Here is a 144,179-nt window from a genome sequence, read left to right as displayed (position 1 = left end):
TGTATGAAATCTGAGAGCTTTCTGTCCCTCCATTGAAAGTATATTAGACCAAAACTATGTCACTTCAAAAAGTTCACAAAGAAATCAGAAATCATAGCCAGCAGCCATATCACCCTGTAGCCCAAGACTGGTTGCCCACTGAAGCTAAGCAGGGCTGAGCCTGGTTAGTACCTGGATGGGAGACCTAATGGGAAAACTAGATTGCTGCTGGAAGAGGTGTTAGTGAGGCCAGCAGGGGGTGTTCACCCTGTGGTCTGTGTGGGTCCTAACACCCCAGTATAGTGATGGGGACACTATACTGACAAAAAGCACCGTCCTTCGGATGAGACGTTAAACCGAGGTCCTGACTCTCTGTGGTCATTAAAAATCCCAGGATGTCCTTCGAAAAGAGTAGGGGTGTAACCCCGACATCCTGGCCAAACTTGCCCATTGGCCTCTGTCCATCATGGCCTCCTAATCATCCCTATACACTGATTGGCTTCCTCACTCTGTCTCCTCTCTACCAATAAGCTGGTGTGTGGTGGGCGTACTGGCGCAGTATGGCTGCCGTTGCATCATCCAGGTGGATGCTGCACATTGGTGGTGGTTGAGGAGATTCCCCCTTCAATATGTAAAGCGCTTTGAGTGCCCAGAAAAGCGCTATATAAATGTAAGGATTATTATTATTATTATTATAAAAAAATCCATATGAATCAAGTGGTTTAATCCAAGTTTTCAGAAGAGACGTTATCAAAAACTTTGGTGTTTCGGGACCCTTCAGAAATCAACACATTTCTGCAATTTTCAGCTATTTATTTGGCAAGTACATTGATATTATGTCAAATAAGAGATAAATATATTGTTTTTTTGTTTATGAACAAATAGTACTTCATCATTTTATATAATTTTTCTTTAAATGGAAAGATGAGTTTTAATGGCTTGCGCACAAAGCTAATCGCATGTTCAAACCAGTAGCCCTACTGAAAGATAGACTGCCGAAGAATAGGTTGTTTGCAATCACGTGGTTCTGGTGACGCGCGAAATAGCGGTGGAGGGCAAGCAGTGAAAATTAAAATGGAAGAGATGGAGAAAAGTCCTTTCTGTGCTGGTTTAGAAAGGTATAAACAGAAAATCACAACATATGTTGGATGTGATCTTTATGTTACGAAAAGGAGCGACTTTTCCACTGAATTAAAAGACTTTCCTGTCATCGAGGAGGTAGATATAGAGAATGTGAAGCTGCCGTCATGCCGCGTTCAGGTCTAGTCTGCTAATCTGCTATCTGCTAATGAAGTTAGGGGAGTATTTTGATTTTCTGTTGTGATTGTGAAAAATGTCCCCATTGTAGGTCATTTATGCTGAATCGAGAATTGCAACAGGAGCTCACATCATCGTTCAGGGAAAAAACTGGGCGGTGTAAATTGTTGCCTTTTATACGTGTAAAAACACACTATTGGAAGCTGTTTGAGGAGGTGACGGGAAGACGCCTGATTTAACCCACTCCCTATCACTCAATACAATAATCACATTTTGAAAGTGTTGTCTTTGTCTTTGTTGTTGAATCGACTTCTGTCAGCTTGTTAAACATTTATTTATTTGGCATTTTCTACCGTATGATGGCTGAAGCAGCAGCTCGTGACACTGTTCTCATGGTAACCAGATCAACATTGTGAACGGAATACTACAAAACTTAAGTGAAAACACCAAATTATCATTCAATGGGATAAAATGGCTTCTCTTCCCTGAAAAACAAATAAGGTAAGCAGGTATCCATATTCATTTCAGTATCAGCAGACGCAAAACGCTATTAAAGGCGACAACTTTTAAAGTTAAAATACTATATAAGTTATAAAAAACGGTATAAGTTATGTAAACGATATAAACACCTTCTGGGTTCTCGATTTTATCGATTTGAGCAACCATAATTGACGCAAAACATACGAATTTTGAGTTTTTGATAGGATTCCTATATAGAAAAATCAGTCCCTGCCCTCCAGACTCAATCGTGCTGCTGTTGTAACGTCACGTGCAAACAACCTATTACGCATGTGAACTACAAACAATAAATGTTTTGTGATTCATTTTACATTAATTTACAAATAAATACATCATAAATTGTTTTGTAGAGCAAATTATTTTCATGAATGAACTTTTTTTAAAGATGGGCTTAAATGGTACAGAGCCACAAAACACATGCAAACTTTAGCTAACAGAAGCTAACTGTGAATGAAAAAATCTTAACATTTCTCAATGTGAGCAGAAAGAAAATTACAGTAATGCTTAGTCCACATTATATTTAAGCTCCATGCATGTCTTTGTAAACCAATCTTATATTTTTAAAGGAAAACATTGTTTTTTTTTTTCATCATTACTCACTGTGGTACCATTTAAGCCCACCTTATGTGTTTCAATGAGGATTGCCTCTAATTACAAACTTTGATCAATTTTCTGGGTGAAAGTGTTTAATGTCTTTTCTTTGTGCACTTTTACCTTAACTTTAACTTACCTTACTTACTACCTTCATTTACAACTATATTTAGATAGGCCTACAAATTACACACATTAATTCAATTGAGATGGAGCCTGTTGTGTCCTAAAGTTCCTTATGTATAACCGGGCATAAGTCTGGAGCCAAGCTGAGTTAAGGCTCCAGACTCTGGGCATGAGGGGCCCAATAGGAGACCCCCGTAAGCACAGAGTATGGAGCCCCAACTCGCTGGCTCCCGAGATACAGCCGGTCAAACTTCCAGCTTGACTCCATCTACAACTCCAGAGGCCCAGCCACTAACACCTACTCATCCCACCCAGGGCTGTAATAAATCATTAATAAATTATTATTATTTTACTTTATTATTATTATTACTTCTCTGTCACTGAATAAATAAATTAAAGTTTTACTTCTTTAAAATTAGTAAATTTTTATATTTTGTGAATCAGTCATGATGTGGGCTTATTTGGAACACATTTATTTATTTATTTTTGTACTGTGAAGTGAACTTGATAATAATAGTCAAGGAATCAAACATACTGCAGTTCCACATAACCATTTTACCCTTTTGGTACTGTAGCTTTAAACAATTCTGTCATTTACTCACCCTCATGTAGTTCCAACCCATATTTTTTATGAAATCTGAGAGCTTTCTGTCCCTCCATTGAAAGTATATTAGACCAAAACTATGACACTTCAAAAAGTTCACAAAGAAATCATAAAAGAAATTCATATGAATCAAGCGGTTTAATCCATGTTTTCAGAAGAGACGTGATCAAAACTTTGGTGTTTCGGGACCATTCAGAAATCAACACATTTCTGCAATTTTCAGCTATTTATTTGGCAAGTACATTGATATTATGTCAAATAATAACTCCAGAGGCCCAGCCACTAACACCTTATTCAATTACTAGATAGACTGCCAAAGAATTAAGCATGTGAACTACAAACAATAAATGTTTTGTGATTCATTTTACATTAATTTACACAAAAATACATCATAACTTGTGTTGAAGAGCAAATTATTTTGATAAATTAACTTTTTTAAAAGATGGGCTTAAATGGTACAGCGCCACAAAACACATGCAAACTTTAGCTAACAGAAGCTAACCGTGATATATTATCTGTTGTGATTGGTCTACCGCTTACACCACAAGTTAGAAACAAATGCCCATTGCCATAACAACTGATTCAGCTTCGATTTTATCATATCAATCTAAGCATGAGTCCCATGATGAAATATTGAAAGAACTAGTTATTCAAACCGAGCCTCCATCTCAAGGACAACTTGTGCAGGACGTTTCTCAGTGATGCCCTACTCAGTTTGACTTTCATCATGAGATGTTGCAACAGTAATTCCTCACCATCAGCATTAACAAGTGTATGTCCATCAACAAACCGATGTGTATATTTCTCATTTATTGCAGTGCACATGTGGAAACTGTATTATTAACAGTATCAATAACAGTGCATACATTAAATAAAAAATGTATTTAAATTAGAGCACTTTAAGTACATTATGGAAGTGTACTTTTTTCACCTGGGCTAACATGAATGACTGAAGTTTCTCTTCATCCTTTATCATTACTGCATGAAAGAAAATTTTCAAAAATCCATAATAGGGGCACTTTAAGATAAATGTAAATCCCTTTTATTTGGAATGGCTAATAAAAATTTTGCATGTGAAATTGATCATGTGAATGGTCATATGTTAACTTGCTTATAATTCTGACATAATGATTCCACATGATAATTGAATTATGTGAAAGGAGCTTTGAATGATTAAAAATATGTCTGCACAGTACGTTGCATTGTTTTATTTGAAAAAAGGAAAATCATACTTCTGTGATATGTTCCTTTTTTAAACATTGAGCAAACATGTTTACCACCCACGGTTTGGTAAGTAGCTCATCTCATCTTCGTCTAACTATACTTTTCCAAAGTAATTACAGCTAATGTATTGAAAACGAAGACAAATAACATATGAGTAGCAGCAGTCAAGACTGTGTGTGCATCAATACAAACAGTTTGTGGAACACAAAATAAGTTTTTCATTCACGCAACGAAAGTCAGTGGGGTCCAGAACAAAAAAATCATCTTAGTGTTCCAGTGAAGAAAGGTAAACAGCATAATTAAATGATGACAGAATTTCCAAGTAAAAGTGTGATAAATTGAATTAAATATTTTGTTAATACTACTACTACTACTACTACTAATAATAATGTTGGCATGAAATGAAAATGTATCCTATTTTGTAAATGGATGTTATTGTTCTTATTGTGAGTGATTCATCTATCATAGATCATAAATCAAAATACTTAAATTGGTCTTCACTGACTTTCTCTGGTGTTGTATGCTAGACTTTATCCAATCATTTGATCCACATAAACCTGCCATTTTCTTACAATTGAGTGCAAATTCACGTTCAGATCTCCCTCCATCCAACAAACAACCAATAGATATTACCAAATCCCACCCTACATTTTATTTTTCACCAATCCATTACACTCAGATGTACTATAGAAGAAGAGCTCTGCTGCTTCTTTTGTTTCATTCTGACTAAAAATAAATATTGGTTATCTGTACAAATTTTCTAACCAGCACACCCCTAATAGCGATATACCGAGCATTTACCAAACTGTGCCACAACCGTGACTGCTGAACCATGAAAAATCTGAAGCATTACTCTTGAAGTAAACAGGTAAACTGAAAGGAACATTCAAGAAACGTCACTGTGGGAAAAAAATTTCTGAGGGAGCCCATGTCTAGACTGGAGATGGATTCTCACCATCAAACATTTTCATTGTTGCGGGATGAATTGTAAGATTAAACTCTTTGACCACAGAGTATCGTGTTCAGTCTGGCAGAAGAAACGTGGGTCCCAGAGTTAATGCCGGACACCAGGCATCGATCAGTCTGTCTGAGCCTGAGACTGCAGCCCAAGCACTGGCTATCACTTTAGGTATTGGTTGCATCAGGGGGAGATAGTGAGTAGCTTCCTGTTTTCTTCCAGGTTGTCTTGCATTGATTTCTTTTTCTCTCCTCCTCTTGATTTTGTCGCGGGATTGAAGGCTGACGCCACCTCTCTGTGTTTGAATGTGATATCTCGTGCCCGCTGAGCACAAAGGGCACGAGAGGGGGTTGTTTTCCAGCAGGATCAGGGTCATCTTCAAACAATCACCTTCACCACAGCATTTGGCTGTATTGTTTATATCCGCACATACACGACCACAGGCATTGATCTGCTGTCAATACCGAGGCACTCGCTTCTGAACACACTGCCATCTGATTCCTTGTGTCTTTCCCTCTCTATCTCTCCCATTACTGCACCATCAGTCTCCTGTGACCTCTGCTTATGTTGCTGGATTTTTTTAATCATCTTCTGAGCCTCAAATCCTAGATTCTGTATTGAAAACCACAAGAAGAGCTGCATGTGTGCTTAATGAAATGACATTTGAAGTGGATATTCCACAAAATCATATTCAGTTGCAAAACAGTAACCTCTCAATGGATATTTGTACAATCAGTCTGCCTCCCTACATGGTTGTGCACAGAGCTTGATTATACTTTAGAGGTTTTATTTTTTGAAAGTTTAAATATTGGTTCGTTTTCAAATTCCCATTGATTATTTTTCAAATGATCATTTTTTTAAACAGTAAATTTCATGTAAAATAAATATAAATTCTACATCATGTGTTATTCACTATCTTTAAATTGTCACGTGCGGTTACAGGAAGGAGAATGTGATGCAGGATCTACATACAGCAGTAATATTAACAATAGTAATTAACAATAAAACAAACAAACACACAGGAGCTTGCGGAATACAAACACACAGAAGAATAACAACAACTAAACAAAGAAGAGAACGGACAAATGAGAACATGAAATGAGGGCTATAAATAGACCGAAGCCAAATGGCATAACAAGGAGCAGGTGATACAAATCAATCAAAGAATGAGTCACCATAGAAACAAAGGGGAACATGCTTTGAAACCATAGAAACAAAAGGGAAATACAGAGCTAAACTAAGGCCGTGTGTCCACCAAAGCCAGCTGAAAACGCTAGGCGCTCTGCTTAAAACGCCTATCTGTGAGCGCTTGAGAGCGCTTCTGCAGCGCAGCATTTTTTTCCGTTGAGACGCTTTGTTGCGGCACTGTTACTTATAACTGATTTTGCAGGTAATTTGTTTCAGACTAAAAATGTTGACACAGTATGGAATTACTTGCTATGTATGTTCGGAGACCAGCAATATTCATTTCTCATTCATTTTGTTCCGTTTTCTGTTTGTTGACGTCGCTGTACAGCAAGAATGTGACAGTTGGTCGAAGTTGTATTTGTCCCGCCCCTCCTTCACTCTGATTGGATGGCTGGCTATAAAGTGACAGTGATGAGTGCAGCGTTTTACTCAAAGTTGAACATTCTTCAACTCGAGGCGACCAGTAAAAAACGCTGAGCTCTCAGCGCTTGAGCGTGAAAAAGATGCTCAGCGCCTCGTTACACTCCTGGCGTTTAAAAAACGCGGCGTTACCATTGAAAACAATTGAAAAAGTACGCTAGCAGCTGGAAAAACACTTTGGTGGACACATGGCCTAATAGTTCGGGAAAACGAAACTGCAACTGAACCTAACCATTACAGTTAGGCTATCTACTAGTGTAATTTAAAATTTTACAGACATCAGCCACCCTGCTATTTAAGATATCGGGGGGGAAAAAAAAAATCCATATCAGTTGACCAATGTAGTTTAATGTATTGGCCACCTATTTCCTATTCATGACAATGAATGTGATTAGATAGTTTTTAGATTAAAGGGTTGGTTCTCCCAAAAATGAAATTTCTGTCATTAATTACCCTCATGACGTTCCACACCTGTAAGACCTTCATCCATCTTCAGAACACAAATTAAGATATTTGATGAAATCTGAGGGTATTGGATTCACAGATAGGCAGCAAAGTCATTGCACCTTTTGATGTCCAGAAAGGTAGTTGAAAACATGGATACTGTGAGTACCGTCCCACTTCGTGCACCAGCTGTACATCAGTAAACACATATTGCTGCATAAGCAGGCATAGTATATTTTTCTTTTCCCCAAGCATGTTTTTGTTGGAGGATTTATTGCCATCAGGCAAATGCCATAAGTCCCCCATCAGTGTAGCAGTTGTGCCCATTGAGATCATTTAGCGATGATGATTTCATTAACATGGTGGTAATTGTCATATGAACAGATACAATGACAATTATGAAATGGATTTATTGTGCCACGTTCGCAAGTGGGTATTTTTCCAGATCTCTTGGGGTTGTCAGGTAATTGCTGCTTTACTTAGCTGCCTGGTGTAATCGGTGCCACAGCTCACAGTACAGTATGTTCATAAAGGGCTGATTTTCTCTGAGCTTAGTGAGTGCTGCTATTTTTGTACCAACACAGGTCTCCACAATTACCATTTGCTATGTTAACCATAAACCAATTTCATAATCAGTATTTTTGTCTTGTTTTCTAGTATAAATATCTAAACGTCCTTAAAACCAGTTTCAGTTACTAGAAAAGCAAAATTGTGTATGATAATAAAGCGTGTTTTAAGAAAATATAATATGTATAAGAATATTTAATAATAATTAATAATTACATTTTATTACCCCACTGGCAAATTTTTGAAACAAGAAAAACATATAAATGGGTTGAAAACATTGTTTTAATTCAAGATAAGTTCTCTGAAAACAAGTTATATTATCCATACATTTTTTATAATCTTACACCATTTTGCTTCCAGTATAATTGTAAGGGATAATGTACAGTTAGAGAAGCGGTGGGTTTTTTATCTGCCTTAAAGGGTTTTTTTTACTAATGGACTAGAGATAAGAAAAAAGATTTTGCAGTACATGGATTCCATAGCTTCACTGTATTAATTTCCTTATGATGAAGAGAAGTGAAAAATCATAATATAAGTGCTATTTGAATTGGGTTGTGAAATTATATGTGCTACTGTAATGCACACAGTTGATCATCTTGCATATTGAATTCTTCTAAGTGCTTTTACTCTCCAGTCAATTCATTTTATTGACTTCACACATATGTGCTGTATTCATAGCTTGTAGTGTTTCATTTAAGAGCAGGCACACAGAGCTTGAAGAGACATGCAGTTGGAGCTCTTTCATCTTTAATATAGTTATTTTCTCACTTCCTGTCACTTGATATATTCCTCTGTCATATCCTCTTCTGGGACCTTAGTACAATGACTAAGTGTGCTGCTTGGGTTACAACATGACAACTACAGCCCATTCACAAATCTATTTAATTTGCATATTTACAAAATTTCTGCACTATTGATACTGGGCTCTTGGTTGGCTATTGGCAATATAGAAAGGTTATTATTAGATTATGTGCAGATGCTTTTTATCCAGTGGAATATATACAGTATATATGATAGGGAGCAGAGCCCCTGGAGTAACCTAGGGTTAAGTGCATTGCACACGAACACAATAGTATACAGAAAACCAACCATTCCCTAGTTCATGTTCACTTCCTCTTGAGTTTGAATCTGAGTTTCCAATATTTACCCCCATATCATTATCATTCATTTAAGAGAAGAGATCATATATCACTAACCCAGGATAATGTACAGTATATATAGCATATTTATGTCTTTTATTAATTTATTTAATTAAATTATACCTTATGAATCTTATTAATCTTTTCTATGAAACGTATTATTCTTTTATGCAGAACCTGATTTCACCAAGTGCAACATTTTCCTGGATCAACATCTTTGTTCATCTTGGAACAAAATTCCAATCAACCAATCAGATGTGAGGGACAAGTTTACAGTTTATGTCTAGTTTACGCTTACAACCGGGGTTAGGTGCTTCTACATCAGTGTTTATATATCTGCGATGTTCTCTTAAAGGTCTTAAAGGGTTTAAAACCACAATTGCTTATTAAAGGAGTGGTTCATTGCGATTTCACTTTTTTAACTTTAGTTTGTGTGTAATGTTGCTGCTTGAGCATAAACAGTATCTGCAAAGTTACAACGCTGAAAGTTCAATGCAAACGGAGATATTGTCTTTTAAAGTTATGTCAGTTTAATGCCTACAAAAATGACCGGTTTGGACTACAACAAGCTTCTTCCTGGGTTGGTGACATCATAAACCCTGCAAAACACTTCCCCAGGAACACGCAACAAAGGCGAGGCCATGTCGCACAGCATATCGAAGTGGAAGAGTTGTCTACGCTGTACGCGAGCAGCGCGACACGTCAAAAGATAATAGAACCCATTATAATAATAATCAGTGATATTGTATACACTAGAATCTACACGAGTTCAATGCTGGATTTGCACAAAGGCTATTACTGAAAGTAGCAGTTCCCACTTTAAAAGCAGAATGCTGCTGTTTATTGGCCCCAAACTGTAAGTGTGTTTTATTGTTTGTACATGTCTTTTAAATGTATAGTTCTGTTGCTATTTTTTGGTTGCATCAAGGACGTAAACAAAGACCAACATGTTTTTGCTTCGCTAGCCAGCTAAGGTTAGCTAAATTCTATTGCATACTTCTCTAACAAAGGCCAACAAACTTCTATGTTCATAGACAAACAGTTGTCCATGCTATAAATTAAACACTACCTTTACAAAAATGCGACTACTCAGTCATGTATTCGGCTACAGTAAAGCTTTAATCAGGATAAAACCGTATATTGAAAGCTAACAAACAGCAGTGACAGCATATCTAAACACTTTGACACACATACTAAATGAAATACCATTCATAAATGTCCTTTAAAAAACGTGATTGCAGAGGTTCTGCTTGATCCTCTTCATCAGGGTCTGATTTGGTTTCAATTTGATACAGCAATATAGATGCTATTATTTACATTTCCACTGAAGCACATGTAACAACTAATGGTAAGGTGTGTGGCATTTCCAGATGCTTCAGCGAATCACAATACATTTTGGAGCTGTTCAAATGACAATGGAAACAGAGGTGTAGAATAAAGGTAAAATATATAAAAACGTTTTTTAAAAACAAAGCATTAAGACATGTTAAACTGCGCCCCCAAAACACAATCAAGCTTAAAAAAAAAAAAAAAAAAAGAAAAGAAACACTGAACCACCCCTTTAAGTTATTCTGTGTGCTTTATAATGACCCTGGTGACCTAATCAAACCTGCTATGGTACATTTTGTCTTGAGTGCATCATTACATGATTGCAAAAGAAGTACAATAGGTACTTTCCCTTCTCTTTACTAAGCTCTTCACAAACTTCATGTGTTAGATACAATACTTTGGATATTAATTCTTAGATTTATTTATTTACATTTTATTTTTTAAAATTAGTTTTTCCTTATTCAAATTTGATCTCTGACATAATCCTTGATCGTATGCCTGGATCTTACTGAATCACAACATATAGCAAGCCAGTAGGCTGGGTTGAAAATATCACTTGCTCGGTCTTAATCAATTCTCATTTTTGACGAACTGATATAGATTCTTAAATCCCATTGCATCCAATAAATCGCTATAAACTTTGTGCTTTGTTAGTTTTACTATGAAACAAAGTCTCTGCTTTCAGTTTCAGCAAAGTTTCAGTGCTCTTTAATGTGGCTTTACAGATCTTTGTAGCCGCCTCAGTTCAAAAGAAGCAGCAGCACATGTGAACTGATCATCTGTTATTATTTACTACTAGTTATAGCACAAAATAAACATGAATGAACACAAGAAGGTATGTTGAAAAATACAGAACAACCTACTGAAATGTAATATCGTGCAATCAGTGTTTAAACGTAACTTACATTTACCTCAGAAAAGCCATTTAATGACCATTACTGGCATTCTGACACAGCGAGCTTCATGCTTTCTAACTTCATCTCCACTTTTCTTTTTTTCCCCTTTTTTTTTTGTTGCAATTATTTGCGTGCCTCCTTCTACAAGAGCCCGTGACAGATGACCAGACCAAAAAATGAATTACGTGAGTTTCACGCTGAGGCACAGTTGACTTCACTCATTGTTTTTGTCGTCTTGCCATCACCTGTCCTTACAATTAGGAAGCCCTGAAGAATCTGTTCTGGATTGGGGGTGAATTGCCATCACTCCATGGACCTCCCTCTGGAGAGCGTCGCACCCCGAACCAGAACGCAGCCAGACCCAGAGCCTGAATCATCGCCATCACTGAGCCCCTGTGATGTCGAGTTGCAGGTCATGCAGCCACCTGCAGCACCTGTGCTAGAGGATCTTGTGACTCTGCCTCCTGCCTTTGACCTCTTCGCTCTATCTCGGCCTGTCGACCTGTCAGCTCCGCTCTGGCTCCTCCCACCTTCGGCTCCACTGGAGACACTCGTCCTAGTGGCTTCACCGGGCTCCCTCGTCCCACCAGCTCCCCCTTGGTCTATCATCACTCTACTCCTGCCAAGGACCAACAGGCTGTCCTCTGGACTCTGTCCCTCCACCCCTGTGGCTGCAGCGGGCTCCTCCCCCCCCTCTGAGTTGCCTCTGTCCTCAGTCATACCAGCTTTGCCTCAGCCTTGGGTACTTTGGCTCAACCAGCCAGCGATGTCTCTTGAGTCCATTGGATCTCTGTCTTTGCCTATGGATCCATCCGCTTAGTCCCCGTCTGTCATCCCCCAGATTACACTTGTAATTTAGAAGCAGTGTTAGCACTGCTTTTTACCCAGGGTTATGAAACCCTGCTCTGGAGCAGGGTTAGCACTGTTTTGCAGTGTTAACCCTGTATTGCGGTGCCAAACTTGTACGGTGTGAAGCAATGCAGTGTTAGAATGTTACAGCTAGACGCTTAGAAACAGACAACCAATCGCATACTCATATTTGCCTGCTTTGGACAGTCAAAAAAAGACTGCGCATTGGATATAAACTGTAAATTCAGAGTTTGAGAGAAAATATGTCAAATGCTGACAGAAAACGCGACAATTTGAGTGAAGTAGAGACCATTTAATTCTTTCCTTTTATAGTCTGAAATGTTCATTCTGTACAAACTCGTTAGTACAGAGGATGCACAATGCTAGAGCTGTGTAAACAGGTCATGTGCTGTGTTTACATGTGTCAATGACAATGGCTACGTTTACATGCACCAATTTTCATCAATCCGAATGAATTGAATCCGACTGCAGATCTGTTTACATGTACTCTAAACATTGTAATCTGATTTAAATATCCGTTTATATGTGTTTTATATACATTCCGATTAAAACTTTTGCGCACGCGCTCTGCGTGTGTGACGTCATATCAATCACACTTGCGGTTGCTTGGGTTACATCAACAGACAATCATGTATCGACGAGATATTGTCAAAAGCATCAAATCTAGGCAATATTAAGAAGATTTGGCATTTCCAATTCATGTAGGCCTGTTGCATTACTATTGTTAGGCTTCTTTCTTTCATTATTAAATTAATATTATAATAAATTTGTCCCGCAATAATTTCATAGCGCATCATTGCATAACTGACGTACCCTGAGGATAATATAAGATTAGGCTATTTGCTATCTTTGAAAATGATTTAAAAAAATTTTTTTTAGGTCTTAAACAATGATTTATGCCTATAAAATTATTAAGAGTGTAGGCTATATATTGTCATCAATGAAAATTAAGTGTAGCTTTACTTCAAGCACTGACAAACACTCAAAACAACCTGTTTAACACAAAATACTGTTATTCTCATTTGTAGCCATGTACGGCCACAAGAGAAATAATGGAATAAATTTAGTTATATACCGTTATCAGCATGTTATATTGAAATCCGTCTCTGAGAGAATATGCTCGGTTAATGCAGCATCAGACAGCTCCGTCACTTTTTACTTTCACTTTTTGTAGTGAATACTGACCGAGGTTAAGACTTTTTCACCGGCATAACACTTGAGCAAAGTTTGCACGTTGCTTCTTGTGTGATATCCATTGGCTCGCCTTCTTGTTTTAAAACAGAAAAAAAATCCAATATTATAACGAAGGGATACATATGCCACTGGCATACATCTTTACAACTAAAGACGTGAACTTGCGCACTGCGTAATGCATGTCAACATTGCACTGCGCATGTGCCCCAGAGACTTTTGAATACGATTGAGAAAGTAGTCGGATTCAAGCGTTTACATGGTAATTTTTTGCTGTTGGATCGGATTAGAAAAGGAATAAACCACCCCTTCCAATCCGATCGAAATTTCATTCAGATCGCGCTCATTCGGATCGAGCTCAATCGGATCGATTAAGGTGTTTACATTAACATTTTTCAATCCGATTGAGCCGTCAATCCGATTACAAATGGATTATTTGGGTGCATGTAAACGTAGCCAATGTGAAATGTCAGCTTATGAATACCCAGAATTAATTGTTAACCCGGGTAAATCATGAGCAGTGTGAAATGTGAATCAAGATAACCCAGGATTTACCTGGGGTTTGAAATGACCCAGGGTTAACTATTTCAAGTGTGAAAAGCCCTATGTTTTTCCAAACCTGCACTACTTACTTTCTTAAGTGGAACATAAAATATCATTTTGAAGACAGCACAGGGCCTCTGCTCCTACAGGAACACACAGGAACCTAGCAATTACAGAAAAGAGTAGTTTCACAACATCAAATGTTTAGATATCACTAAACATAAATCTCCTATCAACTGATATTGATCCATCACAATCTGTAGAAAGACATTACATCTTGAGAGAGAGACCTTATCAATAAATGGAAGTTAATCTGTCAGCAGTATATCTGTCACTGATGGATGCTACCAAATCCTCTCAGTGTTTGTTAAAAGCTCCTCAGTGGTCCGTTTTTCGCTGTTTTGCCCAGGGGGTGTTATAGCAATATACATGTCTGTGGTCAGTATGTTTGTTTTTGGGTGGTGCAGATATTCCATTACCCACAGCTGTGCATGAACACCTCCAAACTCTCCAGCCGGGAGGATCAGCACTCCTTTCAGTGGTAGATGAATGAGATGAACTAAGATAGGGCAGAGCTCCGGGGGAGATGCTATCATATAGTCCCTGTTGATGCAGAAACGATAAAAATCCCTCCTGCCTCAGAGGAAGAGGACTCGTTTAACCCTGGACTCATGGATAGAATCCTGAATAACATCCAGTAAACCATTTAGGTTAAATGCCAAAGGACATGAGGTTTTCTTATGAGCACATTATGAGCATGTGTTATTAATTAGCAATATGTGATAGGAGTTAAAACTTTGGGTAAGTTAGGTTAACAGGCACAAGCACCAATGATTTGGTGCTTGTGTAATTGCACATTTTTAATGGTTTGTTAAAAAAAGAACATTTGGTAACACTTTACAATAAGGTTCATTAGTTAAACATTAGTTAGTCTATAACATGAACTAACCATGAGCAATACATTACAGTAGTTACTGTATTTACTAATATTCGTTAACCTTAGTTAATGAAAATACAGTTGTTCATTGTTTGTTCATGTTAGTTCACAGTGCATTAACTAATGTTAACAAGATTGTAATAATGCATTAGTAAATGTTGAAATTAACATTAATTAAGATTAATAAATGCTGTATAAGTGCAGTTCATTATTAGTTCATGTAAACTAATGTAGTTAACAAATGTTAACTAATGAACCTTTATTGTAAAGTGTTACCAAACATATTTTTCTAAATTTACTCTGCCATGCATAATTTAGATAGCTGAGGCAAACGTCTTCAGTGCTACAAATTCCACCAAATAATGTGACAATGTTCAGTAAACAGAACACATACAAATCCTTTAGCTTTATATTGGGTTACTGTGTCTTACATCACATTTTTTTTTTTCATTCGCCTCTAAAAATGTTTTCTGTGTGTATTCACTGAATCATGCACATGTAATGAATGATTTGGTGCAATTTGAATTTTAAACCACTTGAAAGGATTTAGGATTTTCCACAGGAACATGGCAGTTGGCATGTTTCCTGTGCTGGCTTTGCTCATGTTATATGGATATTAAACAATGAGAAAACTACTATGCGCAGAACAAAACCCATTTCTGGAGGATGAGGAGGTGTTGGGGTTTCTCCACACTAGTTTCACCTCTGTAATTAGTTTCTGAACCCCTGAGGACTTGGAAATGGGAATACTTGGGAAATGTTAAAAATTTAAAATATACATGTTGAGGGAGGAATGGGGGTCCTATTGTAATATTTATATATTTAATTGTATTTATAATTATTAATGTATTTAAACTAAATGATGAAGGCAAAAACATTTCGATGTGAAAGACTTGGCAGTGTGATGACTTGAATATGAAATGGCTTTTAGACAATCAATATTGTTGATTAATTTTTGGTGTCTCCCCTGCTCACTTTATTATGCTTCAGCATCACAATTGATTTGTTTTCTTGTTCAAGTAGCAAAACATTAGTCCATTTCCCTGACAAACCCACTTTGAATATTGATAGAGATTATACAATTGCTTTTTTCTCCTCAGATGAACATTCCTCCAGTGATGAATGTGAGATTTTAAAGCAAATTATAAATCACTTTTATCCACCTTAGCAAAATCGCATCACCGTTCACTGTAATTTATGTAAAAAACTGGCCTGTGTTCATTTTTTTCCTCAAAGTGTTTGAGAGCTCATGAGTGTCACTGCTTGTATGTTAAGAGGATGACTCTGCTTCTTCTAGATTTAGGAGTCCTGACATGAGGCCATAGACTGATTCAGAATGAGGTGATGTCGTTTTAACATACATGTTTGGTCTCCCCAGAGACTCTAAATGGAGGCACAATATGTATTCTAATGTGGCATGTCTGCTATGATAAGGATGATATTAATCATATGTAAGAAATACAGTTCTTTCAACCACTGTGTTGTTTTACATTCTTCGTGTAATTTATTCCCAAATAACAGAAATTTGTTATAAAGAGTGTTTGATACCAGTGTTGGGGAGTAACTACTTATAACTGCATTTTTCATTTTTCAGCAACTTGCCAGTAGCTCAGCTGTTTTGAAATGATTTATAACATCATATTATTAGTAACAAGCTACAATCCCTTTCTGTCGGTCACTTTCGACATTGTGTCGAAATACCGACACTAGGGGTCATCCTTGAGAGCCCTGAACAACTCTGACATATTCAGAAAAGGCCAGTGAAATTGGCGTGTGGAATTTGCTTGCCAGGCCATGCCCCCTGGGTATATAAGGCAGGCCAGCTGCACACACATTTAAGGTTTGTTCTGAGGAGCACAGCGTCCCTTCACCATTGAAAGAGAAGTGAATTTTCCATTCACCTTTAAAAGAGATTTGCTGCTGGATTTGCTGCACACATCAGTGGTGTCTCTTTCAACATGCACAGATAGGATGCATCAGCGGCATTTTGAAAGAGGCAAATTTCCTTATTAAGAGTAAACTCTTCTAAAAGAGCTGCACAGTGGATAGCGTCTTTTTAAAGTGACCTGTCTGGATGCAGGCAATTTATCTCTCCCTCGGATAGGCATGATGGCTGTCTACTCTGTTTGGGCCATGCCTATACTGAAATGGCTTTCTTGGATGCATCATGCTCTCACTGCGAGAGCATGCCCGTTGGGGCGTTGTGGCTCTCGTACTTCTTCAAGAGGTTGAGAGTATCCTCAGCTGACTCCCGTCCTGGTCCCGTCCCATCCATCCTGGCTTTCCCGGGCAGCTGTGAGCATTGGGCTTGAGTGGTCTACTCCACCCTGTCCCGAGTGCTTATGGCTGGACGATTGGTTCCTGTTCCAGTTCTCAGCAGTGAAGAAGTAGACACAGGTGATCAAGCACATCTTGCCTTGGCACGGGTCTTCCTCTAGACCCCAAGACTTCAAGCTCTGCCTGCTCGTTACTGAGGGTGGCCTGCGAAAGTGGCACCGGCCCCACAAAAGCCTGGATTGGAAGCCAAACACTAGAGGTCCATTAACAGGAAGGTGGCACCACCAACCCACCCATTGACAGGATACTAAGAACCCCCACAAGGCGTCAAAGTGTTCCTGAGACGGCCAACCCAGGAAAGGAAAGGCTGTGGACCTGTTCACAGTGAATATTACATGGTCCTTAAAAGAGCAATTTCCTCTTTTCATGGGTCATGCACATGATGCTCATGGCCCTCGTCTTGAGGGGGTAGTGAATTTTACATGGTCATTAAAAGAGCAATTTCCTAATTCCCTGGGTTACACACATACGTAGATGATGCTCATGGCTCTTGTCTTCTCGGCAATCAGACATCGAACACTCAAATCAGAACCTTGGTGGATGCGAGCATGCCACCTCTCTGCATTCTTCTGCAATCGGTCTGCACACAGCAGGTATGTGTAATTAGTATTGACAAGGCCCGGCTTCTTCGAGTGTCAGCAGTCACCACCACAGCTGACCTGGAAAGCAAGCTATGTATTTCAACACATCATTCGCCACAAGTAACAAGGGATGGAGAGCCTTCCACCATTGCTTCCCTTGCTTCGCTGCAAATCCCCCACCTCGGATATACCGGATATCGTTCTGTTGGTGCCACTCGTATGGAGTCTGGATGCATGGCTAGAGCTGCCCAGCCCGTCATGCTAGTTTATCAGAATGATCCATTTTGGCAACACAATTCTATTTTTGTTACAGTGCCTGCCCAGTTACAGTGGAGTGCTTTCCACCTCACTAAAAGGCAAGAACGCTCCTGTCCTTTGGGTGGAGATTTCTGTCCGAGATGAAGAAGGGGTTTTACAGTCCTTACTTCATTGTAACAAAGTGAGGAGGCAGGTTGAGACCAATCTTAGATCTGCAAGTTTTGAACCTGGTCCTCAAGCACCTAGCCCAATTGTAGTGGTTCCCTAATGGTGACTCCATACAATGTATTTTCCCTAGCAGTGAACCCAGTGTCTTCTCCTGGATGGAGATAGCTCTGTCACCAGTCGATGTGAAGCCAGTAGTCTCCTCTTTGTCAGTTGGGGCCCAACAAAGGGACTCTTCCCTATGTAGTACTCCCCTCTGGTGAGTCTATAGGATGTACTCTCCACATATAAACCTTCCCCTTTGGGTAGAATGTGGTCTCTGTAGTGTACCTTTCTCAGTGAAAACGGGAACACTTCCTAAAGTTAACAACCAGGTTTACTTTGACATAAAAAATTAAACTTTTCTTTGAAAATCAGAAGATGCCTGTGGCTTGAGTGACCTCTCCCTAGAGGTGAGTAGGTCCCCTTGACTGGGAGACCTGAGGTCATTACCCTAGACGTTGGTAGGTCGCGAGTTAACGTAGTTGCACTGTTGGCAAACGGAGGCTTGCCCGCATTTGCACTGCCATGCCTCGTGAAGCAGTTCAAGTTGCGTTGTTTAGTATACGGACAAGGGACAAGTTGTTTAGTATTGACACAACATTGAAAGTGACTGACAGAAAGGGAATGTCTCGGTTACTAGTGTAACCCTCATTCCCTGATGAAAGGAACAGAGACGTTGTGTCCCTCCTGCCACAACTTGAACTGCCTCTGAGGGGTTGAGAGGCTGTCTCGGATCCTCAGAACAAACCTGAAGTGTGTGTGCAGTGGGCTTGCTTTATATACCTGTATGTTGGGGGCATGGTCTTGCATGCAAATTCCACAGGCCAAATCAAATGACACTCCATAAGGAATGGGGGTTACACTAGTAACCAAGACATTTTCCAACAAGAAATGTGACAAAATGCTACATCGCTATTTTTGTCACATTGTTTTGTCACATTCAAATTGCTTTAATTTATAGCGATATAGAAAATAATAACAGGCCTAAATGTAATGTTGCTGTTCATCTTAGATTTAAAATCTGTTTGCGAGATATGGATGGTCATGTGATCACAATATGGCAGCACCCATGAGAGAGAAACCCACTGTAGAGGAGAGAGGTCAGAAAAAAATAATGGCCAGTTGATAGAGTTTGAGTTGATAGAAAGGCATCAGTAACACAAATAATCACTTACAACCGAGGTATGCAGAAGAGCATCTCTGAATGCACAACACATCAGACCTTGAAGCAAATGGGCTATAGCAGCAGAAGACCACATCAGATGGCACTCCTGTCAGCTTCAAATGGGAAAATGAGGCAACAATTGACAAAGGAGCTCACCAAAATTGGACAATAAAAAAAAATTGAAAAAAATGTTGCCTGGTCTGATGACGATTTCTGCTGCAACATTCAGATTGTAGGGTTAGATTTTGGCGTAAACAACATGAAAGCATGGATCCATCCTGCGTTGTATTAATGGTTCAGGCTGCTGGTGGTTATGGTTTGTTGCTAACTATATTAATCTCTTTATATGCACCCTCTTTAGTGCACCCATCTTCTGATGACTACTTCCAACAGGATAACGTGCCATGTCTCAAAGCTCAAATCATCTCAAACTGGTTTCTTGAACACAACAATGAGTTCATTATACTCAAATGGCCTCCACAGTCACCAGATCTCAATCCAGTAGAGCACCTTTGGGATGTGGTGGAACAGGAGATTTGCGTCATGGATGTACAGCTGTGTGATGATATCATCTCAATATGGAATCTGAGGTATGTTCCCAGCACCTTGTTGAATCTATGCCACAAAGAATTAAGGCAATTCTGAAGGCAAAAGTGGGTACCCAGTACTAGCAAGGGTGTACCTAATAAAGTAGACAGTGAGAGCATAAAGACTCCAATTATATCAGTGGCCTAGGCCACTGATATAATTGGAGTCTTTATCTTATGCAAGTGCATGTTATTTCAGTTGTAAAATGTCAAAAGTACTATCAATTTCTTCATGTATGAAACTTTTCTAATTAGGAAAACAACCTATACTGCATGCGTTTCAATCAATTCTGCTGTCAGCTCTGATGTGTTTGGATGTACTGACTCAATCATTAGTCATCTTAACAATCATGCTGAGAATGTAAAGAGGTGCTTGCTCAGATCTGTAGTGCTTAAACAATAAATTAATTCAGAAATAAAGTGAGGACATCATGTGTCTTAAATTGGGGCCACTGGTGTGACCACAGTAAAACTTAGAAAACACACGGACAATATTGTATTTGAAAGGACATACATTCTACTTTTTTCGAAGGTAGATACACAGTATGTAGACTTTTTTGTGTGCAACAGTTGGATGACCATTTGGTAAAATGTAAAGTACTGTATTCCATGCAATGCATTTGATTGCACTTGAGTCCATTTCCATTAAGAGGAATTACCAAGAAGCAATATCAATCTATTTTTAATGATGCTTTCTTGTCTCATTATTTTGTTCAATTGCCAGACGTTAAGAAAGACATTTCCACAAAAGTGGAATAAAAATGTGGTTCATTGCTCAACACCATTCACTGAACTGAACATTGAACAAAGTGAATTTATACAACAACAACAACAACACAGCATAATTTACTACTGTTCAAAATATTTAGCTTTGCATAATGCATACGGTTTCACATACTCTAAAACATCAAGCAGTATGCTAGTAATTCTGAACATGGCATCACACAGGGCAGTAGAGAGCACCATACAGCTTGCACGCATCTCAACTTGTGTTGAGGAAGATGGAAGGTAAAAACCACCGCAATATCAGCAATTGTGTGACAAAGACACTTGAAGCCACTAGCTGTCATTTTTTATGCCATCCTGCCTGAATCACTCCATCGTCAGAGAAGATCCTCAGTGCTGTGAAGTGTCATTTACAGATTTCTTGCATGCAGGGAGGGTGTGCGCTTTGTACAGCCACTGCTGAGTATTTTTAGTATCCACCTTTGTAGTTGCCGTGGAAGCTGTGCTAATAAACTGCTCGTCTCTGAGGCCCGTCAACTTTTCTGCTCAGAAGTGAGGCGAGAGCGGCTTCGGTGATGCTAGATTAGCACCCATAGGAATATCAGACTCTGATATCAAGTCAGCCAGAGATGACTGTGTCCAGATCAATAATTTTCTAAAGGGTAAAGTGATTACTGTGCGGTTATTGAATTTTAGCTGCAACTGCAACACAGAAGTCCATTTACGCACCGACTGTAAAACTGGGTTAGAAATGACAATTTTCCGATATGACTTCACCTCAGATGTGGACCCATCCATTTAACTAATTCGTTTGTCTCTGTACTTTTCGCTTTAGCTACCGTCACAGTTATTTTCATAAATCGTAATAAGGCTACAGACATACGTGGCATCAAAGCTGTTTCTCTTTGAACTCTGTTTCTCAGGGTTTCATCAAAGGTTCAGCTGACCTTCCGTAAGCGGCTCTATTAAGACTCTATCAGAGTTGTTTCACAGGCTGTCACGACCCATTATGTCAGACTTGCATGATAGCATTAGGACGACATCATGACAGACATGTTCAAATAAACTTGAATACGACAGACTGTGACATGAGTTAAACAATTTTCAAATGTTCCCTTGTGCTACAAATTAACGACTTAATTAATTTGGGAGCAGGCTACGGTTCAGAACACCACAGCCTGATGTCCATATGGCACACCGAGAGGAAAGCTTCCGTTCTTATCTGCCACACAGTATAAAACAAATTCTGCAATCCAAATGTGCTAGAAAATGAGTTATAGTTTCGCTCTTTGAAGCTATTATTGGATAATGCTGTTCGACTAATGGAACACCTCAGTATAAAGTGGCTACAGGGTTTCTTTAGTTGCTCTTACACTAAGATCTTTATACCCCAGCACCTCGAGAGACTTACTGCAAATATGTCTGAGATTAAGTGGGGTAGAATCTTCCAGCTGGTCAGACTCTCTGACATTGTCTGTTCTCCTGTCAGCTGGGTGAAGTTTGAGTAGTTTTCCCCAAGCAGCGGTTGGCTCATTGCTCCATATGTACTCTTGAGCTCAGAGCTTTAAATCTGTCGGAGCTGTGTGGTTGTTGCCAAAAAGTTCCCTTGTTTAACAAAGCTCTCTGTGTGTTATCCTTTTAGATTCACTTCTCTCCCTTTGCCAACAAGAGCCACTGTAGCGAAACAACATGGCATAGCTTCTGTTCAATTCAAAGGGAGAAAATACCCCATGGTTATGCATTTTTACCTCTGAATCTATATATTTAGATGTTAGCATGGTTGCACACACTCTACATTAACTCTGCACACTGTAAATATTACAGCAGTATATGCATGTTATTATGGTTGTGCTTGAAGCCTGCACGCAGTAGTGGTGTTTCATTCATGAATGAATCAGTGTTTTAGAAAAAAAATTGAAGTTATCATATTGAATAAAAGTCTAAAGAAAAAAAAGATACATCTTTGTTAGATCTTCTTTGTTGTCATTTGCAGGATGCTTAAACACTTTTTTTCTGGAGACTCTTTTAAAATTTGTACATATAAGGATATTAAAGTCAGCATGAAATGGAAATCTATTCTCTAAATGAATGGTATAGATCTTATTGTGAATGAATTGTCCATGGCATGTTTTTTTTTTTTTTACTTTACAGGGGTGTGAATCGTCACTGGTCTCACGATTCAGTTCAATTACAATTGAATTGTTGAGCTCGATAGTGTTCCTTACAACTTGTCAAAGAAACCTAATTCATGGATATTGTCATGCAGCCACATACCTCATGTGCCTGATTTTGACGCTGGGGAAATGCATAAAGCAAATTTGCCTGTGAACGCTTTATATAGATACAATATAGGTACGTCTAAATCCATGTGATCACTTATATCAATGTTATATACATCATCATATCGTCCAGCCCTAAAACTTGTATAGTTTTTGTCAGTGTTTATTTGAAAAAACCCAATTATGCAGAATATAAGATGGTAAATAGTGGTTAATTGATGAGTTGTCAATACAATATATAACAATACAATATATAGGGTATGATTTTACCCTAAAATCCAACATTATGACACAAAATGATAACTGCAAATCCACGTTTTGCTGCCTGGAGTCCAGTTGTTTCTGTGAATTGCAACGATCCATTCATTCACCCATTCTTATAAGCTTTCGGCAGTTTGTAAAAATAAACCTCAGAAACCTCGTGTTAAATCTATTTGTACAGTCAATCGCAAAGCTTTTTCCTGTTTTGTATGTGTTTTGTGTGTTTTTCGCGGCATTCACGCTGAAAATCATTGCTGCCACTCAGTCTTTTTGCCACTCAGTGGGCGTAACCGCAGTTACAACGGCTGACAGTGACGTCACGTGAATACCCTCTATAACGCTCACGCACGCATGCACACACACACTCACACACACACACTATTACACGTTCACATGCTGTAAATGTTAAAATAGTGGGTGCATTTTTATTACTCGCTTTTTTATTTCACCTCCCTCCGCCATTTTTCTCTAGAAGCGCGTATGTGATGAATGACATCAAAAAAAAATTTGCCCTCATAATCATTAATCGAAGTATCTTCCCTCCCCCTCTTGCAGTGACATCTCTTCTCTTCTCTGATGATGTTTACTGGCATGAGGGTGGGACAACCTGTCACTCACATGACATCACAGCAATAGCAAACCACAACCATCCAATGATTCAGCTGGACAAAATCAAGTCCCACCCTAAATTTTTTTTCAAGAAGCCTTTTCACTCGGATATACATCACATTAGGGAAGAAAAGATTTTCTTATCTTTCCCTTCATGCCAACTTTAAGCCCCGTCCACAATTGGTTATATTGGAATACAGAATATGAACTTCTCAGCAGAAATCCTGTTCTTCTAACAGCATCACTTCTGTTGAAAGTTTTCTGTCATGCTGGCAAAAACTTTTCTACTACCTCTGAAACACACAGGGGAAGATGACAGCAGATCTGTTTAATTGCCATGTTCACAATTCTTGGAACTGCTGTGCTAACACATAAGAGAAATCAAAGTTGTTGCATGCATGGCTGCATATTATAGAAGAATAATGGGTTTTTGTAATTTTCTGGTTTATGAAATGTCATGCATGTTGGGTGGGAGGTAGCGCCGAGGCGATCGCACAGGTAGCAATCAGTCAAAGCTAATTTTGTGTTTGTGCACTCGGCTCATTGTTCAGATCTGAATGCCATTATTATAAAGAACAAAGCCTGTCCTTTCCAACAACTGCGCTTTATCATCAGACCATGAAACAGCACTGTAGTTACAAGATTTGGCTGTGTAGCTATGTCTTTGTTGGGGAGTAACTGAGAGAAATTACTTTGGATTGTGTCTGTATGTATAGTGGATATTAAAAAATAAAAAGACAGCACCTTTTACTGCGGGTTGTTGATAATGAACAGACACATCCTGCTTTCCAAGATATAGTCATCATAAGTCTGCTGATTGCAGAATATATTAACATTGTTTTCTGAGAAGAATCGAACCACCCACACGCAAGTTATTTCTAAAGCCTTTACTGGTTGCACATTATCTTGAACTGCAGAGGTTGGTGTGCAGCTCAACGAGTATTGACAGAAAGACAGATGGAAACAGGGGCCCAATCTGCCTTATGTACATGCCCTTAACTGAATACCTCTGTATGCTGCATGACCACACCAATAGCACTAGCGAAGTGCAGCTTTTCACTTGGAACAAATCTCCCTGACAGCTGACAGGTCAAACTATAGGAGTTCTGAGGAAAACTTTCTTCCTCCACTTCCTAACGGTTGCAGTTATTATTCGATGGTTTTTCTCTCCACACGAATTGGCTGTTACTGCAAGGAAAGTGGTTCATTCGACGTTGTTTCCATTAGTTTACTAATAATGGTCTCCTTGTGGTTGCAGTTATCGGCTGGTTAAGGGGAATAGATGCTGCTTTATCGGAAATGCATTCGATGTTTTCTCTCAGCGAAATGGTCCACACCACACTCATTACAAACCTAATGATTTAGTGGTCAATAAATGCATTTAGATAAATGAATGATGATTTGTTTAAGCAATTTATATGCCATCTCAAAATCATCCATCTTTTGAAAATACGATAAGTTTTCATTTTTGTGTAGGTATTACTGATTTTAATCGAAGCTGAATGCTGCTATTTATTATGGTAAGTCTATTTTTGTACATAAGAACATCAGCATCATGCTGGGCTATACGATATGTGTTAGTAGAAATGTGCTAACCAGTAAAAATTCTGCCATACTGTTTATACAGCAGTATATACATAGTGGGATTTTAAAAATCAGCTACTAAGCATAAAGCGGCAACTCATATATTATGATATGTGACCCTGGACCACAAAACCATTATTATAGTCATAAGTCACACGGGTATATTTGTAGCAATAGCCAAATATGTATGGGTCAAAATGATCGATCTTTTCTTTTATGCTAAAAATCATTAGGATATTAAGTAAAGATGATGGTCCATGAAGATATTTTGTAAATTTCCTACCATAAATATATCAAAAATGTATTTTTGTGAGTATATATATATATATATATATATATATATATATATATATATATATATATATATATATATATATATATATATATATATATACTTAAAATTATTAAATCACTCTTTCAAAGTTCTCTAGGCTGTTCTAGGACAAATTTTCTTTGAATTGTCGCCTAGAATTCCTCTGCATTAAAGAATGATTTTCAAGAGCAGGTTCAAACACTTATGAAACGAATAACAGCATTTGTTCTCCCATTTGAAATCAGCCCCTGATGGTTCATTCTAATTGGCAGTTGGTCACAGTGCTTTCCAAGATATCTGTCTTCCACTCCAATCAATTATGCTGCAGTCTCAAACATGCCAAGACGTCTTCCTGTCGCTGTAGTTTTCATTAATATAATCCACAAATGACATATTTCCCATCGTTTTATTTTTTTTATTGCAAAGTTACCAGTTACAATGTCTCTTACCATATTGAAAGACACATTTGTACACATTTGTACATGTGTGCACCCACTCGTCTTGCCCCTTACATCTGCCTCTCCTACTGTATGCAATTTAGAATTGATTCAGAAACTGCGTTGCTTAGTTACGAGGCTTTATTGCTCTTCTAAAATTGGGGGGTGGGAAGGGAACTCTCTTTCTCTCCCTGGCATGTTTCATGCATCCACATGCTCTGTAGAAGCTAGTACTGTTCTCTTTCTAACTCTTTCTGTTTAGTGCTGCAGTCAGTCCTTAAATAGGCATGCAATGCATCTAGAGAACTCTGACACAGGATTCCCAATACTCAAACGGCGCTCTGTTTTGAAGCTTGTTTTTTCTAGTCTTCATTAAAATAAAATGAGTTAAAAATTGCTGTTTGATCTTTCTTCAGTTAGCATCTATAATGTAATTTTCTTCATAAAGAAGTCATGAGTCTTCAGTTCCATCATATCAGCATGTGATTAAAGCAGTGCTTTTATAGATTTCTACAGTTCCTCATTAGGAAATATCCTTTGTGTGTAAACTTCACCACCTGGCACTTTTGATTTCCAGGTATCTGTGTCTGTTGAACATATAAATCTTTTTATAGCAGCTCTTGCACACATTAACCTGATAAAAGATGGATGATAGTGGATGTAACACATACCGAAGCGTCTCTCTCAGCGCCTCAGCCTTCCTTTACCTGCTCCTGAGTGCTGCCTCAGCTCCTTCCTGAGAAAGAACGCGCTCACGAGAGATAGATAGATAGAGAGAGAGAGAGAGAGGACTAATGAGGGAGAGAGAGGGGGTGTGTGAGAGGAAAAAGATGCTGAATCCTGGTTGGCTGGAGAGTAGAGGCTGACTCAGTGTATCTGGAAAAGCAGCATGTGACAGATGCAATTCTCATCCCAGTCCTCGCCATCAGACCAGGGGCTTGTTCGCCATTGGCCCCGTTCATTGGACCGGCAACGCGCGGTGCGCTATAACACCATGCTTTCCTTTGCCAGACCTAGCGGAGCTCTCTCACTAGTGCGTATCACTTGCGCATCGAGCAGGAGACTCAACCCAGACACACTTCAGCCCAGCGCAGAGAGCCGAGACTGAGGAAGAGGAAAGAACGAGTGAGCAGCTCTGCCTTACTCTCATTGCCGCTGTACGGGAGAGGAGAGAGCGGGATAACGCATTTGCTGGAGGCTACTATAAGAAGCAGAGGCACACCAGATAAAGCCCCCAAAGTGACTGGAACAGACCGAGCTGAAATGACTGATGTTTGAGGATCCGAGAGGATGAGGGAACACACTCGCTCCGTTCCTGACTGAGGGAAAGTGAGCTTGTGCCTTTCATCTGAAACAGAAACAAAAGAAAAGGCTTGTTGGCTGGACTTGTTTCTCTCTCTCTTTGGCTGGACTCTGTGCATGGAAGCTTCGGGTCCCCCATGGCGTGTTACTACATTGTCATCAGCTCCACTCACCTCAGCAATGGACACTTTCGAAACATCAAGGGAGTTTTTCGAGGTCCCCTCAGCAAGAATGGCAACAAAAACTTGGTAACTACCACGTCTCCCGTACGAATGTGTGTTTGATCATGTGCTTAGGAAGCGTTTGCATCTGTTTTGAAGCCAGGAATCTTGCCTCTGGAAACTTTTCTGTACTGTGGTAACACATGTTATACATTTGACTATAAATAATAAGTATAGCAAGAATACTGTGATTACTGTAGTAAAACAAGCTGTATAAGCACTCTATAAAAAATGGTAACCTGCAAGTGTTACCTTAATGAGCTATTGTTGGTATGAATGAATGAATTTAGGTTGATTCAATGATGTTTTTGACTTTAATAAAACCAGTTAATTTAGATGTTACCATTTTTTCCGTGTAGATGGATCAAAATGTAATTATAATGATAGATTATAAGCGTTCCACAAGCAATCATACTGTAACAGGAGCACTAAAATGAAACTGCTCAAGGAATGATCCTTCCAGAAAAGTGTTGCGAAATGAGTACATTTTCGGTACTTCCTGTTTACGAGGAAAGTTGCGGATGGAGAAAGCGAATGCTGCTCTAGCCTGTGATCATAACTAAATTCCTAACAGATGGATAGGGATCAAATTAATCTGTACTCACAGTTATGGCCTGGGATTTAATCTAACCGTACATTTCTGGCCTTGCCCTCAAAATAATCCTCCTGTTTGTGCTCCCACAAAACTTCCTCTATTTCCTCACAAACTCTCTGATATAAACCCGCCATATCTAGGGCAGCACAAAAGGGAATTTTAAAACAAAATCAGTGTTAGTAAAATATTATTTTTCATAATTACTTTAAGAGCAGTCTGAAGATTGTTTTTCAATTCGTTGGCGAGTTAAGCAGGATTATAAATACAAAGTAATACGATGCATGATGCAGCCGTACAGTGTAATTTAATTAAAGCGCTCTGCTGCTGAAAGGAAGCATCTTTCAAAGCTTTTAAATGTGGAAGTGAAATTTCATACTCTCTTTCACTGCTTTCTTCTCAAGCCTTCCCGTGTCATCTCTGTCAGTCGGGGGGAACAGAGATTTCTTGACAGCAGCCTCCTCCTTTCAAAAGAATCAAAAATGATTGGAGATGAAATATTGAAGCTCTTGGCTCGGGATCAAGCGCCAATCCTGCTCATCTGCCTCCCGCCTCCAGCTGAAAGGCTAATGCTGAGGGAACATTTGGGTGGCGTAACTGTGAATGCAGCAACAGATTGTTTCTTAAGCACGAACGAAAATTAGAATGAGGTTTCGGTGGCCATTGTCAGCTCGATCTCAATGCAATTATCAGATTTGACACATCTCCCACTCTGTTGCGGGGAGAACCTGGTGTCAGTGAATGTAAAATTACGGCGGAGCATTGTGTGCATCACTGCCGCTGCTCTGTAACACTGTAAATTTCGTTCATTACTCCCTCTGCTGCATAGAGCAGCTGTAAATCTCATATACTTGTGCACACACACTCTCAGATGTATGGGTATGAAAGGCAGACTAAGAAAGCTGTGCTTATCCCAGCGCTGGTGCAGTGCCATCTGGCTCTCTTTCCTGGTGCAGTGATATTTTAGTCCAGAAGAAAAGCTTTGTGCTGTAGAACATTTGTTCAACGTGGCTCAGACGCAGAGGAAAGGAGAGGAGGAAGGATAATAACGATATAACTGCGAGAGTGTGAGTGCTCCCATAGTCACTCTTATGGTTCTGTGGACTTTTGCGCTATGAAATACAGAGCCACTCAGTGAAATCCATCTCCGTAATTAGAAGTATTGCTCTCCCGGCTTTCTCAGCGCATCACTTGGTTCAAGCAAAAGAGTTAACCTGTTAATAATGTTGAGAGAAAAAAGAAAACAAAACAAGTAGTGCGTATCTCTGTTGAATGACCCAACAAGGAACTTGACCCTAACCATGTTCTACTATAGACAGCTGTGAAAAAGACATTAGAAAATTGCATGAAACACTGATTAACACCATTTTGGAACTTAAAACAATTATAAAATTCAAATTATTTTTATTAGAATCATATGTTATGTTTATTTTGTCCTAATTAAGTAAATTAATATAACAAATTGGAAGAGAAGCAAATAATTAACCAAATATTGTATATTGTATACTATCTTTGCTTTGCTTTGCTTTTTTTTTTTTTAAGTCCAGATGCAATAAGGCAGTAAAAACTTCATCCTGCTGTATTAAACTGAATGAGTACCTGTTTGGAGCTGTGCCATGTCAGCGGACTCTTATAAAGTCAGACACTGAATGAGCGCAAGCGCCTGAGTGGGATTTTGCCCCTTGCTTTAGCTCCCATGAATATGCATATCAATGGGGTTATTTCAAAGCTCGTATTGATTTCCTCACAGTCGCTGCTAAGTCAGCCCATCTCCCCGCTGAGCTGTGATGTGAGCATCCATTTCCACTCAGTGATGCCCCTTTTAGACACCACTGTGCTCTGGGAAAGGATCCTTATGTTGAATATCTATACAGTATGTATGGTCACAGTGCCTCTATTGGCAGATGCATGGCAGAGTGAACAATTGTTATAATCAGCTCTTGTGTTGATTGTGCAGGGGATTGTGAAGATTGGATGTTGCTAACGTATGCATAGAATTAAATTGCCATTGTTGCTCTCATATTCCTTTTCGTCTCATGTATTGTGCTCTTTGTAGTGTACCATGATCCTGTAGCTTGCTATCTTCATGCCACCATCCAAAGCACAAAAGTCTGTGAAGCCCTAATCACCACTGCCTGTGTCCATGAGCTGAGGCAGCAGCAGACTGGCTTAATCGCAGAGAGAGCGGGAGAAAGAGACTAAAATAAAGGGAGGAGAGGGAATGAAAAAGGGCAAAATGTTATTCTGTTCCTCTTACCCTTTGTCTTTCCCTGCTGGGAAAGCTGGCCCGACAATTTGCATTGTGGGAGCACAATGTGTATGTGTGTGCGGATGCACTCGGAGTTCCTTCCTAATTGAGAATTACAGCAGAAATCCAGCTCTAGCCGTGACCAGGCCCCGTGCACGGGCTCTGCTGTGGGGTAATTAATGTAGTGGTGCGGGCGATTAGCCTCTGCAACCTTTTGCCGCGTTTTACCGCTTGGCCCCATCCAGGTGTGAGGGAGAAACGAGCGTTTAGATATCACACCATGCAGCATGCATTATTTACAGACGGGGAGAACCCAAGGCTTGTCATCACTGCCGAATGCAGACAGATGTAGTTAACTTTACACACACCCAAGACAAATGTGTGGCACGCTCGCACTTGGCTGATTAAAATTCACTCCATTCATGGCCTTCTGTTACTCATAAACGCCAGGTTCATTTAAATACCCTGAACGTGGCGTTTTGCCTTCTAGTGCTGCATCAATTTCATTTCACAGTGCTGTTAACTTTATAACAATGGAATCATTCTCTCTGAACCCCGCAGACACGGTGTTTGTTTCTTTGTGTGTGTGTGTGTGTTTTGGAGGTATTCACTGTGACAAATCAAATCTCTTGCCCTGGTTGTGTTGTTCTCCTCCTCTCTGCACAAAAGAAGCATGGTGCAGATTCCAGGGGCCCTTATAAAAGTGCTAATCCCATGTTTTCTACTGACGGTGAACCCATTTTCACACTGATTCACAGAAAATACCCCATTGAATAAACTGTGTACTCAGAAGGCACAAAGGCACAGCGGGGTTTCACTGTAGGCTTGCTGCTGAGGTATAATAGCACAATTACACAGTAGCATGGCAGCTTTACCCTTTCTCCTTCCTGGGTTTGGCTCACCTGATGTTCGGAGATGAAACGTTTATGGCGATTCAATACCGTCAACCCATTGTTGTCATCTTACCCTCATAAATATTTAAGTCGCTGGCCACAAGGAACTATAATTTACCTGCTGTTTCAATCCAGAATAAGCATCTAACTCGGTAAGTCCGATTTCCTGCTCCAAAGCGCTTGCCTCTATATAATCGCTTGAACTTTGCCAGGTATTTTTTTACGCGTCGGAAGGGTTTTGCACTCGTAAGCAGTGGAGTAAAAATACCCTGCCAGCCCTGAGCTCTGGCCTTGTACAACTGAAGGGCAGCATATAGTGAGGCTTCCTTGCAGCGTTCCTGCCTCCTGAGGGACGCTTTCTGCCATATCATTGCCTGTGACACATCCACTCTGACCCTGAAAGCATACCACTATGAAAGGAATTGTTCACCCAGAAATGAAAGTTTTGTCATTATTTACCCATATGCTGATCCAAACCTGCATGCTGTTTTTTTTTTTTTTTTTTTCTCCAGTGGATTGCAAACAAATAATTTTTGAGGAATATTTATGTGGCTGTTTTCCATTCAAAGACATCTAATAGTGACCACGAGCTTCAGAAAGTAAAAGAAAAAATGTGACTTTAATTTGTAACTTTTTTTGTATGCATTTGGCAGATGATTTCATACATTTGAACGATAGTATAAGTATAATGTAAGCAAAAGTTTGAGTTACAAAAGTGTAATAATGATTTCTGTTTCAAAAAATGCTGTTTTTTTTTTTTTTTTTTCTATTCATTAAAGAATCCTGATAAACTATAATGGATTCCATAACAATATATTAAGCACCACAACTGATCACAACAGTGATAATAATAAGAGATGTTTCTTGAGCACCAAATAAGCATATTAGAATGACTTCTGAAGGATCGTTTGACAATGATATAACAGCTTCTGAAAATTCAGGCTTCTCATCACAGGAATAAATAAAATTTTAAAATTTGTTCAAATAGAAAACAGTTATTTTAAATAGTAATAATATTTCACAATATTACAGTTTTTTTTATTGTATTTTCAATTAACTAAATGCAGCATTGGTGAGAATAAGAGATGTATATATAACAAAAAACAATCAATCAATCAATCAATCAATCATCAATAAATCAATAAATCATACCAACCCCAAACTTAACATTTTATCCTTTTTTTTGTTTTGAGTTGCAAAAATCATCATAAAAGTACATCAAAACTTTTAATTTATTTTTATTCACCTTTTTATTCATCATTGTAGCATCTCTGGTTCCATTACATGATATTTGGTAATGAGATCCAATGCATTTACTCTTAATTATGGTGAAAAAAAAAAAAAAAAAATCAAAATTCTCCTTTTTGTTTAACAGAAAAATAACATGTAAGTTTTGAGTGACATGAGGGTGAGTAAAAAAAATATATATATATATATATATATATATATATATATATATATATATATATATATATATATATATATATATATATATATATATATATATATATATATATATATTTTTTTTTTTTTTTTTTTTTTTTTTTTGTGTGTGTGTGCGTGAACTATCCCTTTATCACTCCTTATGCTTTTGTGTTAAAGCTAAATAATACAGATGCAGAGTGAAATTTGCAGTGCAATAAATGTGGTAGGTATGGGAAGGTACAGGTGCAGCACTTGGAAAGAGAGCCCTGTGGTTGTGCCAGTAATTGAACGAGTCCCCATCGTTGCTCCTAGCCACTCACCGCAATATGAGTGCTGAGAGCCTTTTAATGTTCCCCAGTCCTTTGAGTGATATTATAATGCAGAGCATCCCAGCTGCCTCGTCTCACTTGATTTGATGCTTGATAGAAGTGAAGCGCTTCTTTTCCTCCTTTTCAAAAAAAATATGCTACAGCAGACCGCGTGAACACGGAGTAACACAGCGGCAGACCCTCAGCTCATTGAGCTTCACCACTGCCCACCTCCCACTTTACCGGAGACGATCGCCATTGGTCCGTGTTTGAGAATGAATACAGATATGGATTCAGGGAAAGAGGCGGACTGTGAGGAGTCCTCCAGGTGACCACAGTATTTCTGATGAGCTCTGAGTTAAGTGTGTAGGTGTTTACTGAAACTCCTACCTCTCTCTGTCTCTCGTTTTATCTGTCTAGTATTCAGATACTTCAGCAAGCAATGATATTATTAAAATGCTGAATACTAGTAGGCCCTTTTTCTTTGACTCAAGTCAATTAACGTCTGCTCTGCTCTCATCCTGCTCTTTCATTCTCTCGCCTCCTCTCACTCTGCCTTGTTACACTCTCTTTTTTCACTTTCTTTCTAAATCCAACCTGATCTCATTACTATTCATTAATATTCGTGCGGTTCCGGCACACATACATTTTCATAAATTTGGAGAGACACCAAAACGTATGTTATTCATGTAATGACAGCATCTATTTTTAGCTTGATTTTACTGTATTTATAATACATGAGATATTTACATGTAAATGGATGAGTAAAATACTAAAATCACATTTAAAACACTTAATTTTACACTTATTTTCACACATTATACTTATTTCAATGTGATTTCTGATTTGTGTGAAGTCTGAAGCACTGTTCCAGTGGATGATAGAATGCTAGACTGTAACATGAATGCTGTTTCACATGTATTTCATACTTGTTGAGCTTTGATAATAATTAAATTTTCATCAGAATTCACTTTATAAATACATTTGGGATCATACAGAGTTTCTTTGGTGCTCAAGAAACATTTCTTATTATCATCAGTGTTGAAAACATTTGTGTTGTGCTGCTTACTATTTTGTGGAAACCATAATACATTTTTTCAGGATTTTTTGATAAATAGAAAGTTCAAAAGACAGCATTTATTTGAAACAGAAATCTTTACACTCATGTTTGATCAGTTTAATGCATCCTTGCTGAATAAAATTATTTTCCTCAAAACAAACTTGGTTACACTTGGTTAGGGTTGACATATAGTTGCATAGTCAGTCAGTATCTGTTGGAGGACCATCAAAATAAAGTGTTAGCAGATATTAAGCAGGCAGTCTACTAATTGTCACAGTTATGGTTTGTTAGTTTTGTTATTCACAGACTTTTACCCCTGGTTTCACAGACAAGTCTTAAGCTAGTCCCAGACTAAAACACATGTTTGAGCTGTTTTAAATGAAAGCAACTTGCACTGACATATCTTAAAATATGTCAGTGACATTGTTTTGTTTCAAGATGCACATCAGTCATGTTTTTTTTTTTCTTTTTTTTTTTTTTCTAGTGTATATTTATAAAAGCTACTTTAATATCCTAATTGAACTAAAGCCTAATACTGTTTTAAGCTAGTCCCTGTCTGTGAAACCGGACCTTAGTATGTTTTCATTAGTTTCCTGTTTCCTTTGTTCAGTTTTCCCACTTCTCATTTGTTTACATTGGTTTCAACTGTTTAATTAATCTCGTCTCGTTTCTCTTCCTACTTAAAGTGTTAGTTCACCAAAAGATGAAAATTATCCCATGATTTACTCACCCTCAAGCCAGGTGTATATGACTATCTTCTTTCAGATGAACACAATAGGAGATATATTTAAAAATATCCTTGCTCCTCTGAGCTTTATAAAGGTTGTGAATGGGGGGCCACATTTTGAAGCAAAAGAAAAAATGCATCCATTCATAATAAAAGTAATCCATATGGCTCCAGTGGGTTAATAAAGGCCTTCTGAAGTGAAGCGATGGGTTTTTGTAAGAAAAATATCCATATTTAAAACTTTATTAACTATAAAACTAGCTTTCGGCAAACGGCCGTACATGACGATTTGTGGTGGAAGAGCAACCTCTGATTGCATGACGCAATGACGAACGCAGAAGCGCAGAGGATAGAGCAAAACAAAACACCGGTCTAAAACAAGAAACTTTAAAGAGAAATGTCAGAGGAGTTTGATATAAGAGAAAAGGAGCTTGAGTTTGTTGCCCAGCCATATTTGTTTGAATCACGGGAGGCAGTTCAAGGTAAGCTTACGCTACTCCTACATCCTGCGTCATACATCGCGCCAGGTGTTACTTATCAGTCTCAGTTGTCTGCCGGAAGCTAGATATTTGAATTTATAAAGTTTTTAATATGGATATTTTTCTTACAAAAATGCATCACTTCGCTTCAGAAGGCCTTTATTAACCCCTGGAGCCGTATGGATTAGTTTGATTATGGATGGATGCATTTTTTTATTTTATTTTTTGCTCCAAAATGTGGCCCCCAATTCACAACCATTATAAATGAAATTTTTAAACATATCTCCGATTATGTTCATCTGAAAGAAGATAGTCATATACACCTAGGATGGCTTGAGGGTGAGTAAATCATGGGATAATTTTCTTTTGTAGGTGAACTATCCCTTTAAGTTGTGCCCTCTCTTTCATTCTCTGTTCGGTCACGTTTATGTTTGGTGTGTTTCTCTTCCCTGTATTGGATTATTGCCTGTTTGGATTAAAACTTCATACTGGAATTTTATCCTTTCGGAATCTTCGTCTGTCTGCTACACAAAACCACTGACTATAGTTGTTATCCAGTGCAGGCCATCTGAAATGAACATTAAATCTGAGCAGGTCCGGTGCATGCTGCTGAATCATAAATGTCCCAGAGATGCCAGACTGATGGTAGTTATACTTTACTGTAAAATGTAGCAGTGGCACATTTATAGCACATTTTATTGTCAGCAAGTAGCATGGTGTGCTTTTGTAGTATATTTGAGTGAATAAAACTTGGGTTACCTTAAATTTGGGTTACATTTTTTTTTAGTATGGTACAGTTTCTGATAAAGTGTAGTATGCATCATGTAAGCAAAGGGGTGCTATATTAGGAGTCTAACTAAATTAGCATCCTAATAAATAAAAAATAATGAAGCTGAATACAGAATAAAACTGAAAGTATAATAACACTGATCTTCGTGCCTGGAAAGTATGCTGGTATTTCTAAGAGTGGCTTTCCTGTCTCACAATGTTCTATTTTCTTCTTCTACTCCAGAGAGAGAGAGAGAGCGGCTTAAAGTCTCTATTTGTGGTTGTTAATTATTCAAGTGTCGTCACCTTCGTCTCTGGGCAAAATGGAGTCAGACTGGGGAGGCAGCGCCTCTGCTGTCTCCTGCCAGCCACCTCTTAATCTGCAATCATTTAGATCGGGGAGGCGGAGTCAGGGTCAGACACTAGCACTTGAGCTTGATAGCAGACTGATTTATGTTTAAGTGTACAAAATAACTGTAGGAAATAGATCCATCAGAACTACCTAATCGCCATAAACATGCACTACAAAATGCTGATTATATTTTTCTGGCTACAATTTCAAAACACTGTTTGATACATTTATTTAGCTGTTGAATATTGAACTGCAGCTTAGTGTGTGTGTGTGTGTGTGTGAACCTGGTTGTGTCTGTGCCTTGTTTTCTTATTTCTCCTGTGTGTATTTGTGCACGTCAATGTGTTTGTGTTCCACGCGCATTTAAAACCTTTCACCAGGGTTTGCTGGGAGACTGAGCTCTGCTCATGAGCAGTTTCTAATGACCAGAACAAGAACTAATTGATGGAGGTCTACTGTGTGTTTAAAGATCATGAGATGTCAGAAAGAAAAAAACTCACGCTACTTGACATTTCAGCCTTGGCCTGTCCGATTTGGGTATTGTTATTTGTAACTAGAACACAGATAGTGTTAGTGTTCAAAGAGGTATTGAAATCACTGATGAAATGACTAGATTATATAATTTTTTTTCAGAAGCCATTTCTCCAGTATTCAGTGTCACATGATCCTTCATTCTAATATGCTGATTTGCTGCTCAAGGAACATTTATTTATTTTATTTTATTAACAGTTGTGCTACTTAAAGGGTTAGTTCACCCAAAAATGAAAATAATGTAATTTATTATTTACCCTCATGACGTTCTACACCCGTAAGACCTTCGTTCATCTTCGGAACTCAAATTTAGATATTTTTTGATGAAATCCGATGGCTCAGTGAGGCCTCCATTGTCAGCAATGTCACTAAACCTCTCAAGATCCAGAAAGGTGCTAAAGACATATTTAAAACAGTTTTTGTAACTACAGTGGTTTAATATTTTAATATTATAAAGCGACGAGAATACTTTTTGTGCGCAAAAAAACAAAATAATGACTTTTCAATTATATTTAGTGATGGGCTATTTCAAAACACTGCTTCGAAGCTTTATGAATCTTTTGTTTCGAATCCGTGGTTGGGAGCACCAAAGTCATGTGATCCAAACCACTGATTCAAAACAAAAGATTCATAAAGCTTTGAAGCTTCATGAAGCAGTGTTTTGAAATCGGCCATCACTAGATATTGTTGAAAAGTCCTTATTTTTTTTTGTTTTTTGGTGCACAAAAAGTATTCTTGTCACTTTATAATATTAAGGTAGAACCACTGTAGTCACATGAGCTGTTTTAAATATGTCTTTAGTAGCTTTCTGGATCTTGAGAGGTTCAGTGACATTGCTGGCAATGGAGGCCTCACTGAGCCATCGGATTTCATCAAAAATATCTTAATTTGTGTTCCGAAGATGAACAAAGGTCTTATGGATGTAGAATGACATGAGGGTGACTAACCCTTTAATATTTTTATGGAAACTGTGATTTCAGAAAGTTCAAAAGAACAGCATCTATTTTAAACAGAAATCTAATGTAAAAATGTAAATTTCTTTACTGTAAATTTTAATCAGTTTAATGCATCCTTTCTGAATAAATGCATTAGTAAAACAAATAAAAATATTTAACTGACCCCAAGCTTTTGAACGAATGTGTTCCTAATTAATTTATAATATTCAACAATATTTGAAATCTGCTGGTTAGATCATTTCCGATCGCTTCCCCATAATTACGTCTTCTCATTCTGTGAAGACTTTAATCTGGACTTCAGAAAGGAGAAAACCACCAAACCACCAGCCTTTCTTGTGGTAGCCATGGCGATTATTGACATTTAAAGCCCTGTTTCAAAGCTTTAATAAACACCTAAGCAGATAACAAAGCGATCCATGTTGAGGTTCGGTTCAAAAAAACGGTTGACTTACGACTCTGGGATTCCAACGTCGTCGGTGCCTGTCATGCGTTTAAAGCATGTGGTGTTTCACTTCATATATTGCACGTGCACACGATCACAGCAATTTCACGCCTTCTGCCCCTGAGCTCTGGTGTGAGACTGCTTGTCTTGCGGTGTGCTTGGTGAGATGAAAGTTTTACAAACAAATATACAAACACAGCCAAATAAGAGAGTGCTGTGACAAGCTTTCAGCCATAAACTCCATAGCATTTGAAATCTGGTTGAAAAGTACAGCTGTTATAGGCCCTTTTTTATTACACCGGTTGAGAGACAGTGTGAAATGTAAGTTTTAATATGTGCATATTTCACACCGCAGAGGCACACGTTGCATCAGACAGGTCTTTCTGATTTTGGACACAGAAATACTGCAGGATCTCTCTCTGCCTCTGAGGCTGACCAAAGGATAGTGTATGTGTGTGTGTCTGTCTATACATACACTATCCCATAATCCCCCACTCCCTCCTGATGGCATTCTAGAACAGTCCCCAAAGCAACCTTTGAATGACCCCTGTAATCTCTCCTTTTTAATGACATCCCCAAACTTTCTTCTCAAGCATTTTTATTGTAGACAATGCTGTCAGCACCGGTCCAATAATCAATATCACACATACAAGCGGGCCTTTAAATCTGAAGATAGATCTGAGAGCCAAAAAAGTAAGATTGAGTAGCTGTATTTGTGAGTGAGATGCTCACCGTGCCAGAAGAGACTGATGACAACAACAAACCCTCGTATGTTTCAGCTCTGACCATTAATTCAGCATCTTGTCGACATGCGTTATTCACCTCATGCAAATAGTGCATCTGACTAACAAACATTTGACACATTAGAGCGAGAGGCTTCTTTATTGTGCGTAACACCCTCAATTAGTTCTTTCTTTAGCTTTACACAAAAGGTTCTGAAGATCACATAGAGCTTCAAATGCTCTAAACCTGCCGGTGATTTGTAAGGCTAGTTCCTCTGTACCTTCATTAGAATTCTCCCATAGAAAAAGCATTGATTTTTTTGGTCTGGCAGCCTAGCAGATCCTCAGAATTTATCTTCCTCTGGCCTCTCATTTAATCTCTGCTTGAAACAACAGCAGCGGTAATGGCAGTGGAAGGATCCCGGGGAATGTGCATGGTCAGCGTGAAGAGAGATAGAGTTGGTGCTGGCTGTGTAAATTAAAGCAGCGGAGCTCAAAGAGACAGTTTTATGGAGCAGGTCCCTGTGTGTGAGAAAGTATCTGTGTTTGTGTGTTTCGATTTCTGCGTGCGGGGTTTCTGTGTGTGTGGTGCTGCGGTTGAGAGCGTAAATGTCATTTCAAACACTTATCCTCTTTATTAGAATGTTTCCACCTGTGTGAAAACATTATCTCCTTTATAACTTCCCTTTTCCTCTTCTATTCTCGGTGAATGGCGAATTTGACCCTGTTTCTATACCTACAGCCTCTTTCACCTTAATACATATTCAGTACTGATTTAAAATGCATTTTTAGGTCCTGCAACTCTCAATATCCAACTCATGAATTGACTGCTTCACTGCAGCGCTGGGTTCGCACCTTGAGATTGCTTTAATGGGATAGCTCATCATTTACTCACCCTTGTTTTGTTGCAAACTCAAATGACTTTATTCTGTGGAACACATTTATATGTGTGTGTGTGTGTGTGCGCAATATTTTGAAGATTCTTTCAGCTGTTTTTTTTTTTTTCTTTTTTCCTCCTTCATATTATGAAAGTCAAAGGGGTCCAAAACTTTCAAGCTCAAAAAAGGACAGGAAGGTAATGTAAAATTAAGTCTTCTGAGGCAGCACAATCGTATACTGCTAGAACAAAATGTGCAAAAATTATACCTTTGGGGGTACCTTGTCACTGGAGAAGAACCATTTAAGGGACAAATTGTACCTTATCTGTCCTTAAACTGTATATTAGTGTCTTAGATTAGTAATGTGAATCCTTAAGGTACACTGTAAACCTGAATAAGTTGAGCTAACTCAAAAAATTTGAGGTAATCTATTACCTCAGTTTTTTTTAGTAATGATGTTCTCAATTTTAAGTAAGCAGAACTACCAAGTTTTGAGTTTGTAGTACTTGTGTGTTAATTGCTCCTAACTTGAAGTACTGAGTTAGCTAACTCATACATTTTAATAGCAATTAACATAAAAGATTTAGTTAATTAACTTTTTTATTTTGAGTTCTTGCAAATTAAATGAGATATTTATTTCACTGTAAACCCTAATAAGAAAATTCAGAAAATGCCAACTTGCTAATTGTCTAATATGTTAATAATAGCATAGTATAGACCTTTCTTAATGAGTACAGCAACTTAAAACATGAAACTTACCTGCTCTCAAACAACGCAGCTTGCACCTCTTGTCACCATGATGGTAGCTCTCCAAAACCCACATTAACAGAAACTCTTCTAAATTAGCATAACAAAACACTGATCACTGCTTAATCTCCCTTACCATTACTTTTGCACAAAAAACAAAAACAAAAAAACATTATATGTTCAAGGCATTACACAAGGGCAGGAGGTCTGGATGTGCACAGCTGAATCATCGGACTAGGTAAGCAAGCAAGGACAATAGCGAAAAATGGCAGATGGAGCGATAATAACTGACATGATCCATGATAACATGATATTTTTAGTGATATTTGTAAATTGCCTTTCTAAATGTTTCGTTAGCATGTTGCTAACGTACTGTTAAATGTGGTTAAAGTTACCATAGTTTCTTACTCTGTTCACGGAGACAAGACTGTCGTTATTTTCATTTTTTAAACACTTGCAGTCTGTATAATTCATAAACACAACTTCATTCTTTATAAATCTCTCCAACAGTGTGTAATGTTAGCTTTAGCCACGGAGCACTTTCAAACTAATTCAGAATCAAATGTAAACATCCAAATAAATACAATATTTATGCGATTAGACATGCTGCATGATGAACACTTTGTAAAGATCCATTTTAAGGGGTTATATTAGCTGTGTGAACTTTGTTAATGCTGTTTAAGGCAAGCCGAGCTCCGGGGGCAGGGAGCATGAGAATTTAAAGGGGCCACAGCCTGAATCGGCACATATTTAATGATGCCCCAAAATAGGCAGTTAAAAAAATGAATTAAAAAAAAATCTATGGGGTATTTTGAGCTGAAACTTCACAGACACATTCAGGGGACACCTTAGACTTATGTTACATCTTTTAAAAAGACGTTCTACAGCACCTTTAAATAAAAACATTGATCAAAGCATAAATGCAAAGACTATAATCATTGCTTTGATTTGAGAGGCTTACATTTGAAACTTTTGTGTTCGTGACACAAAAGATATACCAGTCAAATATACCAGTCAAGTCATATGGATAAAGTTCACTATGTCCTTTTTGGGGCTTGAAATGTTCAGAACCCACTAACTTTCATTGTATGTACAAAAACAGTTTTTCAAAATATCTCCTTTTGTTAATTCGCAGAAGACATGTTTGGAACATGAGGGTAAAAAGCAAAATTTTAATTGTTAGGTGAACTATCCTTTTAATACATATTCAAAACTGATTTAAAATGCATTCTTGGTTTTTGCAACACTCCGTATCAAGCTCATAAATTGAGTGCTTTACCGCAGTGCTGGATTTGAAAGTGCAGACCACCTTGAGATGTTTTGGGATACATTTAATACATTGTTTTAGTTTCCTTGCTGCAGTGTTTATCTGTGTAGTGGCTCTGCTCAAAAGCTCCGGTGCGAGAGTGGTGGACTAAAATTACATGAAGGGGAGGGGGTAGGCTAGGACTCAGGGGAGGGGTCGGGTTCGGCTCAGGGCCTGGGCAGGTGCCAGGAGTTGGCTTATGTTCTCGCAGTATCAGCAGAGAGCTCAGACTCGCAGAAGGTAAAAGCATTTCTGCGACCCCAAAGACTTTCTTCCCAGTTATCCCACACCCGCTTCATTAAAAGAAGACTGCTGGGATGCAGGAGAATGTACGTTCCCAGCAGTATGATGGCTGTCATTGTCTACATAATGAGTAGCTTTGCAGGGCATCTTTGTGTGTTTTATAAAGTCTTTGCTGGAGGCTGTATCTTTGTTGGACTACCCACGCAGCTAGCCTCCCTCTCCACCCACTCCCCTCCTCTCATCTGTCAGAGTAGTGCCCACATATCAGGCCACTTTCTTGTTTAATGAAATTCATTAGCCAGAGCATCTTAAAAGCTGGAAGACTAATTAAGCTTCTTTTTGAAATGCATGACAGAGGGAACATGTATTGGGATTCTACAACGCTGCCAGAGGCATGATTCCCTGCACTATATTAGTCAACAACAGACCCTAGTGAGACGAAAGGGTCGTTTTTGCAAACAAAAAGAAAAAAAACATTGTTTTATCTATATTATTAAGCAAACAATTATTGACTTGGAAGCTTTGAAGGGATTTTCACCTCTTCATTGCGGTCCAAAGGCATTGTGTCGGCCATTGTGCTTGCACAATGCTTTTGTAAATATTGGCACGTTCGCCTGAATACTGTGCTCCCGTGGTCTTGCTTTAAATGGCACAATGACTACAGCTGTCACCGCAAAGCGGGGTGATGTTCGCCCTCACATTGCTTGCTCACTATCCAGCCTCGATTGTTTGCCTCAAAATAACCTGAGCACAAGTTGCTGCAGTTTAATGGAGACGTGCAATCTTTCAGTATCTTGCTGTGCGGTGTGTACAAGCTCTTCGATTGCCCAAATTTATCTCAGGTTCAGGGGCACTTAAGGGCCCTATTTGTGAGGTTCAGATAGCATCTCCTCGCCGCCGTAGAGGTGTATCTGCAGTGTGCATTTATAAGCCTGATATCTCTATGTTTAATAATTAATGTGTGGTCAGTGTTTCTCTAGCACTTACAGCCGTCCCCTGTAAAAGCAGATTTGATTTGCCATTCTGGACTGCCCCAATCAGAGGCTCGGGGAGCCGATCACGCACCGACTCTGACATATGCGATGCGGAGCTAATGTTAGAACTGTTCTGGCGCCTGTCCAGGTAGCGCTTGGTTATTGTATTGGGCTGAGTGCGCTCGTCGCTAATGCAATTCATCTTTGAAGAGCAGTAGTAATAAACAGAGGCATTGAGGCTATGAACTGACTTAAAACCCACGCACATAAAAATAGAGCTGGGGTAATAAAGGGGCCAGTTGAACAGGTTGTGGTATTATGACACTGCATGCTTCTGAATTGAAATGTGAAGTGAAATTTTGGTTTGAAATGAGGAAAACTCCTTACAATGATGCACTTACTCTGCTACTGTTACATGTTGCGCACTGTTTAATAGTATAGCCACAAATAATGTAAACAATATACCTGTTAACACATTTCCCAGTCCTTTACTAACCTTTTCTGTGTGAAGTTATATTTAAATTTTCAACTTGTTACCATGACAACATAACATCTAAAACCCTATAACGACCGTTTTTAATGATTTAACAGAAGAATTAATTTAAGAGCTTCATTAAATTATAAGCTTCTTCTTTTAAATCCATTCACTTCCATTTTAAGTGCCTGGTGCCTTTTTAAATGAAAAAAACAAAACTAAACAACAGTTGTTTTATTTTAAATTAATTTTCTGCTCATCAACCTTATGCGACAAATGTTGTTGAGCTGAGCTCAACTTGTTTTGAACCTCCTGAAATATTCCTTTAAGGCCACTTGTTTACATATTTGTCCCCGCTTTTTTTATAATTTTCCATCTGTGTCTATATCTGTGATTACATATAGGCAATGTGTCATTTCAAGATTTATATTTAGTGAGAAATTAAATGCAAGCTGTCATTCAACAGATGCTGATATAATGTACTTTATAACAGCGACACTCCTCCTGGAGCAACCTGAGGTTAGGTACATGCACATGCACACACGCACGCGCACACACAAACACACACACGCACGCACGCGCACACACAAACACACACACGCACGCACGCACGCACGCACGCACGCACACACACACACACACACATTATTTTCATAATGTTGGGGACTTAATAGAAACCTGTCTACATTTTTAAATTTTCATTAAGACAATATTTAGTATGTTTATTGAGCCGTTATACTCATGGGGACCATTGCCTGCCCCATAATGTTAGTGATTTCAGGTGTTACTATTCTTGTGGGGAAAATTGGTCCCCACAGTGTAGACAAAACCTGATCTAGAAGAATCTAAATTAACATTAAAATTCATGTTCATTGACAAAACGAGTATAGTTACAATTAATATGCATCTAATCATCAATCCGTGTATCCCTTGGATTGTACATTTATAGGGAGAGGAAGGTAGCCACATTTATAGGGTTAAGGTGTTGAATACAGGATCACGTATCATATAATTGAGTTTTCTGCCCTTTACCTGTGGTAAATCATCTGTTTGCAAATGGCTTCTCTGTCAATCTTTCTTCTGTTTTTTCATGATATGATCATACCCTGTGTACATCAGCAGTTCGGAGGCAATTCTCTCACGCTGCTGATCCCAGACAGATATTCACTGGAGCTGTGGCCTCCAACTTAATGTCTTTCTCCTCTCAGATGCCATAGGCTAATCAAAGTCCTCATTTCCATAGGATCGAGCCTATCGGATCTGTTTCCAAGGCCAGGGGTGCAGCACGTGAACCTGAGTCAGCCTCCGCTGTGCACTGCTAATTAATGCAGAACGTGTTTGTACCTGACAGTGTGATCTATTATTGATCAAAGAGCTTATTACTGTTGATTTTGGGTCTTGTGACATTTGCAACTGCAGTTATTTTTCTCTGCAGAAATTGGTGGCATTTGTGCTCTCATTTAAGAGGGAAAGACACTTGGCTGATGACTGATTAAGAGAGCTACTCGATAACAACCGCCTGATTCTCTGAAGGTAGAGTCATGAATTCTAAGTGGAGAACAGTGCAAAACCATTATAACAAAGGATTTTACTGTGGCAAGCAGGACATAATTGAGCACCACCTGCGCGCTGCACCGGTCTCGATTTTCGAAAAGGAGGAGCAATGACAGTGAAGGACGAGAGAGGACAAGGCCAGGACTTCACATTATGTTTTGTTTTACTTTCGTTTTGGTGTTAGTTTATTTTATGATTAATAAAGTGTGTTTGAAAGTTTGCCGGTTGGTTCAACTGGTTGAAAAAGTAATCTGATTGAGTAACTCAAGTTACTTGTAGTGAGTTATCCCCAACACTGGTAATTAATGACAGAAATTTCATTTTTTGGTGAACTAACCCTTTAAAGATGCAATGTATCAGAAGTAGTGACAGATTTTTTCTCCCATATAGTGACGTACATCGATAATGAAAATAATGTGGAGAAGGGCTTGGTTCCTCTGTGTATATTGGTTGTTGATTGAATGGAGACAGATCAAACAATCTCACAGGAAAATGTAACTATTTTACAATGTGGTAATATTGTATGAATTCCTATGATGTAAATGTTATGACATACAACAACAACAACAAAAAAAATTAAAACATGAGGGTCCATCCTTAAACAGCTTTTTTTTTTTTTTTTTTTTTTTTTTTTTTTTCAGAATTAGCCACCAGTTCACCAAAATGTAAAATACATATTGATTACCATGAGATCTGAATGCAAGCTTGAAGTCAATTGTAAGAAAGGGGCAGGTTTAAGTGAATTAAGTGATTGGAGAAGTCCAGCAGTCATTATTCACTGAAAGTCTTGACATCTACATGAGCTCACCTTGTAGTTCATTAGAGAAGAAAAGGTAGTTCATGTAGTTCATGAAAAAAAAAATGTTCTGTTGAGTCTTTTCAATGCATTGACTAATTCAATTCACAGAACTGGTCTGAATGGTTTGTTAACTCAATGATTAACTCACTGACTCGATGATGCTATGATCCGGTCATAGCAGTGAACAACCATTGAAGTGGAAGATTGTCTCAAAATGATTACTTTAATTTCTGCTTCCACACATCATGTGAGTAATATGTACATCATTTATGCTACATTTATGGTGATTTTCTCTCTGTGTGTGTATGTGTGTGTTTTAACAATTCTCATTCATTGCTACTGTACAGTCCCCATTCATTGTTACTGCATGGAAAAGAACAACCAATATGTTATACAGGAAAAAAAATAAATATGGGTTTGGAATAACATTAGGCTGAGTAAATAATGACAATTATTTTTTTTTTTCCTGAACTAATTCTTTAACTATTCAAATTACCAATTTAATATTTGTATACAAGCATGTCCTATCACACTCTTTTTGAGGTTATTTTCAGGCAGACACCCACAGGGAGACAGAAATGCCCTGTCTTGGCGGGCGTCTTGTTTGCTGCCAACCCCTCGATCAGACATGTAGTGAAATAAAATTGCAGAGTGCAATATCTGCAGCTGTTGTTCAGCTAGTGTCAGCTGAAGGTCTGATATGGAAGAGAAATGGGTTTTCCAAGATCCAGCGTGGAGTCTGCAACCTATCAATTCACTCCTTTCATTTCACATCCACTGTCCTGTATCTAAATAATGTGTATTATATACTTCCTCATACGTGAGAGGGAAAAGCAATCCTCCTCCAGTTGATAGATTCTCCTGGGCACAATACTAGCACCTCTTCTTCTGTCTGGCGAAAAAAAGACACAATTTACTGATTAAACTGGACTCGTAGGAGCTAGATGCCTGTGCAGGCACCTTGGGAATTTAAGATCCACCGAATAAGTGTGAATAATTTGCAGACGGACAGAAAAAGTGACAGGGTTCTGTTCAAAAGACAAATGGCTGTGTAAGAGGAAGAAGGCTACAATGAGTATTGATTTCTTTTGTGATGGGAATTCATTTTGTCACAACTAGCACCAGATTGGCATATTGTCTCTGTGCAGGCTCGCTTTCCATTAAAAATCACCTTGTTTGACCTTTTACTCCATTGTTCATCCTCACTGGTGGTTGCCTTTCTGTCAGGTCTTAGAAATCCGATGGAGGTCAAGACTGACTTTCTTGCTACATCAAGGTGCATTCATTCATTTACTTATTCAATTTCTCATTACTTTATAAATGAGGAACGTTGTACATGCTGAAATTTGACCCTCTGTCGGCTCAACAGAGGAATGACAGATTTCTATAGGCTCAACCTCACTGGGTGGTACGGTGCAGCTCCAGAAGGCAGGAGACACCCTCAGCGTGTGGCCCAGTCGTGGTGCTTTATCATCTCATTTCAGCTGCGTCCCAGCATGCCCCACTGTGTGCATGAAGCAGGCAGTAGGCATATGAGCAGTTTGCAGAGCTCAATGTTGAAAAATTAATTGGACTAAAATAATCTACATACAGTATATATGATATGCCTAATGTGATCTAACTAATTTTGCAGACTGAATGAATTATGTGACATGAAACTCAAAGGTTTTTTATGCATTAGGAAGATGGAATGTTTGCATACATCAACAAAATTCTCATCCTGTGGATGGCATCAAAGGCTATAGATATAGAAAGATGGTTCGCTTCTATTAGTGATGAATGGGAGAAACTGCAATGTGCAATATGATGATAGTTCCCGCTTTCTAAGTAAAAGAGCCAATCGCTGATTTGTAAAGTCATCGCATCACTGCGGTTCCCATAGAAACCTGAGACTCACACTTAGGACTGCACATGCGGATTGGCTCATCTAGTCTGAAAAATAAGCTTTTTTTGAGCTTAAAACACAACGTTTATGGGGCAGTTCATGTCAGATTTTGTTGCAGATTTGAAATATGTTATTTAATGGTGAGTTTGTCAAGCAGTTTTTGAGATTTCAGGATTCCCCCATTCAAATAGATAGGACTTGGTCTTGGATTCCCGAAAGAGCTGCCTGAAGGCTTTGCAAATAGCCTCCTTGAAAGGGACTTTAAATACATTTTTTTTTTTTCATGTTTGCATTGTCACAAAATTCTTTTTGTCCATGAAATGTTTTTTGACCATGTATTTTATGACAAACCGCTTTTGTAAACAAAGTGCATATGCCCTCCACAGAAGGAGCATTTTGTGAATGAAATGCATTTTGTGGCATACTGATTCAAAAAATGTAATGTTTTTTTTTTTTTTTATAAACATTTTGTGGACAAATTACATATCTCATTCAAAGCATTTGATGGACGAAAAGCATTTTGTGACACGCTTGGTACATTTTGTGCGGGTTTGAGTTTAGTGCTGACTTTACAATTCCAGTGACAAAATGCAACTGGCTCTTGTCTTTCTGTGTACAAAATGCATTAAAGTAACATGAAGTACTATGTTTCTTATCACATAATTCATTCAGCCAACAAAAGTTGTCAAGCAAAATCGTGATATTGCTTAGTGCAATGGTTCCCAAACTTAGTTATAAAGAGGGGGCATATAAGTACTGTACAGTCAGGGTGATACAAGACCCCAATCCTGCTTATTATGTGGCTACTAGTCACATAAGTAAGGAACTGAACTCAAAACATTAATTTGACATATTTTATTACCTCAAGATGACTCGTAGAACTCAATTCCAAGTCAGTTGTAGTGGTTGTTGTCTTACAATAACAGACCGCTAGATGGCACGATTTAAAGATCAGAATTGAGCATTGCAGGGAGCCATGTAAAAACATATTAATAATGCATGGTTCTGCACTAAGCATGGACAAGTTTGTGAAAGGACTGCCAGTGCCAGGTAAATGTAAAGCAGATGATGAATCTACTTCAAACATCACTACTAAAACAATAGCCCTTTCTCAATATGCGTTCCTTTCTGTACTTGTGTCCTTGTGGACTTGTGAAACGTCATCAGTCGCTGCACAAGTACTGTTACAATTCAAATTTTTACATCCAGCCAAGTACAGTTCAGAATAACTGGATGTGTTCTTGCTCCACCCCTTTTATCATGGATGCATTAGGAGGTGACTTGAGACAACGAGGTATCCCAGAATGCATCTCGCACCAACCAGAAAGGTTCAATGGCAGAGGAGAAAACCCGCAAAATTTTAAAAATACTACTACTATTGTCACAACATGTAGTTTTAAGAGTTTTTCAGGTGAAAATGTAGTTGTTTAGTTGTAGTTTTTTTTTTTTTTTTTTTTTACTCTTACTGTTTTATCAGAAAAATCACAATTAGATTAACATACAGCCTTACTTACAGGCTGTTTTTATCCTAATGTCAGAACTGAAGCAGAATCTGCAGGTTCAACATTTTAGGCAAATGTATTTTTCTTGCATTGTTTCTCAGAGAGAGGTGTTTTTCTTTGTAAACCCCTTTTTTGGTGCAATCTAAAAAGTGCCATTGCCGTACAGAGTAAAACTACCAATTAGTAGAGTGCTGGTCCCTTCACTCATTTTTTTCCCCTCTTCTTCAAATTCTCACTCTCTCTTCAAATGTCGCACATTCTTGTCGAGCAAGCTGTGGCGAGTTCACAGTACAGTGAATTAGAGTGCCTCTATCTCTCAGAAAGGGCTTTAGGGAACATCCCACGCCACCGTCACACACTGGCAGTCCTGGACAGATTAGATACGGTAACCCTAGCAAAACTCGCTTTTATCCAATTATCTCTGTTGTTTTGCTGCTATCTGGGCCAACAACAGCCACTCTCTCCTCTCCCTTTCAATCAGCTATCTCTTTATCTGCGGCTCAGATTCTGTTACACCCATACATTGCGAATCTTTGTAGTGTGTCTCTGTAGAGGCAGGGCAGAGTGACTATGACCATATTAAATATGCTAGAGCTGAAGTATTCACTCTGATCCTCTCTGCCACATCACAAGACAGAAATACACTCTGTCTCTCTGCTATGGCAACCTCGCATTCAGAGTTCTTTTGATTGCTATCCTTTATAGAATGACGGCGCTTGTAATGCGGTCCCTGCTGACTTGCAATGGAGCAGAGTAGGTTAGTTACAAAGGCATTAGTATATTTTTAGTGCTCAGTCCTCCAGCATTTAATCTTTCCTCACTCTTGTGAATGTGCTTCATGCTGTTTGAGGCTCATAATGGAGTCTTTTCCTTTTTTTACTGCATAGGAATATCTGTTGCATGACCGTGTGTGGGTTGCTTCACGGGCCGTTTGCATATGTGTGTGTGTTTCTCTGTGTTCGGGTGTGGCTAGTGATTGTGTATGCCTCCACGTCTCATACTCCAGAGGGTCTGTTACAGAGACCCTTAATTGGGGGGGTGTTGGGATGGGAGAGAATGTGGTTACAGATGAGCAGAGTCTGAGTGTAGAGGGATTGAGAGAGAGGAATGTAGACGCTCTGGGATGGAGGCAAGAAGTCATTATCAGTCAGTGTGGAAACAAGCTAAGAGGAACAACTAAATCACACTAACCCACCCACACAAACTAAGGATAATCTTATAAGAATATTACACAAGTAAACAGAAAAATGTGTAAACAATTATTTTTGAAATGCATTAAAAAGAATTCACAGAAGTAAAGGTGTGCGCAGTAATTCTTTTTGTTGTGTTGTCTTGGTTTTTTCTAGTTAGCTTGTTTGCCTCCAAGTAAATTATCATATTCTTTATCTGTAAACCTTTTTAATAAGAAAAAAATTCTTTGTGCACCTTGAAATACCCAATTTAAATATAAATGCTCTGGTTTAAAATTTTGATTGGATAGGCCACGCTCCTTGTAATGTAGCAATGAACACCTGTGATCACACATCAGTTTCTACTAATTATCAAGCTAATCTTTCTTTTACTAAGTTGCTTGGAAACCATAAATGGCCTACAGTAGACTAATGCAATATATTATTGGTATTGGCAGAAGAATTTTGATTGTTGTTGTTATAAATAAACATTTATTTGCTGAACAAGTTATTTATCATATTGTTGTTGCGATCCTTCACGTTGTGCCTAAGCAAATCTTAACCTTTGTACTATAAAATCACTGTAATGCAAAGCCTCTTGAGACTTAAGCCTCATTTCCACCTAAGTTACCAGGAACAATTTGTCCCAGCAACTTTTTTTCCCCCCACACCTGTTGCTGTCTGTGTTTCCATAGCGTTCTAAAATACTGTGGAGATAAGTCCGGTGACGTAGGACTGCGCACGACTTTCCAGTTCCCACTGGATTTCGTCCTCCACATATAAGCTTAAAGGAACACTCCACTTTTTTTGAAAATAGGCTCATTTTCCAACTCCCCTAGAGTTAAACAGTTGAGTTTTACCGTTTTCGAATCCATTCAGCCGATCTCCGGTTCTGGCGGTACCACTTTTAGCATAGCTTAGCATAGTTCATTGAATCTGATTAGACCGTTAGCATCGCGCTTAAAAATGACCAAAGAGTTTTGATATTTTTCCTATTTAAAACTTGACTCTTCTGTAGTTAAATCGTGTACTAAGACCGACGGAAAATAAAAAGTTGTGATTTTCTAGGCTGATATGGCTAGGAACTATACTCTCATTCAGGCGTAATAATCAAGGAACTTTGCTGCCGTTCCATGGCTGCAGCAGTGCAATGATATTACGCAGCGCCCGTGAGTCCCTGCTTGCACAGGGAACGTGCCTTGCAACCATGGAGACGTTTGTGAGAGACGCTGCGTAATATCATTGTGCCTGCTGCAGCCATGATACGGCAGCAAAGTTCCTTGATTATTACGCCTGAATGAGAGTATAGTTCCTAGCCATATCAGCCTAGAAAATCACAACTTTTCATTTTCTGTCGGTCTTAGTACACGATTTAACTACAGAAGAGTCAAGTTTTAAATAGGAAAAATATCAAAACTCTTTGGTCATTTTTAAGCGCGATGCTAACGGTCTAATCAGATTCAATGAACTATGCTAAGCTATGCTAAAAGTGGTACCGCCAGAACCGGAGATCGGCTGAATGGATTCGAAAATGGTAAAGCTCAACTGTTTAACTCTAGGGGAGTTGGAAAATTAGCCTATTTTCAAAAAAAGTGGAGTGTTCCTTTAATAAAGCCTGAAGCTCGTTGTTGGTCCATCGGTCGTATTTTTAATAAATTGTTGATTTGAATAGCAAAAAACTCTTACTGCACGCACCTCAATAGACTTTTAAAAATGGTGGTCGAAATAAAATGCTGCGTGGAGTCAACCAATCAGCATGTTCAGCGTCCAAGTCCCACCCCCGAAAGTTCCTGAACTTTGAAAAAGTACTACCTCGCCAGCAGGGATTTTTTGAGGGGAGGATTTCTACCCGGAACTTTATTTAGACCCTGCTTCCTGTGGTCGAAACACACAGAGTACCACCCCAAAGTCCCTAGTTCCTGGGGAACGTTCCTGCGGTGGAAATGGGGCTTTATTGTTTTAATTTACATTACTAAGAGATCGTTATTATAGCAGTGATATAGGAGCACATTCAAAGCTCCACTAAGTCATCCGACACCATTATACCTTGACGAGAGGTTTGCTCACCTTCAATCTTTAATGTACGGAGGTTCAAGATTACATCCAAAGGACTTTAAAATGTAATGATCTCCTGGATGGGGTGGGGTTACAGACATTCTGGTTGTGACATCACAAAATAGCAGCAGCTTATTGATATTAATTAGGCTTATGAATATTAATTACATTATGCACATAACTATTTGGATAAATAGATTTTGTGTTTGTAGTAGAGTATTTGCTCATTAAGTGGAACTGAAATGTAAACAACCATATTATAAAAACACTCAGGCTCATTGGAAAAAACAAGCCTGTGGCAAATTTTTTGCAAAATGATATTAGATTGCTTCTTGCAAGTTTCATGAAACTTTCAAAGTGAGTGGTGCTAATAGCACAACTAGTTTTAATATAAGACATATAAATGTGAATGTGTCAATGATTGTTTCACAGCAGTTAAATATCTGGTGAGTGGCGCTAAAAGGGTTAATGCTTTGTTGTGTTTGAAAATAAAATACCTCACACAATGAACCTTACCATAACCTAACCCCACCAAGCAAATGCCAAATAAATACACATTTGGTGAAGCAACTGTGCCATTTTAGAAGTCTTTGAGCTCTTTTCTCATGACTTTCTCATGAATGCTGTTTATTATGTCAGAAAAGTCAAACATGTGGGGTTGGTTATCTTATGCAAATGACAAAATGTATTAGTGTACAAATCATGCAATCTGGTAAAAGTGTTTTGAGGTCATAACATTGCATTGTGCATTGTGAATGGCGCAAAAATAAGTCTTGATTAATTGAAAATCTGCCCCTGTAATCATAATTTGTGTGAAAAGCTATAAAAATTGTTCATTTCAGCTAAAAACCGCAGGAGTTTTCAAAATATGTAGGTACAGGCACGGTTTTCCAATGAGCCATGATTGGATAAAAACAGTTGTATGTCTGCATGTCAATGGATGTGAATCAGTTGTGGGAATGTATTTGTTTGCAAATTGTTTTTTGTTATTTTATACATGTAGAGAGCCATTGACGAAGTAATAAACAGAACTGTGTGAGAACATATTGTCGCTATTCCCTTCTGCTTGCTTTTCTGATAACGACTGCAACCACTCAGCAAAACATTAAAACATTTCCAGTGCCACTCATTGTAAAACATGCGAATGAACTGAAATGAAAACTCTTGCTCGACAAATGGAGATGCTTCCTCTGTATTAGATTTATCAGTCATTGAAAGAAGTGGTGAGGGCATGTCTCCTCCTTCCTGTAGCAGACACATGTTTTCAACATAAAAAAAATAATACACTGACCTATGAATTGTGACATGGTGGAGATTAATTATTGTGTTGTGATTATGTTGCTCGATGGCTTTTTTTGGCATCCTGCTGATTGACACTTTGAGTTTTGAATGTCTTGCTGTCACAACTGCTTTATTACGCAATGTGGCCTTAGAAAAATGTTAAGTTGGGGGGATAATAATGATATAATATTTTTCCAGGCCCAGACCTGACACATAATTAGATAAGCTATAAAACACACACAAAATTTGTCAGATAGAATGAGAGGATGGTCATAAAAAAAACATATTACTAGCCAGATTCAAATGGCTTGGAGCTTCTTGTAAAAACCCAATCATGATATGGCCTCAGCTCACACAAGAGCAGCGCTCACTGATGTAAGCATCAGAGAGGATAAGAAAAAAAATCCATAAAGCAATGTTGCTGTTCTAGCCCCTATAGCGCTGGACTCAGGGGAGTAGATGGGGAATTCCTGTGCGCTTAGATCTCGAAACCACTTCTATAACTTGTGGTATAACAACAACTCCCCCACAAAACAAAATCTTTGTTCGTGTTGTTGGTGTCAACATGTGTCCACATTTTTGATAGCAATTCTGAACAAAGCCATCCATTGCTGTTTGTAACTCAATGAATAGACTCTAACTGCAATCATTGACCTTTAGGATCTGGCTTGCGGTTCTGTTTTCTGTGTAAGGGTTTGCAGTACTGCCATTGGTTCAGTTTTAAACTTGAGATTGCAGACTCTATTTCAAAGTGGCTGCAAAAAAACAACAAAAAAAAACCTTTGATCACTTTAGCTGCGTGCACAGAAAATGGAACTATAAACTAGATTCATTCTCTGGCTCTAGCATCTTTCTCATGCAGTACCATATTAATATTTAAGCATTAACCAAGAAAGAATTTGTATTTAGAGGGTGGTTTGAAAGCAAACGCTTTCTGACTGAGACGGGAAGCCCAGTTTACATCCAACTCTCTGATTTTTTTTTCTCATGTTTTTGAGATGGCCAGTGAAAATTTCACATCGAATGTCATTTCATTCTAAATCTGAACATGCTGTTTCACAGTTGCTGTCAGATCAGTCAAGGCCCTGGATTCTAGTAACGTTTTAGCAACAGATGAATAATTAGTTGCTTACATACTGTACCTTTTCACTCTGTCAGACTGTGTACATCATGTGAATAAATTCATTGTCATGGTGCCCAGCGTGAAGTGGAACGAATGTCTCTCCAGTATCCAATGCCAATTTTTCCACATGCACTGATAGGAAAACACATTTTCATTGATTGCTTTCTCATCATTGCAAGTGAACTTGCAAAAATAACTGGTCGGAGAAATAGACAGTCCCGCCCCCAATTAAATGCCATTGGTTGAGCTAAATGTTGCTGGTTGTGATGCTCAAACATACAGGGGTGCGTTTCCCAAAAGCATTGTTAGCCAACTAACATTGTCGTTACTTACATAGTTCAACGATTTGGTGTTTCCCGAAATCATGGTTCAAACGAACATTCGCAAACTGCATCGCAAACTTGTGTGGTTGGAACGACAGCTCTCGGGCTGTGGTTAGAAGCATAGTTTCCTGTTTTTATGACACGTGAACTTCGTTATCTTGAGCAAAATAAGCAAGCTGACATCAAGTACAATGTATCTTTTATTTCGAATATACAGCTATGGAAAAAATTAAGAGACCACTCCAAGTTCAGAAATCAATGTTAAGTGGTCTCTTAATTTTTTCCATAGCTGTATATACAAATGTAATTTATATATTTTAGTTTGTCAAGAGATTTGAAGCACCGTTTTTGGAGAGTGCACATGTGCGTACGTGCTCTAGTACGTCAGAACAAGCATTTGATTTAATCTGGAAAAAAAACAAAATAACTGAGGAAAATGAGAATTAGTCTTCTAATGCCATGCACGTAATTTATAGCAGAAATTCTAGCATTTATTCGATCTCAAATGGATTCGTTTAAAGACTTTATTACTCCACCACTTGCGTGACTTCATTCACCAACGTGGTTGAACGACAAGTTTTCTGATAATAATACGGTTTGGGGAAACAGTCGTGACTAGCTAGTTGATTTCTTCAACGATGCATCATACTATGGTTGTTACTTCGTTGTTCGGGAAACGCACCCCAGACCAGTGCAAATTTTGTCATTATCTACTCACCTTCGTGTTCCAAAACCTGTCTGACTTTCTTTTTTTCTGTCTGTTTTTTTGGTGGGGTCTATATACAATTCAGTGTTGTTTTGAACCCCACTGACTTTCATTGTATGGACAAAAAAAGAAGGAAGTGAATCATATGGGTTTGAAACTTAATGATGACAGAATTTTCATTTTTGGTCGAAAATACACATTTCAGCTTTGAGAATGAATAAAAAAATACATGATTTTTTTTTTCATATGTTCAGTTTAAAACTAATAATTGGTCTAGACATATCTTTCTTAAAAGTAAAATGATAGATCATCAGGTACAAACACTGCACAGTCTTTGGTGATATGCTTGAAAATTCACATGCCATGTCTCTTATTATCAACATCAGATACAGTTTTTTTCCTCACTGCTGGTGGAAGTTTAACATTAACAGCAGGATACATCTGCTACAACGATAAATCACAAGAATCGATGGCTTTTTATCTTTCCTCTACTTCAGAAGTACAAACACATTCCTGTACAGTTATGACAAGAAGCAGTGTCGATTGCTGTAAAATGAACTTGGCATAAGACTGAATAATAGAGAGTCTATAAAAGTGTGTCAGATTTGATAGAACCATAAGAACTATTAGAACAGCTATACTTGTGTCAGTATACTTGCCATTGTGCTTTTATTTTTGTCACTACTGTATATTTCTATGCATACTCTGAATTCTCTTTAACTGTGGTAGCGTTTCCTATAAATCCACTTACAATTCTTACAGCTTCTCACTGCTGTATGAAATTGAGTTTCGTTCCTTTAAACCCTCTAAAACAGTTCATCGCCAGCACTCCCACCTTAACCCGTTTCTGAGGTCAGTAAAGGTCATATTAAAGGGAGATTTTGAGAGCTTTCACCTTTTATTTCCCCTTGGAATGGCAGAGATGCCTGTATCAGTTCCTGTGATTGTGGCAGTCAAAACAGAGCTGACATTTCAAAATGAACCGAGGACTGAAACCGATGCAGTCAAAAGGGACCAACACTTTTATGTGCAAAGCCATAGCCTTTTAGACATTTCACAGTCAGTTGTGTGCTTTAACTCTGTTTGGGCTTAAAGGGTGCTATTGCACTGTCACCTAACCTCAACACATATACACTTGCTCTTCTTTTTATGCCTTGAAGAGATGGTTCACCCAAAATTCTGTCATTATTTAATTTATTTATTTATTATGTTTTTCCAAGCCTGTAGGACTTACTCTCTTTGGCAAAATACAAGATATTTTGAAGAACCTTTTAACAATGTTCCACCATGAATCGAATCAAAACCAAAACTGCAATATGGATTAGTGCAATTATTAAATTGCAAAGGCTTTAATAAGATAAATATGCACTGCATGTTTCAGAGTAAAGCGCAGCACTGTGTGTATTTTTAGTGTCTGAATGTTTGAAAAAAAAAATTAAAACAGCTATAAATATGTTGTAATTTTTTAAGTTTTTTTTTTTAAGTGAAATTACTATATCGTTTATTAAATATTACTTTTATTATTACTTTTTAACTTTATAGTGAAATGTTTACATTAGTAATATTTACAATGGTAAATTTCTTATTTTGTTTAATATTTGTATTTATTATTATTATTATTATTATTTTATAGTTATATATAATCACAATGATTTTGGCCAAATTATGTGGTTCTACCAAAAAGCACAGCATATCTGGACCTTTTTTTCTTCTTTTTTTTAATCACATGTTAAATAGCAATCACACCTTTTTTTTTTTTTTTTTTTTTCAGATACTTTTTTTTTTTTTTGTAGAATGAAGGTCAATGAAACATCATTGGACTCCACGGATTTTGGACTTTTTTCAAAATAAGTTACATTCCATAGATTGGAATGAGGGTGAGTAAACGATGACAGAATTTTCATTTCTATCACTAAGATAAAAACAAGGTTAAATATAGTTAACTTTTTACATGTAAGCGAGGGTCAGTGTACAGTGCTTGTGATGTGAATTTCGTCATCAGAAGAGTATGTGCATACTGTATGTGCACCGCCGGATTTTTGTAACTGTGCGTACTTGTACAAGTATTGCACATGCGTATTATTATTATTATTATTATTATTATTATTATTTTTTGTAGTAAATAGTTTATCCACAAGGTAGCAACCATGCCCTGGGGGCATTGATTCACAAGGTAGTCAAAGAAAAACTGCAAAAACAGAACAGACCAGAACACATGCAAGCTACAGCATCAACAGAGGCCTACATAGACGAGAGATTGTGCGAAGAGGTTAGAAAATACCGTCATTTGTACATGAAAGAATACAATATGTTTACATGGGTCGTAATTCATAGCAAGAGATTGCTCAAAACTGTGCATGCATCGAACGCCTGTGTATGCATACGAGTCAAATGGAGTATACTTTCCAAGGCACTGCGTTCGACTGTGTGTGTACACTAACGTACGCATAAAAAAAAAAAACTAAGTATACCCAGGGCTTTGTTACATATTGATTTTAATAATTGGCTTTTGTTGGAGCAGACTGTGAGGTATCAGACACAATTGCATTGATACCAATGGGGCACAGATCAAAGCACTCATTACGCTAAAGGCAAAAGATCTGATTTTATTGCTAATATGTCAGAGTAATGTCTTTTTCCATGGGTTGCAGTTGTGTTTGCTCAGATAGACCGATTGAGTCAGTGTTGTCAGTAGAGCAGCATGTGATATCACTGATGTACAGATGTACCCCATGTCCTCAGAGACCTCCGGCCCAGATGCTTCATCTTCCTCCCCTGACCGCCTGCACGCAGCTGCCTGATCGTGGACTCTCCCGGCAAACATAGCCCCCACTGCTGCTAATAACCCACGACAGGATCCCAAACAACAGACTGCGCACAGCTAGCGCCCGAGCCGCAATGTTTATAGCTCCTGACACCTGATTCCCGTTGTCCTTGGGACTTATCAGTCGACGCTTATTTGCTCTGTTGTTGCTCGTGTACCGCTGAGACCTCTGTATATACTCCCCCCCCCAAAAAAAATCTCAGATTCCTCCATGATTAAAAGTCTGCATCCTTAATCAAATTCCCTCTAGCAGTGCTATTTCATTAACTTGATAAGAGCATGCTGAACGAGGGGAGCCCGGGTGCTTTGTGTTCAAACTAGGCTGTGAGCGCTCATAATCATCATTCTGTCCTGGAGTGAACATCTGGAGAGATTCTTTTGTTGCTGAGGACCAGGGTGTCATGGAAAAAAGTTGTTCATGCACATTAGTTCTGCTTGTGATGTGGTTTACACATTAGAAATTTAACTCATTTCCAGTGATGGCTTCTCAAAGGTAGATAATTTGTCAGTGGGGCGTAAGATGAAAAAAATTATCGAGTGTACTTTTAGATTGTTCATTAGAGCATACTGAGCAGATTCCTTATTTCATAGATTTGATTCTCTGTTCACTTGTAAATATGTGCAACAAATAAGATTTATTAATTTATTCTGCACAGCAAAACGCTTTCTTGTTTTCTGGTAAAAAGTGACTTTAAAATGAGACACATTTAATTGTGAATCAAAATTATATTGCGAAGCAAAATTATAAGACTACAGTAAGTTATATTGTAAATTATAATAATTAATTAGAACTTTTGGTAACACTTTACTTTAAAGCCTTTATGTATAGTGCATTGTAAAGATATTCATAATGTATGTTATAATGCATTATATCTTTTCATAAATAATTGTAACCAAAATTAAAATGCATTTTAATATTCACAGATTCCTTGTTACATCTGAAATTGGTTGTTTTTCATGTTTTAATGCATTATGCTTTCTAAAGGTGTATTATAATATATTAAAACTGTGGTTAAAATTATTGTTGAGGTCATGCAATGCATTATAAGGTGCATTACAAGGATTAATTAAAATAATTTTATAATGCATTATACATAAAGGTTTTAAGTGTTACCCATGCATTTTTACTTCACAGTAACATTTATCTACTTTTAAGGATGATTAGATATTTTGATCCCACTTTATATTAGGTGGCCTTAACTACTATATACTTACATCAAAAAATAAGTACAATGTACTTATTGTGTTCATATTGTATTGCAAAACACATTTGCTGCTATTGAGGTGGATACGGGTAAGTTAGGTATAGTTAGGTGAGTTAAGGTGTAAGGGATGGGTCAACAACATTATACATAATTACAGAACTTAATTACAGATGTAATTACATGTAGGAATTTTTAAAAAATATAAGTACAATGTAAAAACATGTATGTACACAATATGTGCATTGTATCAAACGATTAATTTAAAGGATTAGTTAACCCAAAAATGAAAATTATCCCATGATTTATTCACCCTCAAGCCATCCTAAGTGTATATGTTTATCTTCTTTCAGACAAACACAATCAGAGATATATCTAAAAATATCCAAGCTTTATAATGGTTGTGAATGGGGGCCACATTTTGAAGCAACTTGCGCAGTATGCATACAAGTCGTCTGCCGGAAGCTAGTTATTTGAATTTATGAAGCTTTAAATATGGATATTTTTCTTACAGAAACGCATCGTTTCCCTTCAGAAAGCCTTTATTAACTAATTGCAGGATTTCATGTTTGTTGGAGTTCTACAATAACATAGATTGTATTTGACAAAGGCAGCTGGACAAACTGTAGTGTTTTGTTTTCTTTCCAAAATGTCAAAAACTTTTTTTCTGAAAGAAATATTTTTAGCAATTATCTAAGCTCATCTGTTTTCCAATGGTAAATCTTGAGAACCTTGGCGGTGCATTGTGTTGGCATAGCTGAGGGTTGGGATGCGGAGCTCAAGCAGACTTCAGATGAGACAAGGCACAGAAGACACATTATCACATCTCTGATCACATCTACACACAGTTCAAAAATACCACTCCAAACGCTCTCTTTGGTGCTTTACGTGAACGCGGGTCTTGTGTGGAAAGATGTTTTTTTTTTCAGTTTTCATGGTTGCTTGTCTTAAGCCTGGTTTTGATAAAGCAAACACTTCCCCAAGAGATGGAGACGGTGAGGATTAAAAGAATGAATAGAGGAGCACGAAATTTCTCTCTGAATCCAAACTGCGGTGACAGTGGGTCCTGTAACCATTGTTCCAGTCTATGACACTTATTTTATTAACTACAGAGAATTATTCCATCTTCTACAATTTCCATCACGCTGTGAGAAGAGAAAGGCACCCACTTGTTTAATTGCCTCTCACTCGCAAACAAAGGCAGATAGCTTGCAATCAGTTATAGAGAAAGAAGAATACACAGCCTTTTGACAATTTGAGGGGGGTTCTCTTTAAAGCGTTGACACACGTGTTCATTCTCAAGTTGCCCGTGAAAGTTGCCGAGAGGAAAATGAGGCTTCCAGCACGGCTAATTGATTCATTTGACAATCAGAATAATTCACGTCTGGTTGATTTCTTTCAAAGGTTAGCGTGGCCCTTTGTTGAGATTTGATTGTAGTTCATCTACATTACCCTGCATGGGAAATGGAACAGAGGAGCACATGCTGTTACTAACGTGGATTTTGGCTAGCTGTAATGTAATGCTTATGCACTTTATTAATTATCTTTGCTCATTATCCTAGCTTCTATGGCCTACATACAGTATTCTCATTATTTGGTTGAGATAATAGTTTTCATTGCCATTGGAATTACTGTTTCAGTAATTTTGCACCCTAATGATACTCTTGACGTGCAATTTACTTTTTATAGAACCTTGGTGGGGACTGTCTTTGAGAGAACCTGCCTCGCAGCTGAAAGGGAAGCCAGCCATAATTACAGCTCCAAGCTTGCTTACTGATGGGGACAAAGTTTGTATGTAACGAACAGCGAAACCATAAAAAGAAAAAAGGAGTTCATATTTGAAAGTGTTTAAAACAGAAACTATAAACAACCCCCCCCAAAAATCAAAATGTTACACTTTATTTTAGAGATGTTGTTACAGCGTCATTATACAAAAAAGTACTGAGTAATATTAATTAACTACAAGTACTTACTAAATAATTAGGGTTAGAGCTAGGGTTGATTGCTTGTAATTACCCCCTAAAAAACACAACCTAATTTTTCTAATTTTCAAAGGGCTGGGTAAATATAGGACAGAACACATGTTAAGTTATTTAACCCAGCATAATGGGTTGATTTAACCAGTCAATGGGTTGATTCATTTTTACTATAATACTAGCTTTTTTTTCTTGTACTTCATACATGAATTAATGTTTACGGATTTACTTAAATCTTCTTAACTTTTTTAAATACTCCACACAACAACTGATTTGCATGATAATTCCTTTAATTTCAATCATATTTTATATCGTTTTTACTACATATTGCCTACGTTTAAGCTTGTTTAACAAATACAGTATTAAACAATTAATATTAACAATTATTAAGTAAAAATTAAACATTTAGAAGTAATTCAAGTGTAATCGACCAGTCTCTGTTGCCCTGTTTCCACTGTAACGGCGCTGGATCTCCATGATGCTGGAGATGACTTGTGTTCGGTGGGGGAACTGCTAACTTCAGACGGCCGCCCTGCGTTTCACTCGTTGCCGAAAAATGTTGTGACTGGCTCCATAACCTGTCCATAAATAATCAGTTTACAATTCTGAGAACATATTTTAACATCCTAAGTATTTATATTCTGTATGTTTGAAAAAAAATCATAACCTTATATGCAAGGCATCAGGCATTTCCATCACGCGAAAAGACTGGCGCGACACTCGTTTAGATGACTCACATAGCGCCCCTGTATATTGTTTAATTTAGCATAAAATTAAACGATATACAGAACAATAACACATTTTTAGATAAAATAAAACGTACACAAACTTGTATTTTACCGAAGATATGCACCAATTTGACAGAGCTGCACTGCTCTCTCCTGAAGAGGTTGCAAAAAGCCCGTGATAAATAAGTCAGCCCCTCGGTTGACCCAGGATCTGAGTAACACAAAAACTAACCAAACACTGGAAAAATAACCCAAAAAAAAGGACCCAAAAGGCTCAACCCAGGACTTGGGTAGTGTATGCATAATTAACTGTTATTAGTTATAGAAACTACATGTAAGATGTGTAATGACACTGAAAGTGTTAGCAAAAGAAATATTTCCATATTATATTATATTATATTATATTATATTATATTATATTATATTATATTATATTATATTATATTATATTATATTAATTATATTAATTATATTATATTATATTATATTATATTATATTATATTATATTATATTATATTATATTATTATAATAATTTATATCATTTTGAATTATGACCTTTATTTAATTTAATGTTATTATTCAATAATATGTTCATGCTATTAGGTAATATAACCCATGCTGTAAAATAATAATCATTATAATAATTTATTAAAACATTATAATATTCTTATTTTTTTCTATTTTTATCCATTTAAAAAATATTTTTATTAAATTAATTATATTTTATTAATCAATAATATGGTCTACTAATATTGGGTGTTTTTATTTATTTATGTGTTTGTTTGTGGTATCTCTGTGTCTCCTGAACACAAATGTAGAATATATTAACCTTTTACATTTTAGCCTCTCTTATTCTGTGTTCTTGCATCAGCTACAGTCTTCATGGGGCCTACAAAGGTTATGAGTTACCATATAATGCCATCACAGCTAAATCACAGCTGTCAAGTCTATGTCACAGTAATTGTTTGCAGAGGCTTTCTGAGACACATTCATTACTGGGCCACTGATCATTCATCACTGAATGAATCAAACTGTTTTATAGGTAATCCATGTCCTCTGACAGCTTGTAATGCAACGCCGATGGCATAATCTATTCCATATCCATTCGCAAACCAAATCTTTTTGATTGTCCACTTTTACAGGAAATATTTATGAATTAATCAAACAGATTTCCTTTTGCAGATTGCAAAGAGGAGTTAGAATATCAGGACATTAGTTTATGGAAATGTAGTTCGTGAATCATTTTGTCAGAACCCTTGAGTGAATTCCTCAAAGCATTGCTTAATCTATGGCGGTACAAGCTGGATCTGGATCCACCATTCATTTATTTAATCCCCCACTTTTGAATGACCTATTATGACCTATAATAATAATGTCTTTAAAACATGTTAAAAAATCTAAAACAAAAGCTAGCGATGCAGATAGTGTGTATTGTTTTAATAGCACATATGCTTGCACAGATGAAACTAAATGAACTTCAGTTCATCTTAATACATGAAAGAGAAAATCTTCTTTGCTAGTAGAATTAGTTATTTACACTGCTTTATCCTTATACAAGTGGTTAAGAAACTCACCACCTCTTTTTTTTTTTTTTTTTTGCATATAATTTACATTACAAGCAAGTGTCATAATGCAACACGATCGTTATCAACAAAGATGTCGAATTCATCACCAGTTCTTGTTTCGGGTCCTCATAATTTAGAAATTAAACGCTGTCTGTGTGTATGCATGCAAACACTCTTCAGATATTAAATGATGTCGAGATAATGATGACAACAGAAATATCAGCTCCCATTGATCTCGGCCCACTGATCTTGAAGTTGTTTTGCGTATTCCTCCCCAGTCCTGCACTCTTCTCTACCTAGAGCCCTGTTATTATAATCCTGCAAACAGATCCCTGTAAGAGAGCTCTGGGGAAAGAGAGTAGAAGTAGGTCATTAGAATTATTTTACATTTTTCCCCCCTCATTTTTGTTCTTTTCGGTCTCTGCTCCAGTTCTTGGGGGGTGGGAGGGGCAGAAATTGGGCCTCAGGATATTCAAATGGTAATCACATATCATGTCATCAAAGCCAAGACACTCTTTTTGTGCTTTGAAGTTTGTTTGTGCCTGTTGTTTTTGTGTGTTGTCGGTACATTCGATTTGACCAGCACTTCAAAATCAAATGGTGTTCTGCATACTACAGGGAAGATATATCTGGAGAAAACTGTCTGTTAGCATTCCTCTTCATCTCAGTGGCACTTGCCTGGCCTGCACAGGACCCCAACCCAAAAAAACAAAACAAAGAAACAACAACAACAAAATAAACGGAGTGTCTATTTACACTAAGTGCCAGTAGCGTCCCTTGTTGGCAAACGCTATTTACACTTGCTCCGCTCACCATTGTAAAAAAGTCTTGCAGAATTCAACATCTTCAGTGGCGTAGCAGTAGCGATTAAGGTTTGCAGACTTGGCTTTTAATGTGATCGATGCGGGTTCGAATCCGCTCTTTGCTGAGCTCGCATTTCATTTCAATAAAAATCTAAAATATTGTTCTAAAAGTGGAAATAAACTAAGAAAGAGTGTTTAATAATATTAAAAGTGTTTATTGGGTAGGATTAAGGGAAGGTGTAGGGAGGGTTTTTATTCTTCCAATAAGGCAGGAACCATTTAAAACTTTTAATAAATATAATCACTTACACCCTATGATATTATTGCATCCTGTTAATGTACAAAAATACCGAGGTGCAAATTGTATCTGCCAATATAAAGTATAGATAGCATCTAATTGACCCTTCGCAAAGACCCGCCCCCCCTTAGTTACTGTTGCTTTGTCCGACAAGCCGTAGCGCTGTCACGCCACAGAGCAAAGAGGACACTGACAACACGTCGACAGACAAGACAAAGTCCCAGCTTTCAAACTTTGTAGTTTTTTAAGTAGTTCAAACAATAAAAACTGTTTTGTTGCTCTTTAATGTGTCATGACCATGGTCATGACATATTGCTGTAGCGCCTCACCTCAAGCGAACATGAGAATGAATGTTGTTTCAAACGCAGAAAGATGTCAATATATACAATTTTTAACTCCACCGAGGTTAGTCTTCTAACTCCTGACTGCTTTGTCGGACAAAATGGTGGATTCGGCGTTCTGATTGGTTAGATCACTTGTCAATCAAACTCCCGGCGAAGGGTCAATTACTATTTACTCTTATTGCAAAGAACTGACAGGCTACTTTTACATGGTGTAAATCTATCGCTATTTTCGCCTAGTATAAATAGCATCTGTCATTAAGAAAATATACTATTTTGCAAATAGCCGCTGTCAGATTTTTCAGCATCTTATGCTCAAGGAGGTCAGTAACAGTGATATTGTGAAATATTATTACAATTTTAAAAAGCTCTTTTCCATTTCAATATATTTTAAAAAGTAATTTATTTCTTTGATGGCAAAGCTGAATTTTCAGTCTTCAGTGTCACATGATCCTTCAGAAATCATTCTAATATGCTCATTTGCTGGTCAAGAAATGTTTCTTGTTATTATCAAAGTGCTTAATATTTTTGCGAAAACCATGATACATTTTTGTTAAAGGTCCCCTGTAATCAATTATTTTATCATCTTTGATCACCAAAATCACATATTTTAAAAAAAAGTTCAAGTAAAAAGAAAATTATTCATGCCTTAAAATAGCTTGAATGTAACTCTACACCCTTGCCTCATTTAATATACACTGATCAATAAATATGCAAATTAGCCCCGCCTCCACTCACGCCAGCTCGGAGACTCTCTGCAGTGACAATTTGTTGTTTGTGTTGTGGCTACATGAAATAAATGCACATCCTTGAATGAGTGCAGATGTTCAGCGTATTTACTTGAACTTATCAGGTAGGCTAATATCTACGGTTTGATCCATTTCAGAGACGGCCAAAATCAGAATTTATAATGGCCCGAAATTCACTGAATAGCTCTCTCAGAACTTGATGTGCGATTCCACACTGACTGACATATGCACACGAATCACGGAAACACACTCAGAGCAATATTGTTTTAACTATGTTTTATAGTATTAAAGTATTTTGAATGACAAAAACAAACTTTATTGGCTTTACTTCAAGTCAGCTATCACTTTACTTTGGCACGAGTCGCTATGCTCTCGCACACTTGGCACAGCCCTTGCGACGATTCTGTCATTAATTAATATGAATATATATAGATAGCCTTTTGCTTGACTACATTATCAAATAGCTAATAAAGTGTTGGTAATGTTACACAAACCATGTTCCCGTTTGCGATTCAGACAGCTGCCTTCTAACAATCAGTATCCTTACAAACGCTTTGAACAACTCAGAACGTCAGTGGAGAAAGGCATATAGTTCATCATAACATCGTAATATTGATAAATAATTGATAAATCTACATAATTTTTCATATCAACAGAAAATTTACCGGGATAACCTGGCTTCTCTCGAGACTTTTCAGTTTCAGAGCAGTCAAAGTTAATGATATGGTAAAGCCTGCCGGCATGTTTTTGTGATTGGTTACAAGGTAGTCTGTGACGTCACAAACACCCACGATTTCAAACCGTGGGTTTTAGACTGTCTTTGGTTAACTGCAGTTTCAAACATAAAATACTCAGCATTGGTGCTGACTTATGGATATGCACATGGTTTGTCTTAAAGCATATTAAAAACACTACATAGACATATAAACAACATTAAAAACTTGATTTTCACCACAGGGGGTCTTTAATATTATTGGATGAATTGAAAAGTGGATGAATTGAAAGTTCAAAAGAACAGCATTTACATTAAATAGAAATCTTTTTTAACAATGTAAATGGATTTTCAATTAGTTTAATCTGTCCTTGCTGAATAAAAGTATTAATTTCTTCCAAACTAACAAACAAAAACATTTGAATGGTATATGTGATTTGAAAACTGCCATCTTTGCTCATGAGCACTCAGTTTTGTTGCTATAGGTTATTTTGATCCAATCAAACAGTGTCATAAATGCCATGATTGGCAGATGGCACTACTATAATATTCACAGTCCCAACCCATTTTCTGTCCTGATATTTGACATGAAAAGCAACAGACAGGAAAAAAGTCATTTCCATTTCCACAATCCATTTCACGCTTTTAAGAGCCCCTCATGGTAAACATCTGCTATGCTAAAATGAAATATTTATCATTTAAATGTTGCCCCCAAAAAATAAGTAAGAAAACATGGATACTTTTGAATGGCCATCAATGGAGAAATGTGCTTTCTGCTGTCAGACATTATTACTTGTACGTTTGATTGTAGCCTGGGAACTCATTCAATCCTACAACCCAGGGACGTTCTGTCTGAATAGATTGATTCACATTTTTTTCATTCTGAATAGCTTTTCTCATTTTCTGATTTAACAGGACAAGAAGCTCAGTCTTGCTTGTAGAGTTAACAGACTGAAAGCATTTTCTGAGGACCCTTCAGACCTTTGTGCTCTCCCCTTGGCCTTTATGTGATATGTGTGGCGTATGTGTCTCCTGGCCCGTTTCTCTGTGTCATGCTGTGATTAAATGGTTGTTTCAGTGGCTGGGTCATGAGGCCTTTCGACATTATTAAGACAGAAGTGGCTGGCAGGGGCCGGCTGGCGCGATTGGAAGGATTAATTACAGCCTGTCTCATTTCGGCAGAGTCTCTCTTATTATTATCGATTGAGGTGGTGGAGATGAGACTTCGAAGATGCTGCTCATTTGAAGCAGAACGCTGATGCATAGGCAGCGCTAGCAGCTATCAAACTGAGGCTACTCATTCATTACAGAGTGACTGCGGAGCCTAAACTTAGATTAAACCCTGTCACATTGTGCTTTAGTGTGGCTCACATGCGCATATGCTACACTAAACAACATAGTATGATGTGGAGGATAAAAGGTATGGCTTGGCTTCATGTGCTCAGTCACTGAGTGAGAATAGCAGCAGACTCAAAGCTCACAGGAAAGGCATCACATAGCTCTGATGATCGAAAAGCTTATTGAAGTCATATTATAGCTTAAATGTGGTTCAAATACACATCTTCATTTGATGTGGTTGAAAACAAGAGGTCAAGGTTTGGATAGTTAGCACAGCAGTTTTAGCTTATGCTGCTAGATACTGTAACTACACCATATGGTTTGCAAAAAAGTCTTTGTCCATTAATTCCATCTAAATAAATAAATACTTGAAAGGAACATATACTACCGTTCAAAATTTTGGGGTCAGTAAGATTTTTTTCTTTAAAGAAATTAAGGTTTAACCCCTTCAGACACTGCGCCCATTGGAATGGACATCACATGTCATCTTTTTTAAATCAATAAAAATGTATGTTTTTATAAATAATGCCTGGTTACTGATTGGTTCCTGATTAACAAATCACAATTAAGATATGAACCCTAACTTAATCTGATCGAGCTTCAAACATTTTATTTATGTCTTCAAAGTGACCATGAACTATCAATTAAATTTTCATTGGTTTTAAAGAGAAACAGCCACAGTGGATGTGAGATGAATGAATACACAGCAACACACACACCTCCACACAAATTGATGCCTTGATGCTATAATACACACAACCATATAATATTCATCAAAATAACCAGCAAGTACACATGAACACTTCCACAAAGACATTTAAGACCATTTCACACAGAGATAATGTGTCCCGGGATTTGTTCCGGGATCATTTGATTTTGGTTCATTCACACTGACAGTGATTTTCTGGAATTTGTGCGTGCGTTCACACACATCACGTAAAGATCCCGCAAAAACACGTGACATTAGGATGTGACGTGTAATGTCTCTGCAGCGTCTCAAGTTTGCTTATGATCTGTGAGAAACCACGCTTGTGTTATTTTTTTATTTTTTTTTCCTGATTCGGTCATAAACTAGCTAGCGTATCGCGTACCTTTCCACTAAGCGTGTTCCGGGACTGATCCCCGGCGTTGTGCCGAATTCCTACCCCAACCAAATTATTACCCCCCCAAGTATTGGAAGGTTTAGGATTAGGTGTGGGGCAGGGGCTAGGATTAGGGGTGGCATTAGGATTAAGCAAAAAATAATTTGCCAGGGAGTCAAAATTCGGCACAACACTTACTTGGTCCCCATCCTGGGATTGATTCCGGCATCAATCCCGGTACATGTTTGCATTTATATAGAAGGCACTTTAACAATTTTATGGGAATTTTTTGGGATCAACGCACTGTGTGAAAGAGGCTATACACACATACTTAGATTGACCCACTGGAACCAACCACTTCAACCAACAAAAAGAATCAAACAAATCTTTTGAGACTTCATATCATCTTATCTTTTTTTTTTTTTAACATTCTTTTTGCATTGCTCACTCTTACAGTATGTGTTCTTTTCAAAATCTTCAACACTAGCTCACAAACTCTAGTTCACAAGTATGATTAAAACATGAGTATTTTTACATTTCTTCAGTTATGGTGTCAAGCTCAAATGTTGTGTCTTTTAACACCAGGTAATGCTCTGTGAACTGAACATTTTTATTAACTAACATCAAAATAATATTCACAATTTTTTCATTGTATAACTGAGCTCCCTTTTTGCTTGTCCACACTAAATGTGAAATTGCGGAGTGACGTAATCAATCCTAAAATAGCCAATCAAAACAGTCCTCTCTGTATTGCATGCTTTTATGGTTTTCCTTGTAGAACTTGAGGGGTTTGTTCTTCACCTGCACACTAAGTTTCCCCTCATCCATCTTTGATGTTTAATACAGATGAGTGGTCAAATTTTGGTGAGAACAGGGAGTTCCCAAAACAAAACTCCAAAGCTCTTGGCCAACTGACCAACTGAGATGAATGAAAATGATCAGTTATATAGTTTCTCCAGATATTATAAACCTCCAATAGTGATTGAGAATATGGGTAGAGTTTGATTGTGAGTTATCTACAGTAAATGTGTGAGATTCAAACCTAGTAAAAAACACTTAAAATGAAATGAGGCACTAGTAATGGCCTTGTTTACAAGCTTGAAGCTTGCAAGCTACAGAAACACTCAAACCTGTAAGTCCTGCACTTCACACTCTCAGCACACCATCATGCCAATGAGGGAATTAGCAAATTAGTCATCTTTCATCGTCACTGTCGTTAGTGGGTTGCTTTTAATCTTGTTTGTTCCAGCTCACATTCTATTGCAGTTTTTACAAGCATGCCACTGAATGAAAATGTGCTACAAACCCACTATGCCCATGTTTTTGTGACTTATTTGCTTGCAACAGTGTGATTGTGCAAGAATTACTCATGTTGATTTTGAGTAGAGTACTGCATATGCCATTTCCCTTTTTGTTCTTCAGCCAGACATTTGGTTTTATTTTTCAGACCTGGAAAATAATTTTCGGTTCATACTGCATTTCAGTGTGGAGCAATAATAATGACAATACCGGCATGTAATTATTTATGAATATGTATGCTTAAGATGAATATGCATGCATGAAATGAATATGCATGCATGAGTTGACTTTTATTTCCTAGGCACACCGTAGATCAATAATTAGCGCACACAGGATCAATAAAAAAAAAAAACGAATATTACCTGTTAGGGATGAAAGGGAATCATGTGTAATTTGAATTGTGTCTTTTGTGTTTCTCTATTTTTGACAGATTGTTTTAGCGCTCACTGTTATTTCCTCAGATACAACTTCCAGAGCACCTGACTACAGCTGCATTTTTTTTTTTTTTTTTTTTTTTTTGAGACATTTGGGTAAGGCTTATCAAGCTCAGCTTCATCAAGCAGAAAAACGTCCCTCTAATTGCTGCATGCTCCCTGTGATTTATCCAAGCTCCCGTGTCGTGTCTCTGAAAAGCCAAAGAAAAACATACGCTGTTCCCTTCATAACCTCAGTTGATTGCAGATGATAATTATCACATCTCTCCCTCCCTCACAATAGGAGGGCAACCTTAGGAAAATTAGCAGCTGTCAAACGGAGGCACATCTCCTCTGACTGCTTGTCAGTGTAGTCCCACACCCTTTCTCTTCTTTTTTTGTATCTTTCTTACTTTTTACCTTGTCAATGGGTGCTGTGCAACTTTCCTGTAGGAATTGCAGCTGCAAGTCAAGGGCATTTGATCGTAGTCTTTACAAGAGAATTCTTCTTTTTACTCCCTGCCCCAAATCCACAGGCACAAAGCGGATGGAAACCAGCTTTTTACTCAGCCCTGCGTATAAGTGTGTGTGTGTGCATGTGTGTGATCTCCCTCTCCTCTCTTGTCTTAATTCAACTACATCCTCTCCCAGTGCCGGCCGGGGGGCTAGCGCTTATAGAGGCCAAATTGTAATGCAGATCACTTTGGTACAAAACCTCACATGAGACGCTTACAGATCCCTGATGTATAAACCGGGAGTATAAGGCTGAAATTCTCATCTAGCACCTAAATCAGCCTTGTCCCAGTCAACTTATCATTTACTTGGGTCTTCAGGGATTCTTCTCTCTCCAGGCTTTGTGTCTACAGTCTACACAGCCTCCAATTACAACCCACTCTCTGCAACTACTAGTAGCAAGAAAAAAGATGCTTGGAAATTGGTGCAAAAGCCAGCAAATATATGATTTTTAAAAGTGCTGCAAGAATAAGGAACTAATGTACAGTGTTGTGGACTATTGGATATGGACTATTGTGCTCAACAACTACAATGTGCACACAATGTGATGTGAAATAAAGAGTTTTAATTTAGCAGGAACAAATCATAACGTTTTCAGAGATCATTTTCTTACTCCTTTTTGTATTGATGTCCAGTAGAAATATTGAAACACTATTAAAACAACAATTAAGTTTATTTTTCTTACCATACTGGCATTTATCGTTTTGCATATACCTCATTAATGTCACAGTCTCCGTCTGTCCTGGACATTACCTGCACTCACTCCACCATCAGCTAATCACACACACCTGTTCCCCATCAGCACCTCATCACACTAGACATATAAGCACTCCACTCACTTCAGTCAGTGTCCGGTCTTGTTTATATGTTGATACGGTCACACGTAAAGGACTAGTTCATGTTATATCACCAAGACTCCCAAGCTTCTTTCCTGTTCCACTCCAACGTGTTTCCTCAGTCTCTGTGCTTTGTTGTCTCCGTGTATGTCAACTTACCTCCTATGCGTGTTCCCTCCATCGACAATCACCCATCCTTCCAAGATCCACGTTCCTGCAATACAAAGGACAGTATCATTACCAGTTATCTCTCAGAAACTTCCAGTTCATCTGTTTCACTTACCTGCTTCTCTGTATTACCCTGCTGTTTGAATAAACATCCATCCGCGTTCACCTCTGTGTCTCCGTCCCATCTATCTGTAACAATTAAATGGTCTTATTGATTTTCCAGTAAAAATGTAAGTATATTCTCTGAAATAAATAATATCTTGGGCTGTTTACTGAAAATTTAAAGCAAAAATACTGATTTAGTAAATTATTTTTACAGGGTAGAGATTGCTCTGATAATATTCTCACAATATGCTTTAAAAATCAGAATGAAAATATTATTTTGAGTTCAGTTGTACCAAGACAAAAGTTTCAATCTTTGACTTCCAAATATATAATCAATTATCTACCAAAAAACTCAAACTCAAAAGTTTTTGCTGTCATGGCAGTTTAGTTTATTGTTGATAGTTCAGATAATTCTAAACCCAAGCCTTAATTTTTATAATAAAAACGTGAAGAAACATATATGCAAAAGTGAGAAGCACCTGTTTGTTTATGCATTCACAGCATACAGAACTTGCAGCTAATGAATATGAATAGTATTCCGTGATTGCTATACAGTGTGCGATACTGTATATCCCCCTCAGCAATGTTTATTCAGAGGCAATGTAATGCCTGGCTCAGATATGAAGTGCTTCACATGACAAAATGTAGCTGAAGGCTGTTTTGAAACCCTGTGCTAAATTAAGCTGATGTACCCTCTTCGCCTCAATAGAATAAATACATTCCAAGTTAGTCAAGTTACAATATACAAAGTTCAAGAGTGATTCTCTTGTGATTTACTTAAGCCTGGGGAAACAGTCACTTGCCTTGCCATCAATTTACAATTCAGTGCAAATCATTGGTACATCTGACTTTCTAGCTTCTTACATAAATGTACACAGATTCACTAAAATTATCCGAATTATCCAAAACACCATTCACATAGTGTACTTTCTAGTGCAGTTACATTGTCCTAGGAGCAGTGTGCCATTGTGTTGTCGTTGGCTGAAAATTGTGTTATCGCAAATCTTATCAAATGTGTTGCTCCCTAGACACCCACAACACTTTTTCTTAATCCTCATACAATTACGTTTCGTAATCAGGTGGTCGTTGGAAGAGCACATTACAGCAAGCGAGAGCTGGAGACAAATGCAGGAGCTCCCATCATGCCCTCTAGAGGAGACTCTTCAGTCAATAATGGAGATAGATTCTGTGTGTGTCAGCAATTTAGAAACAACAGCCAACAGGAATCCCACCAGAAGGGATACAATTAATCACAACAGGAGAGATGTAAGCGTCTGCTCGGAGAGATCTCGCTCTCCTGCAGTCTTCAGCGTAAAATGACACTGCATCATTATTAAGGCTGGAGCCTGTTGGGTTTATTACGCTGCTTCAAAGTCAGTGTGCAGTTTCTGAAAATGGCTTCAACTTGCATTGCCGTGAAGTGTGGCTTGAACCTTGTATTGTCTCATCTATAAACTGTAGAAGTAGTAGTGAGTGGTGTGCTATTAGAGGAGTTTGTATTGAGAATGGTACAGTCAATGTTCCATCACAACCGATCTGCTCGAGGAAGAGTAAAATTACTCCTATAAAAAAACTACTTGAGTGGGCAGAAACAAGCGGATCATGTCAAAATACATTTACGCTACTGTTCCGCCAGCCAGCAGAGTCAGTGTTGTGGTTTTTTGCTGTTTGCTGTAGCTTGAAGTGGAACTAGTTTACACAGTGTGTATTTTAATTATAATTTTAATTTTAAAAGACGTGAAAGATGAGAAAATGTGATACTTAATCAAGAACTGAATCAGGCTCGTTGATGACTGACACTTTAAACACACAGAACAATGTAATTAGATGAAGAATGTAAAAGTAACTGTGTAAAAAGGCCATATGCAATGATTTTTTAATCTTATCCTACTAGAATTAATTTTTCCCCCCACTTATAATGTTAGTCAAGGTTACTTGCACCCATATAAATATTAATGAGTAGTATTTATGTAATTATAATATATAATTAATATTCATTCATTTGAAATACTATAAGACTAATAGAATAATTTTATTAATACATCTATTATATTTAAAGCTGCAGTCCGTAACTTTTATTGGTAAAAAATTATCCAAAATCAATTTTGGAGCATGTACATAACCAGCCAGTGTTCAAAACTATCTTCTTACCTTAGCCCGATTCACAATGGTAAAGCTTGTAATAATGTTTTCTAATTCGGGTGGTACTGGTAGCTTTCTGTGGGAAATTTGAGTTTGACGTGATCCGAGCTAAGCATTCTTTACATTTAATCACCATTGGCAGCGCGATTTATTGTATTTTCAGCTGGTCACAACAAAAGTGGCAGACGTGTTACTTGTTCAGATGACATTTTCCTGTGAAAATTCTTATTTTGGTCAAACAAGACTACAATCTGTGATTCCGAAGTACAGTATCCACACCGGTGTGGTGACTGACAGCAAACATTAGATTCATCTGCGCTGAGGAGACGTGCCGATGCACAACCCACGTAAAGATGATAATTCCACAAATAACTGCAATTGCAGGTTTCAAACAGAGATGGCGACAAAGAGGAAAAACTTACAACTTACGGACTGCAGTTTTAAATGTCCTCTGGTAGGATTGACTGTCATGCGTGTATCAGTGTTGCTGAATACTAAGTAGGTTTGGTATATATATATATGAAGAGTTCATTTGCAAAAACCGATAAACGCCATTTTTAAAAAAAATGAACTAAGTGCTGTGCATTATTCTCCATATATAGCACGTTCTGTACCCTAAATCCATTTTGTCAGAAGAGCCGGTTTTGCCCACTTTCAGGCATCGCAAGTTCACGTTTTACAGCAGAAGCCGACAAGCGCCCTTGTTTGTGTACAGACAGAAACCAATAAGTCCGTTTTAGCGAATCAGCGCGCAGTATTCAGGTCAGGTGACAAGGCTTCTAGTCACTTCAAAAAGACGCGCTAGCTAAGGGAAGTTTTATCAAAGCTCACTAAAAGTGATCGAGGATTTATGATTTCGACTCCTGTAAGTCCTTGTACACCATACACGACTTATATGCTGACAAAAATTGGTTGTCCTTTTGCTTGTGTGTGTGTGCGCGCGCGCACGTGCGTGTGTGGATTAGTGCGTGTGTGTGTACTTGTGTGCCGATCTGTGTGTGTGTGTGTGTGTGTCGATCTGTGTGTGTGTGTGTGTGTGTTTGAGAGAGAGAGCGTGCGCGCGCGTGTGTGTGTGTGTGTGTATGTGTGTGCCGATCTGTTTGTGTGTGTGTGTGTGTGTGTGCGCGCGTGGGTGGGTGGGTGTGTGTGTGCACATGTGTGTTTGAGAGTGTTTTAAATGCAATTACTTGGGTTTTGTTTAACTATGAAACATGAAATGTGGAGTTATCTGCTTTTGCCAAAAAACGACTGTTGGAGTTATCTGCTTTTGCTAAAAAACAAACTTTTAATATATATATAAAACATACTTTCAATGAATTTTAATTTTTTAATTTACCTATATTTTTTAGAGTTATCATTACTTAATCAAAACAGCCCAACTGCAGTTTGATTGTTATTAATTGGAATGCACAATAAAAAAAACATGATTTGTGAGAATTCATAAAAATGGAGTTATCTGTTTTTGCAAATAAACTCTTCATATATATATATATATAATGTGTGTGTGTGTGTGTGTGTGTGTGTGTGTGTGTGTGTGTGTGTGTATATAAATGGGCAATCACATGATGCTGTGCTCATGACATTATTATTACGATCAGCTCTGATCTGTGTGATTTGTCACAAAGTGTTTTGCCGTCACTGCTGGTTATTGTAAAAGACTTTAGAGTCTTCATTAGAACAGGCTGAAAATATGCATGAGATTTACAACAGATTTGCCCGTGAGCAAAGTTAATATTTTCTATTTCCTCATAAATTATGCGAGAATCTGTAAAAATGGAATGATCCCTGATGAAATTGCATTTTTGATTTTCTTGACTAGATATTGTTCTAAGGCTTCAGGAAATGTGCATTAATTAATCAACATGTTGTTTTTAATTAATTTCATTTGAGACAGGGTTTATTTTACTGTTTAATTCATGAATCACTTAATGCGATTTTGTGAAGTACCATCTTTATTGTGTCTACTTGGACCAAAATACGCTCTCTCAACCCTCCGCTCAGAAATTGCCCCTTTTCTCTGCCACATAAAAGACATCACTCATAACCCAGGTGTGCTATAAAAAGAGCAATCACAGCCTCTCTGATCACCACTCATGTACCCTCATGTCAATCATATTTTGTCTTTATGTTTCAATAAATTTCTGATGTGAGGTGGCTCTGTGGTTCCCACCCTTGTGGTTGACCTTGTTAGGCAGTCCCGCAAATGCATAAAGAGCCACTTGATCTTCAACGGTTCGTGTTCTCGTGCTTGATGTTCAGTACAAAAGAGAAGCCATGTTAAGTAGCGCTTCAGATTTTGGAGATGCATTGTGATGCTTCAGAAGTGTGCTATTTATATGAACACCCCCTGTGTGTCAACCTATCGCAGGATTTGTTTTAAGTCAGGCAGTAATCCACTGTATGTAAATACCCTTGTCTTTTGATGTTTTAATAGAATGCCAGACTGAAGTCTGCTGCTACAAATATTAAACAAAAGACAGATGTTTAGTTTGCAAAATGTTTCTAAATGTGGCCCGCATTAATTATCCCTGTATTAGATTAGTCTTGAGACTATCTAAAAGAGATAAGCTCTAGTCTAATCCATAAGGAGGACATTCTTTTAGGACATTGCACCTTAACATCTACTGAGCTGAGGTTGGAGTTTCACTTAGGGCATCGGATGTGGCAAATGTACCACAATCGTTTACACTGATTATATAATGCACATAGTCTGCAATCACTTACACAGAAATCACAGTAGCAGGCATCAGTGTTTAATGTGCCTGAAAGTTTTGATTGATTGTTGATTTTTGGGCTTGGCCTACAGAAAACAACAATATGGTAGACTGGTGCTGTGAGACCGAAGTGCCAGTACAAAAGCAAACTTTATAATGTAATCATTATAGTACTCTGTTATTAGTTTAGTCACAAAAATAATTTATTTTACCCACATATTTATTTATTTATTTATTTATGATTAGTTGGTGTTGCAATGCTGTTGGGTGGTGACTTGGGTGTTGCTAGGTGGTTGCCAGTGCCAGTGTTGGGGGTAACACATTACAAGTAATTTACAAGTTACGTAATCAGATTACTTTTTCAAGTAAATAGAAAAGTAACACATTGCCTTTTCAATTTACAGCAAAATTTCTGAGTTACTTTTTCAAATAATTAACTCGTTACTTTTTCACATTTATTGACTGACAGCTCTCCTAGTCCCCATGTTGAGAGAAATGAAGTGCAGAGGTATTGTGTGCGCTGTGTGAACATGTTGGTTATTGTAGTTCTAGACTAAATGTGAACATATATTTAATCATCTCACTTCCACAAAAACATTCAGTAATCTCAGAGTTCCATGCAAACTTGTAATAATTAACTAATTAAATTGCACAAATATACTTTATTTAATCTCACTTTATTAACTAATGTCTTTGTTGCTGACCTTCAATGATTCAATTCAACTATAATAATAAGAAAAAATTACTTTAGATTAGTGTTTTTGAACTTCCTTCTGCTGTATCCTGTTCTTTAATCTAGAACAGGGATGGACAACTCCGGTCCTGGAGGGCCAGTGTCCTGCAGAGTTTATCTCCATCCCTGATAAAAACTCACTTGCCTATAACTTTCTATTAATCCTAAAGACCTTGATTAGCTGGTTCAGGTGTGTTTGATTAGGGTTGGAGTTAAACTCTGCTGGATACTGGCCCTCCAGGACCGGAGTTGTCCATCCCTGATCTAGAATAACAGCACAGCTGAAAGGTGTGTTTGAGCTGCGCCCTCTACTGTACAGGCGTAAATATGCATTTCCTTCAGCCCGAGGCATATTCATTTCACTTTTGGTGTGAAAGGGCTTTTACATTTGCCAAAAATAGAACTTTTTTTGATGCTATTAAAAAACAAAACAAAACAAAAAAACAAGCAAGCCCAGCTCAGGTTAGAAAATGTAACGCAAAAGTAATGTAACACATTACTTTTCATAAAAAGTAACTAAGTAATGCAGTTAGTTACTTGTTTAGGGAGTAACGCAATATTGTAATGCATTTTTTTAAGTAACTTTCCCCAACACTTGCCAGGGCACTAGCACACGAGCCCTCCTCCAAAATTCTATAATATTTTATTCACTAGCCCCTCCTTCAATGCAAGTATTTTTTGTCACCTGTTTTATTAAATTCTGCAACAACTTCAGAAATCTGCATGGTTTCAAGTATCAATTATGTCCCTATAAACAGCGGGAGATGCATTATGTGTTGTAATTTAATACTAAGTATTAAATGACCCAAGTATTATCTAAGTGCTAACTATGAGAAGCAGTAATAGTGATGTTTGTCTAAGAAATTACCACTAAAAATCACAAGTTTTATTTGTTTTTTATTATTGTAATGTTTTTTATTACCCTCAGATTTTGCCTATGGTCACATGCCCTTGAGAACAACCTCATTCTATTTTGAAATATTGAAAGGAACAGAGGTATGGGGGATTTCTCAGCTTGACACAAAGTTGTTGTTAAGTGGCTGCTTTCCCCCATGCAGTGATTAGATCTATCTGCTGTGTAAATGAGTTCACAGCTTCACACCACATATCTTGGTGTTTTTTCTTCTTCTTTCCACATATATACGTTCTGTTGTTTAATTTCGCTCCCAAACACTATCAAGTAGAAAAAAAGTTGCTAAAGCCAACTTGGATTGTTTTTTTGTTTTTTGTTTTTTTAGGTGAAAACTCCCTTGACTCCACTGTTATGTTCCGATCCAGGGGGTTGCTAATAAGTTTATGCTCACAGAAGGACTTTCCCTGAAGAAGTAACCATTTCCTGAAATAAAGCAAACGATTTTGGTCTAACCTTCCAGTGCTATTGAGCTAAAGAAAATAAGGGTCACTTTCCCTAGCACATCCAGCTAATCAAGCGATTCAGTTTTCATTACCTGTAAGCTAGCCACTTATTAAGTACAATTACACGGCAATTGTCTCATGCTGTCTCACAGTGGGAGTGAGTGAGAGGGATGTTATTATTTTTGCATATCACAGACGTGTGTTTAGCGAAAGCGTATTCTCACCTAAGATGAGTGAGAGACACAAGGCATCAGATCATTTGAATGGGCCGGGGTTCCCTGTTTCTCAGTCTGATGGGTTTGATGCTTTTATGAAAAGCTCACGATCATGTCAGTAATAACAGCAGACATATGTTTGTCAGCTTTGACTGATGATGACAATCGTATATCATTTATTGGCCATCTCATTCTGGTTGACAAGTTTGATAGTTGACTTAATCATCCTTGGCTGATTTACTAGTCCTTCTCTGCATGCTGTTTTTCACAGAAATGACAGGCTCACATTTGACTCTACAATGAGTTTTATGGTATACTGATTCCAATTAAAATGGAAGTGCTTTTCCTCTTCCCTGTGGTCATTTGGATTGGAGACCTTTTGGGAATAGATCTTGTTTTTAAATCTGCAAGTTTCCATACATCCAGAGCTTTAAAGAAATTAGATTTGAAATACAATCTGCCCCTGGTGAAAGTATTCCCATCTAAGATTTGTTGTAAATCAATATTTAATAAAGAGTATTAAAGAAGAGGAAGAAAATGAGGCTGGCATCATGGGAGCTGAGTTTGGTTTTATGAGCATCATTTTCAAAGAAGAGCATCACAAATATTCACCCTCTCAAATTATAAATATATATCAGCATGACAGCAACATGTGTACTGTGTATATATAAATTTGTCTACCAATATCTGTGTGTATATTTGTGAGTTTATTTGACTATATCTAACAAAAAGAGTTTCTTGAGGGACAAGAGTCTCTCTGTATTAATAGGAAAAATTCTCATTTATGACTGTGTATAGAAACGTAATTGAAAAGGACATTTCAATTTCTGTCTTGTATTATGGTTTTCCCCATCAATTTCGTTTTTAGTATATTTATATGTTGTTGAGTCATAAGGAAGACAAAAACACAAAAACATCTACTACATCTCAAGGACATTACATTTAGAGTGTCTCTAAATTATGTGATTTCATAAAATGTTTTTAAACAAGTTGAAAGCTATTATCCTGATGGATTATGATGTTTACTTTTGCTCCAGGATTATGCTGAGACGGGGAAAACCTTGGCCAAAGCCCTGGAGGACCTCAAGGCCAACTTCTACTGTCAGCTGTGTGACAAACAGTATTACAAGCATCAAGAGTTTGACAACCACATCAACTCGTACGACCACGCTCACAAGCAGGTAATGGGCCTGTTTTCTGCCCCTTGAGACTTCCTCTGATGCAATGCATAGCAATAATAGAGTGTTTTAGAAGATGACAACAAATGGATTTTGTAGCACACGTGTGCAGCACAAGATGAATGGCTTCCCCTTCGACTCAGATTCATTCGAGTGGTGGTGGTCTTATGGAGTTTTAATTTAGGAGGCCATAGATCAAAAGCAGGCAGGACAATTGGAAGTCCTAGTGCTTTGTTGTTGTTTGCTCCTGTTGTTTATCCTCTTTTCTCAGGACAATGTTAAACCTCTTTCCCTGCATTCTGCATAAACAAGTTAGTGTGCTAGTTTTGTTGACCTGTTCTTAAGCACTGCAAATGTATTAAGCCATAAAGGCAACGTGCATGAACTTTTGCTGAGAATAGCTTAATAGTACCACCCGTATCCAGGTCCGCTGAGGCATTTGAATATTATACACATTTCAATATTATAAGTGAACAAAAGTGCTAGTTTGTAAACAAATCGTAGAAAGCAACAAGAACATGTTTGCAGCAGTGTTGTGCACTGTAAAACTCAATAAGTTCAAAATACTCAAAACATTTGAGGAAACTTATTACCTCAAAACATTTAAGTCAACTAAGTCTTTTTTTTAAGTTGGTAGAACTTAAATTTTGGGGGTCGTGAAAGCGGAGCAGGGCCAGTGTTGTGCACAGGTGTCTCTCATTAACAATCACGTCACCGGCATTCCTTCGCTCCCACAGTTCTCAGCCTCGCCCCACTCATCATAATGTTAATTACATACAGCTCATTTACATAAACATCACATTCAGATCTTGGTTAAATGTTAGATAGCAAATAAAACATGCAATTTTAACTATCAAAGAGACTGTCATTATATACTTGTATGTATATAATCAAACAACATACAGTTTTGCAGCCCATCCTCAACCAAACCACAGGCTCTACTCTTCAACTAATGGTAACCTTACAAAAATAACATTAGAGAACTCCCTGTAAATCCCAAAAACAACATAACACCAAACACTAACTTATGTCTCCCTATGGTAATTTGAGCAAAAACACACAAAATAACACTTAATTTCAACATTTATTTTCCTTATACAGTCTGACACAAAGCATGCTGGAATTCGAAATCTGCTGTAACTCAATAATATAATTTCACCATTCAGTTTTACAGTGTGCATCAATCAAAAGTTAACTGACAAAAAAACGTTCAGATGGATGGATGGATGGATGTAGGTAGAGCAGGGTGGAAGAACACTCAGTATATGTTGATTTAAGAACCAGCAGCATCCAAAAATAGCAGTGTAACCTTTAATGGCAAGTTAAAGCTTTAATTCCACCACTTGTCCTGCTGTTTGATATCGGCCCTGACCCCTGTGCTCTGACTCACTCAGAAACTAAATGCATGGAGTCTCTGGGGCCTGCTGCGCTGTCAATAACAGGGCTCACTGAACTATTGACTGAACACCATCTACAAACCCTCCACCCATGACCTTGCTATTGAACACTGCAAAAGGAGCGAAATGAATGGATTATGAAGGAAAAAGCCACTCCCCCTCACTCTCTGATATGGGTGCTACACTTGTTAGATTGTGTCTTTCAGATGTGTTTGTCGCATGGCCTCCTATATGCACAGTTCAAACTATTCTACAGCACAAGCACATGCTACTATTCAGCTTCTCAACGAATTGGGTTGATGGATGAATAGCACAATTTCCCAGCAACCCTCTGGAGCTGGCAGAGCATGTCTGCTGAGAATATAATAGAGTATGGGAGACTCATGGCCCCACAGGAAGCCCGGAGCTACAGAAAAGCCTGGTGTTCCTGTCAATGTGTGAATCACCACTGCCAAGCCTTCACTGTCTGCCTTTGACTGGTCTCAATGTTGCTTTTAATTAAGGATACATGTCCGGTCAAAAAATTACTGTGTTAAAATTTTCATTCATTCTCAAGTGGCCTGTCGGTCATGTCTGCCCCCACTTTACATGAAAGGATTTCACAGGGTATTTGCAGTACAGCTCTCTCACATCAGGGCTGCATCCTACTATAAATGATGTAACCACATCCAGTCATGTGAAATACAGGCTACATGCATTAACGGCTCATTCCAGAGCTTCTCTCGCCAAATACATTAACAATCAATGAAGAGCTGCTCCTCCAAGCAATGCACCTGAGAGTCAAATAAATATAGCCCACGCCAACCTGTTTGCTATTTTCTGCAAGGCTGGCTGACAGTGAACCAGCGCAGAGGATCAGGCCTGAGTTTGCCCATACTGTGCCAGCAGAGAGCGACAAGATAGGTGCTGAAAGATAGAGGGCAGGTGCACAAAGAGACCCTATCCTGATGGGATCAAACTAGTTACCCTGATGTGCCCACTCCACACTGAGCGGCCCTTTAACATGACAAAATTATATCTGATGTGACCGCCTCGCATTCCCCTGACTATGAGCCCAAGCCACGGTAAATGCAATCACTGAAGCCTTCTCAAATAGGAGAGGTTACAGCGCCACTGAACTGTGTATAACTGTGCAACCTGAGTGGAATGCGTAATGTTGGGCCAGATGACTCTTCTTGGCTGCCTGGTGAAACCATTGTTGTTTTTACTCTCAGCTATCGCTAGCACAAAATCTACCTTGCCCAAGTACAACACACAGTCCGTTCTGCTATAAAAATGATTTTCAGAAGAGCTCGTCATCTGTCTTAAAGCTAAGCATCAACTATTAATGGATAATTGAAAGAAAGCTTTCAGGATTAATTGGAGGTGATAACTGTTCTAGAGCTGGTTGTTGCTTGGAGACATCTAGTGCTTTCAAAAGGAGTGTATTCTTTAAACACCCATAAATATCATATCCTTGTGAATTTTTAATGGAAGTTAATTTAGATTATCACTGCATGTACAGACGTAATCCTAATCAATACATTTCACTGCTTGAGATGCACTTAAGGCCCTAGCATCAGGCCTTCATGGCAGCCTCCATCAATCTTGCATTCAAAGCACAAAGCCTTTCAGACCAGGAAACAAATGCAAATTAGCATCACTGAGTTTTATCTAAAATAAATAGGACAATTTCATGGAGTTTAGCAACCTCATCCTCAGCTTCTTTTCATTTGCAGAGAAAATGGATTTGATGAAACATAACATTGGTGTGCAAACACCTTAATTATCTTCCTTCTCTCTTGAAGAGATTTTTAATCTTTTTTGTTGTGTATACCTCAATGTGTTCTACACAGCAATACCCAGTCTTCATAATAAAAGGTTGTTAAAGCATGGAAAAAAGATTTGTGGTCTCTAAGAGGATTATTATTCAAATAACTTTTGTTGCTTTGGCGTAGTTGACATACTCAGATAGGTGAATGAACGAGAGATTCTTTGTCCCCCCTCAGAGGCTGAAGGAACTGAAGCAGAGAGAGTTTGCCCGCAACGTGGCCTCCAAATCCAGGAAGGATGAGAGGAAACAGGAGAGAGCTCTCAGACGCCTACACGAGCTTGCTGAACAACGCAGAGAGGTGCAATGGTGGGGGACATTTTGTTAAATTGTTATTTCCATATTTATATACAATGTACTATATATATATATATAGAATGGGTCTAAAAGTCAAGAAAATCTGCTCTTTTTCATCTGAAACCTTCTTTTAAACATGGAAATAAAGAGAATAATATTAAAAAGGTAAATAAAGATTTAAAAAGTCACTAATCAAATAAGCAATTTTGTCACATTGATCTTGTTCATTCCTTTGTATAAATTTTCAGATGTTCTTGTTTTCATTGAAGCACATGAAGCACAATATGTTATTTGATTCTGAAGTCATGTTGGATACCAAGGCACCATCATGATGTTTCCCTGTGGAGTCCAATCCTCATTTCCCCCCTATTTTGGTTAGTTAAAACTGTAAATGAACATGGCAGATGCATTTCATGTTTTTGTCTGTCTTTTCTTCCTCTCTTTCTTGATGCAGTGCCCCAGGAAGTGGTCCTATGTTTAAGTCTACTACGGTGGCAGTGGAGGGTTCTTTCAGGGAGTCCTGCTGTGATGATGCCCAAGAAGAGAACCACAGCTGTGCGGCTCAAGATTCAGGGGGTCAGATCCATTCCAGCAGTTGTGGCTTAGCTAGTAAGCAGTCACCATGGGCGTACAACGGGAGGGCCAAAAAGCAAACTTTCAGACGCAAAATTGCATTCTCTTTTTCCTTTCCAAAGAAAGCATCTATTAAGCTTGAGTCATCAGCGGCGGTTTTCTGTGAGAGCATGGAGGAGGGATCGATGGAGCGGAACCGCAGACAAAGACTCAGAGCACCCCCTGTTGAGCTTGACCTCCCCGGCTCCCCCATAGAGGAAAAAGTATTAAATTGTGAGGAGGCAATTTACAGCACTGGCACACAGCAGGGCAAGCACTTCCAAGAAAGTGACAGCACTGGAAGTCAGGGGTCATCAGATATGCCTGTGGAGAGGGAGAGCCCCTCGTCAACGTCCTCAGATTTGTGTGCTTTGCTCGTTTACTCAGAGGATGTGCCCAGTCCCGCCGTCTCTCTCATAAACACTTCTCCCTTTCGTTTAAACAGTGCTGATATTGTTCTTGACTCTGAGGACTCTGTTGAGAGCCTGAAAAGCAGCATTGCTGAAAGTAAACCTGAGACCTCGGAGGATGTGACAGTAGAGGAGAACAGCATTTCAGAGGAGGGGCACTCAACCATCATTGAACCTCCGGAAAAGTCTTTCTCAGATGTGTCACCTAAGAATGACTCTGCTCAAAAACAAACACAAGCGGAGGATGCAACTTCAAAGACACCTTACTCTTTCACAAAACCCAGCCAGCCTTTTTTCTCTGTCCTAAGCAGAGATGGTAACACCATCTTCCAGTGGCCCTCTGAGATGGTGACCTTCACAAGGACAGAGCCATCCCTGTCTTTCAGTTGCAACCCTCTCCATTTTGATTTCAAGAGGTCACGGATTAGAAGGTCTGCTGACACTCAGGAGATGACTGAGCCCAAAACTGATGAGGAATTATCTGTCTGCTCAGGTTTCAAATCCTGCCACTCTGACAAGCACATTGAGGAATCCACAGCCAGCCTTAGAAACAGTCCCAGCCAAGGACCTGAAGGCAAGGTCAGAAAGTGTTATCAGTATTCAAGTGACACAGAGAGTTGTGTCAGGCTGAAAACACATGACAGGTGTAGACATTCAAAAGATTGGATTCATGCAAGTAAGAGGGCGGAAAAGAAATTGCGGACCAGGGATCGACGTCATTACAGGAGCCACTGCAAAAGGAAGCGAAGAAGACGGAAGAGGAGGAGAGACAGATACCGGGAAACAGAAAGCAATATGGTGAAATCTAAGAAATTCCACAGACGACCTGAGTGTGTGGAAGGACTTGATAGCCAATTTAGCGGCGCCACTTCACAGCAAGTGCATCCATTAGAGAAGTCAAAGCAATCAGCTCAAAATCAGGCTGAGGACAGCAGCACAGCTCCCGTAGTTGAGGAAGGGTTGGGAGGCAAGAGGCAGGAGGCAGCAGCCAATGTAAACGGCTCAGCGGGCTGCACCATTCTCTCTGATGAGTTCTGTGCTGATGGTGAAAAGGTGCTTAGGAACAGCAGGGAAAAGCCTGACAATCCAACTGCAGGGGAGCTAACGACCATAGGACAGTGTTCTCGCAGCCAGGACACATCTCACTCTCAGAGATCCAGTGCAGCTGAAGGGTGCCGAGAGGAGACGCCTTCATCACTAGAGACCAACAGAGATGGACCATGTGAAGGACAAAGTTCGAAAAGACGACGAACAGATTCTTTAAGTGATGGAGATGAGTCTTACGACTCCTGTCAGTCGCCCGCAGAGATTTCTGATGGGTGCACAGAATTTGCCTGTTGTGAGCATGGGATTGGGAGGAAAAGAAAGAGGCGGTCACATGTCCAAGATCAAACCCCATGTCTTGCAAATGAATGTCCCATTGTTAAAAACAGTGTTCTGGAAGAACAGGACAAGGCTGTGGAGGAGTCAAGCATGAAATGCCTTGTTTTAAAAGGCGAGTGTGACAGCTCGAATGGGTCAGACCAAATCTCATGCAGTATTGATGATGTAGAGAGCAGTGTGGTTGATCCTCAGACATTTACTTCCATTAGCAGTGCCCTGGGTCATACTGTGGTCGAGAGCAGTGACTGGCAACTGAGCTCCTCCTCTGAGATCAATGCTTCATGCACCAAGGGCAGTCTAACTCTACTGGAGACAGATTCAAAGCTCTCGAAAGAGCCGACAAAGGAGAGTAGTAACATCCTCAGTTGCGAGTCTAAAGCAGCACAAACCCCCTTAAAGAACTGTAACAAGTATTCAGCGGCTGCTCAGGCCTGCCTGCTCAATGTGAGAGAGTTAGCCCTGCAGAGGACTGAAAAAGCCACTCACGACAAATCATGTCAGCACAGCATTCAAACCCCGCCGCAGAGATTTCACCTAGGCATTCAGGCTGAGGAGAAGTTGAGCAGGGAGTGCTTCCACACCACCAGCAGCCTGTTCCAACCCTCTGCATCTTTTCAGACCCCCTCAGAAAGCATGGAGAGACACTGTCTCCTGCAGATCCAGAGCCATGGACAGGTGCTACACCAGCAGGTGTTCCCTACCAAGCTCAAATCTGTCCTATCCAGGCCACATCTGCCCATGTCATCTGCTGTTCTCCATCCAGTTCACCTGCCATCCTCCTTGCCTTCTGGCTCCATCACAATACGTCACACCATTCTACAGCACCACAGCGCTTTTTTGCCCCCACAACCCCCTATCTACCCCCAGGTAGTGCCTGTTTCTCGACTCCCCCTGGGGCCGGAGATCTGTCGGCCCGCTGCACCTCCCTTCGTGACCCCTCCGCAGGTATCGGTAGTGGCTCCCCCTAGTATTCACCCAATGACTGTGACGTTTCATGCCCTGCCACGACCTGCCATGTTTCCACCCATGTTGCCCCCTCATCATGCTGTCATTCCCCTTCAGCCTCTCTTCTAGCTCCACAGCTATTTCTGTGTAACAAAAAAAAAATATTTTATACTGCAGAAGCAAGAGAAACATCCACAGCACTGCTCCCTTAGTTAGAATTTTGAGATAGGAAGTTTTCCTTGAGTAACATACAAAAGAATTGTCTTTGCAGTTTGGGAAGGATGCTGTTTCTGTGCCATGTTGTCAGTAGAGATTCTTGCAGAAAAGAACTGCATAACACTTTTATTAGGAAATATATAACTCACCTACCTGATTAAATCCGGTACCTGTTTTATTAGTATTTGTTGTTAAGAAGATTTTGACAGATTTTAATTATCTCAAAGACCTTCGTTTTATTGGATTAAGAGGAGCATGATCATTTGATACAATTTAGGTGCATTTATCTTTGTAGAAATAAATTATAAAATATTATAAATACATAGTATATATGTACGCTTTAGTCTATATACACTTAGAGATAATATCAAAATACTGTTATAATAATAATAATATATACAATAACAATATGATGGTTGCATATCTGTAGTGAAATGAATACAGGAAGTCCTAAAGGGTCAAAGTGTTATTATGTGCAGTTTTCAGAGCTCCATAGTAAACCTGCAGAGAATTGATGTAACACAGACATTCATCATGTGTGACAGCATTTAAAATGAATCACACTAGCACTAGTGTACGATGGTAATTACTACTTTAAATATAATGCTGCTGTGCCTGTCGAAGGCTAGCGGAATGCAGCAAAATAGCGCTATGCACCATGTGCTACGACAGCATCGTGTTGAACACATACATAATGCTCATTTTTATGAGTAGTTTTTATGCAAATCAAAAAGCCCATAGCATGTAATGGGGAAACTGAATGTGACTCGAAAGCTGAACTGATATGGGCAAATTATATTTCTTACTTTGCTAATTATGGTTAGCCTCAGTGCAGTGAATAAACAAACAAACAAACAAACAAACACAGAATTATAGTTAAGTTCGGACTACAGAATGTGTTATGTGTGGTTTAATATATACTTCAAATTGTAGATCTTACATGCTGTTGCCTAAAATGTTTGAAAAGAAGCACAAACATTACCAAGTGCAAATCCTTACATGGGCGTTTCCTGTATCCCTCATATTGTAACCTGCTTGGATTAGGAGAACATAGGTTAGATCTATTTGTAGAACATGGAGTACCCTGCCCTGTAGCAGTTATTTAAGGATTTTTTTTTTTTCCTAACCTATATTTTTTTTATCCAGTATGTAAATTTAAATGGTTTACATATCCATAAACAGCCAAATGGTCTACCATGTGTTGTTAAAGTTAACATTAACAGTTATTCAAAATGAGCATATACAACTAAGGCAATTCCCCTTTTCAATTCATTAATATTTTTGGTTTGATTTACATATTACATGTAGAAAAAAACATAACAAGCCTTGGTGATGCTGGTAATATGATTCATTCTAACAAATATTTAACTGAAATTTATTGAAATCCTGCTTCAGGGTAACTCCAAAACAGAAGTTTGGTTTTGTTAGCAAAGGATTCAATTTCTCCTGCTTGCATCAGATGAAAGAGATTAAACTCAAGAGAAGGATTCATTTACTTATTTAAAATACTAACTTCTAAGATACTTGAATCCAAAAGCAAGTCAAGTTAGCTAGAGAAGAACAGTTGAAATTCTGTGTCTTTGAATTCTCACAATCCTTTTATTTTCAAAGGAGATGTGTTGAACTGGAATAAATGACTTAGCTTTATTGATTTTGCAAATAGCCATATGGAAAGTAGACTGTACTTAATACTTGATAATTATGCTCAACCATATGTTTTTTTATTAGATATCTTTTTATTTAAAACAGAAAAATGAACAAATAAAAAGCTATACAGCTCCGCAACGATATTGCACCACCGCTAGTGAACAGGACTTATAAATCAAGGTTATTTCAAATTGAACAATAATAACAACAATAATAACAGGTAGTAGCTGTATTCAATGCCTAGTGAGTAAAAAATAATAATAATAATAATAATAATAATAATAATAATAATAATAATGAGTCTGTTAATGTCAAGTAGACTGATTCTATATTAGAAATGCCCCAGTGGAGGAATTTAAGCAGAGCTTCTTTTTTTTTTCTGAATATCTTAAAAGCATGTAATTTCATTACTTATTGTACACATTTGCATCGAAATGAGGTGGTATATGAAAATAAAAGTAGTGTAGAGAAAGAGAGAGACTGTTTTTTCAGTAACATCAGTTCAACAAATCCCTGAATACCACCAGATTGCCCCTTCTTAATTCATGTTGATTCTTGGATCCTAAACACATAGGAAATTGTGTAAATGCACAATGTTATATTTTATTTTTTCCCCCGCAGTCAAAAAAAAAAAAAAACAGGCTTTGGAAAATTGTATATGCTGTAAATCAGTACTATTTATAAATCATGTAATATGTAATGTACATGTACATATGTTTTATGTTTTTATTGTGCCAGGTACCCTGTATGTATGAATTATTTAGATAAGATAAAACAACTATGTTTTTTACGCCACTTTGCCAACTGAATGATGCTAAAGTACTATGTAATAAAACAAAGAAACAAGCACTTGCTTTCATGTGTGTCCATTTAAGATGTGTTTTTGGGTTCACCACACACTCAGGTGAAAAAGTCCACAGTATATGACTACAAACACACTGGAGATGCATGCTTTTTGAAGCCGGGGAAAATCCAGGGTTTTTGTCACTGCTAGGAAAGAACTGTTGAATATTTCATTTTAAGGTCTCGCACAAGCGATGCAGAGGTTATTGAGCGAGACAGCTATGGTCATTTTCTAGCAACTCTGAGGCAGTGTTAGACCATTGGAAGCTTGAGCTTCTACTACGCACGGCTTAAAATTCACACTCCATTCGGCAGCCTCCTGCAGCAGCTCTCTGAGAGAGTGACATCATTATGCAGAATTATTCTGCCATCCTGTATGAGACTGATTAGCTCAGATGTTCCGCTGTTATTTCCCCTCCAGTCCTTGAGTCACATCTCTCCAAGGCTCCTCTGTTGTTAGACAGCATTACCTTCTTTCTGCTCGGCTACAATCGGAGGCTCTCTGAGCCGTTTTGTGTGCCGACCTTTTTCACTCAAAACAGCACTCGGTAGATTTCCTCATACTTTGTGACTCATAGGCCCAGTCACAGCACTCCCTTGTGCCATTTTGTTTCCCTGGAACGGATGCAAACGATTTCTCACCCGCTACCTCTATCCCACAGAGCTAAAACATGGTCTTCCTGCTGTCCACACTACTGTTTAAGCACCTCTCCCTGAACCTGGACGACCCGGATGATGGCTGTCGGGCTCATGTACTCGTGAGAAATCGGCAAAACAACTAACGTCCATACTTATTTCCTTTTACCTACCCTGACACGCAGCATTTGCATAAAGCCTTTGTTATATAAAACCAGCAAATTGCAACATTTTGCAATCTAGAATGTTATGTTTCCTCGGAGCGTATCTTGCCTGCAGACTTATGGACCATCTCTTTGCAAACACCCACGTACGGCACTGCCTCTCACAGCCAGGGATAAACAAATGCCTGGCTACCCTCAGACAAAAGCATTCTCTGCAATCTGAGCATTGTACTGGTCTAATCATGATTTCGTATTCATCAGAATCGGAGTATTATCGTAGTCATCTTGTTCGTTCGTTGATCAGAGTCTCACGTTCAGAGGATGGATCCTATATTGGGGATGCAATTAACAATCCAGGCATCTCATTTGTGTCGTCTCGTTATCCTTTTTGTTTGTTGCCTTTCTTTTTATTTTCCTCGCAAGGTCAAGGAAATACACAAGAGAATGATGCAGGAAACACACAGACTCACGCAGGACTGTCAAGCTTTTAAATAAAGTTTAATTAACGCTTCCATTCTTTTAGAGTGGGTTTTTTATTACTAAACGAAGATGAGCTCCTGGATAATTTCACCCTCATTATTATAGAATGAAAGGATAGTCTGTGTGGCTCTGAATGGTAAGAGAAGCATCTGAATTAGGCACTATAAACTATTAAATCTGGCTTTGGTTTTTATTAGACACCATCTGTGGTGTGTATTAAAGTCTGACCTCAAGTGAAGCTCTTTGTAGCTTTTCTTCATAGGGACTGCCTGGGACTCTTAAAGTGCTCGAGTTACAGCGAATCCCACAGTAAGTCAAATAAATTGTCAAGAAAGTTATTGCTAACCTCAATAAGAGCGGATTTGACAGTAGCAAGCTTACAAATTTCATTGCCTCAAGTCTCTGCATGAAAAATTAATAGCGTATAAAGAAATATCAAATACTATAAACATCTAAACACATTCAAGAATCAGGGTTTCCAGGCTAATGAATATGAAACCAATAAACCATGACAGGCCATTCATTTTACCACGGCTAAAACATGTTCTTAGACAGAGCATGTGCTGGATTGCCAAATAGCCCTTTACCCGTGTAAAATCACTGACTTATGTGCAGTAAAGAGTTATGATTAGTAATTATTGGAATAAACAATTCTTCCACCATATAGTTGATTATAGTAACAGTAGGCGGTTCCCGATTGCCTAGCAGCTTAGCACAATAATATACAGCACTGCATAGATTGAATAAATGCACAGTGGGCTATACAAATATTAGATTTGGTAGGGTCTGTGCTAACATGAGATATGTAAAAATGATTTAATATCTGAACTATCAGTTTTATCATTTGTCATGCAGCAAAAAAATAAATGAATAAATGTACTGCATATCTTATTGCCTGTAATTCTCATAAAAATGTGCATATAGACCATGACTGTAAATGCTTTGCAGTGGGTGTATAATTATCTGATGAGTGATCAGATCAGCAGGATTTGAGGTGAATCTTTGCAGCTTGTATGATTTGTTACAGAGATACTCATATTCTTTAGTTTGAATACACTGTAAAATGTAATTCTATCTACTCAATAAAATTGTGACAACAGATTACAAGCAATATTATTAATTAAATTCAACATAAGAATTGAGTTAGAATTAATCAAACTAGTTCCTTAAAAGTCAACCATTTAAAATGTGTAAAATTAGCAAACACCATTACAAAAACTACAAACTGACATAAAAAACAGAGAGTCACACTGCCCAACTAAATGAAACACTGATCACCACAATGGCAACCAAACATTTTCAATAAAATCAACATCTAAATTCATCTTTTCTGTTATTCAGATATTTTTGTTTAAATTTTACTTAAATTTTACTCATTTTAAATGGTTGACATTTAAAGAACTGATTCGATTAATTCTAACTCAATTCTATTTGGTGAATTTAATTAATAATATTGCTTGTAATCTGTTGCCAAAATTTTATGGAGTAGATATAGCGTATTACCTTTTACAGTGCAGGTTTTTAAAGGTTCTCTAAGCGATCCTGGGTGGAGTAGCTTCCTGTTGACGTTCAAAGTGTTGTCAAACAAAACAGAGGCTATCTAGACCCTCCCTCCCCCTCCCTGCTTCCTGAAACAGTCATGAACGCGCATTTAAAATCATTCTTGTTGGTTATTGTCTGGAGCGTATTTATTATGATTCGTGGTCCAGGCTGCACCAGTTTGTTTTTATTGCCATTTCCGGAGCTTGTGGCGACTACAGAGACCGAGTTTTTTACAGTGTGTTCAGGGGACAGGCAGCTATCGGATAGTGAGATGTTTGCTGTATGTGACAAAATGTGTTTTGGCCTAAAAACACGTGACATCACTTAGAGCACCTTTAACTTTAAATCAGTTTCTTATTTAGTAGTTCAAACTGTTAGTAACTATTGCTGTATCTGAATCCCTGAACTGAATTTGATGTTGATCATTCATCTGAACCATATAGGTGTGTGGTATATATTCTACCTCTGCCATGTTGGCATTGTCCAGTTTGATCTTTGGCCCACTGGCACTGATAAAGTGCCTCAGATGACTTGCATCATCCAGGTATCACCTGCCTACTGTATTATGATTTCTTTTTGCATACTGCATGTAGCAGGGAATGTATTGTGCTGTTTCAGTCACATCAGAGAGCTGTAGACATATCCCCTGTGAGGGGAAGGAGGTCACAGGATCTTAACACCCTGAATGGTTTGTGATGGCTATGAATTGCCTAGTTGCTCTCATGACACAGGCTATCTTCATACTGGCCCCTATGACTGTCCCCTTAGATCACTTTATTGATCCTGCTGTCATTGATCTAAATGCACTGCACTGGTACTGAGATTATTTCTGTCAAAATAGGGGTCAGAGGCTAGTAATTTCAATAGAAAGGCCTCAACCTAAGATGACAGTATTGTATTGTATGTGTATATTGTTCGAAACGTTTGGTAAGATTTTTTATTTGCATAATTTGCTTTTAAAAATAAACAGTAAAACACTAATACTTTGAAATACAATCTTCAGTGTCATGTTGGCCATCAGAAACCATTTTAATATGCTGATTTCTATTATAAACGTTTAAAAAGTGCTGCTTTATATTTTTGTGATAAAAGTTTAAAAGATTTATTTATTTGATTTATTTTAAATAGAACAATATAAAAGTCTTTACTATCACTTAAAAAAAACCGTAATGCTTTGTTGAATAAAAGTAGCAATAAGTCTTCAGAATTAATTTATTTTAAAATAAAATCTCACTGACCCCAATATTTTGAACAAAATATCATTTTTACATAATTACTTTAATAGTTAATGTTAACATCAGATTGTTAATGGCTTTTATTTAAAAAAAAAAAGAAAAAAAAAGATTATCATTAGGAATGCAGATTATTATAGTATATTATATTGTACCAGCAGAATACAAGCAGTATGCTCAGCCCAGATATAGCATTTGTTATATCATTCATTCATCTAATTAACTCATGTAGCAGTGCCTCTTAGATTGTTAGATGGATTTCTTGAATTTTTCATATTTTCATTAATACTGTCAAATGTTAATGTCTGTACAAATTTCACAAGATGCATCTTGTCATTGAGTGAAGCAGTTTAATAACAGAGTCAAATGTTTCCTGAAAAACAAATTTAATTGCTATTAGTTGGACTTTAAAAGGCACATATTATGCCCCTTTTTACAAGATGTAAAATAAGTCTCTGATGTCCCTAGTGTGTGTCTGTGAAGTTTCAACTCAAAATACCCCATAGATTTTTTTATATTAATTTTTTTAACGGCCTATTTTGAGGCATAATAAGAAATGCGCCGATTCATGCTGCGGCCCCTTTAAATCGCGTGCTCTCTGCCCCAACCCGAGCTCTCGACTCTATCACTGCATAAAAAAAGTTCACACAGCTAATATAACCCTCAAAATGGATATTTACAAAGTGTTCATCATGCAGCATGTCTCATCGCGTAAGTACAGTGTTTATTTGGATGTTTACACTAATGCTACACTGTTGGAGAGATTTATAAAGAATGAAGTTGTGTTTATGAATTATACAGACTGCAAGTGTTTAAAAATGAAAATAACGACAGTCTTGTCTCTGTGAATACAGTAAGAAACGATGGTAACTTTAACTACATTTAACAGTACATTAGCAACATGCTAACGAAACATTTAGAAAGACAATTTACAAATATCACTAAAAATATCATGTTATCATGGATCATGTCAGCTATTATCGCTCCATCTGCCATTTTTCGCTGTTGTTCTTGCTTGTTTACCTAGTCTGATGATTCAGCTGTGCACATCCAGACGTTAATACTGGCTGCCCTTGTCTAATGCCTCGATCATGGGCTGGCATATGCATATATTTGGGGCGTACATATTAATGATCCCGACTGTTACGTAACAGTCGGTGTTATGTTGAGATTCATCTGTTCTTCTGAGGTCTTTTAAACAAATGAAATTTATATAAGAAGGAGGAAACAGTGGAGTTTGAGACTCACTGTATGTCATTTCCATGTACTGAACTCTTGTTATTCAACTATGCCGAGGTAAATTCAATTTTCAATTCAATGGCACCTTTAAAATGATGTTAACATGTTAAAATTGTCACTTTTTGGGGGTGAGCATAAACACACCGTTTTTGTGTGTCCCTTTAAATGCAATTGAGCTGCTGCTCCCGACCCCTTTCAAGAAGAGGTCGGAGCTTCATGCAACAAACAAACAGATTCCGTCCGAATGATGGCCAAAACTTTACTGATGAGTTTTATGAAGTTTATTGTACATCACACAAAAGATGAAGCGTCTGTTTTCACTCCAGAAAATCACAGTAAGAGCAGAATAAAACACAGTACAAGAAGTGCGCATTAAAGTCTCATCCATAAACTCTCTCTCCCTTGCATTATCATCAACATACTCAGCGAATTACACAAAAAACACTCGTCGCAACTAACAGTAAACAAATATATGCTGACCTTATGCCTTTTCCGAGGGTGTTTAATAAACTGGTAAACTAGTAAAACAACCTTGATGAAATGTAATAAAGTGAGCACACTCTCCCTTTCATTATACTGCCATAACCAGTATTGCTCTGGAGACTATAAGCTGGATCATGAACAGTTGGTACTGAGCCATCCTTGAGTAACAACTTTTTAGCAAAATTTATTTTCTATTGTTCCTTTGTATTGATTCTCGTTTACAAAGCAGTCTTGTGTAAAATGATTTGCGCAGACATAAACAAATTTAGGTATGTGGGGGCACATTCTCTTCAAAAACAAAACAAATCCACTGTGTCATGTACTGGCCTACATGTTCATATTGTTCTTGTCCGGACACCAAACCTCTGGGCAGTACTGAGTATTGTGTTGAGAACGTTTCACATTTAGAATTAATTTTCATATTCTAGAATTTATTTCTATATGCTTTTTTATTTATTGTTATTGTCAAAAAATAGTTCACTAAAATGCTCCATTTAATTTCCCCTCTGAGGAAGTTTAACTATTCTATTCTATTCTATTAATACTAAAATATTCTCCAACTGTGGGGGAAAATATGCGAGCATTCTTAAAATAGTGTTGCCTTAAGTAATACTATGCTTAATTTACAAATGTGCCATTGATTGGCTTTGGCAGTAACTCTTAAAAATGTTCAAGGGCTGTTAAACAGCATTTTTCTCTAGCTGAAATCATGTAGCATAATTTAACAAAGTTTGAAAGCTGTTTAAACGTTAACCACTGATAGTTTATGTAAAAGGAGAAAATACAATAAAAAAATAATAACACATGGTAGATATGTGCTTATGCACATAGTAACTCGAGAACTGCAGCTATATTTTTTGACAACACTACCAAAAATAACTGTATATGAGGATAATTACTTAAACAGCAATTATACCAATGTGATGTCCTGTCATTTAAAGTTCTCATAATTGAGAGTAATTAAGTGCAGTAGGTATCAGTTACTCGACTTTGTGGTGAAATTGCAATATGCTTAAAATAACGCTCTCAGAATGCACTGCTTTTGTATTAAAAAACATCATGCAAGCGAAGTGAAAACCACTGTTGCCTTGGTGAAGTGCAAGTCAATCGGCCATGTTAAATGAGCCACTGTGAATAACATGCTATGCTCTTTTAGAGAACCACTAAATGCAAATTTCTCCCCAGTATTTTCCCCATCGTTGTCCAAACCATGCCAGAACAGAATGTCTTTGCTTCACAAAAAATACATTATTTAATTAAACTTTGCCCTCACAAGTGCAATGTAATAAATAAATAAATAAATAAATAAATAAATAAATAATGCTTCTCAGTGCTTCATTGTATTCACTCAGTGGACCAAGATCAAGCGTTGTTCACCATTGTATGATGAGGGAAAGGGCAAGAGGTAGCTATTAACTGGGGATTGGCTGTTATCTCCTTCCCCTGCAAAACAGGCTCAGCCAGACTGGAAGTGGCTGAATGTGTGTCATAAATGCAGGCTCAGAGAGGACCGAATATGCTTAATGTTCTCTAATAGGGCCAATTCAACATAATGGAGACATTCCTATGGATTGACAGCTATTTTCTTTATTGTCTTATATCGGAAATAGGCTCTCGCTGCCTATAAATCACGTATTATAATATGATGAAAATTACAAGCACGACATAAAGTGAAATTCATATAGACTGCAAGTGCAAGAGCATTATGCATTGGGGCACCAGTGACAGTCCTTGACAAGAAAAACAAAAACAGTATAATATTCTTAATGTAAGCAAAAAGGTATGATCACATTGATGAAATTTCACTGGCAGCAAAGGACTGTTCTAAAACTAGTCTGAAAATGAATAAAATCTGCGTAGGGAACTTTTTCGCCCTAATGGATACTCCCAATCACGTAGATTCCTATTAAAATAACTAGAAATCGCCAGCAAAATTTTGCAGAGTGACATTTAGTATTGAAATTTTGCAGGCAAAAATGTCATATACTGGTTAGGTATGTTTTGAAGCATGGCAGCTGGTTTGAGCTGGTTTAAAGCTGGTCCTAGCTGGTCTTAAGCTGGTCATGAGCTGGTTTAAAGGGGTGGTTGATTGTGATTTACTTTTTTAACTTTAGTTAGTGTGTTATGTTGCTGTTTGTGCATAAACAACATCTGCAAAATTACGACGCTCAAAGTTCAAAGCAATGGGAGATATTTTCTTTTAAAGAATTCTCTGTTTAAGGACTACAACAAATGGCTGGTAGGGACTACAACGAGCTTCTTCCTGGGTTGGTAACATCACTAACCCTAAAATTTACATAAACCCTGCCCCCGAGAACACGCAACAATAGGGTGAGGCCATGTTATTGTATTACAGTATGTAACACAAATGCAATAGCATGTCATAAAAGCAAGATGACAACATGACAAGTTATAACAGTTATTAAACTAAACTATACCTGTTCTATCTTCATGCAGCATATGTTGTCTAGATCTGTAGGCATTTTACAATAGGTCCCCCATGAGTGATTTATAGATTATTAGGACAGAATATGATAATCAATGACTTTAAGATAGTTAACTCCATCAGCTATATAAATTCATCAACTAACCATTCAGAAACGTCCTGTTTTATTCTACACATTGTCACTTCTTCTTGAGTCTCTCCATCATTGTCCGACTCCGGTTTGAACATAAAAGGCTGAACAGTTTCTAACATTTTAAGTGAGTATGCGTGAGGTAATCAGAGCTACTAACACGAGGTCTTGAAACTCCGCCCTCTTCTTGAGAGCAGCAGCTCATTTGCATTTAACCCTTTGGCCCCTCTTCGTTTAGGAGTCACACTTGCCTTCTTTACTTTCAAAAGTGACCGACATTTTTTGATATGTTATACAATTTTGAGGGTATTTGATGATACTATGCAATATTTATACAAATTTTATTAGCTACTTTTCCCATTTGAAAATAATACACATTTTTTTCTAATATATATTTTTATTATTTTTCAGTTAAAGCAGTATTCCATGTTAAAATGTAGACCTTTTTTTTGAAAGTAGATTAGTGCCATCTGGTGGGGGTAAAAAAAGAAAAACCTATGTAACGCCATGGTGTAACCACTAGATTCCTATATAGCATTATATAAAGTAGCTTATAAAATCTCTAGTGGTTTTTAGACACAAATACTTATTTTTAATAAGTTTTGGATTTTGATTTATGCTTAGACATTCTCAAAGACTACTTTTTTTTTTTTTTTTTTTTAGATTTTTTGGTTTGAAATGTTGATTTGAAGTGTCAGTTTTTGCATTAATTTTACTACTGTCAAACCTGAACACAGAGGAGGTCATTTTGTTACACATCATCAATTCAATAAAAAAAATATAACAAAAATGAACAGGTATGTTTTTTTACAGCTTAATAAATCTGGGTCTGATCTGATTTCAACCTCTTATTTGAGTTTTGGCTCAATTTGACCATATTGTTACAGCCACACCGGTTCATTTGTGTGTGTATAATGGTGTGTTGTGTGTGTCTGTGAATGTGTGTAAGTGAGTGTGTTTGAGTGGGTGTTTCTGTTTTGTACTCTCAATGTTTTTGAATGCAACCACTTTCTTGCTGTTAATTTTTTTTACTGCTTTGTGGCTGAATTATTGATTTTATTTCACACATTTGTATAAACTTGCTCTGTCTTATAGTCGTGCTAGTTGGGTTGGGTGTGTCTATTTTGCACTCTTAGCATTTAGGAGTGTCACCCCTTCATTGCTGTGTACTTTGTTCTGCACAGTGGCTAATTTGTAGTTTGTACCAACAAAAGATTCTCTGAGTTTTTGTATTTTTTCGTATTTCCCATTCATTTCCTGTCATTTTTGACCGCAAAGAAGGTAATTGTGACTTTTTTGTTTTTGTTTTGACCCTTTAACATGTGCGAATCATGTCGTTGATTTTTTTGTGTTCATGTTGCTAATGTGACAAAAGTCACCAAGTGTCATCTCATTCCGATGAAGCTACGATTTTTAACATTTCAAAATATAAAATTTTTCGGTCAAAAATGACCGAAGAGGGCTTAAAGGGACACACACAAAAATTAAGCATTTTTTGCTCACCTTCAAAAAGTGACAAATTTAAATGTGCCCTAGATTCAAAAATTGAATTTACCTCGGCATAGTTGAATAACAAGAGTTCAGTACATGGAAATGACATACAGTGAGTCTCAAACTCCATTGTTTCCTCCTTCTTATATAAATCTCATTTGTTTAAAGACCTCTGAAGAACAGGCGAATCTCAACATAACACTGACTGTTACGTAACAGTCGGGGTGTACACCCCAATATTTGCATATGCCAGCCCATGTTCCCAACATTATGAAAGGCATTAGACAAGGGCAGAATGTCTGGATGTGCACAGCTGAATCATCAGACTAGGTAAGAAAGCAAGGACAATAGCAAAAAATGGCAGATGGAGCGATAATAACTGATATGATATGATATTTTTAGTGATATTTGTAAATTGTCTTTCTATATGTTTTGTTAGCATGTTGCTAATGTACTGTTAAATGTGGTTAAAGTTACCATCGTTTATTAATGTATTCGCGAAGAGCCGTCGCTATTTTCATTTTTAAACACTTGCAGTCTGTATAATTCATAAACACAACTTCATTCTTTATAAATCTCTCCAACAGTGTAGCATTAGCCGTTAGCCACAGAGCACTATCAAACTCATTCAGAATCACTGTAAAGATCAACACTGTACTTACGCGATTAGACATGCTGCATGACGAAGACTTTGCAAAGATCCATTTTGAGGGTTATATTAACTGTTTGAATTTTTTTTTATGTTGTTTAAGGCAAGCGCGAGCTCTTGGGGCGTGGAGCACCAGATTTAAAGGGCCACACACCCTGAATCGGCTCATTTATAATTATGCCCCAAAATAGGCCGTTAAAAAAATGAATAAAAAAAATCTATGGGGTATTTTGAGCTGAAACCTCAGACACATTCAGGGGACACCTTAGACTTATATTACATCTTTAAAAAAAAATTATAGGGCACCTTTAACATGCTATAAAAAAAGATCTGTAGGGTATTTTGAGCTAAAACTTCACATACACACTTTGGGGACATCAGAGACTTATTTTACATCTTGTAAAAGTGGCATTATATGACCCCTTTAAGCTGGTCCAGTGTGGTCCTAAGTTGGTCCTAAGCAACTAGCTCCAGCTCAGGACCAGCATAAAGCAGCTCAAACCAGCTGCCATGCTTCAAAACATACCTAACCAGCATATGCTGTTTTTTTCAACAGGTTTGTCAATTGTCTGTGGTGTAGTGATATATGAAACACAGCTAATACAGAAGTCACTTTCATACCAAGCAGCTTTCTGTTGGCTAACGCTGTGAATTCATATGACCAACTTGAGCATGTTGCAAAATCTGCGTGTAGAAACCTATCATGCAAAATTCACAAATGTGTAAATTCCGATAGATTTTGCCCTTGAATATTGGCCAATCAATGGTAAGTGTGAGTACACATTAAGATGTGTTAGTCTAGCGGTAAATTGTTTGGTTATTGTGCAAATGCCACTTAAATATCAAAGATACACCATACACTTGGTACCAACTCTAAGTGGGTCACATGGGGCCACTTCAGTTTGAACAGGAGTGATGCTTCTGACTGCAAATATCTTACTCTAAAGAATCTTACTGTGGAGCAATGCTACCTGACGGTGTAGGGACATATTGATATCCAGGTCATGGAGAGGTCTCAGCATTCCCTCAAGAGAACAGCTGTCATCAGGTGTTCTACATGAATGACTCGTACAGCATCCGTTGCATTCCTAACAAAAAAACAACACATGTTAAAGTGTTAGTGCATCCAAAAATTTAAATTCTGTCATTATTTACTCACCCAAAAAACACTCATCATTCCAAAACTGTGACTTTTTTCTGCCAAACACAAAAGAAGATATTTGAAGGATTTTGTTTGTGTCCTTGGGATACTTTCCTTTTTTAAATTGTTAAAAGGTTCCACAGAAGAAGCAAAGTCATGTTTTGAATGTACTATGCCTTTATGGTCAGGTATTTCACATTCATCACTTAAAGTACATAGTTGAAAAACATCCAAAATGACAAGGAAACCAAAAAATGTTCAATGCTTTAAAATATACTTTACTCCATATAGAACTAAATCCTTTAAGGGTACTTTTTACTAAACTCCCAATCTATTTTAGCTCTCTCTTTCACAAAAGCACTCTGATCTAAACAGTCTCAGATAAGCTTGTGGATGTGTTTTGTGGTAATGTGTGATGGAAGCAGGTACAAGTGACAGGTGCAGATTCGCAGTATCAGAAAATCAACAGTATGACTCAGGCTTTCCCGCTCTGCTTGTTCTGCTAATGGCCTTCATTTTGGTCCAATTGCTCTTGACAGCTGCAGAGATAAAAATGCTGTTGCAACTCTATAACATAAAGCTTTATGATAGATTTTCACTAAAGGGGTATTTTTTTTCATGCAAGCAACTCTCTGAATGGCAATGTGTGAGCAGTTTGATTTCTCTAACGATACTGTCACGTATTAATGAAACGAATCATGCATTCATAAATGAAAAATTAACTCCATCGGCATTGACATGGCAACTTCAGGGAGATCTGTTGAATCATGTCTATCATTATGCTTCAATGAAAGAGCAATCATAATTGCTAAGCGGTGATTCGCACTCGCTCGTTGTCAGCTAATAACTGAGCTTAGCATAAATGACTGCAGTACAAGTGGTTGGCTGGATTAAGCGGAAATGCTCTATGATTGAGCGTGACCCTAGTGTGAGAGAGCCCCCATAAGGGGTGTGTGTGTAAAAGAGAGTGAGGTCTGAGCTTGTGTGTGCTGGGAGCTTCTCTAACACACTTTTCTCCCATGAGCACTCCAAGTATTTAATTGCATTTAATTAATTGTGGAAAAAAATAAGCACTCAGAAAACTTGACCCCATCGCCCCAGGGAGGAAAGTCCCAGCTGGAAAGTGTCCTGGTATCAGGACTGCTTAGATAAAAGTAATTATGTGGAATTATCCAGAAATCGATGATGGAAAAATCAACAGTGTGTTTAAGGAAGCTGAGTAGGTGAAGCCTGGCCTGAGTACTGAGAACTTGTGTTTCAGTCCCACTGTGGCAAACATGTAATAAATATTCATCAAACACCCCCCACTGACAAAACAATCAGCACATGCTACAATTCAAACAACATGATTGCATGTGATGTTACTTTTATACAACCGTTAATGCAATAAGTTAATGGTGATTAACCTAGATTTTAGACACCGTATTACCAGTTAATTTGTCTATTTTTGCTCCATCAGTGAAAAGGTCCAAATGAAGCCACAGAAGAATCAATAGCTGCTTTTCCACTGTCGGGCCAGTGCAAGCCAAGGCTTTCAATGGGCCAGGCTGGGCTATTAGCCTCGGACCTGTAGCACAGAGCCCAAAACCTGAGCCTGGTCCACAGCGCTTCACTAAAACCCGCCCTTAACACGCCTTTCTGGAACAACGTCACACAAACCCATCATTTCACCAACAAATGGAAGTTTTATCAGAAAACGAATCAGAATGAAATCACTGGAAACTAGCGAGATTGCAATTTTTTACTTAAAGATGTAAAACACAAGCATCAATGTGTTACCACCATTTTACAATAATAAGTGATTATAATGAGTTAATTTGCAGAGCAAACACAGGGGTATTTTTGGCCGGATCTGTTACTAAACAAGATGTTTCAATGAATCTTTCATAATAACCGTTTTGTTCCTGAATGAATTAATAATTATTGTGAATGAATCAATTGAGTGAATGAGTCAATGAAAAATGCAATAGGCTACTACTGTACTCTTACTATTTCCGTATTTCCTATTTCCTATTTCACATAAAGATAGAAGATAAATATGTGATGAACATAGTAAGAGAAAATTCTAAAATTCTATTTTAAATTGGTTTCTGGATGAATAAGTGTTTTTGAACAAGCCAATGAATCATTTATACAGTAAAGATCTACCTAGTCACTACCTACTGGCTTATAGATATAATCGTGATTATATGATTTATGATGGTGTTGATGAAAATGATGGTTGGGGTTTTAGTCATACTGCATTTGATTTAAGTTAAGACTTTTCTTCTTAGTGTCTTCTGACCATCTGTTGTCCAAGACTTGGAAGATGGTGTATAAAGAAACAAAATGGCAACCGGCCACTGTTTTTGTGAAACTCTTTTAAAATATAAAAAGATAAATGGACATACAATTTATCGTTTCATGGACTTTTTGGAGACATGCACATGGGAGCCATTCCAGAGCCACAAGTGCATATTAAGTGTGCCATTTGGGACGGGGCCGTACACTCAGATCTTGGTGAATATTGTTGTTGCTCTTAATAAATAGATTACATTTTGTGTTAACATTGTAGAATTTGCACAGATAGTGGTAATGCTCTCCTGGGCTTCTCTGCAGCACTAGATAAGGCTTTAGCAAATTGCACTTGAAGGGTGTCACTTGAGGTGTTGAGCCCTAATCAGTGGGGAGTTCTCAGTGCAAATCCAGCATTATGATTGGGCTTCTCCAAGACCCACTGCCCTGTGACAGAGTAATCTCAGCTTTTAGAAACACTGCCGACATGGCCGTATTTTAGGATTTGCCAGTATCACTATGACCTAATTGCTATGGAAACTACTATCTGAGGCAGGCGTTGACTCTCGCATACTCTCCAAACTTGTTATTATTTCAGTTGTAATCAGATCTGACACAGACTGAACGGCACTGTCACATTAACCATGATGCACATCGAATCTATCTTTCTCATTTTCAATTTACAGTGATTTTATATTCAGAATTACTTGTGCACTTCACTGGCAGTGTTAAAGGGACAGTTTATTCAAAACTGTGTTGTTTCAAACCTGTATGACTTACTTTCTTTTGCGGGATATAAATAAAAGATATAAAAAAATAAATAAAAGATATTTTGACAAATAGGCTATAGTGTGTGTGTATGAGAGTTTGTTTATATTACATTGTGGGGACCAAATGTCCCCACGATGTAATATAAACCTGAGTTCACCTACACCGTGGGGACCAGCCACCGGTCCCCACAATGTAAATTAAATAATAAAAATACTAAATGATGTTTTTGTGAGAAAATAAAGGTGTGCACAGTTTCCTGTGATGGTTAGGTTTAGGGGTAGGGTAGGGGGATAGAAAGTATGGTTTGTACAGTATAAAATGCATTGCGGCCTATGGAAAGTCCCCACAATTCACAAAAACAAACGTGTGTGTGTGTGTGTGTGTGTGTGTGTGTGTGTGTGTGCGTGCGTGCGTGCGTGCGTGCGTGCGTGTGTGTGTGCGTGTGTGTGTGTGTTTACCCTAATCTTAACCCTAACCCATTATTTAGAAATATTTCAAAATCCCAATTTACTAAAAATTAAAGTAAAACAAACATGAAAAAAAAAAGTTACTAAAAACGATAATAGTATATAAATAATACTGCTGGTTACAAATAATCTTCAAAATATCATCTTTTGTGTCATACATGTTTTGAATGACATATAGAAGAGAAAATAATAATCATTTTAATTTTGGGGTAAACTATCCCTTTAAAGATACCTTTTTTCAATCTATTTAAGATTAGACTTGTTCTATTAAATAGATACCTAATTAATTGTTAAACAAGAAAAAATATCTAAATATTTTTCAGTCCTATTGTTGGAAGAAATTATACGAAAAAGAGCAAACCATGCCCTTTTGTTCAGTTTGTGTTCTATTCTTTTCCCTGTTCTATTGCTGAAAGTCAGTATTGATGGTCAGCTGGAGACGAAGGCCAGATGAGGCCTGCATATGTTTTCCAGCCCTCTCCACATTACACAGTTATCTTCATCCTAATGACTGTATTTTACAAATAGTGGTGGTCTACAGCATAATAGCAATTTCACACAATCTCTGCCATCTCCATATGGTAGCTAATGGCCTAATAATCAGATTAGGCGAGATAGAGATGGACGATTCAAGAAGCTATTGTTATTGTCTAATGGTGTAATCAGTATAATGCTGGGAGAGGATGATACTTCTATATTGTCGTTTGAGGTTGTATACCAGGAGATAAGTAATTCCAAATTGTCTTGACTTCCTTCCCATGCCTTGTTCAAGAGAGGTTAGATGCTTGCAGATGATCTAATTGAATGGCTGACAGTCATACTACGTCGGGTGAAATATTTCTCCCTTTATAGATAAGATGTCTTGGTACTGGTCAACCTGAAGTCTCTCATATTTCCTCTTCACACTGCAGAGACAAAAGTGCACGGCCTGAAGAATGAAAAATGGCCCGCCATTTGCGTCATTAAAAATTACCTCTCTTATCCCTGAATGTCATACACCAATGGACCTATAATGGCAAATCAGAGCACTACATTTTCATTAACGCAATAAAAATCAGAGATCAACTTCAAACTATTACCCATTCCATGTGGCAATCTCCTCCCCATCTCTATTTAAATGGGCAAGGTTATTAGAATTGGTAATTGCATCGAGCACATTACGCCACGTTAATGCAGTTCAATAGGTACTGTAATTGTTTGCTTGCGGGCACTGAAAGAGAAACCAAACACTTGAGACAGATCAGCTGAGAGGAGAATTAGAGAGTATTGTTCAATGCATCTTAATATTACAATTGCCGCAACGCGGGCCGCGCGGGTCCTCGCGGTGCTTCCCTCCCCCCTCGCAACACCCAGTCTATTTGCCCAGATCACACAGACAGCCTCCATTATGGAAATGTCGGCTCAGAGCAGCGTGTTTTTCCAGTCTGGCCAGGGCCGGCTCTGCCATGCCCTGAAGATGGAACTTTCTCTACTCACTGACCATAAAGACCAAGCTACTGTTCACTGCACACCGCTTATGCTCTGGGGCAAAACACAGACCAATTCCCAACTCACATTTTCCAAGGTGTTGAATCTTCCCTCGTAGGGATTCACATGATTTCACATTTCTAGGTGATTGGATGGATGCTTGGCCAGCCCCTGGTGCATGACTCTCATCAAGCTAATGCATGGAAAAATACCATCAGAAAGGCTCAGAGCATGCATTGTGAATGCCGACAGATTGTACGGACCACACATCCTACAACATACACTCTGTCTCTCCAAAACCCGGGCTCTTCACATCAGCGTCTGCGGTGATGTCTCATAAAGGTTGCACTTCCCTCAAGAGCCCGAGTTAAAAGGGCCAGGTAACAAGCAACTGCACCCACTCAAAAATTGCACTTGATTTTTTTTTTTTCCTTTTCTTTTCCCTGCACCCTAGAGAAAGAGGCCCAGTTACTGAGTGCGACTTTAATTTAAACATTCTGACGTTCCAAGCCCAGGGCCGCTTTGATCTATTTTTGATTTGTTCTTCCTTTTCAGGCCTGTGTATATGAGAAAAGCCACTGGACACAAAAAGCTAAGTGAATTCAGAAACCACAATATAGCGAGATTTGTTTATGACTAATAATGCCTTCTACGTTTCTATATCCTTAACATGATTTACGCAAGTAGGACATGCTCCTGGATCAACATCCTTTGTTTTTCCTGGAAAAACATTTCTATCAATCATTCTCTGATATCTGGGGTAAAGTTGGAATAGGGTAAAGATTTGTTGACATGAATGATGTCCCAGAAACAATAAAATGTTATTCCAAGAACGTGTCCGTTTGTAAACCACATTGTGCATATGCATATTGCTTGTTCAATAGAACCTTCAAATTTGAGATGAACTCAGAGAATTTATAGCTTCCCTTGAATATCTGATCTCAAATTTAAGTAACAGCATTGAAAATGCATTAGTGATGGGCATGATTATCCAACTTTCAAACATGTTTGCATATCTTCAAAGCATCTCATTTTTAATATTATGTTTGGTTATAGGGGGTTGTTATGATGTTATTGCCCAGTTATCCAAAATAAACTGCAAAATAATTTATGCTACGCATGTCGCACATAAAACAAGTCTTACCTTATGTTGATACAAATGTGTTTTTGCAGTCAGGAGTGTTAAATCGTACACAAAAATAAAACTAAAACTTATAATTGAATGCAAAAATAAATAAAACTGTTTGCATCTGCACCAAAAATATCATAAATACAAAGTGGTATCTATTTTTTGAGACAAATGTAAACAGTTGCAATTTATCTGTGCATTAATCTAATAATCTGTTTTGTGGAGTGTATGTGTATTCTATGCTTTAATATGTGCATTTTAGAGAGGTTTTCATATAACCTACATGTGGTTCTTGTGCATACATTTGATAACTGCATAATGTGCATATGCAACGCTATTTTTCTTCAGCATTCTGTCTTTAATCGAAAAAAGTACAGTATCTTCTGTTGCTAATTGCTTTCAATTGAAAGTAGCAAAAACTGGTAGCTAAATGTCACTAGATGACATCATAATGGCAAATTCATTGATCTATATAAATATGAATATAAATCAGTGGGCAAATAAGAATCTAGATAAGGTTTGTCCAAGAAGTTGCTAGATTTGTCCCTAAACTTTTGAAAAAGTCTCAAAAGGGGCGTTGAAGTCACTAAACAAAATGACACTGACAAAATGACAAAATCCCTAAATTGGCAACACTGATATTTACTGAAAACAATGGATGCAGTAAGTCATCTATGAATGATCTTCATTAAACATGATAGTCATTAAAGCTACAAAATGTAAAAATTTTCACCACTAGAGGTCGCCTATTCAAAACAAAGGCGTAGCTTGATGACGCCAAGTTTGAGCGAGGAATCTTGGGAGATGTCGTCTTCACCTCACAGCCGGTGGAAAAGAATCTGGAAAAGACTTGAGCAGAAATCATGTTCATGGATGAGATTATTAACGTTACTGTAGTATGAAGCAGAGCAGGGCGAGTGTTGTGGGAGCTGAACGAGGCCGCTGGAGTGATTGCTAATGACAGACGAATGCGAAATGCGAAACGCATCACTTACAAAAAAACTTGTAAAATAAAGAACAAAGAACACACTCACCAAGAACACAAACGAACGCAAACGTTTTTGCAAGGGCACGCAAAGGTTTTGCGAACAAATGCAAAGTTTCTCAGGGGAACACAAAACAATTGCAAGAGAACACAAAAGAATTGACTTATTATTTTTCCTCACATTTCATTTTTTTCCCACCACGAAGTCGTCTTTGGGGCTCTGTAGAACAACGTGCGCAAGTCATGTGGACTACTTTTATGCTACATTTATGCGGAATTTGTCAGCTACAATCAGCATACTGTCTTCACTCATATTTAAACGTCATTTGGAGCAACAAGGATAAGTAAATGAAAGCATTTTCATTATGGGTAAACTATTACAGAACATTTTCATTCTTTAATTTTCATTGTTATGGTTGTTTTTCTTTCATTGTTCATTAGAAAAATGTAAAGCTAAAAGGAAATCAAGAAAATTAATATATATATTTTTTTTCAATAGGCATTCATGCAAATGCTATGGAGAAAATGCATGAGAAATATCCTTCTGGATCTGGAACCAAGGCCACTAAAAAAAGTAGGTGAATATTGTTGCACTATATAGTCTCTACATTCTGCAACCTGGCCCAACGCTGGTGGAGCCCTCACCACTTTAATGATTGAGGTCCTTTTTGAACTGGAACAGAGCGTTGTGGAAAGGATTTGCATCATTGCATGTGTCTATTGGTTTTGGTTTGCATTGTTTTATACATTTTTCAGAGGGTAAAGCAACGGAGAGAGAACAGTGTGCACTTAATATTCAGCATTTATGAATGAGCATCTGGTCTATGACATGCTAAGGGGCTAATGATGCTGCATTATGTGTTGATTCCCAGTGAGCCTCAGGCTTCTTGTGTTTTAGTGCTTTCAGGTCCAGCTCTGTGATGTCTCTCAGACTCCTGTTGAAATCTCATTTGTTACACTGAGCATCATTATAGAGTCTGAATGCAAATGGTACACCGTGAGATGTGTTGATTGCTATGTTTAAGGTGGCTGGGAATTGCTTGGCTGTTCACTTGCTGCACCTGCTATCTTTCAAAAACTTGTTTATTCGCGTGTTATCAGCAAATACATTTAATATATGTAAATATAGGCAATGAAGGATCGCTTGATATCTTGGAGGATATTAGTTGATTTTTGCTTTAGGTTTGAACATGGGATATTATGTAAAAACAGCTGTACTTCTAGCTCAGCAATTAAATATTTGAATGTGTAGGCTTTGTTTTCAAAATCACAGACTTGATCTTGAAGGATATGGTTAAGTTGATGATTGTGTATATCTAAATTGCTAATCTAGACAGAGATTATATTTAATTACACATAAAACTCATTTAAACATTTAGGCAGGAATTCACTAAGAATGAATTGCACTCGCTGATGGTGGTGTTTATTTATATGAGCTGTCTGCATTGTAGCAGATCACTAAAGGAATTATGCAAATCTGATAATGGTGCAAGCAAATCTGTGCTGAACACTATTTGCACAGTGCGATTCCCATTATTGTGGGTCAGTTCTGATTGTTAAGTTGCAGGATAGAGCATTTATTTATTTGCAGTTGATATTTGATGAAAAAAAATTGTGTAGATTCAGATCAAATTATGCTGTCGTGGAATAAAAGTAATACATTTTAGTGTAATGATTATGAAAGTGACAACTTACATGTTTTATAGGCCTTATTTGTTGGTGAATTTGTACTCTGAGTTTGAGCCAGACTTCAAATCAGTGATTTTGTCATATCATGAGGAACTGTATTTGCTCAAGTTGCTTATAGTTGTAGATAGTGAGCCTACATATTGACATACCTATGCCTGTATAGTGTATCTTTATTCAGATAAAGACTGAAAATAATATATATATATATAATATATGATTATATTATTACAGGCTCAGCTGTAGCCTATGTGAAAAAATAACAAATAAGCTCCATCAATAACAGTTCGATTATAATTATAATATGCATGTCTAGTACACCAGATTTGTGTGCAACAAGATCGCACAGAGCTGTCTGTGGGCGCCCATTGAGATGATGTGCTTTCTTTTGATGGATGTTCTAATATTGAAGTGCAGCTACTCTGTCCACCTTATTTTGTCTGTCCAACTGAAATAAAATGACTTTATTTGAATGAATAAATTATATGAATGAAAATATTGTATGGAGTAATTGATTGCTATGTAATGTAGTCTTTTATATATTTATAACTTCTGTCAAAGACAGATTAGCTGCTTTTCCACTGTCAGGCCAGTGCGAGCCAGGGCTAACAACATGCCGAGCAGGGCTCAAGCCCTGAGGCCAAAATCAAGCTGTATATCCATTGTTGGGTCAGTAGCCCCTCAGTGCTACCCTAAAACCCGCCCTTAACATGCCTCGTCACACAACCCCACAATTTCACAACACTGAATCATTATTTCATATGAAAAGAGAATACACATACTTATACATGATCACAGGAATGCACAAAACAATGTTAAGTCCATTTAAAAAATATTGATAAAATATCATATTCTTTCTTTAGAAAGAATGAGCAATTTTTCATGAAATTATGCGATCTGAGGAGGTTTGCACGATCTCTCCCGTCTCACTATAGTGTTATCCTTTCAGCCAGAGCAACAGAGGGAGCTCACGAGCAGAAAACAGGAGTTATATAATTTCTGACATGCGTGAATGTAGAAGTCAGGTATCAACAAAAGCACAGGGAAAAATACTGATCAAACATGAAATCAAATAAATACACTACTTTAATGAAGCAGTCTCTGGTATTTTCCATAATCTTATGTGCATTTGTGTCGTTAGCATAAGTAGCCTTTAGCATCAGATATAAATATATTTCTGCCTCATACGCTGATCAGAATCCCCATCGGATCACAATCAGAAGTTATTTCATATACTCGCTGGTGTCTGAAAGTGTTTTGAGTTGAAAATTGTGTCTTTAATGTTGAAGTTAGCTGATAGCCTGATATGAAAACATGGGAAACGAACAGCGGTGTTGGCTCTCTCAAACTCCGCCTTTGTTCATAACTACTCCTCAAGCCTCAGTTGGTCTGTCTTGTACCAAGGTATTCGGCGGGCCAAAAAAACCTGACCATTGTCCCCAAGGAAGCCCAGAGGAGGCTTGATCAAGCCCCGGAAGTGACAGTGGGAACGCATCTGGCCCTGGCACGCACTAGCACCTCGCTTTTCGCCCAACAGTGGAAATGCGGCTATTGTGATGTTTCTGGTCTCTTAATGAGACAGAGCAGAATCTCAGGCATCATTAGTCCACTAAACATGCAGAATATGCTAGATATAAGGGTGAGATATGTCAAAACTACTATGGAACGTATAAAAGTCTAGAGCAAGGGTGTCTGATCCTGCTCCTGGAGGGCCACTGTCCTGCAAAGTTTAACTCCAATCCCAATTAAACACACCTGGACCAGCTAATCAAGGTCTCACTAGGCATACTACAAACTTCCAGACAGGTGTGTTAAGGCAAGTTGTAGCTAAACTCTGCAGGCCAGTGGCCCTCCAGGACCAACTTTGGACACAACTGGTCTAGAGATTTTCAACAATGTGTAGGCTACTCTTTCTCCATGTTACCTGAACCCAGATCTCCCCGTTTATTATTCAGTCTGTCGGATGATGTTAAACTTTTGACAGTTCTAGAGCTTTTGTAAAAACTACAGATCGTAATCTTGCTCATGGACAGTGAGTGTTGAAGTGTGTTGAAGAGTGTTGAAGTTTCCCTAGCCCTTTTTTCTCAGTTTTCACTAGTCATGTGCTACTGCCTTCTTACTGCATAGACAAGGGTTGCCAGGTTTTCACAACAAAACCCATCCAATTAATAACATGTTATTTGGGGTTGCTTCAACCCACGGACATGACAAAACAACCCGCGGTAACAGTGTTAAAGTAGCCCGATTCCGTGAGAAAACCGCGGACTTGGCAACACTGGCATAGACAGCCAGGTTTTATTAAAAGCCCATCTTGCCATAATCAGCCCCTTAAGATGTTTTGTGTGGCACAACAGAATTAAAAAAGAGTTTAAAAAAGAGTGATAAACTCAAACAAGAACTCCCTGTTTTGGGTTCTTTTTTGACAAGGTTTTTTTTAATGGAAATCTTTTCATTACCGGTATACTGTGCAACGCTAGTCTAGACACAATGTCTGCTCCACTGTCTTATTAATATCTTAATAATGGGTAACTGGCAACAAGCCTGAGAGCTCAGTGTGTCTTCAGACCCTCCCCACATTCTGTTCCATTCCATTGTGCTCCGTCTAGCTGTTTTTGAATACAAGGATGCATGCTGTGTGTACACCAACTTTAATTTTCCTCTTTTTCAACATCTGTTTATTTTGTACAGGTCGTCAACATAAAACCATTTCAGTTATGTTGCTTTGAAGAACATGCTCCAAGTGCCTCATTTCCATGCAGCTCTATAAGCTCTATAAACTAATCTAAGTAATGAAGACGGAGTGTGCTGACCCTCGCGACCTGCCGATTTATTGTTCTTTCCTTTAGGGTGCCATCCTGCAATGTTGTAAGTTACTAGCGCTTTCGATTTGCACAGCACCATTATACGAGCAGATGGCAAGGTTATATATTTACTGTCAGATATTATTAAGGCCTGGACATGTGGTCAGCTGCGATAGCAGGCATATGTTTGTGCCACAAAACAGTGCCCTCCAAAGGAGGCTGATTGAGCTGACACCAACAAGGGCAAATTCTCCTTCGTTGTCACTTCTTTTTCACTTCAGTGCTAGCAGATAATGCACAAGTCTTGACTTCAAAAAGCCATAACCAATGTGCTTATTCAAAATGTATTTTTAAATGTCTACAGATTATAGCTAATGTCAGTCTTTATTTTCATGCTTTCGTATGTCTCTTTCATCCCTGGCAAATTGAACAGTTAGGACGCTATTTTTGTTTTCATGACGATGCGGGCAAAGTTCCAAGCTTTATAGTTTGAAAAATCATACAGTTTTCAGTCATTACTAAATATTCTTCTGCAAAGCCATAACAGATCAGGCCATAACTTGGGTTCAATTTACAGAAACCCAAACAGAAGAGGATTTTAAAATCCATTTGATGGGGAAAGCTTAATAATTAACAGAGGAAATTTCGAATGTCATTTCCCATGCATGGTGCAAATGATTTAGACAGATCACCCTCTTTACTGACTGCATTTGAGCTCAGTTGTTAAAAAATGATTCAATCTGTGATAATTAGCAAAGTGGTTGAGGAGCTCCCTTCTGCTGCAGTATTCAGAGCCATGAGTCATGCATTCAGACGCTGAATATGAAAACGATCTTTATGCACTGAGAAAAATGTCTCTGACAAATCTGACTGCACGTACGCGCGCCCCCAAATTCACAGTCAAGATCGCAAGTCTCTCATGTTCATTCTTACAAACTAAACAACAGAGGAGTTTGACAATAACAAAGGGAGGCGAAGACTCGCAATTTGAGATGAGCGTGTAAACAGGCATTCACGAATGCTGAAGAGCAGCTCACCTCCAGACTGTCAGTCTCCCAGGGGGTTTCAGATTCTCAGTAAAGCAAACCACATTCATTACGCCAACTTCTGTTTTTACTATCAGTACCTCACACAAACTGGAGGTCTATTTCAGCTCCAAATGTTTTCCTTCTCAAGTGCTCATGAATACTAGTAGACTGACGCTATGCGTTGTCTCTTTGAATTTGCTGTATATTAGGAGCGGTGCTTGGCGAAGCAAATACCTTTCATTATTGTGTACCGTCTAAACCTCCTGGTACACAGGGCCTATTATGTGGTACCTCCCTTACTAAAGACATAAAAACAGTATGTAATGGCTCTTGCTTTCCAGAGTCCATTGAACACAGTCCTTTCAGAGTAAAGTACAGATTTTAACGTCTTGTATTCAGTGGGGGTGTATTCTTAGAGAAAGTGGTATGGCGTACAGTGCATTATGGAATTTATGTAGCATTACCTCCCTCTATAATGTAAGTCGCTAGGCGTCAAAATGTTTGACAAGTGTGCAGTGTGGCGGGGAGAGCGAAGATATATGTGTGAATATATGGGATCTTTTTTGTAAACCACCTAAATACATTTTAAACCATTTTATTATTATTACCTTACCCTTATCCCACCTCGATAGCAGTAAAAGTGTTTTGCAATACAACAAGACTGCAAAAAGTACATTGTACCTAACAATATAGGCCTCTATATATATATATATATATATATATATACACACACACACACACACACACACACACTACAGGCTGCTGAATGCTTGAATCTAGTAGTTCATTGCAGTTTCATATCACTTCACCAAATGTTCAGTTATTTCAATACGTCCTTACAGCCTATAACAACAAAATATATTTTGCTATTAGTAGACAGAATTTCGCATTTAGTAGACACACTGCTGCCGCATATTCTCTGTCTCTCAACTGCATTAATAACTGTATCAACTGTATTATTCTGCTATCAAGGCTCTGTTACTAGTTCTGAAATGACATTTTGGAATTAGCAACGGAGGCTTGGGATAAGATGCATAAGAAATTACTCCCACATACAAGTGTTTTAAGGACAAAAACCTGACAGATGTCTTGAAATACAACATCGGAACAATGTCTTGAGGTGTGGTAACCGTAGTATAAGCGGAATAATTGACTCTGGGCCGTTGAATTCTTAGAAAATAATGCACACTCCGCTTAGCATCGTGGCCGCATTACCACCTCAGGTGTGCATTATTTTTTAAGAATTCAATGGTCCGTCGTCAATTATTCATTACATATTTTTTTTCATGTAAGTACATAGTAGTTATAGTAGTAGACACTTAAAGCTACAGTCCGTGATTTTTGGCCCTCTAGCGGTTAATAAACAGAACTGCACGCGTCTTGCGCCATTGTAACCAGAGCTACTTTTCTCTGTGTATGTCTATGGCGAGTCACGCAGTTACTGTGATACTCTGCGGCGAGTCCTACCAGTCCGGTCTGTAATAGTCTGAATATAAACACTTATTATAAGTGTACAATAATGATTCAGAGTAACACAGTTTGGAAAATGGATTCATGTTGTACATTCTCATTATATAATATTTGTAAATTTTGAACTAAAAAAAAAGTTACGCACAGCAGCTTTAATATAAAGTGTGGCCATAAATTTTAATTCAGGAGTTGAATCTCTCATTTATTTATTTTACCTTATTTATTTATTTTACCTCATTTATTACCTTTTCACCATTCACATTATATACAATGGTCTACAGAGCTGACTGCATAATATTTATTTACAAAACAAGATCTCTCTTATAGCCTCTGGGCTTAATGTCAGACTTGCGTGTCTTTAGAGGTCATAGACGTTTTGTGGATAAGGGCCGTCTCTCAGAAAGGGGAAAGTCTTTTGTTTCTAAGTTCTGGTCATGGTGAGCCGGGCTTGCAGAGAAGATCAATGGCTGAGACTGTGAGAGGACTGGTGCTGTGTGCAGGTCAGACTGAGAGGCGGTGTGAAGCCTTTTCATAGTGACAGAACCCCTGCCAGCTTCAACAACAGAAACACAGCATCAACAGCGCTCGTAGGGAGACAACAACAAGGCACTCACAATTTCAAGCAACACACACAGAGAAATGGATTTTTATTGTGACATTGAAGAGATCATCAATACCTGTTGTGCGTGATGGGGAAAATATCAAGGAGAGTTGTCGATACATGATGAAAGGGCAAACTCTTTGTATTAACATCTTTCTCAAAGTCATAAAAGTATATGTTTCTCTATTTCTTTCTGAAAGGGCCATGTAACTTTTGTTAAATTGATCAAATTCTTAAAAAAAGGATGAATGAGTCCAAGAAGGGGGAGTGTGTTGCAGCTGATGGGCCAGGCCACCATTTTGCGACCTTGTTTTATTCAATTCTAAAGTTCCTAGTGAAGTTAAAACATTTCATGAGGAGAGAAGAGGGAGCAAAATAGAGTTCACAATGACCACACATGTGTAGTTCAAATAAAAGACTGAAGGTAGTAAAGGGCCAGACCTTTTGGTGAAATTATAGGACTGAAACATGCACTACCTGCCATGTCATGTCATTTACAACTATCTTGAGCCAGCTAGGCCTGTAGCGATTTAAAGGTGCTCTAGAAATTGAATTTTTCTTGGCGTATTTAAATAACAAGAGTTCAGTACATGGAAATGACATACAGTGAGTCTCAAACTCCATTGTTTCCTCCTTCTTGTGTAAATTTCATTTGTTTAAAAGACCTCCGAAGAACAGGCGAATCTCAACATAACACCGACTGTTACGTAACAGTCGGGATCATTAATATGTACGCCCCCAATATTTGCATATGTCAGCCTATGTTCAAGGCATTAGACAAGGGCAGCCAGTATTAACGTCTGGATCTGTGCACAGCTGAATCATCAGACTAGGTAAGCAAGTAAGGACAATAGCGAAAAATGGCAGATGGAGCGATAATAACTGACATGATCCATGATATCATGATATTTTTAGTGATATTTGTAAATTGTCTTTCTAAATGTTTCGTTAGCATGTTGCTAATGTACTGTTAAATGTGGTTAAAGTTACCAACGTTTCTTACTGTATTCACGGAGACAAGAGCCGTTGCTATTTTCATTTTTTAATCACTTGCAGTCTGTATAATTCATAAACACAACTTCATTCTTTATAAATCTCTCCAACAGTGTGTAATGTTAGCTTTAGCCACGGAGCACTATCAAACTCATTCAGAATCAAATGTAAACATCCAAATAAATACTATACTTACGCAATTAGACATGCTGCATCACGAACACTTTGTAAAGATCCATTTTGAGGGATATATTAGCTGTGTGAACTTTATGCTGTTTATGCCGTTTAAGGCAAGCGCAAGCTCCGTGAGCAGGGAGCGTGAGGAATTAAAGGGGCCGCAGCATGAATCGGTGCATAGTTAATTATGCCCCAAAATAGCCAGTTAAAAAAAATGTATTAAGAAAAATCTATGGGATATTTTGAGCTGAAACTTCACAGACACATTCAGGGGACACCTTAGACTTATATTTCATCTTGTGAAAAAACATTTGATGGCACCTTTAATTAATAATCATAGTATTTTGATCTAATTGAGGTTGTTATCCATTTACCTGTGTGGTAGGGAGAAGCAAGGGAGACACGATCTGGTGGGAAGTCAGATTTTGGCACTAAACTGGTCCATTATTTAAGCACTCAAAAAGATCCCAGACAGGTTTGATGACTGACACCATGGACCACGGATTTGAACCTCACTCAAGAGCAACTGTTCTGGACCGCGCAGTTTGCTGTGTTTTGGTTTACACCAAACTCACACAAAAGATTCCAATCAAGAATCATTGAGCGTAACTGGTCACTTTAGAGTGGAGAGGTAAAGCATGGAAGGATTTGTTATTTTACTAAAGGAATAGGTTGAAAAGAAGGTAAGAAGGAATCACATTTTTGGGATGCTAAAGAAACTAAGTTCATGTTGACAACGTTGTGCGACATGAATATAATGCAGTATATTGATGGTCAAAAACATCAAAATGAACAGTGAACAGTGGCCAATAACATATGTACTGTATTTGAGTTCATCTTTTGTGCTGTGCACTGAGGTACAGTATGTGAATAATGGTGGTAAAAATAACCACAGTTCTTAGTGAATAATCAGAATAGTGAAAATTGCATGTAAACGGAAGTAAAGAGGTTTGTGCAATTAAGTCCTTACCCTGATTATTGGAAATAATCACATTATTGTTGAACACATTATTGTTATTGTTGAAACTTAGTCATTGTTTGGAGTCAATTGATTAAATGTGACGCAAGTCGGACAGATAGTCCAGCAGGTTGTTATTGACTAGAAATGTTGATTACAACATGTTCCAAAATAATTGCTTAAAAAGGGAGAAAAGAGTGAGTCCAGCTTTTAGATTCTAGAGGTTTAGAGAGATTAAATCTATTTTAAAGTCTAATGGGACAGAACTTCTAGTAAGGTGTGTGTTGACACCACAGAAGAAGAGATAAATATCATGATTGCAGGCAATGTCAGATGCATCAGGGAAGGTGAGCAGTTGCAGAATTGGTTAAAGGCACAATCAAGGCTCTCTTGGACAAGCGTGGAAGTAGACATGGGTATGAGATTAGGGTGAGTTGTGTGAGAATGTGCTCAAGATGATGACCACAATTTGTAGAACAAATTTAGAAGTTCTCAGGGTGAAAAAAAAAAATAGATTTGATGCTATAGGGCAGAAGATTTCAGTAGCTACTAAGTTAAGTCTTTGTGTGCAGAAAAAAAAGAAAAAGTTAGGAGGGATATGAAAACAGAAATAGCGTTGGAGAAATGGCACTGGGGGAATCTTAAAATTTCACTTTAGTATGACTTGCAGTGGGTAAAAGGGTATGGAGGTATCGTGGGAGTTGTGATGAATGGTGCAGTTCCTTGAAAATCGTTGTTGCTTTGTCTCTACTATTGCTGGTCTACATCTGCATCTCGTGTCCTTGAGGTCCACATCCAGACAGACACAAAGCAATGACTGCCATGTACCTCTGGACCTTCCCTACACAATCCAGCAGTCATTTCTGACAAGGAGGATACCATCATTCCCAATGGACTTGCACACCTTCTTGGCCCCTGATTATTTTCCTTTTTATTTATTTTTTTATTTATTATATTCACTTCTTTGAACTGTATCACCACAAATCCCACAGTCTTTGCCTTCACTGTTTGTTCCACTGCAAGTGGGAATGAGATGAAGTAGTCAGACATATGGCCTAAGGTAACAGGAACTGGTGTGAGACAGTTTCTTGTAAACAAAATCAAATTGTTTTCCCACCTTGAGAGTCACAGTTGAGTTGAAGAGCGGATGATAGACATTTGATGTTGAAGGGCAGCTGGGAGCATCAGCCTGAATATTGAAATCAGCTCAAAAGAATGTCCACCTTATTCAGAAATGTGCCAAGGCAGGCATGAGGACAAGGATTTGTCTCTGGGTGTTTTTTTTTTTTTTTTTCTACAACTACAAGATATAACTCTACACACTGTAAGAAAAAATCTGAAATTTACAGTAGAAAACTGACAGCTGTGGTTGCTAAACTTTACCATAAAAAGCAACAAGTTTTACAGATTGGACTTAAATTTAGAGAGAAAAAACCTTTACCTTTATATTATACTGACAACAACCTTAAAAACTCAGGTGATAAAGAGAAAGCCACGTTTAATCAAAGTTCATGCAAGAAGCTTTTCTGAGGTAAATACTTAAAACACTATCATGGTAACACAGACATTACACTAAAATAATGAAATAAACATTAATTTAGCAACATAAGATGTAACAAAACCTGAATTTTGAAAACTCATTAGATGTGAGCTGCCACACAAAGGATTCTGAGAATGTCACTAGTTCTTTTTCACCTCCAAAACTTGACAAAACATTTAACTTTTTTTTACCGTAAAATTACATGAAATGTTTCAAAATTACATGAAATGTATCACTTTTTAGAGTAAGGGAACTTACCAGTAACCAATTGATAGGTTTTTATCATAGCATTTTACAGCCTTTTACCAGTAAAATTATGATCGTTTTCTTTCTTTTTTTTTTACAGTGTATAGGAGGATGACTGTAATACTGTAGCATGAAATCATACCTGTTCCACAACCTCAACATGAAGACCCGAAAGTCTTGGCAAAGGCCTAGGTAAAGTCTCCCTCTTTCACAACAGATTAGCAGTCCATTGGATGTCACTGTACTGAGAAATCTCTAGTAGTTAGTGAAGGATAGATTAAGTGGGATGGGATTCTTCATTTGTGGTCTGAAATGAGGTATGCAACAGACTGGAATAGCGGGAAGAGGATCATTTATGTGACGACAGGAGAGAGCTTACATAAAGTGCTTATAGTTGTAGGGCAGAAGAACTAGAATCTCCATTAGCCTTCCTCACTGAACTCCCACAGACAGACTCTGATGAGGCTGAGTAGGATGAGGCTGCTACTGCAGTGCAGATGCACTGAGCGTATAATGCTGATGATTAATGGCTGATTGGTTGGCAGGTGTGAGAGAAGAAAGGGAATTCAGGAAAATGAGAAGCCACTCTAATGCTTAAAGAAAACAAATAATATAGATACTGTGCTTAAAATGGGCCATGTCAAAGCAAATTTCTTATTTTTCTGGTTAGTCTAAGATAAGATAAGAAGCTTCAGAAAAGAGCAAAGTGACTCTTACCTGTAGTTCTGCAACAGGTTAGAAACCATTCTGAAAGATGTCCTTTCTTAAATGTAAGAGAAATTCTAGGTCCCATAAATTACCACAGTACTGATAATTGTTTTGATCGTAATATATCAAACCCCTGTCGAGCACCGATGGTATGAGGACCCTATTGGAATGAATCACATTTTTGAGGGCCTATGCTCGAAAACTCATGAAACTTTGCACATGCTTCAGAAGTGGTAAAAATGTACGTCTGATATGGGTTTCAGAATTAGGTGTGGCAAAATGGCTCAATAGCGACACCTACAAAATTTCAATTAAGCGCCTTTCGTGCTACGTTTCACGTACAACTATGAAATTTGGTAGACAGATGTAACAGCCCAATACCTACAAAAAAAGCTCCTGTGTGCAAAATCTGTAAACCCAACAGGAAGTGAGATATTTTGACTTTTCTCTGCAATTTTTTTGCAGTTTTTGCCATTTCCAGACGTTGTACTTTAACAAACTCCTCCTAGAGCTTTAATCAGATCAACATCATATTTGGTCAGTCTTATCTAAAGGCCTATGTGACGTTAAATTGCAAAGATCTTGAGTTTTCACTGAAGAGCGTGTCCGTAGCGGCCTGACAAAATTCGATGTTTCGCCATGAAACAGGAAGCTGTTGTAACTTAGGCACAATGTCCGATCTGCCCCAGATTTCTCATGTTTTATTAGAGTCTTGGCCTCAAGACATCTATATGCCAATATTCAGTTACAGTCATAGCGCCACCTGCAGGCAACAGGAAATGACATGTTTTACACTGTGATTAAAGGGTTAGTTCACCCAAAAATGAAAATAATGTCATTTATTACTCACCCTCATGCTGTTCCACACCTGTAAGACCTTCATTGATCTTCAGAACACAAATTAAGATATTTTTTATTAAATCCGACGGCTCAGTGAGGCCTGCATAGCCAGCAATGACTTGTCCTCTCTCAAGATTCATTAATGTACTAAAAACATATTTAAATCAGTTCATGTGAGTACAGTGGTTCAATATTAATATTATAAAGTGACGAGAATGCTTTTGGTGCACCAAAAAAAAACAAAATAAAGACTTATATAGTGATGGCCAATTTCAAAACACTGCTTCATTAAGCTTCGGAGTGTTATGAATCTTTTGTGTCGAATCAGTGATTCGGATCACTTGTCAAATCAGTGATTCAGATCACGTGTCAAACCGCCAAACTGCGGAAATCACGTGACTTTGGCACTTCAAACTGCTGATTCAACACAAAAGATTCCGAAGATAAACGAAGGTCGTACGGGTGTGGAACGGCATGAGGATGAGTAATATGACATTAATTAATTTTTGGGTGAACTAAAACTTTAACTCCTTGTGGAGATTAAACCAAATAAACACCATATGTTGTCAGTCTAATCTTAAGGCCTTAGTGATGTTAAATTGCGAAGATCTTGAGTTTTTGTTGAAGGGTGTGTCCATGGAGGCCTGACAAAGTTTCATATTTCGCCATGAAAGAGGAAGCTGTTCTAAATCAGGCATACAATGTCAGGCATACAGAATCTAAGCTGTTCTTGAGCATGTTTTTTGATTGTTTTATTGAGCATTTTATTGTTGCTGTCATTTTTGGTGAGTTCTGTGACATTGACATTGATACTCTCCTGCCTTTAAAGCTCCACCATTTTGTTTTGTATGCTAACCTTGCAATGTACTTTTTCTGGATTTTCCAGAAACATTTGGTCAGCGGTAAGCTATTTAGTCAGCATCTCTTAAACATCTTTCTATAACCATGCAGATGTTCCAGTCCCTTGAGTTGGCTGGCAGTAAAATTGACCACATGTTCAGAGTCTGTACAGTGTCTATAAGATTATAAAGTTGTAGCCTTCTCGTCAAGTGTCGGGCATTGATTTTAAAGTGGTCTATTACTGGAAAACATCAAGCTGTTTCAGCTTGAGCAAGTTTCTGATTAAAATTAAAATGTGTTCATTCCCAATGCAGCAGTACATATGCACTTTTTTTAATAAAATGGCTTTTAATATGTCCAGCCCCCCCCCCAAAAAAAAAACAAAACAAAAACAACAACAACAACAAAAAACAAACAAAACAAAAACAAAAAAACAAGATAATACAACATTTTGTTCATAGATGTCCTACATGTCATTTTAAGTAAGACTGAGCTACAGAACTGTCTGTCTTATTCACCCCCACATCCCCTTGTCATCAACACCAATTGTGTTTACTTTTGTGTTACTTTTGACTCGTAATAATCTTAATATTTGTATTATTTAGCATTATCATTAAAGGATTAGTTCACTTTCAAATAAAATGTTCCTGATAATTTACTCACCCCCATGTCATCCAAGATGTTCATGTCTTTCTTTCTTCAGTCAAAAAGAAATGAAGGTTTTTGATGAAAACATTCCAGGATTATTCTCCTTATAGTGGACTTCAATGTCCTGCGGGTTTTATAGGTAGAAAAGCCAAATGGCTGCTCTCTGGGACTTCTAGTGTTAAACGATACCAGATGAGGAATAAGAGTCTTATGAAGAAAGACAGACATGAAGAAAGAAAGACATGAACATCTTGGATGACATGGGGGTGAATAAATTATCAGGAAAATTTTATTTGAATGTGAACTGATCCTTTAATATTATTAAAGGTGCTAGATATAGAATTCAGAAACCCTTGTTATTAGCAACACCTGTGGCCGTTAAGAGAATTGCAGCCAGCAATCACTCATGTTCTCACTCATGCACATGTAACGTACAAGAGGCTGATCCTGTTATACTCATGCCAAAGTTCTTGTTCATTCTTAGAAGTAAAAAGAAGTTGGAAATCTCTTTGCAGCGATATACTGTTAACGGACATCCATACACCATCCACTCTGCTAAGACTGATTTAGATGAATATGTGAACATGTGCTGCATACTTTTAAGATAGTTTGTTTATAAAGTATATTTGAGACTATAGACTATATAGATCAGGCTATGTGAGATTATAGAAACTATTAATCCCTTTTCTTTGCATGACACATCGACATTACAGTAAGGAATGGCTCTTTTGGCATTATCCTGAACATTGTATAGGCATTCATTTCATGTGTCATTAAACAGAAGAGAGGCTCTCGGGAACGTGCATAAATGTCACATCCTTCTGATTTTCCTGGCGAAACCAGCCCGAGTCAGGCTTTCATAGACAACCTAGGAAGTCAGGAAAGGTCTTGTTTTTTAAGTTTCATCATAAGCTGTTCATACATTAGCAACCAAAAAGTGATTAATACATGGAAATTCTTATAGCCCCTTTAAAGTGGCCAAAACAGTAAATTCTTTGAAAAAAAAAAAAAAAAAACGGACCAAAGTATTTTTCTCTGTCTTTAAAAAGACACTTGAGAAACCCAGATGAGATGTAACAAAAATCCAAAAGATTAGTCATTTCACTATGTGTGTTGTAATTTTACTAATTAAATAAGAATATTCAGTCACATTTTACAGTAAGTTTCTTTAACTACTTTGTACTCAAAAAAAAAAAAAAAAAAAACTTATTGTGTTCATGTTGTATTGCAAAATACTTTTGCTTTTACAAAGGTGGGATTCGGGTTAAGGTTAGGGACAGGTTGGGTGGTATGGTTAAGGGAAGGGTCATTAGTGTAAAGTGTAATTATAGAAGTAATTACAGAAATTGATTGCAGATGTAATTACATGCATGTATTTAAAAAAAAAAATAATAATAGTACAATGTAAAAATATGTATCTACACAATAAGTGCTTTGCATCAAATGATAGCACATAGTTGCTAAAGACACCTCAAAGTGGGACCAAATATTATAACTTCTGGCAAGTTTTATTGTTATACAGCAAATACTGTTAAAAATATTTTAAAGGCCACTCTGTGCAATGTAAGGTTACTCTTGAATGCTATAAGAAAACAATATCTGTCTTCTCTAATGTTTTTTTCAGTGTGCTGACCTCAGCAGATCAATGTCTGAAGGGACACGAGCTGATTTTTTTTTTTTTTTTCTGCAAGAAATACTGAGCATATGGTGAGATGACAAGTTCACCTTCAAAATTCATTTGAACACATTCTGTAAAAAATGAAATGAAATTAAGCTTGTGTTTTCACATGCATTGCTCTTCTTCAAAAGGCCAGGAAAAGATTAGTTAAGTTTGATAGGATACCACTGATCTGAATTTGACATTTAAAGTCTGCAGATATTTCTTGCATGCTGTGAAGTTCAAAGAGTTGATGACAGGTGCTCCACATAAGCATATATTCATAATTTTTTTTTTACACCGGCCATTCAATAGCGCATATGGATGCATATTTGTGACCTGCATATGTTCAGTTCCTGTTTAAGAATGCCTCCTCCTACTCAACACAATTAGAGGTGAAAAAGTTGCTTCACTTTTCTTTTGCCCAAATGAAGTGATAATAATGTGAGAGCTTGTTATATTTTCCAGAGTGTTAGATTCAGGCAAATGTGTTGTTTCAACCCAAAGAAATTTGTTTTTAGAAGAGAAAAGTCCTTCAGTTTTGAATGAGCTTAGATTTTGTAAAATTTAGAACATATTCTATGAAATTAAAATGTTATTCATACTAATTTGCAGATATCTGACCCTATGAAAGTCTACCCATGTTTTCCTATTGAGAATCAGACAATGAGCAAACTGATTTTTTTAAATTATTATTATTTACCTTTAGTAATTTTGGATGTACAAAAGATCCCTATTTATTTATAATATCTTGAAAAAAATAATGATTTAATATGTTAATATGTTAATATGTAAAAAAATATATTTTTTTTCTTAAGACTCTATAGTCAGTGAGAGTGTCTGGCCTTCCTCAGATAATAATTTAAAATACAAAAAAATGAACTAATTATCTGATCATCAAATTTGTCATCAAACTAACATTATTAAACATTTGACACATTTTATGTTGCAAAATTTATTCCATATAATCGGCTTTTTTTGTTCCCACTTGCCTTTCCACACATCAAGCTGTCATTGCAGACATCAGAGATGTGATCTTCCCTCTGTCCTGAATGAATGTGAACAAGACTTGGGCTGCTTTGATAATTCACTTTGTAAAGACATCATTATTATGCATTGAGTTGCAGGAAAATGACAGATAATGAGACAATGACACAGTGAATGTGTATGGAGATATTTTGTGGCAGTCAGAGACTAGAGACAGCTCATTTCTGATTCTTTTTGATGTGTTGCCCTGACATGAGATCCTAATGTTGTTGGACATGTCACTAGCTTGTTCTCCATCTTCGTTGGCCTGTCGTTTGGTGCACTGCCTGCATTATAGATTGTGAATATGCACGTGAACTTCTTGAAAGTTATTATAGTGAATGAGCCGATTGCATAAGTTATCTGCCATTGATCTACCTAAAATAAACCCTAAATTGGACTCAAATACTGAAGGGGCTCCAGTGTATAAGAGAGAAAAGACATTGTATCTATTGCCTTTACTTTTTGTTATTCTTTTTTTTTATTTTTTATTTTTTTTATAAATAATAGTTATATACAATGGTTGTTGTGTTATGAACTAAGTTGGATGTTATTGTGAAGAATTCAATTTGGAGCTACAGACATCATTTTCCTACCAGAAATATCAATCTAGGGAAAAATGTTTTCATTATTGCACTTGCCAAAGTGCACTTGACACTCCCTAGCAGCCTGTCTCAGGGCCTGACAGCTGTTCACGAAATAAAATGTATTGTCATTACAGAGAATCACCAACTCGATCCACGATCTGAGTATCATCATAATTAATCATGACATCCCCATACTGGGTGTCATTTGTAATCTAACTTCTCTGTTTTGGTCAGCTCAAAATAAGAACATTACAGCATTGTGAAGCAGCTACATGGTCAAACCAGTAATGCACAAAATGGACATCTCTTGAATAAAGGATGTGTTACTGTGATTTGTGTTTTTACTGATTATCTCTGGTTAAATGTGAAGGATTCTTTCCCTTATTACTCTATATAGGCTTCCTGCCTTTGATCTCCTCATGGTTTTGAATTCATCTCACAGTAGGCTTGATATGAAGAAGCTGCATTGCTAATTCTGACAAATTTTCACAGATGATAGTGGCCCAAGCTGAATTCTCCAAATAGTTGTATAGTTAAGGGTAAAGATGAAATGTATGCTACCTCAGAAAACCCTTCTCATTTTAATTAATGGTGGGTGGCTTTATGACACTTCTAAAACCACAAACTTTTTGACAGTGTTTTATGACATGAAAGCTAAGCTAACTTTGAATCCTCTTCAGAGAGGCTTTGAAAGCTCCAGACACTTTCACCCCATCCTATTTCCCCACAGGCAAGGGGACGTATGGAGGCAAGTATTGAGACAAAGAAATAAAAAGAGGTGGCTGAGGTGATTAAAATAAATAAATAAATATATAACCCCACAGCCCCATCAGTAAGGCTCAAGTACCCCATCAATACCAAATCTGATTTTTTTTTTTGTTTGTTTTTTTGTATGCATTACAAACACATGCCTTGCTGTTGTTAGCATGTGTTGATGTTTTGTATCTTGTATTGGATATAGTTTAGTGTTATCATTGATATTATTTAAAAAACAATTTTACAATTATTCACTTTGTTTTTTTCAATAAAACATTTTATGTTTGCGTTTCCCATGTGCTTAATTTTAAGTACAGTATATTTTATGAATTACACTGCTTGTAAACATAATTTATAACTATAAAAAACAATTGCAATCACCTGTTAAACGTGAGTATTATGCAATAATTTAAGACATTTCTTTTTATATAGAACATTTTTGGCATAATGTGCTCTTTAAAATTAAATCAGGAACCCTAGGGTTCTATATAGAACCCCATTGAACCTTTTTTAGTTAACTCTTAGAAGAAAAGTTTCTAAGAACCTTAAAGGGTTAGATCACCCAAAAAATGAAAATTCTGTCATTAATTACTCACCCTCATGTCGTTCCACACCCGTAAGACCTTTTTGCTTTGTTTTTGTGCACAAAAAGTATTCTCGTCGCTTCATAACATTGATGTTGAACCACAGTAGTCACATGGACTATTTTAACAATGTCTTTAGTACCTTTCTGGACCTTGACAGTGGTAATTAAATTGCTGTCTATGGAGGAGTCATATACCTCTCGGATTTCATCAAAAATATCTTAATTTAGGTATAACGGGTTTAGAACAACACGAGTGAATAATTAATGACAGAATTTTCATTTTTGGGTGAACTAACCCTTTAAATGGTTCTGTCAGGCGCTTCATATATAGAGCCTTTTAGGTTTTCCATCATGGGAACAATTCTAATTAGAGTTTTCAAAAGTACTGACTTCGGTACCAAGTCGGTATTGAAATTCTAAAAATGTGATGCTTTGAGCGCTGTTGAGCGGATTTGTTAACACCTCTGATTGGCCATTGGTTTGACGTGCACATCGGATATGTCTGTGATTGGCTTCAATGATCAATGCTTCAAATCATGTTGTAAATAGTCATCAATGATTCTCTTCACCGAACGCTTATGCAGATACATACAGGAGCATTTGAAAGCAGACGTCTATTGTGGATCAGTCCACCTGCTTTCAAATGCTCACACTTTCTAAACGCTTTCTAATTCATATACTGCCATGTGCTTTCAAAAGCTACTGTGCATTGATCATTGTAGCCAATCACTGACATATCCGATGAGCGCTTGAACACAATGGCCAATCAGAGGTGTTTACGAATCCGTTCAACAGCGCTCAAAGCATCACATTTTTAAAATTTCAGTACCGACTTGATACCGAAGTTGGTACTTTTGACATCTCTAATTATAATTATATTTTGTGAATAAAACGGCTTGTAAACATATTTTATAACTAGAAAAATATGAAATAACCCATTAAACATTAAAAAAGAATTATGCAATTATTTAAGACATTTCTCCTCATATACAGTAGGAACTTTTTGGAATAAAGTGTTCTTTAAAATTGAGTCAACAACCCTAGGGTTCTATATAGAACCCCTCTAAAAGTGTAGAATAATGTACCCATTTATTTCCTTTCTTGACCGGAAAGTAATGAAAAAGTTTTTTATATAAGACAGGAGGCTCTGAGTCATAAAATATTATTTTAATCTATTGGCAGCTCTTATATTTTAAAGTCGTAATTTCTTTTTATGGCTCTACAAAAGCAAAATCTTTCCAAGTTTCCCCTGGTATATACTGTATGTACCCCTGGTTTAGATCATGTGATGCTGATTGACATGGATAATGTTATGATTTGGAGCCTCCAGTGTCTTATGCCAATCTTCTGGTTTGGATGTCATGCCATCAGAGTTCTAAACAACATCTGAGCTTGTTCTTCTGTCACATTGATGGGTTGAAGATATAGATGTTAACAGAAATTGATGGCCTACCTGGGGGTCTGCATTAACGAGACTCTCCTAATGAATGGAACGACACTAAAAGGCATCCTCTTTCCATCCATGCATCAACTCCTTGACAGACAGGAAAGGTAAATGTCTCTCTTTTTCTTTTCTGCTCATTGACTGATACCACCTCCTCAGTAGCCGCAGGGGTTATTCTTAGTGGCCGCTTTTTGACTTCTTGTCTTGCTCTGTCAAAGCAAAACGCTATATCCAAGTCCATTAGCTTTGAAAAAAAAAAAAATCATTACCACTTAGACTGACTGTATGGAGTGTGCCAGGATTTTCTGCCATCCTGCAGGTTCTTCATTTCCGACAAGAGGAAGGTATTAAATGACTTTCAAAAGGAACTGAAATTAAACCAGAAATCTGAGTTCATGTCTTCGAGACACGTCTGAACGTTAAGGTTGTGGGCTACTCTGCTTTGATCGAGTCTAAAGTTGGCCTGGCTAATCACTGATCAGTGGCTAATCATTGATTATAAATGGTTAGAGAGGAGGGTATTTCCCCTGAGGGTGCAACCACTTGGCCTCCGACTGTGGAAAAAAGAGCCACCATTAGTGTTATTAGAGGCTTAGATTTAATTCCAGCCCATTCTTCATTAAGGCAATTGATTGAGGGAAAGATTGATGCATGGAGCATGCTAGTCCTTGTGCCAGAATCACGTTGGCTCCATTGGATGTCATTTCCCTTTAGCTCCAGTCCCTTGCTGCAGTGCTCGATGCAGGAGACGCTTTTAGTCACCAAGCCTTGGGTTAAATGGACACTGCTAGCATACAGACGAGGAGAGGAAGGAACCATATATAGATTTGGACAGGAAGCTCTGCTTTAGTTTTCAGTCTCCACAGTTTTTGCTGGTACAGCCTCTCCAGAGAAGCCCAGAGACAAAACAGTAGTGACTAATTTAGCTGTTTTTCTTTCTTTTCTTTTTTTTTTTTCTTTTTTTTTTTTTTAGATAGCCATGTTGAGTCATTTGTGCTATGTGTTCATTCAGTATTTTTAGTGTTGGAAATTAAATGGAGAATCCTCTAGCTCCCTCCAGCCCACTTAGTGCTCTACTTGTTTAACATCTCATATTGTTTCACATTGTCATGAGTTTTGGAGTGCTGAGCTTGATTAGATGCTTACATTCCCTTTTCTCTAGTGTACTTTTGTCTACTTGATGATTTTTAGTTCACACCGGCACTTGGCACAATGCTCTCAGGTTCACTGGAGGTTTAGAGTTTGACTAAAATGGAAAAACGAATGCAGTGGCAATTTAGAATAGCTAACGCTATTGTGTGTCTAAGCTAACAGCTAATGTAAACATATTTTTACACAAACAGGAACATGTTCTACAAGCCTGCACATTTATGAGTGAGGGAGCTGCGCATGCAGTGTGCATGAGTTCAGCTCATGCCCCAGTTAGAGCTTAGTCAAGGTGTTTAGGCCCCAGGTGAGCCTCAAGCAACAGCAAAAGCCAAATCCCAGTGGACCACACAGAATGAGGGACTGTTTAACCTGGGTTAACACTCGAGGATGTCAAGGATGAAACCAATAAAATTAAGCTGTTTTCCCCTGGATCTAAGTGGAATCAAGTTAAAAAAATAAAAATACAACACTTAGGTAGACATCAGAATATTTATTTAACATTTACATAAAGGGTTAGTTCACTCAAAAATGAAAATTCTGTCATTTATTACTCACCCTCATGTCGTTCCACACCTGTAAGACCTTCATTAATCTTTGGAACACAAATTGAGATATTATTGATGAAATCCAATGGCTCAGTGAGGCCTCCATTGACAGCAAGACAATTAATACTTTCAATGCCCAAAGACGTATTCAAAACAGATCATGTGACTACAGTGGTTCAACCTTAATGTTATGAAGCAATGAGATACAGCTGTTGAGGCGTGGGGAGGAACAAACCAAACAACAAGGGAAACAATTAATATCCGATATTTATTAACACGGTAGAGATAAGTCAACAAGTAAGACATAAACAAAGTAAAAGTAAGGAAAGAACGAGGATGTCGCCAAAGAAAAGAAATAATCAGAACAAAACCCACTAACTAGCGCCCACGCCCCTAAACTAACTACCAAAAATAAAATGTAAAAACAAAACCGAAAACTTCGGCGCGGCGCCTTAACTAAAACTCCACTAAATAAATAAACAAAATACAGGGAAGGCGAGCACCCGCATTATAACTAACATTATTTGCTAGCTGACACGCACTATGCGGAATTCACCGTGGTCAGTGAGGTTGATGTTATCTCTGAGCTGTCCGCAGCAAAAGGTTTCATTATCGGTCAACCCCTCGGTTGACAGACAATGACTTCACGCCAGAATTCGAATGCGTTCAAACATTTCGCACGAGAGACTTGTCTGCAGGAGAAGGGTTTCATTATCTGTCAACCACTCGATTGACAGATAATGACTTCACGCCAGATTTCGAGTGGACTCAAACATTTAACAGGAGACTTGTATCACTCTCTAACGCCGTCAGCTTAACTATTACACAGAAACAAACAACCAGATACTGTCTCAATGAACCACAGACTAAATAAACAGTTTTTAAAACAGCATTTTTTGTGCGCCAAAAAAACAAATAACGACTTTATCCAACAATATCTAGTGTTGATATCTAATAATAATTAATAGCTAATATCTTTGTTTTTCTGGCGCACAAAAAGGTTGAACCACTGTATTCACATGAACCATTTTAAATATGTGTTTGGTAGCTTTCTGGGCATCTGAAAGTGTTAATTGTCTTGCTGGCAATAGAGGCCTCACTGAGCCATCGGATTTCATCATAATTTGTGTTTCGAAGATGAACGAAGGTCTCACGGGTGTGGAACGACATGAGGGTGAGTAATTAATGACAGAATTTTCATTTTTGTGTGAACTAACCCTTTAAGTAAATGTTAAATAAAAGTATCTGCAAAAATGTAATTATAATAAAAAAAAAATAAAAAATTGTTTTATATCTTGGTATTATAATATTTTGTAATATTTTTACTTGAAACAAAATATGAAATATTTTTTTTTTTTTTTTGTGAACATGTATGTTTAATATTTTATGTTCATTGCACTACAATACCTTCTCTAATGCAACACTGCGTCACAAACTTTTCATGCATAGCCCAAAACTATATCCGTATGGTAATTTGTGAAAACGGTTGTCTTGTAAATATCAGCTACATGGTCTGCGCCATGGCTCCAGGAGACACCATGTTTCATATCTTCTCCCACCACACAGCATGAGAAATGACAGTAAAGCGACTGAGACTTTGACTTGAAATTAATTGTCTTGTCAATCCACTCCGCCGCTCAGTTTGTTGTCATGTTCATGTCAGTCTTTCCTCCATTTCTGGGGCTTGTTTTTAGTTTAGTTAAAGCATATTATCTCCGTCTTGCAGCTCTGCTTCGCCATTGCCCTGTGGCACTCTAGACTTTGCGCATGTTGTGGTCAACAGAAGACCTAGTTCTGGCATTGCATCCTGTCATCATAACTCAGATGCATCCTCTCCATCGAGTCAGACCCAACTAAGACCCAGAAATGAGCACCCATTCCCCTGACAGTTGACATATGTCTCTTCCCGTCTGCAGCACTGTCCTCAGAGAGCTCCTGTGGCTAATAACTAATACTATGCCAGCCTCAAAGGCAACGGTTCTGGTGGAAGATTTGTGGGTAACTGAATTACAGGTGGCACCTAATTTGAGGAGGCATGTGCAGAGGACTGACTCCTCTCTTCCGTCTCAATTCTTCTGTGTGAAAATGGTAATTTATTTCACTCCAGTCTGCCCTGCCGATGGCTTGTGGAGTCTGTCCTCTCCTGGCCAGAGCTGTTAGACTAATTCTCAGTGTGCTGTAAATGAATGTAGCGCTGCACCTGGGCTCCACAGGTGGGGAACCGCTGGAATGACAGCTCACATCACAAACATAATCAGCAGACTTCTTCAGAAGTAGTGCCCGCCTCCAGAGGCTGTCAGGTGGACACAGAGGGCAGAGGAAAGCTGTCATGTGGAACACTGCTGTACGCTACAGCATGCTGGGAATTTTTACAGAAAGTCCACATAAATAGAATGGCTCTCGCAAACTTTTAGCTAGTGAATCATTTAGAGCTGACCAGAGGTAGCTTGTTTGTTTGTTTGATAGCTGCTTCAACATATGACCTCAAATGTCTCAGGAATGAATTTATAAACACCTGTCTATCTGAATCTTCTGTCTGAAAGTTGATAAGCCTTATTCATTCAGCAGAAGCAGAATAAATTTCTGTGTAAATCTTTCAGAAATCCATTTGTACATAAATTGTCACTTTCAAATCAAATGGAAATTTTGTCACACTTTATATTAGGTGTCAATAACTATTGTACTTGCATCAAAAAATAAGTACAATGTACTTATTTGTTCATGTTGTATTGCAAAACACTTTTGCTGCCATTGATATGGGTAAGTATAGGGACAGGCTTGGTGGTATAGTTAGGTTTAAGGGTAGGTTAAGGTGTAAGGGAAGGCTCAAGAATCAATCAAATGATAATCAAATGATTATTTTAAATGGTAGTACATAGTAGTTAAAGACACCTAATATAAAGTCATGTGGGACCTAATTTTTTGTATGAACAGTTTTAAGTACACTCCCATTCAAAAACCTGGGGTCAGTATTTAAAAATCAAAAGAGATAGTAAGTAAATTTACGTTACAAAAGATGTTTATTGAGCACCAAATCAACATATTAGAATGATTTCTGAAGGATCATGTGACACTGAAGACTGGAGTAATGATGCTGAAAATGTCAGCTTTGCCAGCAAAGGAATTATTTAATTTTAAAATATATTCAGAAAATAATAGAAAAGTTTTAAACTGTAGCCTACTAACATTTCACACTGTTTCACTGTTTTTTTGTTGTTGTTGTTGTTGTTGTTGTTGTTTTTGTTTTTACTGTATTTTTGAAACAATCTTCAAGACTTCAAGAAACAATTTAAAAAGTCTTACAGCTCCAAACTTTTAAACGGTACTGTACAAATGACACATACATATGTACTTAGATTTTAAAGGGATAGTTCACCCAAAAATGAAAATTCTGTCTTCCTTTTTCTGTTATGTCATTTTTTTTGTAATGAAAGTAAATCGTATAATATGTAGTTTTGGACCCCATTACTCTATTTTTTGTTTAAAAAAAAAAAAAGTTCTTATCTTCTTTTGTCTTTAGCAGATAAAAGGTGAGTATTTTTTTATTTTATTTATTTATTTATTTTCATTTTTGGTTGGAGTATCTCTTTAAACATTGAAATCATATTTATTTGATATATTTGCTCAAAACTCTCCACTTAACGAATGATACAGAAAAGAGGGCAACAATCACAGAGTTGCTGACTTGATTATTTAAAGGTGCCCAAGAATGCTTTTTCACAAGATGTAATATAAGTCTAAGGTGTCCCCTGAATGTGTCTGTGAAGTTTCAGCTCAAAATACCCCATAGATTTTTTATTTTTTTATTTTTTTAACTGCCTATTTTGGGGCATCATTAACTATACACTGATTTTGGCAGCGCCGCCCCTTTAAATCGTGTGCTTACTGCCACACGAGCTCTCGACTATAATACAGTGCATTTACAAAGTTCACACAGCTAATATAAACCTCAAATGGATCTTTACAAGATGTTCGTCATGCATGCTGCATGCACGCTTCGAATTATGTGAGTAAAGTATTTATTTGGATGTTTACATTTGATTCTGAATTAGTTTGATAGTGCTCCGTGGCTAACGGCTAATTCTACACTGTTGGAGAGATTTATAAAGAATGAAGTTGTGTTTATGAATTATACAGACTGCACATGTTTAAAAATGAAAATAACGACGGCTCTCTTGTCTCCGTGAATACAGTAAGAAACGATGGTAACTTTAACCACATTTAACAGTACATTAGCAACATGCTAATGAAACATTTAGAAAGACAATTTACAAATATCACTAAAAATATCATGCTATCATGGATCATGTCAGTTATTGTTGCTCCATCTGCCATTTCGCTATTGTTCTTGCTGGCTTACCTTGTCTGTGCACAGATCCAGCCGTTAATACTGCCTTTCCTTGTGTAATGCCTTGAACATGGGCTGGCATATATGCAAATATTGGGGTCGTACATATTAATGATCCCAACTGTTACGTAACAGTAGGTGTTATGTTGAGATCCACGTGTTTTCCGGAAGACTTTTAAACAAATGAGATTTATATAAGAAGGAGGAAGCAATGGGGTTTGAGACTCACTGTATGTCTTTTCCATGTACTGAACTCTTGTTATTTAACTATGCCAATATAAATTACATTTTTGATTCTAGGGCACCTTTAATACTATTGTTAAATAAAGCAATAAGCCCCAAGATGGCTCCGCTCTGCGTTGTGCCTAACAACGCCCCTTAGCTGTTATAAATTCACTGTAAACTACGGCTTCGCGGGGCTTATTGCTTTTTAAAAAATGGTTACAATATGTATCAATGCAACTTTCATGAAGTAAAATCATTAAAAGGCTTCCTTCCGCTGGAAAAAAGTCCCTAACCATGAACAGCAACAAAAGTTACATTTTCATGCCATTAGTTGGCGGCAAAGATTGTCTTCAGTCGCAAAAACTTTTGTATTGAAACTTGTTGTAAACATGGAACAAGACGCAAATGCTTTGACTAGCGCTGTCAGTGTCAGTAGGGCATGGGAAAACCCATTAAATTGTTAAAAGGACAAGATCGCAGTGGACATTCAAACAGATTTTTTATTATGGATAGCCTATAGGACTGACCTGAAGGAAAATGTTATATCTGAATGCAGGTAATACAATCGCTCACTCAATATCTCTCTCACAATACTCTTCTACATAATGCAGTCAGCTGTATGTTTTTGGGAATTTTACAACGGCTTCGAACGCGGCTCAACCAATCAGAATCAAGGGCCAGAACTATCCGTTTTATAATGTTTTGTAGGCTACTTGCTTTTTCTTTAATTATAGCCGGTACAAGAAATTTTCAGGACATCCGATTGGCGATTTTGAGATTTTTCGACGGATTGAATGTCCAGGTTCATTTCCATATACAGTATGCTTCACATATCTAAATGGCCAATGAAAAGTTGTGAAATCATGTCATCTGATTTTCACGTATATCCATTTGGTGTCAAAGCTGTGAATCACGCCGCGTATCTCCCGCCCTGTGGAAGCATCTCGCCGGTCTCGTGAAGTTTCATCGAAGCTCAGCACTGGATAGCCGAATGACACTGTGAGGTTACATTGCCAAATAAACATAGCCTGGTGAGACAATGACTTTCCTTTATCGAGGTAAACGTTTCCCCCCTGACGCCAGACGTAGCCTACGTCTAGGAGTGACAAAATTACGGTAGGACTGTGCAAACAAAGTATCTGTCTAGCATTACCATGTCAGTGTATTGATTCATTGTCCCTTCATAGTTTGCAAGAGACATTTAATACATTTATAATTAATATTAAATAAACTAAGCATATTTAATAAACTAAGACGTAGGCTATTTAATAAACTGAGAGTATTCATCTGTCAATATGAAACGCGACTTTCTAATTAATGATCGGAAGAACGCGTATCGACCACCGTTACTGTAAAATATGCACGTATGTCCACTTAAACTCAATTTTGGTCAAATGTGGATTATATCATTACACTGGCAAGAATATGGTTACATGTAAAGATGCCGTACCAAGACAACGCTACATTCAACTGCTTTTGAAATACGGTGTTTTTTTCACTTCCTGAAAAGTAACCGTTTTGGACATACGTGAGTTTCATCGGGCAGCGACGATATGCACTGTGGCTCTGAGGATTTGATCAAGTCCTATGCAGATGTTGAGTCCAAATGAAGTTTTGAATGAGATGCCAGGTGGCATAGATGGGAAATGAGATGCACATGTCTTTTTACTTCACATTGATTTATTTGTCTATTTATTTAAATTAATTTCACATTCAGATTCATGTGCAGGTCAGTGTATTTGAGTTTGCATTCTTTCCAAGACATGTTCCTCTCGTGCTTATTAATATTAATTATTTTGCCAATTGAACGGGAATGGAAATGTATATATAATAATTCAGATCAGCCCACTAGTCTGTGCAATATGACAGATTGAATATTTGATGACTATATCTGGTAACTACAGCTGTTATACTTTCAAATCAGCTCAAGGAATAATTGAAAACCTCATGCATTTTTGCAGTATGTGCTGTTTTCTCAGCTGTTATGCAATGGAGAGAAAAAGACAACTTGAAAAAGAGAAAACATGAAAAACAGATGAACAATAAACAATGCCTTCTCGAGTGTGTAGTTAATATGGGAGATATTTTGAATAGAGTAATTAAAAAAGAGGATATTCTTAGTCAGTAGTCATCATTCAGATATAGTCTAACTAATTTACTGGTTCAGCACTTTGCATTTGTTACAATTTTGATAAATTGGCATGCAAACAAAAGAAACAATTACATGGATTTAAGCTGTAATTATAGACGTGAAAAGGGCCACAGCACACCACCATGCTAGTCTCAAATACAGCTGTTTCATGCGGATGAGAAATAATTTTTATCATTGTCCTAAATAGTTGAACAATTGTAAATGCTGCTTTTGTCTGTCCTAATTATTTTTAATGTCTTCATCATCAAAGTTATTACCTAACACTGAGGGATTCCAGCCCTGAGGCATTCTGCCATCATGAGTTTTATTTTTCCCCCTAAATTATTCTGCATTGAGATGAATTATTGACTTTCTTATCTGGCATTTTTCCAGCACACATCATTAACTTTTAGTCCAAAAAACAAAGTTTCACTTAAGTTCAGTTGCTTCACTGGATGCCAAGAACACAGAAGATGAAGAACAAACATAAACCAAAGATTTCATGAGTGCAAGAGTCCATAAGCCCAACTTAATTAATCCATCCCAATATTGTGTGCTTTAAAGGATTAGTTCACTTCAGAATTAAAATTTCCTGATAATTTACTCACCTCCATGTCATCCAAGATGTTTATGTCTTTCTTCCTTCAGCTGAAAAGAAATTAAGGTGCCTTAGGTTCAAAAATTTTATTTACCTCGGCATAGTTAAATAACAAGAGTTCAGTACATGGAAAAGACATACAGTGAGTCTCAAACTCCATTGTTTCCTCCTTCTTATATAAATCTCATTTGTTTAAACAACCTCTGAAGAACAGGCGAATCTCAACATAACACCAACTGTGACGTAAAAGTCGGGATCATTAATATGTACGCCCCCAATATTTGCATATGCCAGCCTATGATTGAGGCATTACACAAGGGCAGCCAGTATTAACATCTAGATGTACAGATCTGAATCAACAGACTAGGTAAGCAAGCAAGAACAATAGCAAAAAATGGCAGATGGAGCAATAATAACTGACATGATCCATGATAACATGATATTTTTAGTGATATTTGTAAATTGTCTTTCTAAATGTTTCGTTAGCATGTTGCTAATGTACTGTTAAATGTGGTTAAAGTTACCATCGTTTATTACTGTATTCACGGAGACAAGAGCCGTCGCTATTTCCATTTTTAAACACTTGCAGTCTGTATAATTCATAAGCAACTTCATTCTTTATAAATCTCTCCAACAGTGTAGCATTAGCTGTTAGCCACGGAGCACAGCCTCAAACTCATTCAGAATCAATGTAAACATCAAAATAAACACTGTAATTACACGATTAGACATGCTGCATGACGAACAATTTGTAAATATCCATTTTGAGGGTTATATTAGCTGTTTGAACTTTTTTTTATGTTGTTTAAGGCAAGCGCAAGCTCTTGGGGCGTGGAGCACGAGAATTAAAGGGCCACACACCATGAATCGGCTCATTTCTAATTATGCCCCAAAATAGGCAGTTAAAAAAATTAATAAAAAAAAATCTATGCTGTATTTTGAGCTGAAAGGGGACACCTTAGACTTTTATTACATCTTTTAAAAAAAAGTTCTAGGGTACCTTTAAGGTTTTAGAGGGAAAATATTCCTGGATTTTTCTCCATACAGTGGACTTCAATGGCTAAGGTCCAAACTGTAGTTTCAAAAGGCTCTACATGATCCCAGCTGAGGAATAAGGGTCTTGTCTAGTGAAACTATTGGTCATTTTCTAAAAAAAAAATTAAAAATGTACATACTTTATAACCACAAACGATCATCTTGCACTAGCTCTGCAATGTGCCCCGCATTACATAATCATGTTGGAAAGGTCACACGTGGCGGATCACAGAACTAGTGCAACATGAGCATTTGAGCTTAAAAAATATATACTATTTTATATTTTTTTTAGAAAATGACAGATCGTTTCATTAGATAAGACACTTATTCCTCGACTGTGATCATGTAAAGCCTTTTGAAGCTGCACTGAAACTGCAATTTGGACCTTCAACCTGTTGTACCCCAGTGAAGTCCACTATATGGAAAACAATCCTGGAATGTTTTCCTCAAAAACTCAAAACATTTCTTATCAACTGAAGAAAGCAAGACATCTTGGATGACATGGGGGTGAGTAAACTATCAGGAAATTTTAATTCTGAAGTGAACTAATCCTTTAACTGAAGAAATTGGACGTAAGCCAAAGAACAAAATTTGAGTTCTCTTCTGTTTGCCTATACTGTGAATTTCACACATTTTTACCTCAGATTTGTATAATGTGTACAAAATATGCAAGTAGTCCCCTACTGAGATGACATATACATCATTAACATTGTATTCTAACATCTTTATTATCAGCATAAGTGTGGTAGTCATTATAGTAATTTTATGTAAAAAATATTTTTTTAAATAAAATTCAAAGTCATCTCTAAATCTAATAACTGTACCCCAGTTCTCCTGATATTTGAAGCCCTTTTGTCACTCTATATTTCTCAATATTGTCTTCTATGTCAATAATCTCTTGGCCTCACCTGTCTACGTGAATCCTCGCAAAGTAATCTAAGCATCAAGCGCATCCACTTTCCTTCAAACTGATGCGATTGCGGCGGCGCGAAGAGGATGCGGGTGGCCCAGGTGACCTTGTTCCATATTCAATTTAGCTGGCCCCGCGTTCTCGTGGACAGGTCCTCTGCCAGCTGCTCTCCCTGTCGCACAGTTCCTTGTGCAACACAGAGAACATCAGTCTAGGGACGACTTCGAGAGCCCTTATTGATGGTGTTGTCACGGCAAGGGTGAGAGCAACTTAATCTCTCTCAATTAATGCCCCCGCCTGCGGCCACCGCGTCCCAGTGCTCAGTGGCCCTTTTCCTCCGTACAGCCCCTGAGCTCCATGTAGACACTCACCTCTCTACTTCTAATGAGTCCCTCTCTGATTAGCTGCCATCGCTCCAGGCCTAAAAATCACCCCTAATCCCAATACATCCCTGGCTCTGTGTATGTCCCCATCACGTGAAGATGCTAAGAAAGAGGCGTCTGTAAAAGTGTATTATGGACCCTTTTTACAGACTGTAATGACATTTCCACAGTTGTTAACATTTGTAAATTTAGCCATTTTTAAAAAAATATATATATATTTTCATTTGTAAAATTACCTTGGCATTAAATGACAGAAACTAGTTAGCTGCTGAGTGAGTGTTTTTAATACAACGGCTGAGGGAATGATGGCAAATTTGACAAATGTAATCAATCTCTCAATATTTTTTTTTTTTCACTTTGGAAAGTCATAGAAACACTTTGGCTATTGGGACAAATGGGAAAGCAAAAATTATGTTTGTTTGTTGTTCTCACGGCAATTCGTATGTATTTTACGAGGGGGCTAATTCGTACAAATTCATACGACCTCACTATGTGTTTTTTGCTAAATCATATGTATTTTATGAGTTGCCAAATGTGTACGAATGCCCTACCCCTAACCCCACCCCTAAACCTACCCGTCACTGGAGTTTAGACAAATCTGTTCGAATACGTACGAATTGGTCGTGAGATAGCGTTGCTTTTTACCTGTAGTTTTTTTTTTTTAATTCGCCACTATAGAATGACGTCTTCTGCTTCAGAGAACCCAGTAAATCTGAAAAGGGTCCATTGGACAGCAGTCGGACATGATCGGGGGAAGTATTTAAAATGTATTATCAGGGTAAATGATTTACCCATTGGTTCAGTCCTGTTTTGCTATCCGAAGGATTTATAACTAACTTCCCCCTTCTAGTCATTTGGCAGCAGATGTCTAACAAAGTTACTTTGAAAAACGCATTATGTATAATCTTTTGAATCAGTATAATGATTATTTCCAGACATTTTTCCTGGAAATGTATTAGATATACAGACATAATCTTATAAAATGTGCCCATGTAACTGTATGTTCATGCGGGAAGATTGTTGTTCTTGTCCTGGGGTGAGGGCTGAGATAGTATTCCCAGTTATGTCTTCCCTGCACATCTGCTTTTGGGCTCTGTACCAACTTCAAATTAGGAAACACAAAGTGGGATTGATAGGACAGCTGTCAGACAGGGCCGGCCAGAAAAACTCATCACTGGCCCAGAGCCTCTGTGCTCTTTGATTGGCTCCTCAACTGGAAACATGGCTTCATCCGGCCAAACAAATGGCCCATGAGGAACAGGAGGAGAGTGCTGGCAGGACCGTTGGTAATGTTGAGGGAAAACATCTTGAGTCTTGTCCTGCATGCTTTTCCATCATTTAAAATCTGACGATAACTTCGCTGTTCACTACAGTTAGATTCTCTACAGTGTTTATCATTGTCAGAAATATTTGGAGGGGGTTTTATGTGCTATTGTGAAAGTTTTATAAAATAGACAAATGTGTTTTAGCTAGCATTCTGATATTCTCCAGTACTCATTAAATATCTGAAGATTAGTTCTACATTCAGATTTGGCTTTAGCATTGCGGTTTAATTTCTGCATTCAGTCTTAATCACACAGCACTAAGCACTGGCATTATGCATGAGCTATAAATAATATACAGTTTCCCTGCAATATAAGTCTATTGAATGGCAGCATAATCATTACTCTCTGAAAAGAAGAATCTCTTGCTCTTTCTTTCTTTTTTTTAGGAAATGGAAATGAATGTGAAATCATTTTGTTTTCTGTGACAAGCTTTGGGAATATAAGTAAATCTAAACTAAATCATGACCTAGTGAATGATATTATTTTTGCTTTTTGTATTTTTATATGTGTTATCCATTTTCTTTTTTCTTTTTTTAGTGAGGCAGGAACTACCACATCTTTTCATTTTAATCCAATTTTAACACCTTCTTTAAAAGAGATGCAGTTGATCTTTCCTGTTCTCAGGTTGTCAGGTTCAGAGCAGACACAGCACATGAGTTGGAAGGCCAGACACACAGACAACTGTGTTAATTAAAATGTTCATGGGAGATTCACCATCCAAGAGGAAATGTCATTAAGGCTACTCTGAAATGAGCAGGAATTAAGTATGTAAGTGTTATTTCTGTTCCTTTAATTTCTCGGCTCTTCAGCCAGAATCTTTTCCAGAATCATCTATTGCCATATGCAAGGCAAGGCAATTTTATTTGTATAGCACATTTCATACACAATGGTAATTCAAAGTGCTTTACATAAAGAGGAATAATAAAAATAGAACATAAGGAATACAAATAACAGTAAAACCAGAGGATTTTTCTATCTGGATGGATGAGCTAGGAAGTCTTAGGGAGTTTTGTTGTTGTTGTAGTTGTTGTCCGTCAGAGTGGATCTAAACGGATCTATCCATCAGAGCAGATCTAAATGGATCTTCCTCTCATGACAGAACTGCTACCTGTTAAGGCACTTCAAACTGATAAACAAAGTTTCAATCTCCCCTTTTGCCAAGACACCTCAAACTGCGCCACACAGCCC

General features: G+C 37.7%; 1 protein-coding gene across 1 annotated transcript; it reads left to right on the top strand.

Annotated features, from left to right (window-relative positions):
- Window positions 1-27,408: 27,408 nt before the first annotated feature.
- znf804a (zinc finger protein 804A) lies at window positions 27,409-88,447 on the top strand. The gene is made up of 4 exons (XM_067410589.1): window positions 27,409-27,676; window positions 81,324-81,467; window positions 84,850-84,980; window positions 85,423-88,447. The coding sequence occupies exons 1-4, from the start codon at window positions 27,566-27,568 to the stop codon at window positions 88,445-88,447; spliced, it is 3,411 nt and encodes a 1,136-aa protein (XP_067266690.1). The 5' UTR covers window positions 27,409-27,565.
- The last annotated feature ends 55,732 nt before the right edge of the window (window positions 88,448-144,179 follow it).

This window comes from Chanodichthys erythropterus, chromosome 14 (genome assembly GCF_024489055.1).
Source record: "Chanodichthys erythropterus isolate Z2021 chromosome 14, ASM2448905v1, whole genome shotgun sequence".
In the NCBI taxonomy this organism is placed as follows: domain Eukaryota; kingdom Metazoa; phylum Chordata; class Actinopteri; order Cypriniformes; family Xenocyprididae; genus Chanodichthys; species Chanodichthys erythropterus.
Note: the sequence above shows the minus strand (reverse complement) of the source record. Positions and strands in the feature narration are given on the sequence as shown.

Bases quoted from the DNA above. Each gene is read 5' to 3' on its own strand.
- znf804a (XM_067410589.1), top strand. From the start codon at position 27,566: ATGGCGTGTTACTACATTGTCATCAGCTCCACTCACCTCAGCAATGGA. The intron at 81,468-84,849 runs GTAATGGGCCTG...GTCCCCCCTCAG, and splicing joins ACGACCACGCTCACAAGCAG to AGGCTGAAGGAACTGAAGCA. The intron at 84,981-85,422 runs GTGGGGGACATT...TTCTTGATGCAG, and splicing joins CAACGCAGAGAGGTGCAATG to TGCCCCAGGAAGTGGTCCTA.